General features: G+C 38.2%; 4 protein-coding genes across 4 annotated transcripts; 2 read left to right on the top strand and 2 right to left on the bottom strand.

The window, feature by feature from the left end:
• The first annotated feature begins 31,855 nt into the window (after positions 1-31,855).
• ptrh2 (peptidyl-tRNA hydrolase 2) lies at positions 31,856-37,945 on the top strand. Its single transcript, XM_057821167.1, has 2 exons — positions 31,856-31,971; positions 36,739-37,945. The coding sequence occupies exon 2, from the start codon at positions 36,746-36,748 to the stop codon at positions 37,280-37,282; it is 537 nt and encodes a 178-aa protein (XP_057677150.1). The 5' UTR covers positions 31,856-31,971; positions 36,739-36,745; the 3' UTR covers positions 37,283-37,945.
• Positions 37,946-41,686: 3,741 nt separating this feature from the next.
• Positions 41,687-85,921, bottom strand: cltca (clathrin, heavy chain a (Hc)). Its single transcript, XM_057820773.1, has 30 exons — positions 85,631-85,921; positions 78,311-78,518; positions 72,755-73,023; positions 71,280-71,441; positions 71,093-71,206; positions 70,848-71,021; positions 69,044-69,241; positions 66,090-66,290; positions 65,852-66,004; positions 65,618-65,740; positions 63,592-63,729; positions 63,354-63,518; positions 62,366-62,546; positions 61,843-62,006; positions 60,471-60,596; positions 58,913-59,055; positions 57,279-57,513; positions 57,075-57,197; positions 56,858-57,003; positions 56,590-56,773; positions 56,315-56,507; positions 53,867-54,024; positions 53,507-53,779; positions 52,744-53,061; positions 52,424-52,555; positions 49,895-50,005; positions 49,642-49,812; positions 49,345-49,566; positions 42,889-42,964; positions 41,687-42,795 (listed from the first exon to the last, which is right to left on the bottom strand). Exons 1-30 carry the CDS (start codon positions 85,670-85,672, stop codon positions 42,659-42,661), a joined length of 5,040 nt encoding a protein of 1,679 aa, XP_057676756.1. The 5' UTR covers positions 85,673-85,921; the 3' UTR covers positions 41,687-42,658.
• An 18,076-nt stretch (positions 85,922-103,997) lies between these two features.
• On the top strand, positions 103,998-121,915 carry nherf4b (NHERF family PDZ scaffold protein 4b). The gene is made up of 10 exons (XM_057821524.1): positions 103,998-104,125; positions 106,245-106,303; positions 106,380-106,585; positions 108,543-108,747; positions 108,830-108,966; positions 112,198-112,402; positions 112,477-112,673; positions 118,789-118,977; positions 121,477-121,689; positions 121,780-121,915. The coding sequence occupies exons 1-10, from the start codon at positions 103,998-104,000 to the stop codon at positions 121,810-121,812; spliced, it is 1,572 nt and encodes a 523-aa protein (XP_057677507.1). The 3' UTR covers positions 121,813-121,915.
• A 7,087-nt stretch (positions 121,916-129,002) lies between these two features.
• LOC130907006 (acidic mammalian chitinase-like) lies at positions 129,003-139,056 on the bottom strand. Its single transcript, XM_057821810.1, has 11 exons — positions 138,271-139,056; positions 138,138-138,169; positions 138,026-138,052; positions 137,744-137,945; positions 137,608-137,658; positions 132,942-133,101; positions 132,757-132,881; positions 132,559-132,658; positions 132,296-132,460; positions 129,290-129,373; positions 129,003-129,201 (listed from the first exon to the last, which is right to left on the bottom strand). The coding sequence occupies exons 2-11, from the start codon at positions 138,160-138,162 to the stop codon at positions 129,049-129,051; spliced, it is 1,092 nt and encodes a 363-aa protein (XP_057677793.1). The 5' UTR covers positions 138,163-138,169; positions 138,271-139,056; the 3' UTR covers positions 129,003-129,048.
• Positions 139,057-144,179: the final 5,123 nt, after the last annotated feature.

Raw genomic sequence — 144,179 nt, 5'->3', positions numbered from 1 at the left:
AAAATGCGCGTTGATACGACGCACATAAAGGCAACTTCCAACTTAAATCGTTAGAGAGTTGTATGGACTTACAATCCGGTAGCTTGTTGTTCTTATTGTCTTTGAAAATTATACTTGGGTGACGGCGCTTCAAGTGTTCGTTTATAGCCGACGTGCTACCGTGGTATGCGAGCTCAGCTTAGCAAAGAGTACACACAGTGGCACACTCCATATTTTCCTTGATATAATTCCAGGCTCTGGCTATTCTGGTCCGCTTTTTTGGCTTTATGCCGCTTTCACGCGTTACCATCGCTGCCCTTTTTGGAAATTGGCGGTGTTTTCAACTCCTCACCGGCGATTCACTTGGCTCGTTGTCGTCGGTTCGTCTGGGTTCGTCCGATTTCCTCCTCGGGGAGGCGGCGGCGTGCATAAAAACACCGAGAGGCGTCGGATGGCTCTTTAAGGATATTTTTATTGACAAAACAAAAACGTGGGGTATGAAACTGCGGTCAAGCCACCCTCCACTCGTGGGATGAAGTCACTCAACTTGGCGCTACCCGCTCACTTTTCCAACTCGCCGATTTCGCTCCCTCTCTCTCGCTCGCTCGCTCGCCCACTTTCTTCCTCTTTGCTCAATCTGACAACGCCGGTCACACTGAAATAACAGCGCCCCCCTTGGGGGTGCCAGTAACAACCGCTTGTATCGCGAGCGCCTGCCATTCTAAACTTTATCCGCATGTAATTTTTTTTAACCCGTCATTACCCGTCGACGGTATGTTTTGCCCGTCGACGCATTTACGTCATCGGTGACGTCGACAATGTCGACTAGTCGGGACAGCTCTACTTTGCATGCCAAGCCGCTATCGCCATTGGCCTGCTTAAGACCATTGAGAGCAGGCCAATAGCCGCTCTTAACCAATGCTGGGGCAGCTTTGTCATATGTAGGGAAAACAAACTACGAGAGAAATTGTCAGCAGTCTGGAAATATTTCATCTTATGATCTCCGTCGAGTACAATGGCTGCATGCAAGGTTTGCGGCGTGAAAGTTTCGAAAAGTGGACTTCAATCGGCCAATTTCAATAACTCGAACCTGATAAAACAGGACGACTCGTGAACCAACGCAAAGCGTTTGTGGCTACAACAGCAGCAACTGCTGGCAAGAGAAAGGGGGCTGGACCAGAGAAACAAAACCTGGTCAGCTCCTTCATCTACTTTACTTTTGTTGTCTTTTGCTGAAAGAAATGCTGCAGACCTGTTTCAAAAGTAGGGCTGCCACCTTTCAGAAATAGCAATAAGGGACGCCCCTCGCACCCAAATCCATACAGGCGACGAAAAAAAGGGACATCCCCTAAACTCCTACAATGCATGGAAATGTATCTATTTATATACATATATTTTCCGTATTTGTTCAATACGGAACACAACTTTTAATACCCAATTCGGAACGTTTCCTTACTTCAAAGGACGGGCGGCAAGTCTATTCAAAAGTACTATAGAAATAAGCAAAGTAAGCTAACCTAAGTGGCTAAGTGTGTGTTCCTGCTGGTGCACAGAGAGGGAGGCTAATAGAGATACAAGATGCTGTGGTCAATTATTATTTCTTATAATTTCATGAAAGTTGCACTGTTGGGCCTTTAAGAGCCAAAACTCAGGGTTTAAATAGTTAATTCATTAGTCATTCATTGTATTTTTACTTTCTTACTTTTGAGCTTGTATTATACATGTTTTAATTTCAGGAATTTAGCACTATTTTGGCCTTTGAGAGCCAAAGGTTTATTTAACTATTGTCACCCATTTCAAACAAATTGATATCGGTATGGTATTGGTATCGGCCGATAATGCACAGCCAGGTATAGGTATCGGGGCCAAAAAACGGTATTGGTGCAACACTAGTTCTAATAAACCATAATTGTTCTGTTTTACCAAAATATGTTATTAGAAACACATAAAACATTGCCAGTGATTTAAAAATCTGTAATATTTAGTACATGATTTGACCTATGGAGGGCGCCACATTTTAAGCGTGCAATGGACGCTCGGGGTGATGACGTAGATTGTCACTGCCACTCGACGAATACTACCGGGTTGCTGCAATTCTTTCTACGCGGTGAGACGTCCAACACATGCGCTCATCGGTTAAAAGCGGCGAGTACTTACAATTTATGTTTTTATTGAGTCTTTTATTCCCTTTTCGTTGCCTCAAAACATTTTGCATGTGTTTCCCTCTCAGACTTTTAAGCATTGTGCTGTGATAGCTTTAATGCAGATTGTTGATCTGTTGACCACATTAGTCACTTAGCATATTTAAACTACCCTTATTTGATATTACTATGTTTAAGTATTTTCTGAAGGTATCTTTAGTATGTTCTGTCTGTATGCATCTAAACAAAATAAGCTGAAAGCGCACAGTAGTACTTTGGGTGGCAAATTCGCCTCTTGTCTATGTGTACTTGACCTGTGTAGCACATTTTGGCAGAATACCGCTTTTTCTCCCCTACTCACGTCTCATCTCATCCCGTCTTTCCTGTTCATTTTGCTTTTGCCGCTCGTTTTGCGAAATACACACAGTGCTGTCATGCTCATTAATTGTGATGTCTGTGCCCTGCAATGTCAACAACAATGGCGACCTACTAGTTAAACTAATTTTAAAAATTGTATAAAAATGAAAACATCAAGAGGGGTTTGAATATGAAATTATTTTAACTCATAATAACGTTTATCTTTTAAGAACTACATGTCTTTCTATCCATGGATCCCTTTAAAAAGGTGGAAAGGTGCAATACAAGTGTAACTCCATTTACCATCACCATATAACCAATCAGAGGACGGAGTGAATACATGTGGAGGAGACAGCAGGCATGAGAGAGAGGCGCGGCTGCAACTGAAATAACCGTGTTTTAAATCGATTTTTTCATATCCGCCGGTCAGATTTTTTTTTTTTTTTTTTTTAAAGGCTGATAGTGATATTTCAAATTTCAAAATATCGGCGCCGATGATCGGCCTATCTCTAGTTTGGACTTAAACTGTCTTCAATGGAGGTAATCCTCCAAAATAAACCATTACACCCATGAGAGAAGTAACAGGGTTGCATATCTTTGCTAATGTTAGGTTTTCTCGGGAGTAGAAGTTAGCGCTTTAGCTAGCTGTTACTGCTGACAAACGTACTAATGCAAAGTAAAATTGTCTTAATCTGATCATATGTATAGCAAAGTTGTATTAGGTATGTTGAAACATTCAACCAAGGCTATTTCATAAAAATATGAAAAGTATAAACACGGACATAAATTTGCTCGACCCATTCTTTTGGAAAACTAATGATGCTGTTTTACTGTTTTCTTTTTCTTCTTCGACCGTTGTAAAACGTTTATGGTAAAAGGGTTGTGTGCATGTCGTGGGACACATGTTCCACAAATGATAAATGGTTAATATATTATGTTTATGAAGAAATGGTCGCACAGTTGTGACACGCAATGAAACAAGTAGTACCCCCAAAAAAGAACAACAAGATATTTTTAAGCATTATTATTATTAGTTCGCAAAATTACGCAAAAACAGTATGTTTTGTATTTTTTATGTGGATTATTTGAAAATTTAAGGCTCATATGACCCCTATGTCTCTTCATTGATAAGCAAAACATGTCAATTATTGGTTTAGCCCCATCACATGAGTATCGATTGATAGGGTTGCCACCTTTCAGAAATAAGAAATACGGGACGCCCCCCTCGCGCCAAAAGCTGTACAGGCAGAGAAAAAAAGGGACATTCCCAAAACTCCTAAAATGCATAGCAATGTATCCATTTATATTCCGTATTAGCTCAATACGGAACGCAGTATTTAATTCCCAATTTCGAATCGTTCCCTATTTCAAGGGACAGGTGGCAACCCTATCGATAGACCAGCTAAAAAATAAAAATAAAAAATAAAAATACCAGACCATGTTCATGTGCAAGTGAGCAAAACGTTTCCCACTTCATCAGCTCCCAATGGAAACAAGATCCCAGCAGTCCTCTTGCTTTTTTTTTTGTTGTTGTTGTTTTTTTCTTATTGTTTTCATGGTCTGTAAATTAAGCACTAACCACCCACGAACCTCCTCCCTGGGAACAGCAGGTTAAAATACACTTGATGTTGTGCCAATAAGTGTGCTTTTTCTCTTGCTACGCTTGAGTTGCACAGTTTTATCTCTCTCCAAGACCAGTTCTGACCGTGTACAATGATCTCCCGCAGTCTCAGCGGGACGCACAAACCAAAAAGAAAAAAAAAGTGCACCAGTCTAACCAAGGCAGGAAACAGAGAAGTACCACCATATTGTCGGATGTTAAATTTAGGCTTTACAACTCCCTCTACTGGAGAATTTTCAGTGTACATAAACAAAAAAAGGCCAATCAAAATGGATTGGATGACAATTGCCATTAGTAAATGCTTTTAAAAAGGGCTCCAGTGCTCACTCACTCTGTTCTTTTTCATTGTGAGGACATTAATTAAAATTGCTACTCCTCCTTTAATCGCTGATGGATTTTTATGATATTTGGTAGATATATTCTCGGGATGTAGTATATGCATCAATCCTCAAAGCCCAGTTTGTTTGTTTTTTGTCAAAGGGATGATAAATTAAATTAATTGTGGACTTACTGTGGCCTTTAGGCTCCAAGTTAGCCAGTAGAGGGCATGCACACTCTTCAGTTGTGCTGATGAGACCTTTAAGGAGCGAGTAGGGCATTCGTAATTCATTTGAACAAATTGATATAAATTTTACTAACTACTAAAACACGTGCATTGTAAATACAATAGTGAAGACATTAAGCATTTGAACACCCTGCTATTTTGCAAGGTCTCCAACTTAGAAATCATGGAGGTCTGAAATAGCTCAGAAATCACAATCTGAAGTATGACATTTCAACGATTTATTTGTTTGATACAGCAGCAAATAAGTATTTGAACACCAGGAAAAATGAATGTTAATATTTGGTACAGTAGCCTTTGTTTGCAATTACAGAGGTCAAATGTTTCCTGTAGTTTTTCACCAGGTTTGCACACAGTGCAGGACGGATCTTGGCCCGCCAAGCAGTCAAGTTTCTGGGCTGTCACTGAGAAGCACAGAGTTTGAGTTGCCTCCAAAGGTTTTCTATTGGGTTTAGCCGCTATGCCACGCAAGAACCTTGTTATGCTTCTTACGGAGGCACTCCCTGGTTTTTCCTGGATGTGTGCTTCGGGTCATTGTCATGTTGGAAGACCCAGGCACGACACATCTTCAATGCTCTGACTGAAGGAGGTTGTTCCCCAAAATTTCACAATACAGGGCCCCAGTCATCCTCTCTTAAATACAGTGGACTCGTCCTGTCCCATGAGCAGAAAAACACCTCCAAAGCATGACACGACCACCCCCATGCTTGACAGTAGGGATGGAGTTATTGAGATAGTATTCCTCATTCTTCTTCCTCCAAACACGGTCAGTGGAATTATGACCATAATGTTCTATTTTACTCTCATCTGACCACAAGACTTGCTCCCATGACTGCTCTGCATCATCCAAATGGTCATAGGCAAACGGGCCTTGACATGTGATGGTTTAAGCAGGGGAACCGTCTGTGCCATGCATGATTTCAAACCATGACGTCTTTGTGTATTACCAACAGTAACCTTGGAAACAGTGGTCCCAGCTCTTTTCAGGTCATTGACCAACTGCTGTTGTTAGTTCTGGGCTAATTCCTAACCTTTCTTAGGATCATTGCGATGAGACCCCACGATGTGAGATCTTCTTTCATTTTCTATTGATTGCTCCAATAGTGGACCTTTTTTTTTTTTTTTTAACCAAGGTGCGTGGGCAATTGCTCCGTAGCCCTTTCCAACCTTGTGGAGGTGAACTGTTTTTTCTTTGGTGTCTTTGTACAGCTCTTTGGTCTTGGTTATGTTACAAGTTTGAGTCTTACTGATTGTATGGGATGGAAAGGTGTCTTTATGCTCCTATCGACCTCAAACAAGTACATCTGATTCAGGATAATACATGGAGTTGAGGTGGACTTTTAACAGGTGGACTAACAGTTCTTTCAGGGTCAGAAATCTAGCTGATAGGTGTTCGAAGACTTACAGTGCCTTGCAAAAGTATTCGGCCCCCTTGAATCTTGCAACCTTTCGCCACATTTTAGGCGTCAAAGATAAAGATATGAAATTTAATTTTTTTGTCAAGAATCAACAACAAGTGGGACACAATCGTGAAGTGGAACAACATTTATTGGATAATTTAAACTTTTTTAACAAATAAAAAACTGAAAAGTGGGGCGTGCAATATTATTCGGCCCCTTTACTTTCAGTGCAGCAAACTCACTCCAGAAGTTCAGTGAGGATCTCTGCATGATCCAATGTTGTCCTAAATGACCGATGATGATAAATAGAATCCACCTGTGTGTAATCAAGTCTCCGTATAAATGCACCTGCTCTGTGATAGTCTCAGGGTTCTGTTTAAAGTGCAGAGAGCATTATGAAAACCAAGGAACACACCAGGCAGGTCCGAGATACTGTTGTGGAGAGGTTTAAAGCCGGATTTGGATACAAAAAGATTTCCCAAGCTTTAAACATCTCAAGGAGCACTGTGCAAGCCATCATATTGAAATGGAAGGAGCATCAGACCACTGCAAATCTACCAAGACCCAGCCGTCCTTCCAAACTTTCTTCTTAAACAAGGAGAAAACTGATCAGAGATGCAGCCAAGAGGCCCATGATCACTCTGGATGAACTGCAGAGATCTACAGCTGAGGTGGGAGAGTCTGTCCATAGGACAACAATCAGTCATACACTGCACAAATCTGGCCTTTATGGAAGAGTGGCAAGAAGAAAGCCATTTCTCAAAGATATCCATAAAAAGTCTCGTTTAAAGTTTGCCACAAGCCACCTGGGAGACACACCAAACATGTGGAAGAAGCTGCTCTGGTCAGATGAAACCAAAATTGAACTTTTTGGCCACAATGCAAAACGATATGTTTGGCATAAAAGCAACACAGCTCATCACCCTGAACACACCATCCCCACTGTCAAACATGGTGGTGGCAGCATCATGGTTTGGGCCTGCTTTTCTTCAGCAGGGACAGGGAAGATGGTTAAAATTGACGGGAAGATGAATGCAGCCAAATACAGGAACATTCTGGAAGAAAACCTGTTGGTATCTGCACAAGACCTGAGACTGGGACGGAGATTTATCTTCCAACAGGACAATGATCCAAAATATAAAGCCAAATCTACAATGGAATGGTTCAAAAATAAACGTATCCAGGTGTTAGAATGGCCAAGTCAAAGTCCAGACCTGAATCCAATCGAGAATCTGTGGAAAGAGCTGAAGACTGCTGTTCACAAACACTCTCCATCCAACCTCACTGAGCTCGAGCTGTTTTGCAAGGAAGAATGGGCAAGAATGTCAGTCTCTCGATGTGCAAAACTGATAGAAACATACCCCAAGCGACTTGCAGCTGTAATTGGAGCAAAAGGTGGCGCTACAAAGTATTAACGCAAGGGGGCCGAATAATATTGCACGCCCCACTTTTCAGTTTTTTATTTGTTAAAAAAGTTTAAATTATCCAATAAATTTTGTTCCACTTCACGATTGTGTCCCACTTGTTGTTGATTCTTGACAAAAAATTAAAATTTTATATCTTTATGTTTGAAGCCTGAAATGTGGCGAAAGGTTGCAAGGTTCAAGGGGGCCGAATACTTTTGCAAGGCACTGTATATACAGCTGGATCACACCAAAAAAAATTGTTAAAAAATCATGCATCGTGATTTATGGATTTTATCTAGATTATCTCACTCACAGTTGACCTGCACCTACAATGAAAATTTCAGGCTCCTCCATGATTTCTAAGTGGGAGAACAAAATAGCAGGGTGTTCAAATAATCATTTTCTTTACACCTTGGCTGGCAGTGAAGGAGTTAAAATATATATTTGAATGTGACTGGTTAATACTTTTGGCGAAGAGGGTGTGCTTACTTGTGCAAACACATTATTGCCAATCAAAATTTAATTAACCAAAAAATAGATATATTAAGTTAAACAGGTTAAATAACACAATACTAGCAAAAAAGTTATCTATTTTTGGAAGTATTTTTACTTTTTAGAGTGTAATTGCCTGGTTAAGTATTGTAAAATTCAAGGTAATCAGAATTACTGGTTTATATGTGTCCCAATTTAAATGTCAGGGTTATTGACAGTCACAGTCAGTCTATTATTTAACTATCATTTGTTTGTTTATTTGTTTATTTTAGTTTTTCAAATAAGAAGCGTCCCTTATATGAAAGATTTTGTGGCAAAATTTGCAGATTTTCTTTCTTCAATTCAATATTGATTCACTAAATCATCAAAGTCTGTTTACAATCTAACCACTAGAAGGCGCTCAAATCCCATTTAGCAATAACCAGAATTTCCAAAAAGAAACTACATAAACAGGATTTTTTTTACTCCTCATGCAGAACAATTTTATTCTTTGTACTCTATAATGTACAAATAGTATAAAAACCAAATGCACCATAATAACCTATCAGATATTTTATTGCTAATATAAAATGTGAGGTGACAAAACCCCACATGATATTTTTCAAAGGGTATTCCAATTCTAATTATTTTAATCTCTATACCACTCCTTAGTAAATTGAAATCAAATCATTTGAAAGGCTATTGCATCAAATCACAACCGAAGAATCGAGCTTTTATCAAATCATGACGTTCTTTAAAAATACCCAACTCATTTGTAAGTAATTCTGGCAGGTAATAAAACAGTCTTTTTTTTTAAAGTCTACAAGCACTCTTATTGATTGTATAATTCTTCCATCATGCATAAACTATTTAAAACACAGTCGTAAAATGAAAACACAGCTGTATGTGTTTCTGCTGTCTATTTCAAACGACTACTCCTCCAATGGAAAAAATAATCCCATTCATGATGAGTGATAATGTGACGTTGTGTAATAGGTATATCCAATAGCTCTGTGCTTGTACTTGTCAAGGTCGTAATTTGATCAAAATGTTTTTATGCCAACACTGCGGTGTGTCGCATTTTATGCTCAGCGATTCAACTTGGTTTTATATTTTTAACACAGTGACCTGATACAACGTAGGCTATAGCTGTTATAGATCATGTTGCCATGGTGATTGCACCCTGCTAGATTGTTTTGCAAAACCCATTTAAAGATCTCTGCTACCCTCTACTGATCATTTAAAAACGTGTGAATCGCCACACTGTGTTGTTACATAACACATTTCCGTAATTAACCCTGTTCTTCATAGTCTGAATTTTGGCCACGAATTCAGACTGAATCCTCAATTTGGTACATGTGACTGTTTTTAAAAAGTTTTTATTTATTACAATTGGATCACCTAATATCATTTGTATGTATCATTTTATTTTATTTTTTATTTTTATGTGATGTCAAGTACTTTGAATCATTATTATTTGAATTCCGCACTACAAACATATTTGCCCTTCCTTGCCTATCCCAACATGCAATTGTGCTTTGGGAAAGTGACCTCATTAACCACAGAACTGATCATTTTCACAAGTTGAACCTGTTTTATCAACATAAACACACTTTGTCTCAGTCTGTTAAACGTTGAATCACCACAGCTGACGACATTATGTGCTTAATTTCATATTCCTTAATAAAATAAATGAATGAAGCTTTTTTTTTTTTCCCCCGAGCATGCACAAGAACCAAATACAGTCTAACTCAGAATAATTATTTGCGCTCGAAAGGAGGTGGGAAGAAGAATCCCACCCCTGATCTCATCGTCCAGCATTCTAACTTCATGGGATACTCCTGTCAACAAACAAGAAAAAAAACAAAAACAACTCAACCAATAGACAACCAACTAGACAAACAAATTCAGAGTTGGCTCATTAATACCGTAATTTTCAGACTATAAACCACGAAAACAGCATTTGTTTGTAGATTAGCCGCACTGGACTATAAACCGCAGCTGTCCTCACTGCGTTAAGCGATATTTATAGCAAAAGATATTAACCGGTAACACTATATTTGACAGCGGCATCATGAAACTGTCATAAAACCAAATTAACCACCATTGCTTCAAGAAGCTTCATTTGGCTATCACTGCTCTCTTAAGGGAGACAGTCAATCTCTGCTGCCACTTGCTGTAGACACTGTTGTCATCCAACATGCCTCCTAGCATGCATTGCAGCACTACAGATGTAAATAACAATCTAAATTCTTGTTCTGCGCTAATTATTTCTTCAGTTACTGTTCCAGTTGTTTCATTAAATGTTATTTATAGTATTTGGCAACACTTTATTTGAGAGCGGCGCTTTAAGCCTGTCATAAGACCATCAAAATGATGACATGACACTGTCAAGAGCATTAATAAATGCTTATGGTAGATTTCATTTTGTGTCATCCGGCAAATTATCTCACTTTTGAATTGATGTAAAGAACCGAGGCGGACATAAATGGGGTTAGTGACATGACTCATAATGTCTTTAATGCCTGTGATAGTGTCTTGTCATAATTATGACAGCCTTATGAGGCCGCTGGAAAACAAAGTGCTACCTATTAACCCTATTAAATCAACAAATAAACCGCCCTGGACTATAAACCGCAGGACTCAAAATGAGGGGAAAAAGTAGCAGCTTGAAGTCCGAAAATTACGGTAGACTGTTTTCATTATATACACACACCAATTCTACAAGAACAACACAAACTTTCAGTAAATATCAATATATTGTGACCAGACCATATTTTTGTACAACAATTTAAATTTCGGCATATTTTGACAGTGCTTGAAGTGTTTGTCTAAATTGTTCCATTGTTTCATTCCACATACACACACAAAAATGTTTGCGAGTTGTTTGAAATCTGGGTAAAATGAAATTTCCAGAACTTTGCAGATTATACGTACTCTCCTGAATATTAAAAAGGTTTTGTATATTAGATGGCAGTAGTTTATTATGCTTTAGACGACATTATAGATGTTTAATATTTGATAAGATCTTCCATTTTAAATAGTTTTGAGTGAGCAAATAGATGTTGAGTGTAATCAAGAAATCCAACTTTATGTATAATCCGTACCGCTTGTTTCTGCAATGGGACTAATGCATTAATGGTAGATTTATAACCGTTTCCCCACACTTCAATGCAATATTTAAGATATGAGTACACCAGGGAACAGTATAAGGTGCAGGGTGCACTACCATCAAGGTATAATTTAACTTTATTAATTAGTGAGAGGCTTTTTGAGATTTTGGTTTTGATGTGTATGATTTGGGATTTCCATGATTATTTTACCATCTATAATAATTTCTAAAATTTTTATTTCATGCTCATTACCGAGAATAACATTTCTGTAGTCCTGAATTAAGGATCAACAACTACAGAAATCAGCGAATGGGTATTTTTTTTTCGTATCCTCTATCCGTGAAAATATAACTAGACTAACTAACTCCATAAATAACTATTGTAAAAAACTGACATTGCGACTTTTTGGGGGTTTGCGATATATTGAGATATATTTTGTGATATTAAAACTCAAAGAATTTGGTTAGATACTTATTCACATAATACCGTTTATTCCAGGCTAAGGGGGTTAATTTGTGAATGAAAGATTGCTTTACATAAAAGGCAGAGGTAGGTAGTAATGCATTACATTTACTCTGTTACATTTACTTGATTAATTTTTTGAGAAAAATGTACTTTTTACTTTTACTTGAGTAGATTCGTGAAGAAGAAACGCTACTCTTAATCCGCTACTTTGGGCTACACTAAGAGTCATTACGTTTTCCCTCTTTATTGTACATATTGACTTTATTTTTCTCTGAAATGCCAATAGTAGCTCAACCAGTTTCACCAATGAGATCTGGCAACAATAATCACATGACTCCATTATAACAATCAGACTCAAGCTTGCTGTTTTTCTATTAAGCCAGCCTGTTCAATCACGTCATCTTTAAAGTATCGTAAAAAATGGATTATTTGCTGTATGTGCTGAGAAACAAATACCATATTTAAAAAAAAGAATAGTAATAAAAATCGAACATTGTAAGCAGTACCTCGCAATGTTACTCCTTACTTGAGTATCCTTTTCACCAAATACTTTTTTACTTGTACTTTAGTACATTTTTTGGATGATGACGACTTTAGCTTGAGTAATATTATTTAAGTAAAGCTGCTCTTACTTCAGTAAAATTTTTGGCTACTCAACCAAGCTCTGATAAAAGGGATCCAAGAGGCCACGTCTCTCCACATTTGCTGCTTTTGTGAAGCAAAAAAAGAAAAAACAATTGCACGTCCTGTGAAAGGTATATTGTGCATGCGCATACCGATGTTCAGACGATATATTGTACAGGCCTAAATTAGACTAGTTTTTAAATTAAGAACAAAAAAATTAAAATATATAAAATAATATTTACTAGGGCTGTCAAAATTATCGCGTTAACGGGCGGTAATTAATTTTTTTAATTAATCTCGTTAAAAGGGTTAGGATTTGATGCAATTAACGCACATGCCTCGCTCAAACAGATTAAAATGACAGCACAGTGTCATGTCCACTTGTTACTTGTGTTTTTTGGAGTTTTGTCGCCCTCTGCTGGCACTTGGGTGCGACTGATTTTTTGGGTTTCAGCACCATGAGCATTGTGTAATTATTGACATAAACAATGGCGAGCTACTAGTTTATTTTTTGACCATGAGCATTGCGTAATTATTGACATCAACAATGGCGAGCTACTAGTTTATTTTTTTATTGAAAATTTTACAAATTTTCTTAAAACGAAAACATTAAGAGGGGTTTTAATATAAAATTTCTATAACTTGGCGAGCTACTAGTTTATTTTTTGATTTAAAATTTTACGAATTTTCTTAAAACGAAAACATTTAGAGCGGTTTTAATATAAAATTTCTATAACTTGTACTAACATTTATCTTTTAAGAACTACAAGTCTTTCTATCCATGGATCGCTTTAACAGAATGTTAATGTTACTGCCATCTTGTTGATTTATTGTTATAATAAACAAATACAGTACTTATGTACAGTATGTTGAATGTATATATCCGTCTTGTGTCTTATCTTTCCCTTACAACAATTTACAGAAAAATATGGCATATTTTATAGATGGTTTGAATTGCGATTAATTACGATTAATTAATTTTTAAGCTGTGATTAACTTGATTAAAAATTTTAATCGTTTGACAGCCCTAATATTTACTGTTTCCCACTTTCAATGAAGAAAAAATGAAAGTAATGTAAAAAAAAAAAAAAAAAAAAAAAAAAAAAAGAGAAAATTAAGAATAAAATAAGTAGAATTAAAAAAGAAAAAAAAAATGTTTCAGAAAATATTTGCTATTCAGAAGCTCAAGAAAAAGGACTTGGACTCTTAAGTCAATAATGTCAGGTTCACTGACCTTTAAAATTGTCGATTCATTCGATAAATTTGGCCATCCGAACATCTCCGCCTTAATTACTGTATATCTAAATGTGCAATTTCAAGGACGAATACATCAAAGTTTACGTAAAACTAAATCCCAGTGAGAATAAACACACAAACCTAATGTACCAGAAGATCAAACACACTTCCTTTAACAACAATCCAATTCATAAAAAATGCATGAGAGTAGCTCCAGCAAGGAGCACAGAGTTTCATCATGAACCCGTTGACACCATACCCTGCAAAATTCGACTACACTCACTAGATGGCGACATCCTGCTTTGAAGCGGTTCTCAAAACACTCACAAGTGGGAGGGTACTCGTTGAGCTTTTCAAAAACACAGCAAATTGTGGGCATTGCAAGTCCTGGTTCGAATCCAGGTCCGAACGAACGTACGTGACAGCTATGATGACAGATGGAGCCAGAGCAGCAAACACGAGCAGATGTCTCTGTTCCCTGATTTAATCAACAGTGCAGCAGGCCTCCTTACTATAGTCAAAACTCTCAGGAGATGCAGGGTAAAGATTGAAGACCGAAAAAGGAGGGTGACTGAGTGACAGAGGGGGGAGAATTGTGGTAGGCGGGCGCGAGAGTCATTTTATCCTCGTGCGCATTCAGTCAGAGGGGTCAGCGAGTGCGATTGTTCCAGGACTGCCTGTCAAAACAATACTCATGTGTGCCCCCACTCTCATGCACGCACTCACAAAGCCATGCCAATGCACTCCTGTGTGCAAAAACCCTCAAAAGAGTCTACTAACAGCCCCATCGAGACCTTTTTTAAGAGCTGCGTCACAGCAGCGACCTCACGCGCTGACGCACAGAGGCAAGTCAATAACATTACAGGAGCAGTGCACAACTTGTTGGGGAGAGTCAAAGGTAAATGTCGTCTTACCTAGAGTGATATGGTGGTAAGGTCAACCCAACTGCGTCTTCATCTTCACGTGGAGCATGTACTGCAGAGGCCAAAGAGAGGGACAGTCAACCACATGGCAAGGACACACTATCACAGTGAGCAAAACAAGGAAGACAAGTGAAAGAGGGGGGGTACAACACAGAGAAAGGGAGGGACAGAGACGGAGTGAGAGAAGGTAGAGAAGTGAAAGTGCACAAAACAGCACTTTGAAGGGTGGGAGAGGGCAAGTGAGTGGTGGAGAAAGGGAGAGAGAGACCTTAGGAGACAGGGGTTGTTGTTGTCGTGGAGTTCAAAGGACAGGGCCGTAGGGTAGGAGTGTTCAGCACACAGACACAAGAACAGTTCCATAATTCTGCCAACTGATATTACACAACTGATAAAGTCAACAAAAGCAAAGATCTCGCCTTCCCTCTTCCTGTTCATGCAACACTATCATGACAATCTATCCTTTTGTTTACATCACTGCATGGCTGAGGCAGACGTTACGAGGAGGAGGTATGCAGTGAAAGGTGGGGGACTGGAAATGAGGTCTGACAGGAGAAGTTCGATTTCCCGGGAAGCCGAGCAAAACAAAAACAACACGTACACGGTGGGTGTGCCATGCCAACCAGAAGCGTGTGCTTACTAAGAAGCCATTGCACAACACTTCAGGCGGAATCCAGTGAGGGGGGGTTCGAAGTGTGACAGCTTGCGGCAGCAACATAGAAAAAGAAGCAATAACTCTGTGATCCAAATGTCTCCAATAGTTTAGTGTGAGTAGACTATTACAGATCTTGCAAACATCATCAACATCAATGTATTTTTTGAGTTAACAAGCCTGCAAAACGTGAATTATTAAATACAATGGTATGAAAAAGTATCTCAACCCTTTGGAATGTCTCACATTTCTGCATAAAATCCCCATCAAGTGTGATCTGATCTTTGTCAAAATCACACAGATGAAAAAAACTATCTGCTTTAACTAAAACCACCCATACATTTATAAGTTTTCATATTTAATGAGGATGGTATGCAAAAAATGATAGGAGGAGGGAAAATAAGTAAGTGAACCATCACGTTTAATATTTTGTGCCCCCCTCCCTGGCAGCAATAACTGTCTGATTATGTCTGGCATGAATCGCTGTCTTTAGATCATGCCATAGCATCTCAATGGGTTTCAAGTCTGGACTTTGATTTGGCCACTCCAAAATGTGTATTTTGCTCTTCTGAAACCATTCTGAGGTTGATTTACTTCTGTGTTTTGGATCATTGTCTTGTTGCAGCATCCATCCTCTTTTTAGCCTCAACTGTCTGACAGACGGCTGCAGATTTTCCTGCAAAACATCCTGATAAACTTTTGAATTCATTGTTCCATTAATGATTGAAAGTTGTCCAGGCCCCGAGGCAGCAAAACAGCCGCAAATCATGATGCCCCCTCCACTATGCTTCACGGTAGGGTTGAGGTGTTGATGTTAGTGAGCTGTTCCATTTTTCCTCCACACATAACTTGTGTTACTCCCAAACAATTCAACTTTGGTTTCATCAGTCCACAAATATTTTGCCAAAACCTCTGTGGAGCGTCCAAGAGAATCTTTGCGAACATTTAAAGAGCAGCAATGTTTTTTTTTAGACAGCAGTGGCTTCCTCTTTGGAGTCCTCCCATAGTCAACACCATTCTTGGCCATAATTTTACACTTGATGTGTGCACAGAGATATTGGACTGTGCCAGTGATTTCTGTCAGTCTTTAGCAGACATTCTCAAGTTCTTTTTTACCTCTCTGATTATTCTGTGCTTAACTTTTGGCGTCATCTTTGGTGGATGGCCACTCCTTGGGAGAGAAGCAACAGTGCCAAACTCCATCTCTAGACAACTTCTCTGACTGTTGTTTGATGAACATCTGACTTTTAGAGATGGTTTTGTATCCTTTCCCAGCTTTATACAAATCAACCATCTTGATCACAGGTCTTCTGACAGCTCTTTTGACCAAGCCATGATGCACACCAGACAATGCTTCTCATCAAGACAATTCTTACCAGGTGTGTTTTATATTGGGCAGGGCAGATTTAAACCACTCATCAGTTATTGGGCACACACCTGACTTGAATCGTCTGGTAAAAAATGGCTTCGATTTCTCTTTGTCTCCTTAGGAAGAGGGTTCACTTGCCTATTTTTTCCCTTTATGTCATTGTTTGCATGCTATCCTCATTAAAATATGAAAATCTATTAATGTTTGGGTGGTTTTAGTTAAAGCAGACACTTGTTTTTTTTCATCTGTGCGATTTTGAAAATATATGTTTTATACTCTGCAACACTCACGTAAAAAGTACAGCACTGTAACATGTTTGGAACTTTTATTAAAATAAAAATTAAAAAAAATTTTAAAAAGACTTTTTTACGGTATTGGATTGAGACTTGGGATCGGCAGATTCTCAAAATCAGGTGACTCAGGTTCAAAAATATGTGATCGGGACATTCCTAGTTTTATAATTGTCCAGATTTTGATATGCAATTAGTGCAGTTTGTAATACTACTTCAAAGGTTAGATGCACCTCAAGCAACAGTAAAACTATTCATATGGCAAGCCCTCTATAGGCTGTTTTAGCTCGAATAGCCCAGCTGTACGATGCTCTATTTGTTCATTAAAAAAAAGGATCATGATGTACATATGAAGATTCTGTAAGTAGAGCTGTTGTAAAACAACAACCACGAAAATAAGATTAGTTGATTGGGACTGAACTGGGAACAAATATAGTGTCAAGCATTCAGCTTAAAAAACGACTGCACTTGGAGAATGAAATATTTTTTCACAAAGTAGTGATTGCACAACCTACCATTTGCCGATATGAGCTGCCTTGTAGGGAGTCATCTGATGGCGTATTAGATTAGAAATCCTGTGTATTCATACTATTCTCCTTCTTTCTGCAGCTCCAGTTGTACAATTGAAAAAAATGAATGACCTTCCTTGAATTTCCTTGGAATTGTAGTAAAAGGGATTTCCAGAATTGTTGAATTTGCCATTCTGCTCTTATATTATGTAATCATGATTTATTAGCATGTTTTAGGCCAGCAACACTTCAGTCGTTCCAGTAAAAGTGCATTAATAGCAAACTGCTGCTTAGATGAAAAATGAAAAACATTCGCTACTACTTTGGTTACAATGCGAAACATCTCAATCTTCGATAGATCACGTGATGTTTTAATTGATCTGTGTGTATCACACAACAAGCTCTTTTCATCCTTTTGTTGTGAATTGGAATGAGTTTATCACTAATAGACGTCCAATCTGTTTGAACTGGGAGGGTGGCAGCGAATGATGGCACCGTCACAGTTCAAACAGATTGGACGTTTACAATGGTATGAAAAAGTATCTGAACCTTTTGGAATTGTGAAATGTGATCTGATCTTTATCAAAATCACACAAATGAAAAAACAGTGCCTACTTTAACTAAAACCACCCATTTATAGGTTTTCATATTTTAATGAGGATAGTATGCAAACAATGACAGAAGGGGGAAGAATAAGTAAGTGAACCATCAAATTTAACATTTTGTGCCCCCTCCCCTTTGGCAGCAATAACTTCAACCAGAAAAGTCCTGTCGCTGGAGATCAGTCTGGCATATCAATCAGGACTAATCTTGGCCAATTCTTCTCTACAAAACTGCTGTAGTTCAGACAGATTCCTGGGATGTCTGGCATGAATCGCTGTCTTTAGGTGCCACAGCATCTCAATGGGGTTCAAGTCTAGACTTTGACTTGGCCACTCCAGAACGTGTATTTTGTTCTTCTGAAACCATTCTGAAGTTGATTTACTTCTGTGTTTTGGATCATTGTCTTGTTGCAGCATCCATCCTCTTTTTAGTTTCAACTGTCTGACAGAGGGCCTCAAATTTTCCTGCAAAACATCCTAATAAACTTTTGAATTCATTCTTCCATTAATGGTTGCAAGTTGTCCAGGCCTTCAGGAAACAAAACAGCCCCAAATCATGATGCTTCCTCCACCATGGTTCATGGCAGGGATGACGTGTTTATGTTGGTGAGCTGTTCCATTTTTCCTCCGCACATGACATTGTGTAGTACTCCTAAACAATTCAACTTTGGTTTCATCAGTCCACAAAATATTTGGCCAAAAATTCTGTGGCGTGTCCAAGTGGCTTTTTGCGAACATTGAATGAGCAACAATTTTTTTTTAGACAGCAGTAGCTTGCTCTGTGGAATCCTCCCATTAACGCCATTCTTGGCCATAGTTTTACATATACAGTGGGGAGAACAAGTAGTGTATCAAATACTTGTTCCCCCCACTGTAGTTGATGTGTGAACAGAGATATTGGACTATGCCAGTGATTTCTGTTTTTAGCAGAACTCTAGGGTTCTTTTTTACTTCTCTAAGTATTCTGCGCTGAACTCGTGGCGTCGTTTTCGCTGAACTCTTGGCGCCGTCTTTGGTGGACGGCCACAACTTGGCCAACAACAACAGAAGCAACAGTGCCAAACTCTCTCCATTTGTAGGCAACTTCTGTGACTGTCGGTTGATGAACATCCAGACTTTTAGAGACGTTTTTGTATCTTTTCCCAGCTTTATACAAATCAACAATCCTTGATCGCAGGTCTTCAGACAGCTCTTTTAGCCGAGTCATGATGCACATCAGACAATGCTTCTCATCAAGACAATGCTTCTCATCAAGACAATTCTTCCCAGGTGTGTGTGTTTTATATTGGGCAGGGCAGCTTTAAACCACTCATCGGTGATTGGGTACACACCTGACTTAAATTGTTTGGTAAAAAATTGGTTTTAATTGCTCTTTAAGTCTCCTTAGGCAGAGGGTTCACCTATTCCCCCCCCCCCCCTTCTGTCATTGTTTGCATGCCATCCTCATTAAAATATGAAAACCTATAAATGTTTGGGTGGTCTTAGTTAAAGCGGACACTGTTTTTACATCTGTGTGATTTTGACAAAGATCAGATCACAATTGATGGTGATTTTATGCAGAAATGTGAGGTAATCCAAAAGGTTCAGATACTTTTTCATACCACTGTACGTCCGTCAGTGGCAGCCCATGCTAGGCAATGAGTTCATTTTGGGGAATTTCATGTCATTTGCTGTTGATTTGGGGGGCAATAACAGGTCACTTCCTGCCGAGTTAAGATTACTGAAAAAGAAGTGACTCAAGAATGTCCACAAATGAACAGGAAGTGACTCAAAATCAACAGGATGTGACCTATAAATGCCCTAAAATTAGTGCTGGAACGAATAATCGATTAACTCGAGTAATTCCATTACAAAAAAGATTCGAATCAAATTTTTCTGCTTCGAGGATTCGTTTAGAGTAGTGTTGTCATGGTTTGTTTTCAAAGTGCTTGCAGTTTTATTGATTTGGGTGGATCCACCGCCCTCTAGTGGCAACAGTTAATATGACATAACTCGTCTAACATGGCTGAATCCATGGCAAGCCAAAATAAAGAAACAAGTCTTGCAATAATTTTTGTTTTACATCCTAAAATTTATTCTGCAAAGCATTGAATGTTGACATTGAATGTTCGTAATCCGATTGCTCGAATATTCAAACTAAATGATAGATTAATGGATTACTACATAATTGATAGCTGCAGCCCTACCTAAAATGAATGGGAAGTGACCTGTAAATGACCACAAAAGACTGGCTGTGAATGCTGTTTTCAGTGCCATTGATGGCACTCGATGTCCAAGCCAGTCGAAATGAATTGATGTCTAGCACCGTCAATGGCAGCCAAGTGAGCTAACATATATACTCTTCTAATGGAATATTATGGTAGCAAACTGTTTGTTCCTTTATTTTTTGTAAATAGTGACACCTTTTTAAAACAATATATTGGTTCTTGGTGGGAGCATATCGATAACCTTTTGGGCTACAAAATATCGCAATATATCACCTTTCTGATATAATCCCACACCTTATAATATACAGTGGGGCAAATAAGTATTTAGTCAACCACTAATTGTGCAAGTTCTCCCACTTGAAAATATTAGAGAGGCCTGTAATTGTCAAAAACAGAAAATCACATTGTTTGATTTTTAAAGAATTTATTTGCAAATCATGGTAGAAAATAAGTATTTGGTCAATACCAAAAGTTCATCTCAATACTTTGTTATGTACCCTTTGATGGCAAAAGACCTTGAAATGCTTCTTACAAAGCCACTCCTTTGTTGCCCTGGTTGTGTGTTTGGGATCATTGTCATGCTGAAAGACCCAGCCACGTCTCATCTTCAATGCCTTTGCTGATGGAAAGAGATTTTCACTCAAAATCTCTCGATACATGGCCCCATTCATTCTTTCCTTTACACAGATCATTCGTCCTGGTCCCTTTGCAGAAAAGCAGCCCCAAAGCATGATGTTTCCACCCCCATGCTTCACAGTGGGTATGGTGTTCTTCGGATGCAATTCAGTGTTCTTTCTCCTCCAAACAGGAGAACCTGTGTTTCTACCAAAAAGTTCTATTTTGATTTCGTCTGACCATAACACATTCTCCCAGTCCTCTTCTGGATCATCCAAATGCTCTCTAGCGAACCACAGACGGGCCTGGACGTGTACTTTCTTCAGCAGGGGGACACGTCTGGCAGTGCAGGATTTGAGTCCCTGGCGGCACATTACGTTACTGATAGTAGCCTTTGTTACTGTGGTCCCAGCTCTCTGTAGGTCATTCACTAGGTCCCCCCGTGTGGTTGTGGGATTTCTGCTCACCGGTCTTATTATCATTTGGACGCCACGGGGTGAGATCTTGTATGGAGCCCCAGATCGAGGGAGATTATCAGTGGTCTTGTATGTCTTCCATTTTCAAATAATTGCTCCCAGAGTTGATTTCTTTACACCAAGCATTTACCTATAGCAGATTCAGTCTTCCCAGCCTGGTGCAGGTCTACAATTTTGTCTTTGGTGTCCTTCGACAGCTCTTTGGTCTTGGCCATAGTGGAGTTTGGGGTGTGACTGACAGAGATTGTGGACAGTTGTCTTTTATACCGATAATGAGTTAAAACAGGTACCATTAATACAGGTAACGAGTGGAGCCTCGTTAGAAGTTAGACCTCTTTGACAGCCAGAAATCTTGCTTGTTTGTAGGTGACCAAATACTTATTTTCCGCTCTAATTTGGGAATAAATTCTTTAAAAAATCAAACAATGTTATTTTCTGTTTTTTTCCCCCACATTCTGTCTCTCATGGTTGAGGTTTACCCATGCTGACAATTACAGGCCTCTCTAATCTTTTCAAGTAGAACTTGCACAGTTGGTGGTTGACTTAATACTTACGTATTTGACCCACTGTAAATGCAATTTATCATTATTATTATTAACAGATGTGGAGCCTAGATTTTACCATTATGTATGAAAAAACGCTTTCTATGAAAATAATAACGCCATGCAATCCAACTTTGTTCCACAACCATTGTCCTCATTCACTTCTGAAGCAAAACAAACCTTAAATCAGAATAGTGTGTAACCTTGAGCTTGCACGTGTTGGAAATTGAAAACGTGAATGACGATATATTCCTCAAATGCACTTGAATAACCTGTAAACATATTCTCACGTATCTTTGAGAACCACGCGTAGAGCCATGTGCTTTTAAATGTTGTTGAAGAGCAGCTCCTCTCAGAGAGCACGCTGCTTGCGGTGCATGTGGCTCACCACATCCTCTTGTCGTTTACAAAATAAACACATTGTCGTCACACACTAAGAGGCCTCCCCGAACGCACACGCTGACCTTCCCGGGGGCCCCACAGCATCGTAAAATGTTGTGCGGCTTGGAAATTTTTTTTGTCTGCTAACCTCCTTACTGCATCTGTCTAATGGAAAAAAATACAAGCTCTATCAGAATGCAAGATGAAGTGTAATGAGAGGAAAATACTGTCCTGAAAGTTCTAATGTATACTGTCATATGTACAGAGCCGCTCGCTATAGGTCTCACAGGAATGTGTCAGTGGGCAGCGAGATGGGGACTCTGACGTAGACCTGTGCAGCTCACCATCAGACGGAAATGCCAGTCATTTAAAAATCCAATGCGAGGTTGGGCTTTTCAGATTCTAGAGCCTGCGTTCCTTTTATGAAGTCATGCAGAGGCTAAAAGAAAGTATGAAACAAAATGAAAATAGTGAAAGAAATTAACAACACATTGTGGATCGTACTCCACCCATGTCTTTGTCAGGAGATGTCGAGATCTTTTTTTTTTTTTTTTTTTTTTTTTATAAACTGACGTGTTATTCACTAAACATTACGGTGGTTCACGATTTTTGTGTGGAACCGCGGGAGTGCCAAAATTAAAATATTAATGAATGAATAAATAAAGAGAAATAAATGAATGAATAAATACAGGTTGTCCCCGAGTTACGAGGTACTCGACTTACGTGATTTCGACATTACGACGGATCTCGTCTGCCATTTTGTCTCCAGTCCATTTTTTTTGTTTTGTTTTTTCCATAAAGGTGTAGAAGGGGGGTCAGCAGCAACCCGCAGTTGTCAAGCGCTCTTTAGCGCTGCCCTAGTGGCTGCCTGTAACTTTTTCAATAATGTTTGAAAATGGAAAAAGATGGGGGAAGGAATTTTTTTTTTGTTTAATATTTTTTCTGAAGGACAAACATGACAAAAACATTCTTCTAATTCAATAATATTGTAATGAAGTTAAACTTGAGGCAGCATCTTACAACAGTAGTCACGTGGTGCATCATTCTCTATAGAATGCACTGCATGGAAAATAAACATTTAATCCTGAAGGCTCATTATGTATTTGTAGCCAACTTAGTCATTTTGATAGTAGGCTAACATTGCTAATATATAGGGGTTAAACAAAATAATGGAAACACCTAAAATTTTGGCATCACAATCATTGAACATACAACCCCTAGCAAAAAGTATGGAATCACCAGTCTCGGACGAGCACTCACTCAGACATTTTATCATGTAGAACAAACTCAGATAAAAAGCTTGAAAAAAATAATGAATTAGTTCAAAAGTGCAATGCTGATTCTTGACTCTTAACACCTTGTCTAATGCAGATTCTTGACTCTTGACAAGGTGATGATGCTGGAACTTTGGTTTGGTGCTGTTCCAGTGAGATTTACAAAGATGACTGCTTGAAGAAAACATCAAAATTCCCTCAGTCCTTGATGATATAGGGCTGCATGTCAGGCAAAGGCACTGGGAAGATGGCTGTGGTTAAATCTTCAATAAATGCACAAGTTTACATTGAAATTTTCTTACCCCTTCAATTGAAAATATGTTTGTCATTTTTCAAGATGACAATGCATCATGCCACAGAGCTAAAACTTCCTTGGAGAAAGACAATGTCATGGCCTGCAAATAGCCCAGATCTCAACCCTATTGAAAACCTGTGGTGGAAATTGAGAAAAAATGGTCCACAGCAAAGGCTCCAACCTGCAAGGATGATCTAGCAACTGCAATCAAAGAGAGTTGGCACCAAATTGATGAAGAATACTCATAAAGTCTATGCCTCAGAGATGGCAAGCTGTCATAAAAGCCAGAAGTGGTGCTACTAAATACTAGAGATGTGTTTTGATTGTTATTTCTTTGTTTGTTTCTCAGGATTCCATGTTTTTCCTCAGAATGGAGTGATTCCATATATATTTCAAAGCACTTGCTCTAGTAAAGTAACATTTACTGACCACCACAATGTTTTTATTAATTTCTTTTAGTGTTTCTGAATGCTAAAGAGTTGCACTTTTGAACTAATTCATTATTTTTTCAAGCTTTTTATCTGAGTTTGTAGTACATGATAAAATGTCTGAGTGAGTGATTGTCCGAGACTGGCGATTCCATACTTTTTGCTAGGGGTTGTAATTGTTAAAATTAGCATGAGGAACATTCTAATGAAGTTGAGCATCTTGTATGGCTGGCACAATCCTCAGACCTTACTGAGCATTTATGGTCAGTTTTAGAGATTAGTTGAGACGTCGATTTCCACCGCCATCGTCTCTAAAAGAGTTAAAGGGTATTCTAACTGAAGAATGGCTTAAAATTCCTTTGGAAACAATTCACAAGTTGTATGAATCAATACCTCGGAGAATTGAGGCTGTAATTGCCGCAAAAGGGAGACGTACACCAAATTAAATTAGTTTTTCTTGATTTTTAAATTGTTTTGTATTTATTTTCCATTATTTTGTTCAATGCTGTAGATACATATTTCATGTGGTTCATTACATATTTCATGTATTTCATTATAAAGCTGATATAAGGTATTTAATTTTTTGTGGCTCCAGACATATTTGTTTTGTTTTTTTTTTGGTCCAATAAGGCTCTTTCAACATTTTGGGTTGCCGACCCCTGGTGGAGAGTGTTTGTTTGAGCTCCGTATTTTTGTCAGTGTAACAGCTGTCAAGTTTCCCTGCAAGTATTTGTTTCACCAATAAGAGGAGCTGTTGTCTGACTGAGATAAATGAAAATTTACATGATGAGCAACCTTTTTTTTGCGTGCAATATTTCTGTATTCCTGTTATAATTGTACAATTCATGGGACTATATTATTAATAATAATTTGTTTACAAGTTAAATTAAAATGGTGATATTTGTAAGCTTAATTACAGTGAGTGCACACCCAATCAGGTCACTTTGTTTTCTACTATGGAAGTAGAGTCCGATGCAGCAAGCAACTGTGGCATAAGAAGCTCGACTCTCTCTAAGTTGCTGAAATCAAGCTCTAAATAAGCGTCACAAGTCACAGGGACTTACCTGTTTGTTCACTAGCAGGCCAAAGTGTTCTACGGTGTTTCTGTGGTTTAAAAGTAAAACTACAGTAAACATCTGTGAAACAAGGACTCTTGTGTCTCCAATTGTGAACAAGCCAGCATGCTCTCAGTGTACCTTTTTTCACCATCCACCAGCATTGATGGTAAATACAGTATCTTATTTTTATTTTATTAATATGACATATAATACATGTTTTTGGATAGTTATTTTGAGATTTAGGGGATATTTAGGGGTACTTAAAGGGTTAATTCCAACTTACGCGGAAGTTCGGGTTACGTCACCAGCGTAGGAATGGAACTCGTTCGTAACCTGGGGACTACTTGTGAATGAAAATATGAAAGTTTATTTTGTCATTAACAGGAACACTGGTTGATAGTTAATTACCCTTGTTTACCTGAAGGAAAGAGACGTCGCTGGGTGACGGGGGAAAATATTACGTGTGATTTTTGATTCGTCATTAATTTGGAGACATAGAAAAATCCACTTCACAACTGCTTAAAGAAGCAGCTGACAGGCTGGATCGGTCGCCTCAGCCAACTAACCTGTCACCAATGACAGACCAATCCTTTTGGGAAAAGCAAAGGCAAAAGACAATTGCAAAAGAGAAAGGCAAAGACAATGAAGAGTGAAATAGAAAAGGCAAAGAAAGAAATTGCATTGTTTTTTCTATTTGTGTTTTTCAATGATTAAAATTGCCATTATTTCCATTTGTGTTTTTCAATGAAAAAAATTAAGTCAATGACAAAAATTGTTAATTTTTTTTCCCTTTGTGATTTTTGAATGAAAAATTTTACTTTTATATTTTCATTTATTTATTTCGCTTTATATTCATGTATTAATTTAATTATTTATTTATTCATTTATTTACTTTTTTAATTTTGGTACTCCAGTGATTACATATGTTTGCGCCCAGGCCATTGCAACACAATAATTAATTTGTGCCAATTGGTTAGATCTTGGTGTTAAAAGAATTTAGACAGATTAGATAAATCTTAGTGAGTATTTTGTACGTAGATACATTTTAGTTAGTGTTTTAGTTTAGGTTTTGATCACCATCGGCAGTATTAAAGTAAGCAAGTAAACTTTATAGAGAAACTTCCTCAGACAAACTTCTTCCCATAGTAATCCGGTCATTTTTTAAAATATATACATATATTATAGAGGTAGGGAATCTTTGGGCACCTAACGATTCGATTACGATTCAGAGACTCCGATTCTATTATAGATCGATTATTGATTATTGATCGATTATGTACATATTATGTTAGTAAGCGAAATGTTATATTTTTTTGTATGAGACGCTTTTTGTTTGTGTTTAGTGAACCTGTATAGCTTGCTAAGCTAACGTTGTTGCTAATGCAATGCTTGTGTACTTTTTTTGTCGTTTCACTACGGTCTACAGAGGACAGTGGTTTGAGGCCATTTTATTAATAAATCAGATGAAAAAGGAAGAAGTCTGATTATTAAGGCGTCGTTCACTAGCTGTCTAGCTTTGGAAAAAGTAGACGCTTCGGAGTGAGGACAGCATAGACAGATTTAAATGACAGTAGAGTGAAATGCCCACTACAGTCCTTATGTACCGTATGTTGAATGTATATATCCATCTTGTGTCTTATCTTTCCATTCCAACAAATTATTTTACAGAATATATATATAATTTACAGAAAAATATGGCATATGTTATAGATGGTTTGAAATGTGATTAATTGCGATTAATTAAAATTAATTTTTAAGCTGTAATTAACTCGATTAGAAATTTTAATCGTTTGACCGCCCTTATATATATATATATATATATACACACATATATATATATATATATATATATATATATATATATATATATATATATATGCATATATATATATATACACATACACACTTTTTTTTTTTTTTAAATAGATTAAATAACATTTTTAATTTAAAAACAACACATGATTAAAGATGGTTTATCCAGGACAATAAAATCATAATCATTATTTGGGATTTTTTTTTTTCTACTTATACGTTTTTTATAGACTGAATTTGAATGTAACACACTGGGAACATGGCAAAATTCCATAACAACCTTTTAAGAGAAGTGAATTAAATTTTAAAAATAGAATTTAAGAGCCTGTACCCCTTGAATTTATAATAGTTGGCAATTGATAATACAAACACACAAAAATAAGTTAAATGAGTATTTGTCCAACTTTAGTGAAAATACAGTTTAAATTACTCTGGGGACACAAATAGCACCCTTTAAAAAAAGACCCAGTTGATTTAACAAGATTCAAGAGTAGTTACATTACTTTAAAACTGTAGTTGAGTGCATCTAGGATTATTTACATAACTTTTAATTAAAGAGTATTTCAATAGATTTAAAAGTATTTAGGTATGGATTATTTGAGTACATCTAGTAGTGTTACAGTCACTTGGGCCATTTATGCAGCTGTACTCCAAGTCTTTTTGACGGTGGTACTTTTTTATACATGTGAATTCATTTTCTATATCTAATTATCTCTGCCAGTACATGAAACCTCCGTAAGGCCGAGGTTACGTATTCGGTTCCTTATGTCTGTACGTTTGTGTTCAAGATGACTCAAGAACGAGTAAATAGATTACAATAAGATTTGCAGGATGTTTTCAATAACGGTACGGAAGAGGTGATTAAATTTGGAGGTCAAAGGTCCCAGATGTCCGAAAAGGCATTTTGCGATAACTTAAGGGATTAGCCCATTTAACTCACATTTTCAGGGTAGTTGACAAGGAGAGAAAGGGTCACAGGTTAGAAATATGGCAATGCTTTGAATTTGACTGCTTAGGCGTAACTACTCAGAGTGCTGCTCTTTGTCATGAATATTTTTCATGCACTAGATATTTTTTATGATTCAGTCTTATCTTGACTGGGCAAAAGGCTCACACTGGCATGTTTTTGAATGCCATGCCTTTGTAGCCTGGCATTTAAAACATGTCTGTACTTGAACTATCAGCAAGAAGGTCTTTACTCATTTTATGCAAGTGGATTTCTGCACACAAAATAGTCACATCAGCAACAAGTAGGCTACTACTGTATGACTGATAAAAATTCAATCTTAATCAATACCAGTATAGTAAAAACAGATCCATATCAGCATGCGTGTGTGATTAGGAAGGCTTCAGATCTCAAATATACAATGTCTTTCTACAAGAACAACTCAGACCTGTTGATTAACTTTTTGCAGACAAAAAAGAGGGAGGCGGAATAATGAGCACATAAACCTAAGGATGAGAGGTTTGATAGGTGGCATAAAGCTTTCACAGGTCAAAAAGATAAGCATGTAACACTCACTGAATTATCAAACCTGCCACAAAAAAGCACTCTTGTTGGAAAAAGAAATGGAGTGTTTTTGATGGTAGCTTTGCATGTAATGCAAAAGCAACCATTTTTGTTATTCTTGTTACTCTTTCTTTTTTTGGAAGGGGGGGGGGAGGAGTTTCTTTGGTGTGCCACACAGCCCAAACCGATTGAGCGACCGTCACCGTTCAGATAGGGCTGCAGCTGCCGATTATTTAAATAATTGATTAATCTAATGATTAGTGAGTTCTAATAATCAAGTAATTGGATTACAAACATTTAATGCCTTGCAGAATAAATTTTAGGAGATGCAAACCATAACAAACAAGTGTTTATGCTTGCAATAATATTATTTTGGCTTGTTAATAAGATTGCGCTTTCAAAAGAGCATTAAATGCATTGAAAACAAGCATTAAATGCATGTAAAGCTAAATTAAAATATCTAAGCGGTGCCTCAAACAGTTTAAAAAAATAAATAAATGAGGATCTAAGTGCAACAAAAGAACAATTGGCTAACTTGCTTAGCAAAGGTCCCCTTGCTTAAATGCTATAAAATGCTAACGTTTTTTTTTGTTTTTTTTTGCAAAGCTCTCGACAAAACATTCAAACAGATATTCCCACAAAAAACTGCTAACTATACTTCTAAACTAAATAACAAATGCATAAACAAACATATTAGCTAAAACAAAAATACTGGTATACATTATGTTGCTCTTAATAGGGATCGTCTGGACTCAGCCATGTTAGACTTATGGCATATTCACTGTTGCCACGAGAGGGCAGCGTATCCACCCAAATCAATAAAACTAAATGCAACACTTTAAAAACAAATCATTACGTCACTCTAAACGAATACCTGAAACAGCAAAATTCTATTCGAAGCTTTTTTCTAATCTAATTACTTAAGTTGATCGATTAATCGTTGTAGCGCTACGTTCAAATATCAAAATGACCAGAATTCTCACGCGATGCATGGAATTTTTCGGAAGACCGCAAAAAATGTTTTTTTTGCCGGTAAGCAAGTTTTTATTATTATTATTATCATTTACACATCAAAAATTCCAGGAGGGTAAGGGGGAATAAAAGTTGGATTCAGACTTTGCCAAAAACATACGGTTCCCCCAAAATTCGCCAAAAGATTTCCCATTTGTAATGTAATGCTACTGCCATGAATGTCGTTCCATCTATTTCCTATGGCCACCATTTCCTTCGTTTTCAATGGTAGAAAAACATGGGTGCTTGTGATTTTTGACCAAAAACTTACCATTACAGCCCATTGACATTAAACTGGCGCCCAAGGTCAGTGCTATTGACAGCCATGCTCATCCTTGCCATTAACGGCCATGCACGTAGACATGTGCCGAATATCAGTTTTAAGGTATACTGTGGTATGAAAACGTCATGGTTTCAAAACTGCAAAAATTTTCCATCATACCGTCCTTAAGGTATTAGCTATTTTTTTTGTCCCAAAAATGCATGGACAAATCCCTCGTTTGCAGCTGCAAGGCTCAACCGTACTCCACCGGTTGTTGCTCCGTGTGAGTCAGCTGTGCTACACAATGGCTGGAGGAGGTGAAACTCCTGAACTTTTTACCCTCATCGAAGAAAACGTAATTGCTGGTATGGGAATGCTTCAGCTACTGAAAAGTTACGGACGGTTACGGCTTAAGAGGAGGAGGGCCACCCGACATGTTAAACATTACCATTTGCGGAGGGTGGCTGCCGAGGAGGAAATACCTTCAACATGATTACGTATTTGTACAAAATTAAACGTTTGAAGCACTGTCACTGTCAACGTTTCCCACCAGCTATGAGTTAACTCCAGCGTGTTTAGTGTGTCTAGTGGTGGTAAAACATGTTTTTTTTCTCTCTGGCAACTGTCTGTGTTGAGAAAGAGAGTATGTGTATAATGTAAACATGATAGGAATCATACACGTGTGCTTTTTATGGAAAATAATTAATTATTTAAGTTCTGATGGTAATAATGTTGAGCTGTGGCTGTGGGTTTAGGCTCACCTAAAAGACTGCATTTATTGTAACTGTATTTAGACTTGTTTAATTTTATTTTAACCTAACATTATACTTATGTTCCAATTTGCTAATATGTTTTCAAAAATAAAACTCCAGTTCAATGGAGAAAAAAAAGGCAGATATCGCAATGTAACACATTCTAGAGCTGGAATTGCAATATTGTGATACCGTGATATTTTTGCTTAAGGTTATAATACAGTCAGAATATCACACCGGCACATGCCTACCACGTCCATGCCATTGACGTTCATGTATGTCCATGCCATTGATGGCCATATAAGTCGATTCTATTGATGTCAATGTACTTGGAATCCATTGACGCATATGTAAGTCGATGACGTTGACGGCCTGATATCAACATGAAGCGACCATATGCCTTTAAATCAGAAGGAAGTGACCTGATATCAACAGAAAGTGACCATGAAATGTCCCAAAATTAACGGGAAGTGACCTGATATCAACAGAAAGTGACACGAAATCAGCAGGGGTTTACCTGCATAAGCAAAGCTACCATGGCAATTCCTCCAGAAATTGCATTTTTGTTTTAATATTGCAAACTTGTTTTGGAGTCACTATGAAATGCCATAGACAAACAACTATATGGGCATAGTTGGTGAGAATACAGAACAGTTTGTTTGTTTGTTTTTTTATATAAGTAGGATGGAACAAGCTGTAAGAAAACAAGATATTCATCATTAGGCTGGTACAAACCACAAGAGAGACAGTCCCATCAAAGCTCTATAAATAAGCATCTCATTTGCCCTGGAGCAGTTCTGAGACTTGAAAGTCCTCGGTGGGATTAACATAACAAAAACCCACTTCATACCCAACCACAAACCAAAACACATTCTAGGAAATATCGGGTGGCTGAACAACAAGTTGAAAATCCCAAGACAAATCAGTTTTAGCCATTAAAAGCACTTCATGTCTCAGTTTAATGATATCATAGAAACAAACAGGCACTCACACAATAAAAGAGTACTGTATTCTGAGACAAAGTGAGATGCATAAAACTCCCTGATAAGTATACCTAAGTATGTTTGACGATTTAATAAAATTCATATTGTATGAATGGAATGTAGTTGGTTAAAAGCAGGCTAATCTTTGCCTGCTACTTTGCCAGAGCTAAAATGAATTAAATATACAAATTTACAATACACTACTTGAACTGTTTAAAAAAAAAACTTGGAACCACAATATTTACAAAATAAAATGAAAAAAAAAACTGCGGCCCCGTTTGCAATTAACCGTTTTAACTAAAACACAAGGTGCAATTATTGTTAAATAATTAACATTCTCGTGCATTTACCTGCATGGAGCGTCAGAAGACTTCCTTTATTTCATCCTCTTTCAAAAATGTTTATCAAATAAAAGTTGTAATAGCTAAGAGTAAACAGCGCCCTAAAATTTTGAAAACTTTAGCATTAACTCAACATTAACTATACCGTGACGTTAGATAGCGCTAAACATTTGTTTACAATCATAAAGAAAGAGGAAGCTGAGAACTTCCCAACCAGTAGGTGGCGGTAACACTTTTTTGTACCATTAAATAAAAGAATAGGAAGACGCACCGGTCAATGCTTGTTCGTCGTGTGGAGCAGATTTGAGTGAGTAACTTTTTAACGTATTGTGAATAAATGTTTACAAAAGCGTTGGAACATTAATCCAAACCATGAAATTAAACGTCAGAGCCATTGTCATAGAGACCGATGCGCCGCTGACGAAGACTTTGTAGGCGCGAACCGAATCCAACGTCGGCTAACCGAGTGCACCGTCCCGCACTAAAATTGACAATTTATCTATTAAATTTAACATATCTAGTTACTGTGTTTTTTTAATCTCACAGGCCTAATGCGCTATAAAATTACATTCTCTACAATGACAATATTATCTTGAGAGTCTATCAAGAAACACAAGATGGTGTCTTGGAGTCAAATGTAAGTAGATGGGCATCATTTTCTGCAAAGTTGCGAAGTTTCCGCTATGGTAAAAAAAATATTATGGTCAGGATTATGTTTTTACTATATTTTCTCTAGCAATACTTTACAGCTAAATGTTGCCAATTAGCATTAATGCTGGGCAATATGAACACAAAAATCTAGCCGTTTTGTATCATGATAGAAATATGCAATAATATTATTTATTTTCAAATTATTGAATGAAAAATCATACGATTAGGATTACTTCTAGAACTTTATTTTTTCATTTTTTTTTTTTCATTAAAGTGTCCAATTTGGCACATTTAACTTTTAAATATTGAATTAACATTTAATATTTAATTTATTTAATATTAAATATTAAATAATATTTAAAAATTATTTAATATTAAAGCAACACTCGGTAACTTTTCAACCTTTATAAAAGATTTTTATAACATTTGTGATAATATGTCGACTGACAACTAGCTGAATGACACCTCTTTAAATCTTGAGGGAGGGGTTTGTATCGCTTTTTATTAATTAACTTTGAGGAGGGTGGCAGGAACCCTGCCACACACAAAAAAAACAAATATGTGCTAACTGCTTTACAGATTACTTCACTTCCCTCTTTCCCCATTATAAAGACGGAAATTGATGCGAACGATTTCGTGTGAATGCTGCAAAGATGGCACAGCAATAAAAGGGACAAAAAGTTTTGTCTGAGGAGGGAAAAGAAAGGGCAGCTACCAGGATATACAGAATAAACATTGGCCCGGCTTTCATTTGCTGGCGTGACCCCCCCCCCCAACCCCCAACCACACTCATCAGCGCTGACGAGATTAGGCGGGGTTGGGAGTTGAGCCACACGGTTGCTAACCGTCATATGCTATTGTTTAGGCACAACTGGATTCATTACCTTATTAATATTCGTCCTTCACATTGCTGCTGGAAACTGAAATGTTGTTTAATCCATCTGCAGGCTACTGGGAGATTGATTTTTGATTCATTGACGATTTTCCGACACTGTTCGTTTTTGCGATGGTCCTCATGGGAAACGCAGTCATCGTTAAGGCAAAACACTACCGCTTTTGTCTACCGACGTCACTAAAATTGACTTAAAAGATACCAAGTGTTGCTTTAAGCTAAATAATGTCATTGATTAGGAGTTGTAGAATGTAGTAGAATGTTAGTCTGGGGCTCCAGACTAACATTTTTTATTCGGAGCACAGTGACCCCTGACCTAAACTTTTAGGGGCGCACGTTGTAAATCAACATGGAAAGTTTTCCTCTAATTTTCACTTTTTAACCAATAAATGCTTTCATAATAAATGGATAAAACTACAAACTTATGAATCTACATTTTATTCTCTATCAGTTTTGACACCAACCAGTATACTGCTTACAAATTTGGTTAACATAGGATTTTTTTTTTTTTTTTTTAGGGAGACTCGCCATGACAATATATATATATATATATATATATATATATATATATATATATAGTCATGGGTTTAAGTCAGGGGTCTGGAACCTTTTTCACCATCACACGGGAGGGAGAGCATGGTCACGCTCTACATCTACAAGCAGTCGCCGAGTTGCATTTAAAATTTTGAGAAAATGACAAAGAAAGTGGAAAATAACAAAGTGAAACATGGCGTGGCGCCGCATATATTTCCTGGAAGCGAAAACCACAACCAGAGACGACCATGGGCACGTGTGCGTACCAGTGGCCGAGAGAGGCGGAGCCTCTGCGGGTGCCTTTTTCTTGAGTCTCGCTCGCCTGGAAGTGGCGACAATTTGACAGTTAAAAAAGTCACAAAACTGAAAGCGATTACGCACCTCGGGGTACCACACCGTTACCTCTCGTGGTTTAATTTTCCCCTATGCATTATTTATATACTCCAATTCGCTCGGCATTGAATCGAGGAGCCGACCCCGCTGCTGGCTGAGCAGCGACCGCTTCACACTTCGTCCACCTCCAGCTTCTTTTTCTCCTCTTGTATTTTCCCATGGCAATCAGCTCGTTACATTACCACCAACTCGGGGATCTAACCGTGAAGGAGTTTGTCAGCAATGACAACAACAACAAAAATAACTAGAGCTGAAACGAATACTCGAGCAACTCGAGTAACTCGAGTTTAAAAACTGAGCCGAGTAATTTTATTCATCTCGAGTAATCGTTTATTTTGACAGCTCTAAGCATCACGTTTTGCTTGGACTACTTTTAATGCGGGACAACGCGCTGATGTCAAGTGCGTAGAGGAAGATGCAAAAAAAAAAAAAAAAACTTACTGCAGCCGACAGCCGCTACAAACGACGGCGACGTTGCTAAATACTAGCCCGCACGATGCTACGTTGGTAGCAGGTAGCGTCTGATGAGTCTCATAGAGATCACATGTATGTTTAACTAGATGCGAAATGACAGTCTGGGCAGCGTTAGTAAACAGCCGCCATCTTAAAGCAGTACAGCGCTAAGCGCTAATAAAGAGCGCTAATAAGCAGTGTTGGGAGTAACGCCGTTATAAATAACGCCGTTACGTAACAGCGTTATTTTTTCAGTAACGGGGTAATCTAACTAATTACTTTTTCCGCCGTTACAACGCCGTTACCGTTACTGGCGGTCAAAAGCAGTGCGTTACTTACCCTGAATAAATTGAAGAAACTAACAGCCGTGTCGAGTCGACTCTCTGCTCTGTTGATTTGTCATCCAAGACTTGGGGTGCGTTCAGGTTCGACAATAGCGCACGTACTTCTGACTCCAAGCTGTTTGTCCCTGTTCATTCAATTAGACAATGCTTTCCAAAATTTGGTAACGTTTCTGTGTTTGCTACACCTGATGCTAGCCTCGTTCCCAACTCCCACTGTCAGCCAGCAATAATTCTGCTTCCATCTTGAGGACGGTAGACGCTTTGAAGGTGACGTGAATTGTCCGGAAACGAGCCTGCCTGAATGCAACCCCTCTAGAGATGCGATGGAAGTGATTGTGATTGGCTGAGGGTTAGAGTCATATGTCGTGGTAAGACAATCAGAGCCGGTGATTTCACAAGCAAACCGGAACAGCGCGTGCGGCAAATACACACACGCAAAACAGATGCACAGGGTCGGGATGGCAGAGCATTCAGAAGAAAAATTGTCCTTTAAGAGGTGGAGATATAGACACTCAAGTTTGTCGAAATTAAAGGAAATAACCTGCATGTAATGTGTAATTTATGTCCCGGGGCAAAGCTTTTGTCGACATCTGTGATAAGCAATTCAAATCTGCTGAAGCACCTAACAAGTTAACTACCTGTCTGTTCTTCTCCATTCCACTGACTCGAATACTGCTCAGAAAATTTCAAATTCTTTGACGTACAACAAATTCTTTTTAAAGTAACGGAAATAGTTACTCTCCTCGGTAACTAGTTACTTTTACTATAGAGTAATTCAGTTACAAACTCAGTTACTTTTTGGAAGAAGTAGTGAGTAATGTAACTAATTACTTTTTTAAAGTAACGTGCCCAACACTGCTAATAAGATTATTGTAACTGTCACTAGCTCACGGAACGTTAGCCCTGTGGAGGGCTAGGTTTCTATTAATTATGACCACTTTCGATGCGTGGCTAACGTGTCTTACATACAGGCTTTAGCATTACATAGCGTTGTGGAGTGATGAGGGTGTAAAATAAAAACTCAATGATGCTAACTATCAATTTTAGCTCAGTAGTCATTGCTGGATAAAAACACCAAGTAGCACTGGTCCCTAATGTGCTCCAATACAGCCTGTATCATACATTCATTTTGAACACTGCAAAAACTCAAAATCCTATCAGGACTTACAGTTTAGACTAACTTAAAACTTAACTAGAACTTAAAAATGGCTTGACACAAATAGAAATTCAATTGAAAGACGCGGGGAAAAATCTTAACTTTTAGGTGATGTGTGTTATCAAGTGTAACGGCATTTTTAGTTTTTTTTTTTTTTTTTCCTTTTAATTAGATCTAAAGGTTTTTTGCGTGAAAGCAGTGAATTAGTCTTTTTTTTTATTCTAGTTACATCTGAGATGCAATTGTTGGCTGTTTTCTACAATATACATCGAAAATAAAGATATTGATTGACTGAAAATGGTTCAAGATTAGATGAAATGTCTTGTTTTCTCATGTATATATATAATTGCTCTTCACCTAAAAATATATTTGTTTTATCCGATTACTCAATTAATTGATAGAATTTTCGGTCGATTACTCGATTACTAAAATCAATAGCTGCAGCCCTAAAAATAACGCAATGTCACTGGTCGCGCATGTGCAATTAGATGAAAGAAATACTCATTGTCTGTAATTTTAGTTGCAAAATGCAACAATTTGGTCGCAGTCTGGAGCCCTGTAGTCTATAATTCTTTCCCATTTCCAATAGTAATCGCTTTTTGTGTTCCATTCAAGAAAGTGATTGTAATCAAATCCAAACGTGTGCCACAGGTTAAACATGGACATCATCAAGGGTCCATTGGACATGCTGAAGAGCCCGTTAGGCATGGGTGTCACCGTTGCACTTGGCTGCGGGCTCCTCGTGGGTTGGCAGCTACGTGCCATCTTGGGTCCATCCCCCAAAAGTCTGATGAGGTCCATGGGAGCCGGCTCCACTGAAGCATCGGTGATGGGAGAAGGAGGGGGCTACAAGATGATCCTGGTTGTCAACTGCAACCTGAAGATGGGAAAGGGTAAAGTGGCGGCCCAATGCGCACATGCAGCTGTGGCGGCGTACAAACAGGTGCAGTCCAGAAACCCGGAGCTCCTCAAAATGTGGGAGTACTGCGGTCAGCCCAAAGTAGTGGTGAAGGCCCCGGACGAGGAGACCTTGATTCAGCTCATGGGGCTCGCCAAGGAGTTGAGGCTGCCTGTGAGCCTGATCCAAGATGCGGGAAGGACACAAATCGCCGCCGGCTCCCGCACTGTGCTCGGTATTGGTCCGGGTCCGTCCGACCTCATTGACACTGTCAGCGGAGACTTAAAGCTTTTCTAAGGGTCCCCCTCTTCACATGAATGTAGTTGATACAGCTTCTATTTCTAGACCATTTGTAAAGTAAATATTGAATGCAAAGAAAATTCAATTACATTCTGGAATCGTACAAGTTCTGCACACTTTTTATACTGTATTTAGCTACTTGATAAACTACATGTGTGCTTACGCGGTCGCGGGATATGGTCGTTATAATCCATTTGAACATATTATTTCTCTGGCAAACATGCAAACATTAAAAGTAATAATCATATTACGAGCTCTTAATTTGCATTAAAAATATGCAGAAAAGGATTTAAAAGATCAAGGGTCTGACAATTAAGAGACAGTTTGCTGAACAAGGATGAAACAAAAATGGCATTCACTCGGTACATATTTGTGTAGGTGCACCGTAATTAGTGTTGTAAAACCTAATATGGGTGCTATACAAGTTGTTTACATTAATGTGTATTTGTTCATGAAGAAAAGTTGAACTGGCCCATTCTAGTTTAGGACATTTCACATCTCATCCCCACCCATTTTTTATTTTATAAATCTAGCGGTCCATAGAACAGACTTACCTGTCCCGAGACCAAAGTGTTAACAAAAAAAATGAAATCAAATACATTTTGAAAAACAAAATGTCACGGTCTGCTGTCCATTGAAGAATAAAGTTTTCTTTGACGCATTTGAATTCCTTTGTGGGCTTTGAATCCAGAAATGTGCAGTTTGTGAATTGTGGATATACATATACAGGGGTAGGACAAAATAATGGAAACACCTTTACAAATCAAAAACTAATTTAATATGGTGTAGGTCCGCCTTTTGCAGCAATTACAGCCTCAATTCTCCGAGGTACTGATTTATAGAACTTGTGAATTGTTTCCAAAGGAATTTTAAGCCATTTTTCAGTTGGAATACCCTGTAACTCTTGGTGACACAGGTATAAAAATGAGAGGTCAGGTTTAGCGATCAGGCAGCATAGAATAGGATGCCAACATACTCACAAGGGATTCACACAAATACTGGTTTCTACATCACACATGACTGATTTGTGTACACTCCACCCCTCCCAATCACTTTTCTGACCCCCCCACCCCTCTTTCTCATTGGTCATCAGCCCCCCTCCCCACACACACACACATTGACAACTAGCTAACAATAGCACTATCATATTGATAGTGTAGGTGTTCAAAGTATTTAGTGTTGTACTTTTTCGGGCTCTTCTGTCCCCCAACAACTTCTTGTTCACTGCTTTCTCCGAATAAACAAGGCACATCTAATGGTCACAATGGGAGTTATACTGCCATGTGATACATTAAAACTGTTCAGACCATCGGACACTCAGATTTCCACTGTCCGTGTCAATCGGCTGAACAGGACAGGTTTAAAACAAAAGACTGTGGTGGAAATCGACATCTAAATTGTATCTCTAAAACTGACCATAAATGCTCAATGTTGGTCTGGTGATTGTGCCGGCCATACGAGAAGCTCAACTTCATTAGAATGTTTCTCATGCCTTTAACAATTATGTTCAATGATTTAAACCAAAATGTTAGTTTCTATTTTTATTATATTTTGTCCAACCCCCTTGTATGTATATTAAGGGTGTAACGGTGCATGTATTTGTATTGAACCGTTTCGGTTCGTGGTGCTCGGTTCAGAACGGAGGTGTACCGAACAAGTTTCTGACGTAATGTAACCATTACTTTTCGAGGCTGTGAGTCGATCGGGTTAGTTTCTTTGTGTCGATTATATTTACTCCCTCTTCTCTACTATAATAGGACAGTATAACCTGTTGTAGGACAGTATAACCCAGAAACGTCAACTGTGTGACAACGTGGCCGCCGCAGTGAAACGCGGGCGTTAGTCAATCAGCCAATGCACACCAGTCGCAGTGCGGCCGCGTGTTGGACGCGTCCCAGGAGCGGCTCAACACGACGCACGCGAAAAGAACGGCAGAGTTTATTATTTGAGGCGAGACGCGACCTTCCTGCGTCAATACTACTACCGGTAGCTAGGCTTGGGCAGACCAGAAGTCAATCGTGTAAAAATACGGTGGATCCGGTCGATTTTCAAACTAATATGCAATCGTAACCCACTTTTTGAGTCCATCAGATCTCTTGAGTGGTAGATCGGGGCACAGTTGACTTGTCTTTGTTGATTTACTGCGGTCTTCTCTGCTATAATAATAATCAACACGGCCCACTGTTCAATACAAAACCCTCCTACCACAACAAAACAAGTAGGAATTAATATTCACATAGGAACTAAAGTTATACAACATTAAATATAAAATATAAATGAATAATACATCACATTTGTAAAATAAACATAATAAAAGAATAGGCCATTTAAATAAATTAAAACACCTGTAATGAAATAATACACAGATCCTGCTTACACAATTAAATTTATTAATTTCTGTGTAGCACTTTAACTTGAGAAAATCCACCAATAAAGCTTTTGAAAACAGTTCCTGATAAAAATGATTGAGGCATTTCATTTGTAAAATATATGTTAAAATCTTTGTCATTGGGATTGCTTTTCTCTTTGGCACAGGAATTTTTTCTTTCAGAAAGCAAGCTGACCAATACACAGGGTCTGAAAGGCAAATTGTTGTTGGATTATCTTTAAATACCCACTACTTTTTGAGCAGAATTCTAGCTTTGTATAGGCTAATGTTCCTATTGTTGAAAGCACAAAGGTGTGTAATAAACTAGCACATTTATATTTTGCATTTTGTTTTCTTACTGTACCGAAAATGAACCGAACCGTGACCTCAAAACAGAGGTACGTACCGAAATGAGATTTTTGTGTACCGTTACACCCCTAATATATATGGCGGAAAACACAGACAAGACTGAAAAAGCAGTTTCTGCTCTTGCACTCCTCTTTAAAAGAAACTGCTGTATTTTAGGCCGAAACAACTTGTGTTTGATAGAATATGTCTATATGCTGCCATAACAGATTCATAGAAAACTAAGCCTCCGAACCATTTTTAATTTGTCCGTTTTACCCTGAAAACCCCCGTTTACAGACGTCGCGCAACCGCTTTTGTTTCAAAAGCACTAAAAGGGTAATTATATTTTTTATTCAAAATTGTCATTTTTAGCTTAGAATCAATTGATGTGTAATATTTATTTATTTATTTTTATTTTTTTTAAACGACTTTAAAAAATTATTCACTCGCATATTTTAAACTTTTAAACAAATTACGTCACAATGAAAAATTTGGTGTCTGTAAAAGTGTCACGGATATGTACCTCATAACTATAACTTAATTGTATTTTTTTGTTATTGTTGCATTTTCCCTGATATGTTAGATGATAATCAATCCAAACAAAAAAAAAATTGGAAAAATAACCTTTAAAAGGCTATATGAAAAAAACATCTCAACCACTCCTTGTTGTCTGCAATTTCTGCATCACGACCCTTGTTATATCACCATATTTAACCCATAAAATAAAATAAAATAAATCAGTCTGTGGCCATTCACAGGTGTGTCTTGACACTCTGATACATGCTACATCGAGTTTTTGGATCAAAACATGGTAAGTACGAGATAATATCTTGTTAAAATCGTGGCGTCTTTAATTCTGCTCTCGCGTGCTCTCGCCTCCAGTTAGGGTTTTGCTATTATTTATTTTTTTTAATGACCTTCTGTTCAAAATTTTTATTCCCCCAGAAAATTGAGATTTTAAGCTTTCCAATGATGTATTACACATGCATATTGGACAACTGGCCAAATTGGGGGTCTCAGGGCGGAACTTCAAGTCACCTGAGTGTTTTGCGTCAATGCATATAAGTGTGTGTGTCCCACCTACTGCACATAGCTGGGATTGGCACCCATGGGCCATGAGCCTCGTGAGAATAAGTGGCTCAGGAAATATCTACACAAAAATGAACAAGGATACGTTATTTTTAGCAAATTATTGGCACCAATGAAATGAAACTAGATTGTGGTTTCAATTACTCAAGTACAATAATTGCAAATCAAAAAGGGACTTTCAAATCTTTTTCAGTTTTGCACATTAGTGACATAGGGCCATCAAGTAGAAAAAAAACAGAAGCGCACTCTTGTAACCCTATCGTGCATAGTGGTCACTACAGTGGACAGCTGCTGAAACGTACCTTCCTCTTGAATGCATTAGTTTCTATCGTTTTTAACTGCATCGCAAACTCGCGTGCCCTCTGCTGTCATACTCTATTGAGATCAATTGTGGTCATTTGGTGTAACAGCAAGTAAAAATATCCTCAGAATAGCCAACAACCTGCCAGCTCTGTCGACTACAACTGGCATATCCTGTCAATACTATGCCCAAGAGCTACAGTGGTTAAAATAATGTATATACAGTAACATCTAGGGAAAGATCCTGTTTGGAAGATATATACACATTGGGTTCTGCTGTATGCAAGACACAGAAATACTTTTGACAAACCAGAAGATTTTATTTTTAGTGGATAACAAAACCGGTTTCATCTTGATCCTTATTCTGCACAATCATCATAAGTGCACAATTTCAATTGTGGATAATTTAGGCAGGATTATACATTCTGATTTTCAGTATAGATGCAATTTTTTGGATATATTTGTATCTCTATATGCTTCAAATTACAAGTCCTTGTCGATTCTGAACTCCAGAAGCAGATTTGTCTGGATAATCTGAGCCGCGAGCCAGACTATAAGGTGCAGAAACAACCTGCAGCATCGTGGGGGCGCATCTGCTTCCCTCCTGAGTTGGACTGGTCCCACGTTCTGATAACATTTAAAGCACAATGGCGCGTCGCCCTAATGGAGAAAGTCCTGCATAGACTGAAAATGAGAATTGACCATATCTTAAAAATGCTCTCCTTTGACACTCGACCCTGAAGTGTGTTTGTTGACTGGGACAATGTAGTGTTTCCGGACTGTGTTGGTCAAACGATCAAAAGGAAAAGCGGGTTTTGTGACAGAATATACAATATTAAATGCATTTTACAGTCAAGAAGCTGCTCACACACGCACAAATAGGAAGAGGGTCTACATTAATTTCTTCTCACTACTGAGTGCAAATCAGAAGCTTAACGACTGAGAACTCGCTCTTCCCCCCCGCCCCGACCGTCGCCCACCCTATTGTACATTAACCACATACCATTCAAACAAACAAAAAAATGAATCTAGTCAATAAGGAATGTGAGAAAATTCTTCTTATGTGATTAAATCTTTGAAAACAAAACAAGAGTCCTTCATGAAAGCTTGTAAGAGGGAGGAAAAGTACAAAAAAGAAGGGTTTCTTTGTATGATCCCTATTCTGCTCCGTGTCAAGGGCAGCGAGAGACAATCGTGGTCCGGTGAAGAAAGACAGCGGGCCGCGGATGAACGGTCACTCCGGCCGGCACGTGGACGCATGGTTGTTTTTACATGCCGTAGCCGAAACCCGGCGCGGCGGCAGGCTGACCGTACGCCGCGGCGGGCGCCTGGTAACCGTAGCCGTATGCTTGTTGGGGGGGCACGGGTACGCTGGGTCCTGCTGTTAGCATCAGCTGAGGTGTGCCTGCAAAGTAAACCTTGTTGTCAGCACGTTTGTCCAGAAATTTGGGAGAGTGAGGAAATTTTCTAAATGAATACCAATGATTAAAATGGTTACCATAGACGATGGGTTGCGTCTCAGTTGCTTGCTCCTCTTCTTTCCTTAGTGACTCTGAGGTTTCGAGCTTGTCCACCTAACAAACCACAAAATGCGCTTAGTGCTACAAACTAAAGCTTGATAAACTAACATGACTTTTTGTGCATGGGTGTCGAACTCGTGGCTCGGGGGCCCTATCTGGTCCGCTATATTATTTTGTGTTGCCTGCCATAGATTTGTGCTTTGAAAATAAATTACTAATAAATACCAAGAATAAGACCACAGAATTTTTTTTTTTTTAAACATTTTTTAACGTAAAAAAAGTATTTACAGTTTTTCCTTTTTTTTTTCATTAAAATGTATAAATGAAAATTTGGTTTTGTTTTTTGTTTTTAAATGTAGATGAAATACTTAAAACATTGCTTCGTTCAATTAAAATCAAAGTTATTTAAAAAATATATAATATATAATATATAATAATAATATATAATAATAATTAAATAATGACAATGTTTAGTTTACCAAGTTATTTTCTTACTTAAAGAAAATGTGATTAAAAAGAAAAAATCAATTATATGTGAAAAAATTTTTTTTCTTCTATTAAATATAAAAAGGGGCCTTAAAAAAATGTTTAAAAAAAAAAAAAGAAAATTTGGACAATTATGAGGTCAGGTCAACAATAAAAATAATTGACCCTCCAAAGGAAACATCGACAATGTGACCCACGAGTCTAAAACAAGACTAAGATTAGTTTCACACCAGTGCATATCCAAACAAAATTTCACTTCATTAAATTCAGATAATCTGAGAAGAAAACAAGTTCCACACCAAAACAAATACTGTTGTCAGTGCACTCAAAGCTATAACTCATTCACCATTCAGTTTCAATAACATGTCCTGTTGAAAGCGGAGGACCGAGTATGTTGTTCCTCTAGCCAAGTACTGCTTGCATTCCAAAACACACACACACACAAAAAAAAAAAAATCGTCCAGACGCGTAATATATAAAAATTCAGTATACGCATGCTCATGCCGGTCAAACATCCTTCTTGCCATGTAATACCAGGACAGTTGGCGCAATGGGTTTTATTGGTAAGCTACGCTAACGCAGTAGTGAGGTCATAATTACAGTAAATATTTGCCTTAATTCTGGGACAGAACTGTAGAAAACTGTAGAACAGTTGAAAATCTACTGCACTACCAGAGTTGGCATAGTTGCTCAGAGATTTTGAATATAAAAACTAATGGATTTGCTAATGACTTGGCGTAGGCCTGTCGCGATAACAAATTTTAGTGGGTAATAAATTATCTCATAAATTATTGCGATATGCGATATTATTGCGCCCCCCCCCTCCCCAAAAAAAAAATTTACCGATTTACAATAACGCAGTGAGAATACAGTATATATTTATAGACCAACAACACCCATTTAAACGCAATAAATGTTTTCTTTTAAATTCAAAAATACCTTTTAAGAAATCACACCTAAAAACAATAGACCATGCCTCTTTCATGTAAAATACAACAATATTAATACCGCACAGAAACACATAATAAATAAAATGTCTTTTTTCGAGAAAAAATAAAATTGCACTTAATAACCGAAGCATTTAGGCACATATGTATAAAGTTGCAGTAAAAGTAATTTCACTTCAACAACAACAGAGAAAAATAGACTAAGTTGCAGTAACAAAAATTTAGCTCCAAAAGGTATCAAATAACACTAAACAGAGGTTAAACGGTCTCATTTCTTCAGCAATGTAGCAGATTTCACTTTCCGTGAGGGAACCTATTTTGCGCGGTGTCATCTGTATTTCTCACATCAGGCAAACACCTCTAATTGTCAATTAACGTGACGAGGAGGCTCCGCTTGTTGTGATGCAGTTTTCCTACTAAGCAGTGAAAACTGGAGAGGGTGATAGTGTTTCAAATGAGCATGTAGATTTTTTCTGTTGGCCATCTTTGTTGAAACAACCTCCAGAAACATTTTGCTGACTGGTTCGTCCTCTTCCTCACTCCGCTCACTCATTGCTGTGCGCCGTCAGTGCACTCGGCCCTGCCTCCCTCCATTGAATGACGGTCACTCCAACTCAAATATATAAAACGAACATACCCAGAAGTCAATAAAACAGAGTGAGTCCTCATCCCAGCATGTTGCGTAGTTGGCAACAAGGAAGCTGAACTTTAAACAGCGCTGTCAAGTACGTCTGCCACACATCTGCCGCAAGTGCGTACGCACGCGTGCGCGCACGTGCACGCGAGCCGATAAATCGCAGCGGGAAAATTACCGTCTTCATTTTTATATACCGCGCGATAAATGGAATTATTGCATATTGCGAGAGGCTTAACTTGGCGTAAGATCAATAGTATACTCAGCAAGTTATATATCGTGTTCATAGAGTGTGACAATTATGTCAAAAAAAGTGAATTATCAGGATACTTTGTAGTCCAAAAGGGTATCTATCCATATGCTCCAACCAAGAATATATTGTTTTAAAAAGGTGTCACAGTTTTAATAAGAAAATGAACCAACAAGTTGCTACCAAAATCTTCCATTAGATTGGTGTCTACATTAGTTCACTGGCTGCCATTGACAATGCTAGACATCCTGTGTGACTGGATTGGACGTTAGGTGTCGTCAATGGCACTGAAACCAGGTAATTAACAGTCAGCCCTGTGGGCATTTACAGGTTACTTCCTGTTGATTTTGAGTCAATTCCTATTCATTGGGGAGGGGGGGGAGTCACTTTTTTTCAGTAACCCAAAATCAACGGGAAGTGACCTGTAAATGCCCTACAATCAACTAAAAATTGTGAAATGCCTCAAAATTACCGAAATTTCCCGAACGCGCCAACCCCCCCCCCCCCCTGCCCCCCCCCAAAATTAACTTGTAAACTCATGGTGCGCATTATAAACTGGTACATGGATGGAGACATATATATATATATACATATTACATATATATATATAAACCGATTTTTTTTTTTTGACACGGCCACATTGTGTTCAAGAAACGTATGCGGCGACCTGTTGCCGACCATTACGGTACGTGACGTCACCATTTTGTTTCGGTAATACTTCACTCTAATCGGCCGAATGATTTTGTCTGTGTTAAATTCTGCTTTTTTCACTCTTCATAAAGCACAGAATTTAGTTTCTTTAACTCATTTGAGTCAACGTTTATTGCAGCTCCGAAACTCGGACCATAACAAACGTAAGCACACACATTTCCTGTGTCCGTCAACTATATCTGTCCCTCGGGAAACTCAAACCCAAATAACAAGAGTTCCTCTTGTGACTGTCGTGTCAACAGCAATGATTTCTCACAGATTTCCGACTTACGTTCTCACTTTCATTTTACCGTATCAATCCATGGAAGAAACATTTATTCATCATGATGAAACGAGCAAGTTATACAACAGCCTTTAAAAGAAAAGTCACATCTGTTTTGTTTTCTCCTACATTCTGGTAAGTTGGAGAAGTTGTCAAATCATTATTACTGTAAATATTGTCAGTTTATGGTAATGTTTTGAACTACCAATGTGCTATGCTTGTGCTGTGTTTCAACAGTCAGTAAAATGACATTTCTGTATCTGTACACAAGCTCTGTTTTCTTGTATTCTTCTATTTATTGGTGCTAAAATTAGGGTGCGCGTTATAATTGGGTAAAATAATTTCCCCTAGATATTACAAGTAAATTTGGGGTGTGCATTATACACGGGTGTGCCTTATATTCGAGAAATTACGGTAACTAATTGCCTGGCATTGTCTGCCACTGACGGCCATAGGTGTCCAATCTGTGAATATTCGTTCATTTGCTGCCATCGCTCCCACTTCAAATGGATTGGACGTCTACTAGTGATAAACTCATTCCAATCCACAGAAGGATGAAAATAGCTTGTTTTTCTTTTTTCTCACATTTATTTCCTGATCCAGTAATTGTTGTCTCGCCATACTGTGAAATCGTTATGGTAGGCCTTGTATCAAGAATCGTGAGGTTTTCACCCGTAGTTGTTTATGCTAGTTATCTGAATAACTGTACATTGAAATGTTGAATGCCATCTGGAAATCCATTTGTAAAACTTTTAAATGACCATCTGGAGCACTACAGTGTCTAGAAGTATCCATCACACATTACCCTACTCCTTGGCAGACTGAGCCACAATTCAGCACTGTTCTGATGTTTACACACATCAATAAAAAACAATGTTAGAAAGCCTGTAAATAGAATCCCCAAGCTGCAGTGTTAAACTGGCATTTAATAAAATACACTTTGAAATGGTACAAACTAAAACCATGCAATATTAATGTTCCAGTCTTTGTAGCGATTTTGTTGAAAACACCAAATCACCATTGACCGTTCACCTGCTCTGTAATTGCATCAACCTGCAAGAGACGTGCAGTATAGAAAAAAATGTGACCAATGTGGTTCCGAAAAGGAAAAATAGATTAATGTCATGATGTCAAAATCAGTGTTTTTAATAACGGCGTTTCTAAGAAGCCGTTTACACGGTGACACTACGACACAAAGATGCAACGACTGTGTTGTGGAACGGCCTCGCCTTTACACGGTGATGGTAAAAACGGAAGGCGAAGAAGCAAACTTTTGATTTCGGCCTCCAAAGCGGAACGATTTGATTGCAGGGCTTGCCCCGCAACCATATGAATGGAACGCTCCCGCTCAGACAACGTCAGCACTCGCGCACGTCACTCTCGGCATGCGCAGTCACTGCTGCTAAACATTTAAAAGGGGTCGGTAACGCGGTAGCAAACGCAATGACGAATGGCTAAGTGGGCGGATCATGTCCTGCTTCGAAGCACGCCCTGACAAACACAACAAGACAGAGGTAATGGCGACGGCAAAGGTAGCGCTCTCAAACTTGAACATAGACTTAATGTATTGACGGGACACGGGGCCGATTCATTGGGGGCCTATCTCCGTAAAAGCTGACCGCTTTTTCCGTTGAAAATTCTTGTGAATGCTTAAATCTCTGAATGCTTTATAAATATGGACGTAAAAACAGTCTCAATTCTTGGTTAAGAGCACAAAAAAAAAAAAAAAACAGGCAGCATTTATTTTATGTAAATATTGCGAACAATGATGCTAGTTGGTAAGCAAATTAGCGGCCGCCATATGTAAACTAAGAGCTTTTTCCGTTTAATTCTTGTAAATAAATGCTTAAATCCCCGAATTCTTCAATGATATGGACGTAAAACAGTTTCGATTCTTGCTTAGGAGCAAAAAAAAAAAAAAAAAAAAAAGGCAGCCAATGCTGTAGCTGCTAATTTCTCCAATTGATTTTTTTCACGTTTCAAAATTCATGCATGGTACGAAAAATATAACTAATACTTTGAATCCTCGAACAAATCACTCCTGAGACAATCCTTCCTTTTTGTATGTAGTACAGCTTTCGTACTCTTTCAACCTAGATCCGGCGTTAGATCGCTGCATGTGACCGACTGCTAATAAATGAAGCCTAGTGTGGGACGGCCCCCTTCTGGAAGGCATAACACTGTGAATGGGGAATGTGTCATGTCAATACATTATGAAGTCTATGACTTGAATTATATTTAATGTTGTTACTTTATGTAATATGCATTTCAGGATAGTGTTCTGCTTATTGTGCACTACGCCTAACGTACAGTTTCAGAGATTTGCAGTCAGTTTACATTTGTGTTTTGTTACCAGACATATATTTGATCTAAATAAATACCAAATGTTCTGAAAAAAAAAACATCTAAAATACTGTACATACATAGTGTCTTCAATCAGTTAATATTAACATCTTTGATGTAAGATTTTATAGAATGTACAATGTAAAAAGGTGTAGAAGATGAAAAGTAACATCAGTTACTTTGCCGAGTAACTAATTACTCTTACAATAAGGTAACAGTTACTATCTCGATTACTTTTTGGGAGAATTTATTTGTAACTAACCAATTACTTTTTTCAAAGTACGATTATCAACACTGGTCAAAACCAAGCACATTAGATTTGTTTGATATCTAAAACGACAGCTCAGCTGGCCTGAAATCTGCACCAAAACAAAACAAACAAAAAAAACGGGGAAAAAAATGGGACTTCAACCATGATTTTGTTACTGTTTTCATACTCGTTATACCAACATGCAGCTGAAACACCAGCTGAATGCCTCAATAATGATCCTTTTTTTGTTGTTGTTGTTCTAACCAATATTGTTTGAAAAACATGTAAAACAAATATGATTCTGAAATGACTCCAAAATGTCCCATTTTGCGGTACAGTATTTGCATATTGCGCAGCACTAACGGCAACTATTACCATGCATTCTTACACTGCTGTGCATTCTAGTTCATTATCATCCACTAACCACCAAATACACACTCTAATGATATATTAAAAAAAAAAAAAATAACAGCAAGAGAGCTGTAAAACATGATGGCTGGGTATTATATCTATTATTATAGATTAAGAAGCTGCTAATTTAAATGACTTACCTTACTGAGGTATTCTCTCATGACCTGAATGAAGTATGGCATAGAAAAGTCCATAATGTTGTGCCTCCAGGAGGTCTCCAGTACAACATCGGGCCGAAGCAGGTCATAGCAGGAGAACAAGCACGCTGCAAAACACTCCTTCTTGTTCTCCTGCAGGAACCAGGACAGCAGCTCCTCGGCTAGCTCCGTGTCCTTTGACTCTGATGCGTACTGCATGGCGTCCTGCAGGCAACACAGAACAGGCGGGTTAGGAAAAGACAGAGGCAAAATCTTAAGATGTGCAGGACATTAAAGCACCTTGTAAAGCCTGTCCTTCTTGCAGAGCTCTACGCTCTGTTTCCAGCGGTTGTTGCCCTTGAAGAGATACGCAGCGATTCTTCTGAACTCGATCAACTCGTGCTTTTCCAAACGCTGCGCCAGTGAAATGTTGTCGAAGTTGTCGTAAGCATCTATCGATGTCCTCAAAGCCTAACAGTCGGATTTAAAGTATGATTCATTTATCTGAATATTAGCAACAACAAAAAAAGTAAATGAGAAACCTGATGCTCACCTGGTAGTCCTCCTCTGTGATGAAAAGGTTGTTAAGTGCTTCATTGACTGACTTGTTGTTGTGGTTTTGAACTGAGCGCAGGTAGGGCTTGACCAGTGGCAGTTGTTTCACCTGTGGAATCAAGACATAATTGCATAAAGCCAAACAACCTTACACTGTAAACAAAACTGAAATTTACAGTAAAATGCAGACAGCTGTAGCTGCCAAAATTTTACTTTGGGGGGGTGCAAATTTTTTCGCACCGATATTGATAACTTCCTGCTCCTCAAGGCCGATAACGATAACATATATAGATATAATTTTTCAATGTATATTTACCTGAGTTTTTTAAGACCTACAGGTCAAAAATACTAGTGGTTGATTCAGCATAGATTTTTGCCTTTGACCAAACCATAATTTCCATGATGACATGAACATTATTACAACGAACAAAACAAAGACGAGGACAGTTTTGACTTCAAAAAAGTGCCCATATTAATTTTTTCAAATAAATATAATTTCATTCAATCACAATCAATCAGTCAATATCATTGACGATGTGTTTCCCTGAACAATGAGCGCTGCTCTAAAACAAACATAAACCAAACATGTATTGTGCTTTATCAGCAGATAAAACATTTGGTGCAACAGGAGAGGAGACTTTTGTCGTCTTGGTCCATGAAAAAAACTTTCTCAACCTGGCATTATAGAACAGCAAGCCTATTGATAACCAAAAGGCCTCTCAAGAACTTTTAAACATAACACTGTAAAATGCAAACATTTAAAAATTGCCATAGTAAGGTTTATAACTCATTGAAGGAAAACTACAGCCTATAGAACAGTAACAAAACTTTGCATACTGGCAAAAATGGAGTGGAAACAAACACTCACATCCCAATCAGACACCGTGCCAAAAATATTACTAATAGGCCCGATAATATATAATCTTATTGGAGTGACGTCATAATTGTAATTATCGTGCACCTCTAGTGAAAACACAAAAAGTTGTTTAGTGCTTCGATCACCTTGGTCGTTAAGCATGCTAACCACTAAGCAACTGAAAACGGGTTGGAGCAAGTGCTATGCGAGTAGAACATTAGGAGAACCCTACACTTTAAGAACTCAAAAAAGTCATAGTGGCTGAAGCTAGACTGGGCGATTAGCTTAGTAGTCAGCTTGCTCGACTTTTTTTTAACAGTACAGTTTTGGCATCCACAGCTGCTGGTATTCTATTGCAAGTTTCATGTTTTTTTAGACAGATGGAGGGAAGGCTCCAGATCTCACTCGCTTTGTTCTTTTCGGTTTTGACACTAAAATGGCAACTCCTTCGTTGTTTGTGGACAGATGAGAGTGAAATTTGGTAGTAATGTTTTCGGGATGTATACAGCAGTACCTCTATTTGTGACATAATTGGTTCTGAAAGTAGTCTCGTCACCCAAAAATTTCGTAAACAGATGCATTTTACAAGTAAATGCCCCATTCCATTCCATTCCAAGCACACGACACATTAAATTTTATAATTGGGGTAAAACCAGAATAAAACAACAGCCAAACACATTTTAATCATTTCAGATACTTAACTGTTTATACCTGTAATTAAATCAATATTAGAACAAAATGCAAAGGAGAAAAAATATATTTTCCCTTTTGAGTGAGGCAATGTCCTCTCACGAGATCGATGGCGCCTATCTCACTCTTCGTGACACAAAAACACGAGGAGACTTATGCTGTAATGTGCTATAAATGTAATGCACCCTCTGCAGGCTTAAACTCATCATGAGACAAAAACATAAGCACGCTTCTGCTAATTTGGCTCAGACGTCGACCCGCTATATAAACAATTAACACCATCGCGCCTGTGCACATCATCTTACTACGACACCCAAATTGAAACATTATCAAGAATAGGCCAATAGGAGAGCAGCGTACTGAAGGTGGGATGGGAAAGATTATGACCAATAGGGCAGCAGGATCTTATGGCACAATATTTAAAAGCAGAAAGCAGGAAGAACATTCGTATATTTTACAGTATTGTATAGTACTATTTTTGCCTTTCGTAACCTGTAATCGCTTAGAAAGAAGCAATTTTTTTATATTCTGAAAATTACATTTTTAGAGATGTTCATGAGTTATGACCACACATTATCCTCAGAGGCAAATTTATAACTTTTTGTCTCGGGGTTGATTAATTAATTGCAGAATCATTGTCGTTTGTCACTTCTGTGTTAGCCACTTAAAAGCAAGCGTTCTCTTCGGGTGTGCTTATCCTGTCCTGTCTGGGCTAATGAGAAAGTGTAGCAATAGTCTGTCAATTTTGACCATTTTACCCTGCCTGTCACGTCTATGAACATTTATGCGAAGTGATTATCCTATGCTGTGTGGTGGTGAAACAGTGATTCTTCACCAAATTTGCAAATAAAATGTTAAATTGAATTTTGTTTTCACTAAAAACCACGAGGCAATTTTCTCATTACACATAGGGTCTGACAACACATCAGTATACGTGTATCTCACTTAAAATTATGACAGTGTGAGAAAGCAGCAGCATACCTTGCCGAAGAAGTTGACAGCACGAGAGTGGTCCAGTCTTGGAGACAGTACTATGAGTAGATCATTAAGTAACAAAGGCTTGAACTCCAAATAGAACTGTGTGGCTTTGTAGTACAGTTCAACATTGGCCACCTACAAAGATTAACAAAACAGACGAATAAATTGGCAAGAATGAGGACTGTCCTACAGTTTAAGGTATTACGGTTATATAGAATTAAAAACTACTAGGAATGTTGACAATCGTCTATTAATTACTTAAGCGATTAAGAATGATGTCAAATTGATTGTGCCTTGAAGCCCTTGACACTCTCTAAATATACCTTAGTGATTATATCCTTGAACTGTCCCTCCTTCCATGCGTCCGTTGGGTGGTTCATCATTGTGATGATGGCGTTGTCATACTCCTCATACTTGTCGTACAGGAAAACCAGCTCAGCCCATAGGTGTGCTTGTTCTGCTGCTCTCAGGACCTTGGGGATGTTCACTCTGGACCAGAACAGCTCCAGATGTTCCCTCATCTTCTGGGGTTTGAATTTTGAGTATAGAATGGCTAGCTCTGTGAACATGCCCATATGTGCACGTTCCAGGCCCAGAGCCGCCTCCAGCATGGTGATCAACTCCTCAAAGTAACCACGGTCCTAGGTAAGAAAGACAGTACGACTTCTGGTCAGCCCTTCAGTCAATGGCTGCCATTGATGCCACAAGACATCCAATCCATTTGTCTAGCCATCAGCCTATCTCAGTCAAAATGGATTGAACGCCCAGCGTCGTCAGTGGCACTGAAACATAAGCATTCACTGCAGAGTCCTCAGAGTTATTTGGACGCCTACTATTGTCAAGCAGGCACTTAATGCTCTTAGGTTTTTTATGTTAACATCAAATAGTTCATGTAATACCAATGTTGCCATTTATCTGTAAGCCGAATTAATCAAGGCTTTGATACTGTATTAACTATTGATGAATACATAGCAGAAAACTACAGAAGTGAGATTATTTTTCAAGAATTTGACAGCCAAAATGTCCTTTAATTCTGGAATTTTTAAAATTCATTTATTATTTTATTTAAACAGAAATCCGTCATACCTGGTAGTAGTTGATCAGTTCTTCCAGCTCATCGGCGTGCACCACAATGTGGAGTCCACACATTTGAGCCAGTCGGAATTCCTGTCCATCTACGCAGGCGAAGCAGACTTCCTTCCAGGTACGGGTGCTGTTGGCCTTTCGGGCGCCATCGACGGCAGCCTGGTACTCCCCGAGGTGCACGAGGGTTGAGGCCAAGCGACCAAAGTTGGAGACGTTGTTGTATAACAGTTTAGCAGCCTCGTACATCTTCTCGTCGTAGCAGCGGTCACCGACCTATGAGATTAGATATTAAAATAAATGACTATATTTTAATGTTGAGCGAGCCACACAATTGCATAATGCACTATGAGCGCAGCTTACCTGCTGAATGTGAGCATTGTTGGGTCCGTTGATGAACTCTTCCAGTTCGGCGAGGCGATTGGTCTTAGCCAAGGCGAAAATCAGCTCTGTCTCCACGTAGGACTCTCGGGCCTTCTTACGGGCCATTTGGAGGAATTTGACCAAGTCCTCCCAGTTACCTGAAACACAACACAGTTGTGATCATTTTGAAAACAAATCCCAGTATAAGAGGGGAAAAAAAAGATTAACTAAGGCAATGGACACAAATGACCACATTGTCTTAGTGCAAAATTCATCCATATTTCCTTACAACTTAAATAAAGTATCATATTTTCTGCACTGTAAGGCACATCAGAGTATAAGGCGCTCCATCAATGAAAGGCCTATTTTAAAAAAAGTTATATTGGGTGCACCACATTATAGGGTGTAGTAGTCGTCGTCCCAGCAAGATTAGGAGTGGTTGGAGTTGCGTTATGCATCCACTAGAGGAAGCTGTGGTAATGGGAATGTCATGTGCATGATTAACCAATAATGATTCATTTATGAGGCACATTGGCCTCGTGTACCTTATAGTGTGGGAAATAAGGTACTCAAAGGGACAGAGAACACAGTATAAATGATCATGTGAAAGACAATTGCTCAAAGTAAAAGGTGACTTTTACAGACCTCTGATAATGGGGAAAAAAATTAAAATTACAGTTTACGAGCCCAGCCATTTTGTGACGTAATACTCAAGCACGAGCATAGGTGCGTGGAATAATGAGTACCATATTTTTCTGATTGTACACCAAGTTTAATTCCCAAAAATTGACAATGTGCTTTATAATCCAGTGCGCCTTATGTATGAATTCTGGTTGTGCTTAATGACTTCAAACCTATTTTGTGGCAGCATTCTGGTAAGCATGGTCAAATGACTCATATTGCAGTTTATACACTAACTTATAATAGAAGTTACAGCATTTACTCGTTAATAAAGCAATGCACAATTGAAGTAGTTTAATGAAGGGCAAGTAGCAGTACATGTAGTTTAAGGTAGACTAACGAGTAATAATTAACTTGCTTTAACAGTATTCATTTAAATTGAATAATAAATTCATGAGTATGACAACAAAAGCAATGATAAAAGAATAAAAGATATATGTAGCGCATTAATGCACTAGTGCGCCTCTTAATCCTAGTGCACTTTATGTTTGAAAATCCATTCATGGCAAAATATATAATCCAACAAATACGGTAGTAATGGCGGGGAAGGACGGGATGCACACGATGTCGATATAAGCATGCTTCAATGCAGCAGTTCTGTCTATACGTTTTTAGCAGACACTTTTTCTATTCACAGGCAAGCTACCTCTATAATTTGCCCGAAATTCTCCAACTATCAGGCTCTTGACTAATTCGATAGAGAATAATCCCAATGTACTAATGGCCACTTGCACCTGCCACTAGCAACAGATGGTGATTAACCTGAAAAGGTTGTACCCAATCCCCTAAAATGCCCTCCCTCTCAGATTGATTAGTAGGTGGACAATTTCAAAAAGGAGTTCAAGATTCATCTATCTGATGCTAATATTGAACTATTATGCTAAGGCAGTGCTTTTCAATTATTTTCAATCATGGGTGCCCCACGAAAAGGAGAGCAGCAAAATGCTGATGGATTTGTGGTGTTTTAATACAGGATCTGCTGGTACAGGAATCAGCATGTGCTGGATAAGCACATAGAAAGCCACTGTCACACAAGGCAGTGCTACTGCTCGCAACACCGCATTTATTACTTATTAACCTATTTATTTAGTACAAATAAAGTTGTCTCTTGAGCATTGGTTGACTCTTCATATTAAGTAATTAAAGCCCGACCTGGCCCGAGCTCAATCAATTAACTTGATTTGCAGGCCTCTTGCCGCTCCATATCGAAATACCAGGTCAAAAATATGTAATGGATGCGGAGGGGAAGATGAAAAGAGGGCGGGGCCACAGCGTTCACATGCGCAGGGGCATGGTCTGGCTCTGCGGCTCCTGTTTGCAATTACCATACAGCGCCTTCTCGGTTTAATCCAAATTATTTTATAACAGGTATTCCTTAGTTTAACATTCATACATCGTTTTAGTACACATATATACATGTATGTATATTAAAAAAAGTTGGCGAGAGAGAAGCCCGGCCCGACCTGATCCGTACTTAATAATTGACATTTTGGGCCCGACCCACCTCGAATTGCGCCCGAGCTTAAGATCTTACCTCTACTTCATATCGTTTGCTTGGTGCAAAATAGCCCTGCACTAACGCCACGACACTACAATTACTACTACTGTAGTGGATGTGCAATTACACTTAATTCTAGTTCTGCCAACAAAAAGCATGTTGGCAAGGGTCACATGCAACCTCCCTGGAATCACACCGCAACCTCCACTTTTGGTAAGCACGGTGCTAAGCTATTACTGCGCTTAAAATCGGTGACCCAATGTGCTCACCGCTCTTATCCGCAGCCTGCACCACCTCCATGTATGCAGAGGGGTCATCCGCTTTGATGTAGGAGTCTATGGCCTCTTTGACAAGACCCTTTTGGAGTTGCGCCTTGGCCAGCTGGCTCCAGACCGCTGGTTCATTGCAGCGCTCTGCGAACTCATAGGCCCTGTCCAGGTTGCTAATGTGTTCAATCAGCACCTACAGACAAAGAAAAAAAACAATTTAAATGCATCAGATCTTAAGATACCTACAGCAAGAGCTAACTGAGGATAACTCTCACCTGCACGGCTGATGTGTTGACATCAAACTTTTTGAAGATGGCAAAAGCCTCTTCAAACAGCTCGTTGCTGATGGCGATGTTTGCTATATCAGGAGCGTCATAGTTATCAAGTCTATTGATGTACTCCATCACACGTGTGCGGTCAGCTTTAATCGCCGTCAAGATCAACAGATTCTGCAGATTCCTGCAGGCAAGCGTCGTAACAACACATTTTCAGCACACATCAACATTAGGTGACCAGAAACCACTCAATACTGCGAATAAATACCTGTGTTCACTGAAGACAGAGTTGTCCAAAACAATCTTCTCCAGCAACTCAATAAGCTCATTGGGCAAGTCGGCAGTCATGAAGGCCTTGACAGTGACCGACACCTCTTCTGGGTCCTGCGTCTCCGACAGTGCTGTCTGCACCACCTAAGAGACAGCGCAAGCTTAAGAGATATACAAAAGACATTGAAGGTCAACAAAAATGTCTCTGTGAATACCTGGTCAATAAGTGGTCGTCTGAAAGGGTTGGTCTCCAGCAGAACGCTAGCCCACAGGTCAGGATCTCTGCGACGCACCAAGTAACGAGACAAGCTCTTGAACAGTGAGTTCTCATTACAGACCTGTGTCGAAGTAAAGTTTCATTAGAACTGTCAGAAAACAAGCTGGAATGGAACCAAGCGAACAAAGAAATGAATCCTCACATTGATCAGCTCCTGGTCACACTGGCCCCTCTCATATGCCACACAGGCCAAGTGAGGATCTCTCTTCTCGCAGTATTTGCCCACCACACGGCTGTCGTAGAAAGGGTTTTCCCTCAAGAAGCGTTCAGGGTTGTTGTTGCTGTCAATGTAGATCTTGGCCAGGGCATTGTGGGTAGCTGGCTCCTCGCAACCCTCATGTATGCGAGACTCTAGCCATGGCAGCAGCAGCTTCAGTCTTTTAAAAATAAGGTTCACACAATGAACAAATAAATCAGCGTGATTTTTTGGTTTACACTAGGCCTGAACGATATTGGAAAAAACTATTGTTGCGATTTTTGGGGGGTTTGCGATATATTGCGATATTATATTGCGATATTAAAAAAATATATATATATCTATATTTTTTTAAAGAAATTTTCACTAGATGACTTGACTAGCTGTTTGGAAAGACTTTGGATGACTCACCATCACCACAGTGTATAGTGATCCCTCGTTTTTTGCGGTTAATGGGGATCAGAACCCGCCGCGATAAGTGAAAAACTGCGAAGTAGCGCCCCCCCCCCCCCATTTTTTTGGGGGGTGGGTTTTTGTGCTCAATGTATTTATTCAGATTTAGCATTGGAAAGAGATACATATAAGACATGTTTTTTTTCGCACTTTTTCCACCAAAGTGATTTTAAAAATGTATATAAATAAATGGTTTTTATGCACTTCAAATAACATAATTATGATCAGTTTAAAACGTAACTGTCCAACCAAATTATTTTTGAACAAGAATAAAGTACTGTAGTAGAAAAATGCTTGGCTTTATTAAATGCTTCTGTTTATCTACCTTAGCTGTGAGACTCTTGGAGTGACATGTAGAAATTTCAAACTACTCATGATCACTTCTGGCATTTATTTTATATGTCTCCAACGTTTCCACACATACACACATTCATCCAGCGCGGCTTCCTTGCAGAAACTGCTTAAGTTAAACGATGATTGAGACATTGCTCCGCTTTGAAGTCCGCTTCTTTGGCAAGATCAGAGACAATGAGCATCGTTAACTTTAATAAGCAAGTGCTGCAGTGACTGTGAGGCTCAAAGGGCTGGGAGAGGGAGGGTGTTAGGCTGTGCACAGAGCAGAAAGCAAGGCGTATGTGGATTAAAAAAAATAAAAACTATCGCACATGCTTGCGATGGGACTAACACGCACGCGCACATCGCGATGGCGATGTTTAAACGATATATCGTTCAGGCTTAGTTTACACCTCTATACTACATTCATTTTTAAACTAGATCAACACATCATTATGTCATGAACACTTACAATCACATGCATCTGTGCTTAAGAATCAGTGTGTATGTGTATGTGGATATAACTAATGATTGCAATGGCAAGGAATTTTCTCCATTATCATAAGTTTATGAAATTCGCATTTTGCATACTTAAATACTCTGCCAAACAATCTTCCACAAGAAGGTCATTTGAACTACGAGTTGTATTTAACCATTAAATTATGGTCTTCACCAACCACTAAGCAATATCTGAATAGAAGGAAATTAAGAATGTACGCTGTCTGAATTTACTTCGATCATAAAACATCAACTGTATTTTAGTTTTTGCTCGGTTTAACAAAAATTTGATATACCTGTTTCTCTTTTCCACCTCTGCCACCAGTTCATCAGTTGAAAACTGTCCCCTGACGACCAGAATCAGGCTTTTAATGACATCTTCTGAGCAGTCCACATCCAGAAGACCGCCGACCACCACAGGCAGACGACTCGGGTTCACCTAAAACAGACATATTAGTAAAGATGTGACCGTACACATTCGGCCAAAAATAGCTAAAAATGCATTTTCAGTTTTCGGTAAAAGGACCGAAAGTTTACCATCGAATAGTATGAAGAACCGTAGTCCTCATGTGATGATGTAATCAAAACATGACGAGAAGAAAAACTACTGGCTCACAGCCAACATGTCTGCGGTTTGGAAGTATTTTGAGGTATAAAGCAAACCTAAATTGTTAAATGAAGTAAAAATAAATTTGCTTCATTGGTGCTTTACACGTGTTCTAAAGTTGCTTTCCACTGACGTCCCAAGTCACATCGAGTACAGGGCATTTGAGCCTGTGCATGACTTATCAAGTTTGAGTTTAATCAAGTGAAGAGTATCCAAATAAAGTAGTATTCAAATGCATATGTGAGCATTTGCTGTGGTTTAGTACATTACATTTATAGCACGACCACTTCTTTTTGTCATTTTTCCCCCCCGCAACTTCCACACCCCTTCTTCCACTCTCCGTTTAATCCGAACGTGAGTGATTTCGCTCGGCTTCGTCGCCACTAGAATTCGGCCCACTTGTGTGGCTCTCGATTGATTAAACTTGTTGCAAAAACACCAAGTCTTATTTTAAGGAACAGGAGAGATTGTAATAGCCTTGTTAAGAGCTTTACTAGTTTTGCCAAAAAAGGAATAGTTTTCTGTTGTTGTGCGTTACAGTTCCAGATAAATGCACATCATACGTACAGGGGCGGCGTGGCTCAGTGGTAGACGTAGTCGCTCCCCAACCCAGACGGTCCGATTTTCCGCCCTGAAGAACTCGTCCAAGTATCCTTGAGCAAAATACTGAACCCCACGTTGCTCTACCAGTAGGTAGATGACGATATAGTGTCAAAGCGCTTTGAGTGCCTTAAAAGGTTAAAAGGCGCTAAACAAGTCAACACCATATACCCTCGAGATCACATTTAGCTTAGAAATTGAAAGCGTAAGACCCATTTTTTGAGTGTCCCAAACTTCTAAGGAAGCGCATTTATATCAAGGTTTCATCAGCCATGACGTGTATCTTCGTCCACCGAACAGAATGCTATGACAATGCCAGCACCTTTGCTCTAGGACGGGTTCAGAGTTTGCCACAAAATGCTCCCTACTGCCAAGAACGCACCCTCCCATGGGGTTTCAGAATCGGCACCTTTTAAAACTAAATTTCTCAAGGTTGTAAATCCAAGGCAAAGGGCATTACTCGAAAAATAATGACATAAGATAATTATAAATGAATTATATGCATGTGTATTTTTCGGGTTTGGTTTTGTTTCTAATACTGTGTTTTCAGTTTCGGCCAAGAATTTTGCTTTCAGTACATCCCTCCAAATTAGTTTTAAAGGACTTGCAATGATGTACTACTTTCGAAAATGTATTGGGAGCCTTACCTTCTGAACATAGATCTCAATATACTTCTGCAGGTTGTTGCGGTACAAGTACAGGACCAGGTCGTGAACAAAGTCGAAACGGTCGCAGACAATGATGAGTGGCAGCTGGTCGGTCAGTTTTGCTTCCTGTCCATAACACAAAAGCAACAGACCCAAAAGGTGCGTTACTGCAACTGCAACCAATTCACAGTCCAGGAAAATTAACAGGAGTTTTGTTTTACTACTGCTGGACTCCGAACCACAATACACTAGTGTGTGTACAAACTCCACCCATCTAACCAGGATTAACAAACTGGGATTCTGCAATTTGTTTAATCCAAACGCATGCTGCACAGACACTGTATACTAACACGACAAATCTTCGTTTAAATAAAGAGAACTAGCTAGGACTAACTTAAGATACACGATCACTTGTTGCATCCCTGTACGTGGATTGATTGGTGGTGTATGAGCTCATACATCGCCATACAAATCCCAGTTTCAATCCTTTGCTTCAAATTAGGGATGATAACAAAAAAGGAAAAGATCCTTTACTATGTGACTGTGGAAAGAAATTTACCTGATACATGTCCTGCCATTCCAATGATAAAAGAAGAAAAGCACAGAAAAATAATTCACCTGATTGAACACTTATGACCAAAAAAACAAGAAAAAATATTTCTAGTGTAGATGTGATAACTGAAATGCACTTGTAGGACTTAACGACAGAATTAATGACAGAAGAGGCCAATTAACAAGATTATAAAAGGAGGGAAGTACAGCCTTGACTTGCAGATTCAGTTTATTCTGGGTCCATGTCCGTATCTCACGACTATCAAAAATTCTTCCATTTATACGGACGAAAATTCAATTAATATTAATTAATAATTTTTCCATAACACATTAATAAAATGGTGATGTAGCAATAAACAGTACTGACACCCATTACAGAAATTAAAATGTAAAACGTTAACTGTTAGTCTGTCATGATTAATTCAATGCGTGCCTTGGCCACCAGAAGGCAGTATTACGCAGATATAGGGTTGATAAGGCACATCCGTTGCTAAAATGTTGCTATTTGTGATCTCATCTATGTGTTTTTCAATACAGTATATATTAAGCCAGGTGCCTTTCCAAAGGCAATATTATCTTGCCAGGATACCTCAAAGGATAGCACTTGCCCTCTTTTTGTAAAAACAACAGCATTCGTATCTGTTAAACTGTTGTTGTTGTAAAGTTTGTTCTGCCACTGTCCAGCACTCATAGTTCAAGTAAAAGCACGAAAAAATGTCAAACTACTGCTGTGCATCACTTCAGGAAAAACACATGTTCGAATCAATGTTCTGAATAAAGCAAAGTTAAATGCAGTAAATCAAAACAAGGGACCGTCAACCTTCAAGAAGTTCTTGACACGCTCAGGATCGTAACAGTTGCTCTCTCGACAGATGCGCTCCACTTCCTTGATCTGGCCAGTCTTGCAAGCTGCCTGGATGTATTTGAAGTGAACCTCAGGGTCCTGGCTGAAGTTTACAATGGAGCCCAAGAAGTAGAAAAGACCTTAAAGACGCAAAGGGTTCGTTTTAACAAGATTCTATGAGCTACCCTGCTGGAAGAATAAACAATTAAAAACTACAAGAACCATAACATGACATTCTTCCGTATTTTTGACTCTCCCACAATAAAACAGTTAGAATATTTTAGAAACCACTCCATAGATGTAATTCAATCTCATGTGCTGCTCTCTGCACTGCTTATTGCTTATTGATTGTCCTGCATTTGCTATGGCCTAATTGCTGTAATGACCGTTTGGAAGCATGAATCCAGTGCATGCAACGACAGCCAAGAGCATTTCTTTAAAATTAGGTTTTCTAAAATATAATGTACTGGAACTTCAATTTCTAAGTGTCATAACTCACCTTCAAAGCTTTTGAAGGACTCAAAAAGCTCAGTGAGAGACTGAGTGGTTAGCTGCTCGTGGTACTTGGAGGCCACCTGCACGCATATTTGCAGGTTCTGGCGGATGTTAGCTGACAACATGGCCCTGAGGCACTCCAAAGAATCCTCCACAGACAGCGAGCCAAAGAAGTTCACCAGCCACTGGAGTTTAAAGAGGGTACAGTGGTTTCTTATATACACTGAAATACTGCTTTAGATTTAAAGTACCTGTGACACCAAAAGGCATGTTTATTTCATATTACACGCGGTATTTTAGGCTCCTGAATGAAGTTGACCGCTTGGATGTGTGTGGAAGCGATCGACATATTTATTCAATTTTTTTTAATCCCGCGCCATGAAAATGAGTGACTTCCGGCTCCAGTCTCGGGTTGAGGAAGAAGGCGAATGTGACGTCAGTGGTAGAGATTATCTTAACAAAACTACTATATAACTTACTATTTAGCATACAGAAGGACTGCAGATTCATTCGTTTATTTTTTGTGTCACAGGCCAATGTGCTGCAGGCTTTTGTTGCTACATCAGGGAGAGTGGTGTGAGGCCTTTTGTATTTCCAAAAGATCCTTGTTCACCGTGATGGCCAAAATAAGTCAGACAATTGAGGAACCATTGGACGGACAAGGAAGTGAGTAAGCTTCGTGTTTTAAAATATGTCAAATACTGGGATCATGGCAAATGTTTTATTAAGAAGGTAACTTGCATTTTGTGGCTAATAATATTCTTCCTGTTTTGTTTTCATTTTCGGGGTTTCCCCTTCTCTCCCTGGCGACGGCATATTAAAAGACTAATTTCTCGTCATCTGCGCTTTACCAAATTGTTGTATATAGTTGAATCGTGTCAAAATATGATTTTAATTCACTTAACAATGCTATTTAAGACTTTTTTTATCCTGTCACAGGCACTTTAATCAGAATAGTTGGAAATTAAAAATGATTATTATTTAAGTGTTACCTCGGGATTGAGAAGATGAGTGTGCACCACAGCACGCTTGATGTCATACAGGTCAGTGTAGTGCTCCAATGCCCTTTGTAGCAGTCCGGCTTTTTCGCAAAGTTGGGCAATGTGTGCGCGGTCATAATTGGTGAACATTTGATTGCCCAGGATTGCATCGGCAACCTTAATTCATGACGAAACAAGGAATAAAATGTTACACTATTTAAGCTACATGTTTTTTCGTCCGCGTTTCTACCTGAGGCGCGTGCATGAGGTTCATCTCCAGCAGGCGGGTCTGCAGCGGTCCTTCTGATGGTCTGTTATTCTTCAGGGCATCCAGCAGGAATGAGGTGCATTGCTGGATCAGGTTGTATTCCATGAACACATCCACTATCTGCACAAACACAGATGGAGAAGAGTACCGCCAATCTGCCATTATGGTCAACATTAAAATACAGTAGTGTAGTAAGCCAAAATATTTAAAAAAAAAAAAAAAAATGTACATAAGGATTGAGTAAAGAGGTAGTACTAATCCCATGTGGCACATTAAAACTATTCATCTTATAAAGTCATGCATATTCACATTCGCCGTGCCTAGTGTTGTAAGTAACGCGTTACTAATCTTATTACGCGTTCATTTTTCCTAACCAGTTATCTGATTAAAGTGCTAAGTGTCTGTGCGTCATTATTTTGTTACTGCCTCATAATGTATGTAGAATGAAGAATACTGCAGTCATGCACGAAGAACATTTCTAATAGAAATGTTGCTTTTGAGTTTGGGAGTGACAACACACGTCACGTTTTCTAATTTAAAAAAAATAAAAAATAGACGCGTGCGAAAATTTCCGATTCTTTGATTACTCGCGATTTGGCCGTGGAATATTTGAGAACGATTTACAAACATCCAAATTCGATAATTGAATTATAACAGGTAAAGCGGAACTAAAAGACAGTCAGCGCGGTCTTTGGGACACAATGAGGAACGCACCGGGAGAAAACATCATGTTCAACTCATGCTGCTACATTAAAAAAACAATAATACCTGACTGCGGCCAACAGCTGCTGCAAACAACGCCCAGTTGCTAGTTGCTACAAATATACGGCCACGGTAGATCACATATATGTAGAATTAGATGCGAAATTCAGACGGCGGCGGCGTTAGAACATGTATAGAGAACTAGATGCGAAATGGCAGACTTGCCGGCGTTGGTAAACAGCCGCCATATTAAAGCAGTAGACTGCTCTGGGAGGCTGTTGTAGCGAACCTAATTAAATTTTTATCTAAAATACTCCCAAATTGGCAAAATCTTGACTTGAATCTATCTTGAAATGATGAAAGAGTTTTAAAACTTTGAAATGTCAAAAGTTGACAGAAGGGAATTTATGGAATAACGTGAGCAATTTTAACAACTTGACGGTTGATTCACAACATTAAATTAACTGAATGTGTAATTCTACTGATAAAGAATGGGGACTTGAGTATTTTATTTACCCGTTTTGAACTGTTAACTTGATACTGAAATGGTAGTTTGGTTTAGCCTGAGAGGATTTTTGAACAATTTTGGAACTAATGTACAAAACATTAAAAAAGGGGGGGGTTAATATCAATAATCGATATATAATCTAATCGACACCTCTGAATCGTAATCATAATCGAATCGTTAGATGCCCCAAGATTCCCAGTATTTAGAGTAATTTTAAAGTACCGTAACTTACTTTGATAAATGTGGTAATCAGTAAAGTAACTTTTACATTTGACATTTTTGAGGCATAATCAGTGATCAACTTTTTCAAGTAATCAGTGACAACACTGGCCGTGCCGAATCAGCTAAACCGGAAAGTTTCTTTCTGCTCGTTTTCCTGATTTTTGTTGGCAAACAAAAACAAAAACCAGAAAAAAGGCTTATTTCCTAAACTAGAAGAAAAGGCTATTTGCAGGAAGGTACACAGTCCGTGAATGCACTGTGGCACATTTGAACATTGTACATTTTGTTAGGGCGAACATAATTAAGGAATGACAAAAAAAATTGAATCCTAATTAGGGCTAGGAAAAAAAGTTGGCTGTCGGGTATGCCGACCATAAGAAATAAGTTGGCCTAAAATTTCTGGCATGGAGAAATCAACTCCAACCAAAGTATGCTCCAGAAGCATATACTGTATAGTTGGGGCAAGTCAAGTATTTGATTAAACGGTGGAATAATCAATAGGATTATTAAATCCCAAAACATTTGACATTGACAGCCCTACTCCCAATTATTGTTAAGTATGCCCTCCTATCTAACCTGTGTGATGTCAGCCAGGGGCTCCTCATCCTGAACAAGCATCTGGGCAAACTGCAAGCCTTGCTCTGGATTGATCCTCATAACATTTCGAAGAAGGAAGATCCAGTCTGGAGTGTAGCCCACCTGACCAATAAACAAAACAAAACAAAAAAACCCCAAAAATTTTTTTTACAAGGTTTTAATGTTGTCATTTTAAAAGGGCTTTTTTAAATTAAATTAGACAGATAAATTTACCTTCTTGGCATAAAGGACAATCTTGGGGAACTGTCCAGTCTCTGCAAAACACTGAATGACCTTGTTAGGGACATTGGCCCTAAGGTAGACACTAAGTGCCAGGGTGGGATCCACTGCTTTCACCAGGTCCCCAAGTTCCTCTGAGCACTCCAACTAAAACGGGTAGTAGGTTCCATCAGCACAGGATAATAAAATACTAAATACTTGGAATTGTTCCCTTAGGGGAATATTAAAATACCTTATCTTCTTTAAGCCATTTCTCCAAAAGCTGCTTTCTTCCCTGCTGTAGGACAGGCCTGCAAAGCTCCAAAGATTCAAATTTGTTGAGCTGGCCTTGGTCCAACAAGATCCCAAAATACTGCAGCAGTGGTGAAGTCTGCCCTTGTTGAGTAGGCACACTCTGGAAGCGACGAATGGTATCTGGGGTTCGCAAAATACCCTGAAGAAAATCATCAGACAGTAGGGCTGAGCATTATTGGAAAACACTTACATTGTGACTTTTGGGGGGTTTGACATATATATTGCACGATTACAACTAGAGGAATTTTCCCCAGATGACTTGAATAGCTTTGTTTGGGAAGACTTAACTCACCATGATCACATTCTATTCAGATAACACAGTTTACTTCAGGCTAAGGACGTTTATCTGAGAATTATGACGATAGCTGTATATAAAATGGTTCCAGGGGGCCATGTCTATAAACACTTGCTGCTTTTATGAACCAAAACAAAAGTTTACGTGTTTAAAAAAAAAACGACTATTGTGCACGACACATCGTGATGGCGATGTTAAAACGATATACAGTGGTACCTTTACATACGAAGTTAATTCAATCCAGGATGTTGTTTGTAAGTCGAAATGGTCATATGTCGAGCTGGATTTTCACATAATTCCATTAGTTCGTTCCACAGCCTGATAACCCACACTAAATCCTAAATAAATACTGCTGGTAGTATTACAAAGGGCAATTACACATCACAAAAAAATAAATTATAAATAAAAATTGAATAATACAGTATAAATAAGAATTCCTGGAATAATGTAACGAATCAGGTTCTAATTCTCTTAATGTTTTGTTGATGTTGGCGACTTGGCATCAACTATGGTGGACAGTAGGCATGTTGTGTTGCACAGGTTCGGAAATAAATCATTAAAAACCTGATGAAGCTGGCAATTTCTTTGCGATGTTATCACGATAATAATTGTCACCATAACTTATAAAGACTGGAGAACAGAGGGCAGAGGAAGACCGTCGACATGGTAGACCAGGGGACCCCAAACTTTTTCCTGTGAGGGCCAAATAAGTTTTTCCTTCTCTGATGAGGGGCGGGGGTCAGTTTGTAACAGAAAAGGTGTGACGATTGCAGGAGTGCCTAAATGTAAAAATTTATTGTTTTTTTAGAAAGCCACAATCAAATAACCCTTTCTGGATTCTTCATGGAACAAACGAATAAAATAATAATAATATAATAATAATATATTACATAGGGCTGTCAAAATGATCGCGTTAACGGGCGGTAATTAATTTTTTTAATTAATCACGTTAAAATATTTGACGCAATTAACGCACATGTCCCGCTCAGACAGATTTAAATGACAGTAGAGTGAAATGCCCACTTGTTAAATTGTGTTTTATGGAGTTTTGCCGCCCTCAGCTGGCGCTTGGGTGCGACTGATTTTATAGGCTTCAGCACCCATGAGCATTGTGTAAGTAATTAATGACATCAACAATGGCGGGCTACTAGTTTATTTTTTGATTGAAAATTTTACTAATTTTATTAAAACGAAAACAACAGTGGTTTTAATATAAAATTTCTATAACTTGTTCTAACATTTTTCTTTTAAGAACTACAAGTCTTTCTATCCATGGATCGGTTTAACAGAATGTTAATAATGTTAATGCCATCTTGTTGATTTATTGTTATAATAAACAAATACAGTCCTTATGTACCGTATCTTGTGTCTTATCTTTCCATTCCAACAATTTATTTTACAGAATATAAATATATAATTTACATAAAAATATGGCTTATTTTATAGATGGTTTGAATTGCGATTAATTGCGATTAATTACGATTAATTAATTTTTAAGCTGTAACTCGATTAAAAATTTTAATCGTTTGACAGCCCTAATATTACAATATAATAATAACACTTAATTAAATAGATAATGAGCAAATAACCATCTATGGGTTCTTCACAGAAAAAAGCCAGAAAATAAATAACACTATTGGGGGAAAAAAATATATATATATTGTTCAGGGGGGCCAGACCAAATGTGGAGGCGGGCCGTATCCGGCCCGTGCGCCGTAGTTAGGGGACCCCTGTGGTAGACATTCAACGGCCGTATTGTCCAGCCAGTTTCCGGATGCGCACACCATGGTAACATTTTTTTTTTTTTTTTTAATCATTTCCATCTCCATTTCAATGGTAAGCTTCGCCTTTTTCCTTTTTCCTTTTTCACCACCTGCACCAGCCATCTTGGAACCCAAGTTCATTTCTCTCAAAAGAAAATCCGCCCTGCGTCTGTCTTGTGGGAAAACAAAGAAACTGCGGCATTGTCATAAATAGTCGTATTTCGAGCCATGTCATCGACTGTATAAGCAAATGTCGAGTCAAATTTTACGTCAGATGTCAAAAAGATCGTGTGTCGAAGCGATCGTATGTCGAGGTACCACTGTATTTTGCAGGCCTATCAGACACTGTTTTAAAAAAAAAAAAAAAAAAAAAGTTGTACCGCAACAACATTGATGTGTCTATCGCCAAGAGCTGGACGATTCTAGGATTAGAAAAAAAATTGGGATTGATCTCTGATCAGCTGTGTCATATTCAATCGACCATATGCAAGTTTACTAATTTGGCAAATTACTATTAAAAAAATAAATTTCATTTATCCAGCACCCGCTAGCTTATTGCTAACATACAATGATAGATGCCATTGTTTAAAAAAAAACTACCAGTTAAAAACAAAAAACAATTAAAAATCAAGTTTAAAAAAAAAAAAAAAAAAAAAAAAAAATCTGGATTGATTTATGAACCCCCGCCCAAAAATTTGTGACAGCCCTATTTCAGAGCCTTCCTGGAATCCTAAAGTACAAAAAGTTAAGCAACTAATCTGAACAATAATGTCAGGGATTCATTCATCTTAATTATAATACACATAATTGGTGTAAGGCTGAAAGGATGAATACCTTTGGTGCATTGGCAGCAACCTTGGCAGCCTCCGAGTAGTTGCCAGCCGCAAACAGGTTGTTGAATTTGCGGGCAAACAGCTCTTCAGCACCAGCAAGGTTGTTGCGAACAGCCAAACGTAGTGCCAAATCTGGATTCTGCAGCACATTGGTGATGTACGGTATGATGTTTTCTTCCTCTACACAGACTGACAGCACCTGTATTGCAATGACATTAATGGGACACAAAAAAATCTTTTGGTAAGAACTCGCTTGGTGCCTTGATCTGCACATTTTTACAACAAACCATATTTCAATTCTAATTTGATGAACCGCACAAAGAAACATTTAATTTTAAATAATGCCTTTATTGTTGCCTTCGACACAGTACAATCTGTAGTAGATGGCCTTTTAACTAACCTTGCAAGCGTATGCCAAATACCTTAATCATGTTCAAAAGCAAACTAAGCTGAATCTCACAGTGGGTCACAACATTGAATCACTGTCTGGCCTTGGGCTGTGGCTCCTGAATACAAATGTATTCTGAGTGGGTCAGTGTCACGCACGGTTTTTGTGAGCAGTCTGGCATCTAATGAAAAGGGAGTTGAAAGCAGAGGCGGTAGAAGGGAGACAGCGAGGGGGGCTAAGGAGAAAGACAGTCTGTGTTGGCCCCACTCTACAAACAAGCTCAGCAGGTCAGACCTCCATCTATTACCATGACTGATTAGACCTCTTTTCAATAATAATGCAGCCTCTGTTGCTTATATTGTTGCGGTGAAACTAAATTTAGCACTAAAGGTCATGAAAGAAATTTTTTAAATGACTGCTGAGTATACAACACCCAGCTGCAACGTAATGATGACCAGCTCAAAAAAAGACCAGATAATTATCTCCGTTTTCCTGTATTGGAGTCAGGTTTACATGCAGATTCTATTGACTGAAGTCATTCAATTTGATGATCTTTGGCATTTACATGTAAAGTGATATACTATGTTCTGGTGTACACATGTACCGCTATGTTTTGGGCCTGGGCGATGGATCCATTTCATATTTTTACCCCCTCTTGGTCTTGCCAATGGAAAGTAGTAGATAAAACCTATGATAAAGAAGGTGGTCAAGTCTGTCAGTCATCTGTTTAGAACAGAAATTACCACTGATCTTAAACCTTTTTTTTTTTTTTTTTTTTTAAGAAACCACGATAAAAAAAATTTTTTTTTAAATCTCTGTTCAAAGACAAGAGGTGACAGAAACAAAAAGTGAACATGTTCAAAATAACACAACTGCAAGTGGTCACTTGATTCATGACATTGTATTAGGTTACCAATATTGCTGTCAAGCTTCTGACGAAACCGTCAGCCCTATTATTTTTCAGAACCACTATAGATTTGTTTGTGTTCCACGCACACAAATGCACAGTTCACAGCCCAGACATACAGCCAGATCCATCCCTTCTTTCAGATCAGTTTCCTCTCTTGTCTCAATTATTCATGTGCTGCATGGCCTGGATGGAATATTCTTCCTCAGCTGGCTGGATCCAGTTATCCTTTCTGGTTCAGCTTTACAGCAGTAAGATACAACACACGAACGCCTTTCTGTGTGAAACCAAACACCTCGGATAGTCTACTCTGCTTTCATACAAATACTCGGAGGTGAAACTGTTGTTACAACTAGAAGGTTAAGTTTTGGTCATTCGCACAGGTTTACCTCCATTCAGTTTCACTAAGCACAAGCGCTGAAGAGTAACAGTTTTGTACCAGTATTACACAAAAGAACAAAATTGACCATAAATATCGTGATATTAATGCTTTAGCCTGTACACACTTACTTGTCCCTTCCTGTTGACCCCAATGATGCCCGAGGTAGCCTCGTGAGGAGCAGTGACAAAGATAGTCTCGCCACTAATGCGGTTCATATAGATGCAGGTGCCAGTTTCCAGGTCATAAAGGTGAATATAGCCATATTTGGTGATGAGGAACACTACATCCTGCTTTGAGCTAATCTGTAAAAGAGACATTTGTCAAAATGGAAAACAATTGAACAATTGAGACTCAATTCCACTAGCATACACACCTGCATGGCAACAGGGAAGTCATTTTGCGCTTCTGGAGGGAAGAAGACATCCACTGCTTTCTTTGGAAACGACTGATTGCCAGTTGGTGGGGTTCCCACTTCAATGATGTGTAGCTACATAATAATTTTTGTTTTAGTAATAGACATGCCAACAACACTTAAATCTGTTTCTATAATGCTTACTTACCTTCCCACCGGCCTGACTTCTGACAGCAAAGCAAAAAAGAGTTGACTCCTCAGAATTGCCCTCCATTTTGAACTGGGCAAAGCTGGCAGCGTGGCCTTCAATGGGCTGGGAAACCTTTCTGTCCACAGAGTACAACTGCATGGCTCCAACAACTCGATTTTGCTGGAACGAAAGAACAAGAAATATTTTCCTTTAAGATTTGTCGCAAACTACTGTAATTTTCCCACAATAAGGCGCACCTGACTATAAGCCACCACCCACCAAATTTGACACGAAAACGGCATTTGTTCATAGATAAACCGCACTGGACTATAAGCCGCAGTTGTCCTCACTGTATTGTGAGATATTTACACCAAAAGATATCAACCAGGAACACTTCATTTGACAACGGCATCATAAGACTCATCAGACCAAATGAACCACCATGACGCTTTGAACCAATTGGCCGCAAAGGTTCATTGCTTCAAGAAGCTTCATTTGGCTATCACTGTTCTCTTTGGGGAGAGTCAACTTCTGCTGCCATCTGCTGTCAACACTGTTGTCGTCCAACATGCCTCCTAGCATTCATTGCAGCGCTACAGATGTAAATAACGAATCAAAATTCATGTTCTGTGCTAATTATTCCTTCAGTTACTGTTCTAGTCGTTTCATTAACTGCTAGTTATGGAATTTGGTAACACTATTTGACAGTGGCGCCATAAAACTGTCATAACCATCATACTTATGACACGACACTGCCATTAGACTTAATGAATGCTTATGACAGATGTCATTTTGTGTCATCCGGCAAATTATATCCCTTTTGAATAGATGTGAAAGAGCCAAGCTGGACTTAAATGGAGTTGGTGACATACTTTGCCGGATGACACTTAATGACATCTGTCATAAGCATCCATTAATGCCCATGATCATGTCATGTCATAATTGTGACTGTCTTATGGTAGTCTTATGACGCCACTGTCAAATAAAGTGTTGCCTATTAACCTAAATAAATCAACAAACTGGCGGCACTGGACTAATGGCGCAGGATTCTTTTCGGGAAAATTATTCCATATTCTGTGACTGTCAATGATTCTCTTTCTTGGCCAAACTATCCCACATTCTGTAACTGTCAATGATACTGATGATGATGATAATGACAATAAATTTCATTCATTCATTCAAAATGAATGAAAAAAGTAGCGGCTTACAGTCCAAAAATCACGGCAATCCTGCTCTACTATCTGGTGTCGAACAATTCCTTAACCTCAATCTTCTATGAAAGAATTTTTCGCTCAAAAGAAGAAATTGTTGATAGGATCGGCACTCTTGCCTAGAATATCATGAATTTCAGGCAATTTCAAAGCGCAATTAATTCATTAGTGTTTACCAAACTGATCAAACTTTTGCCAAAACCATTATCCAGGAAGTAGCTCTCTGTCTATAAATGGTTAAGAGACTTCTACAGCAGACCAAGGAAATATGTGATGACTTACCTGTGCTGAAATACCAATGAGAAGGAGCCATTTCTGCTTGGCGTCAGTGCGGTAGTTGATAATCTGACATCCTGCCAGGCTGGAGTGGCGGTCAAAAACTTTGATGGGCTGTGAGTCACCCTCCATGCTCCAATGGTATACAGCGTTGTCAGTCACAAGCGCAACTGTATTAAGGGAAATCCACTTCCAAAAAGTAACGTCATCAGTCATGGTGTGTGCCTTCATTTTGCTCTTCATTTCAATGTTGAAGATCTGAAGGGTTCTGGCAGCTAAAAGTGGGAGAAAGATGGCAAGAGCCACAACCAAAAGACGTTACAGTTTATCAAAAAACAAATCCGCAAGAGGAGAAAGACCAAATTGGAAAAGTAATGAGTGAAATTGAAAGACAATTTTTGATAGGGTAACAATGGTCATACATGCTACGGTAAAAAAATTCATTTAGTCTCAATGGAATGTCACAATAAAAGAACAAGTAAAACATGTTCTTCTACGAGTTGCCTAAGGGCAGATGGATTTCAAATACACAAGGACATTAATTATTGGTAAACCTTTGTTAAAGAATAAATAAACTGAAAATTAACTGATATAAATCAGACATTGCGTTTTAGTTACGTTTAACAATTTTTAAAAACAAAAATTTCAAGAGGGGGAAAAATGGTTACCTTGCAAAACGTTCAGAAAGCAATCAACAATTTGTCATGTTTATTTTGAAGTGACTGATTTTTATTGTTTATTTTAAGACATTTCTTGAATGTATTATAAAATCAGCATTGCAATTTTGTCTTTTATTAACAGTAACAACAATGTTGTTCATGTGTGTATTTTACATCCATCTGTGATTACAGAATGGATAATTCCTATATTACCTGCTAGGCGCACGCATTTTCTTTTTTAAAGGTTCAACTCGAGAATGTATCAAAATTTGTGCGATGTTTACAAACTGATTTTGACCTTAATATTACAAAAGACTGAACCACCCATCAATTGAAGTGCCTTCAAAAGATGGAAATAAAGCAGACACATGGAAGTAACAAGAAATAAATCACAAAAAAGGTGAACACATCTGCATTACAACTGTAATGGATAGAACATAACAGACAAATGAAATTGAGGGAGAAGTGAAATTTACATTGAAGTGTTTGGACAAGAATCTCTAGAAAACTTTCAAAAATGTAATCCGTCTGTTTCCATGAAACGTTATAAATTACAGCGCTCAAGATTAAATATGTTAGGTTTACTCACCTGCAATCGAGTTTAATTAGTTGGGGTTAATTAGTGAGTTTGAGCGGTATTAAGAAGCAGTGTGACTTTCCTTGTTTGATCAATATTCATCACTCATTATCATAGTGAGAGAAAGCAAAGACCAAGGCCAAACAGAACAACCGTCAAGATCTCTTTGCAATCACTTAGCCACAAGAGGCAATCAACGTGTAGCGGCAGCCAAATTTCAGAGCAAGCACAAAGCAATACAGTGAATTATGCTTTTGTGTGTGACTTCTAACTATTCTGTTTTGTGATGTCACGAAACAATCTTAGTTGAAAAAAATCATTAATAGTACTACATCAGCAACTAGCAGGGAGGTGGAAGTGCTTCACTGTCTACGAAACAAAGTAACACAAATAAAACATACAGGAGGACGCGTATTTTAAAAGCAATTGTTTTAAAAGTATTAAGTAAGTATTAGTATCAATTAGAAATGCTACAACTTGAAAATGCAAGCTGTTTTGAAAATGATCAATACAGTATATCAAAATGAGAACTGCATATTGTAGAAGGCACAGTGGCGTCACTACTAATTCTACAGAATAATTAATGCAAGCATCTTTGTAGGAAAGGTTCCGGCAGCAACACGTCAAGAAAACAACGATGACCAATTTTCAAAGTGCCGACTTAAGGAATTACAACAGTATTGTTGTATGCTTTGCTGCTCCATTTGTGTTTTGAAAGCTTATCATGCTATGGTGTTTTGAATTTTTTCATATGCTGGCATTAAGCTAGCAGAGTTTTGTTCGTATAAACTACATGGTTTGGTTCAACTTTATTTCAAATTAGGGATGTCCCGATCCATTCCCGTGATAGGAAATCGGCACCATTTTTAAGATGAGCGGAATCTGGTGAAAAGGATCAAGTTTTTAATCGAAAAATATATATTCATGTTTTTCTGCTTCATGCTCGTAAAGCCTTTCCCTCCTGCTGCTGCTGCTTTTCTTGGTCAGCAGGCAGCTGGAGTTTGCCACTTAAAATTAACGTTGATTGACAGGTTTGTAGCTTTGATCTTGTTGAGTGAAGGCTCTGTAGCGCTACGATCAAAGGCACATCTGAGTTAATCATTTTGTCAACCCTCGTTGTCTAGAGGCTGTTCTCGGCAGCGTAAGCGTCAAAACGCGAGTGAATTTGAGTGGACTCACTCATAAATTATATGAATGTTATGGAGAACAGTGTTGTTAATCTTACCTAAAAAGTAATTACACTTACAAATAACTTCACCCAAAAAGTAATTGCGTTAGTAACATAGTTACCCGAATGCAAGAGTAATTAGTTACTTGGCAAAGTAACTGGTGTTAGTTTTCATGTTTTTTTCCCATTCAAAGAAAAAAAAAAAAACATAGGTCACACTGTGTGAAGTTCAAAGGGTTTTTGGGACAATTCGCCCTAGCCCAATTCTTTACCCTAAACTTAACTAGACACAGCAGAATAGTGAATATTGCGATAACTACATAGTAACCTTTGCTAACTTTGGAAATCATTTAATGTTGCGTATCAACCGTTAAATGTTAAAGTTAGTTGTTAAAATTGCTCCAGTTATTGCACGAGTTCCCTTCTGTCTATTTTCTACATGTGAAAGTTTTAAAACTTTCATCATTTAATGATTCAAGTCAAGATTTTTCCACTCCAGGAGTATTTTAGATAAGTTACTTAGGTTCGCTAGGAACGTTCTCTACAACACAGCCTTCCTGAGAAGTCTACTGCTTTAAGATGGTGGCTGTTTACCAACGCCGGCGAGTATTATTTTGCATCTACTTCTCCATACATTTGCCAACGCCACAAAGTCTGTAATGTCACATCTAGTTCTATATGCATATGATATCTAGCATTGCAACATGTGGTGTAGACTGTAGTCCGTCGGCTACAGTCGGGTATTATTGGAGCCGCCTAGCATCGCGTTTGCAACAGCAACACAACTCCCTTCCCACTCTTCTCTATCTCCCCGTGTCTCTCGGACTTTTCTCGCATCATTCAACCAACGTAGTAACGCATAGTAACGCACGCCTTTACATCTTCAGTAACGGTAACGGCGTTGCAAAGATGAGAAGAGTAATTAGATTACTCACTGCTGAAAAAAATAACGCCGTTAGTAACGCCGTTATACTCTAACGCCGTTATTAACAACACTGATGGAGAGTGATTAAAAGTATGGCGTTAAAGTTGATGCAATTAAAAATGTGGGTGCAGCTACATTTTGTGCTGGTGACCCGTAAGAAAAAATGTTAGGCGCACCAGTGCAACCAATGCAAAAAGTGTGGAGCCTTGGTAATATATGTCGTAATGTTATTTTATTTCCAATATCATTCAGGCCTAATTTACTTTTTTTTTTTTTTTTTTTACTTTATTACTTTTTAAGACATAAAAAGTAACAAAATAATCCAGAAATACAATGGTATTGCCAAAAGATACAAAAATATGTTTTATACTATGTATATACTATGTTTTATTCCCTTAATAAAATCACGATAATTTTTTTATATACCGTAAGTATAATAAAACCTAAAATGGCAATAAAATTCTCGGATTTTACTGTAGATGCACAAAAACCACCAAATGCAGAGATAATTACCTATATTTTCAGGATCAATAGCAATATTTAACATATATAAGTTTATGCCCGAAACAGCGACTTTTTATTTTTATTTTGTGCAATTGTGACGTTTTCAACAGCTAATAAATCACTCAATTTTCACATCAGAAACTTAATACTTGAGGAGATCATGCACAATCTTCTTAATTTTACTCAACAAAAGCAAATTTTGTATTTTCCTATGTACATTTACAACTTATTTAAGTTGAATTCCGATGTCACCATTGCATCAGCACATCGTGCCGGCAATCTGGCCCTCGTTGTTTTCAGAGTGAAATGTTACATAAAAACACATGAAAGCAGATATTTTTTGTATGGATGCAGAAATGTATAAATTACTATTATTTTCTTTTTTTTTTTTTGCCAAAAACGGGCAGTTGGCCGAAAATTACCTGATATTTTGAATGTAAAGTTACGCTATTGTGAATGGATACAAAATCCAACATGGCGGCCATCACATAACAGAGCGATTTAAGTAAAAAATTCTTGCAAATACGTAAATCCTGTAGTTTCTACAGATATGAACATAAAACAGTTTCTTGGTTAAAGCAAAAACCTGGGCAGTTATCCATTTTACGTAAATATTTCAAACTAAAGTTAGGCTACTTTTCACCATTTTTTTTCCCACAATGTTTCAAATTGCATGCATGGTGCTATTTTATATAATAATTACCTTGAATCTTCGACCAAATTAATCGAGACACTCCTGCCTGCATGTATGCACTAAAACTTTCGTCCTGTTGTTTCCACCTATATCCGGCATTATAAAGCAGCGTGTGTTTATCGCAGTGAAAGCTCCCGTGACACTCTGCCTGCCCGGCCCCCTACGGGAATCCGTGGCGCAGTGTCAGTAGGAGCCGTCTCGTCAACTGATAGTGAAGTCTATGCAGGCATATAAATCATTTCAAATAGTTTGATGGGAGCAATACGTCTTCTTTAAACTGATGCATAGCTGTTCTAAAATATTGATAGCAAATGAATGTTTCTTGCAATTTCATGCATATTCATATTGGATAGATGGCATGGAATTAAAATGAAAATTAAGAAATGTGAATTGAAATTATATTGGCACATTTCAAATAGATTTTAAATCATTCTTACAATAAAGAAAAATGATGGAATGCCAGCAAGCTATAAATCATGAAAGATAAATCCTGTTTAATCAGATACAACTCTGGTGGATTTGATGAGGAAGAGGTCCAATAATGAATAAACTGAAGGGGATAACCTAATCACCCCAGAAGAAAATTGTACCAAAACCTCATCATACCTTTGCTCAGTTTATTGACTGAGACCGGTTCAAGTGAATCAAATAATTCAGCAGTAGTTTTAAAAACAGGATTTTACTTCCACGATATGAAAGTTAAAGTTTAACTCACCGTCTGCAAACATAAGAAAGCAGTAAAGAAAAACAAAGAGCACAGAAAAGACAAAAACAAAAAGTCAAAGCAATCATGGATGCTTAACAATGGAATAAAAAATATGCTCATTTTAAACAGTTACTGAACACAATGTGCATTTAACATACCTGCTGATTAAAAGGTCAAAGTAGAAATCAAAATTAGCTCAACGTTTATGGGAAGTGGGTGAAAACATTTCCCTTCCATATTGAAATACTATTAAAAAAAATTCAAGGCTGAATGATACAGACCGTAAATAAGCATCTGGTAACCACCTAAATGTAAATAGACTGGCTTACCTTTGAGTGCAATAACCTTGCTCGCTGGGTTCATGATGGCGCTGTCGGCGGAGATTGGCCGGCGGATTGGTGTATTGGGATCGGCCATGTCAATGATCACCACCTGGGTCTGCTCGCCAACTTTCTCACGGATACAGATGAATTTATCGGACTCCATTGTAAGGGTGCTAAAGCCTATATTGGAAGGATTGATTCCCAGGTTTTGGAGCTGAGGAAAGAAAAAAAACATTTTAGGATGACTACAAATGGACTACTAGGGGTGAAAGTCACTTCTACATCTACACAATCGGGTTAAAGTCAATTTTGCAGCATTTGTGAGATGTCAAGAGTTTGTTGGTGAGAAATGGACCATCTTGGCCAGATGGCCCCTTTAATCAAATTGGAAATGTTTTTCCTGTTGCCTCAAGTAGGTGTTTGGCTGCGCAAATAACCTGCTTACCATAGACTCCAAATTGAAAGCATCTTCTTATTCAGCACAAAAAATAAAAAGTTTAGGATATCTATCACATGTTAAGTTCAAGGAAGGGCAGGGAAGGATGTGCAATGTAATGTGCTGAGCCTTGCAGCACTTCATAGCTATATTCACAACAGGAAACTTGGGACTATTGTCCATCTACACTGAAAAAACAGGCCTGCCAAATTCTGCCTCCTCCACTACCATGTGACACTGGTCTAGGACATGTGACCACCCTGACATCGAGGAGCAAGAGGACAGCCTTTTACTATTAGATGAAAAAGATAAAGAATTTGTCTTTTTTTTTTTTTTTAGCTTTTGCACTAAGTCTCAATAGAAATTGTTATCCATGCATTTCCTCTTTGTTCCAAAACAATCATTTCCACAAAGACACAGCTACACAATGTCAAGTGTTCAAAATATCAGCATCCTTGCCAGCCAGTCACGGGATATCAGCAGGTCTGTTACTAGCAAAGTTCAAAGGGCAAAACCAAACCTTGAGAAAGAAAAACTATTATAGCATAACTTAATTCAACATTTCAAAATGGCAATAATCACTTTGCTGGTTACATTTTCCAAGTCGACTTGCTGAGTCGAGATGAAATGGAACTATAACACAACTAAGTAAGAGCTGACTACGCCAGCGTGAATAAATCCTGGCAATTTCCAGCCTGTAAGTTTATGGAAGGAAATCACGGGACAATTTCACTGCATACAACTAACGAGGTAATGGCAGGTGCTTTCAAAATAATTCAATTTGGCATTGAGGCAATTAAAGTTCTGCTAACCAGTAGTCAGCACTATCCTATATAAATGGATGATGTATTTTTGCAAGGTGAGCAGTTGAATGGATGAAATCCCATGACTGCAAAGTGTGAAAAAGGTGATTATGCCATACACTTTCTTTCATACCAACCAGGTGAGCATAATGATCTATGAATTAATTAAAAATTCAGTGGATTATGAGGTGATTGTTAATGAAGCAGGTCTTGAAGCAATTGAAGCAAAACGGCATTTAGGGCGCTTTCACACAAGCACTGCTTGGTCCTTTTTAAACGGGCCAGTTCTTTTTCTCAGATAGTCCGCTCTGTTTTGTCAATGTAAACGCACATCCGGACTCTAGTTTGGACTAGAGGTCGACCGATATGGGATTTTCAAATGCCGATGCCAATACAGATATCAAAAAAAATTTTAGCCGATTTTGTAAGCCGATATACTTTTTTTTTTTTTTTTTTTTAAAGCATGTAGATTACGAAACGCTTTTTAATTGCTTCAACAGCTTCAAATTTACAGTGATGACCTGAGACTTAAAGAATTCAGTCTAGTGCTACAAAACCAACAAACGCAACCTTTCTTTTCAGGATTTTACACACTCAGCAAGAACAGTACATTATTTTCAAATAATTAAACCCTACAGGACCTCTCGACGAGATGTAAACAAGTGAGAGGATGTTCGCCATGCTAAAGCTAAAGCTAACACGAATGCTATGCTATTGCTACAAGTTACTTTTAGAGTGTTAGGATCACTCAGTAAACAACTTAAAGGGCAAAAGCAACATTGCATATTCTCTCAGGCAATATAAAAAACATTACAATATTTACAAACCAGGCAAGCCTGAAACTTCCTATAGCAGTCTGCCTTCAAGCTGCTGCAGGGTCCTTCCGGGGTCCTATAATCAGTCAGCAGCGGTCTCAGTTGCCCACACAGATGCCTGATCAAAATCTGGCCTTATCCGTGTTTTTTTGTTAATCGGCCGATGGCCAATGTTGGAAAAAAAGTCTATATATCGACCTCTGGTTCTGACCAAACACACCGCTCAAAAATTGTGGGTCTCGGTCCGCTTTCAGCGTAGCGTGTCACACCACGCTCCCTCCCCTTAAACTTTTCAATGAGTCATTTTCAAGTGTTGTTGCGAGGTAGCTCTCCAACCAGACCCTAGTCAACTTAGTCTAATGTGAAAGTGCCCTTAAATTCAAACCCAACAAACCTCAGCTATGGCACAGCTGGCAGGTTTCAACATTACTCTGCTCTTTAAAGGTGCATATTGTAATATTGGCACTTCAATTATTCATGAAAAGACCGTAACATTCCAATAGACCCTCCCCACCAACGTCACAAAATCACGTGATCGCTGTATTGTTCCGCCCCCTTGTCCGTCATTTTGTGTCTGTATTATCAATGGTCTCAATTGATCGAGCAATTTATAATGCATTTCATGGAAGACCCGGTGCTTTCGGATGCCGTAAACTCACTTGATGTGTTGCATAAAAGGCGTTATGTGGAAAAGCTTCAGTTTATCCATTCGCCAGATCCATATTTGATGCCTAAATCGATGTTTTTCGACCCGCTGTCTCCGCCGTATTTGCCTGACATCTGCTAGCTACCCTGATATGTACAACTATCTTGTCCACACAAAATCAGCCTATTCTCACGAAAGTTTGAAAAACTTTAAGAGCTTGGAGGCTTATAAATACTTCGTTGCTGGTTGGGTGAAACAGGTCCTCGTCCACGAAAATTCGGCAGGAATCTATCTTGTACTTGGAAAGGTGAGTTACGAAATGTTCAATTCAAAATCTTTTGTTCTTGCTAACATCCACTGTCAAGTCTAATGTATTTCATGTCATTTGTCAATGGAGCTAGGGCTTTTAATGTTTCTATGGTTTAGCGATAGCACTCTCACTACATACATACGTGTATGTTGTCGGCGATTAGCCTAGCAATGATCTTAATTGTGGTTGTCAGCCCAAAACCCTCTAAATATATATTAAATGCATCTTACCAGATATAAAATGACTACTACATCATCTGTGGTAATCGTTTGGAGCCCAGTTTTCTCGTCGAATTGCAGCAGCCCATCTCGCTCTCTCCTCTCCGGGTCTCTCGAAATCCGGTAGAACTTCAAGTCTCTCCGTCTATCTTCTCTGTTATTGCAACCGACCGCCACACACGCCTTCACCATTTTGATTATTAATGTTAACGAGCAGAAAAACACGCCGTAAATAGGAGGAATGTACGTAGCCGTAACATGTAAACACGATGTGTTGACGGACAATTGGGCGGCACCAGTCAGGAGGGCGGAGTTGTGACGTCACGTGGGTAGGGTCTATAGACATTAGAAAAACATGTTTTTTGGAAATACTTTTAAAGCGGATCTCAATGGTTAAGCGGAGAGTTTCCAATTTTAAAAGTCCATTTACCCATCGCAAATTTGTTCCCGGGTAGCTTCCGTGTTCATCATCAGCCAATCATAGAACAGTTTCCAGTCTTCATTCAGGTTATCACAGTATGCCCCATAAACTAAGGCTAGCCAACATTGACAAATGAATTATGTCTAACCTCTCCAGCAAAAAAAAAAAAAAAAAAAAAAAAAAAAACATGTTACGAATCTCAAAGGATTTAAGACCAGAGAAGCAAAACAATGATATCCATTCATTTGGCATGGTTGTGCTACGTTATTTAGCATGTGGATCCACTGACCAGTCTTCTTCCGGTGCTACATTATTTAGCATGTGGATACATTGACCGGGGCAAAGCCGGTGTGCTTATACATTGAGAAATGTAGCCCTCCCTCACTTCGGTCATGGTGACATAACTAACTTGGACCTCATATCACGGGTCTTTTAATCGTCATTACTTAATGTTGCCATTGTTACATTGTAAACATCTTACATGAAAATTAAAAATCAGATCCCCCTTCTGCAGATAACTCATCGCTTGCCACTGATAGTTCTTAAGCGGCATTCTGGCAACTCGAAGGGGGAGGGCATTTTGTGCTAGTCACTATTTTGATCTACTTGCAGTACCTTTTTTTTTTTTTGCCTGGTACACCAGACTCACCGCTGTTCCAGCTATTGAGTCTGGCCACCATTCACGCGGATACAATTTCCAGGGCGGAGCAAGCCACAGCAAACAGACAGCGGAGTGGACCAATCAGTGACGGGCAGACGTGACATTAGTAAAATGACGAGGGAAGGACGAGGGACTTGCGCGAGGAAGTAAACATACGAAGAGAGCGGAGTTTATTCAACATGGCTAGAGCGAGAGACAGTTGTCAATGACTCGTGTCGATGTGTTTTTGGTAATTTAAAACTGATTTTACAATGGATTGGAACATATTCTCGGCTCTCCCGTTCACCATCTGTTGTTGTGGAGACGACTTTCGACGCGCAAGAGTGACGTTGCTCGTTAAGAACACGTCACGCAAATAAACTAATCTGATTTGTTGATTGATTTTGTAACTGCTCGAGAGGCCTTTAAATGGGCTGGTTCCCAGACTATACTCTCAGTGTTTGAAAAATACAGGGAGAACAGTCTGGCAGAGCCAGGCAACATTTTTTTGGCCATCAAAACTGGATTGTGCACCTTTAACTGGCACTGAAACAATTTTTGGGTTGCAACCAATATTCAAACAACCTGTCAGGTCTCAAAAGCTGTAGCTGTGCTCTGAGTGTTCTGACTGAGCTCACACCAAAAGAGTGCTAAAATGTCCAACTATCTCTACTTGTTACGGCGTGGAAAATGGATGCTACTTTATCTCGCTTGTTTTCGATGTCTACACAACCCGTATACCATGCCAATGAGGCTTTGGGAATTTGTGCGCAAAGAGAAGAATCTTTCAGCAACATCTTAAGCCTCTTCGTCAAGTGGTATTCGCGAGCGTACAATCGGGGAGAACTACCTCTCTCCGCGTCATTTTATGGACACCTTGCTGCTACCGCCACATGTAACCGTAGGATAATAGGCATAGTTTGCTTGCGAACAGAGATATAGTAGTTGGTAAATGTTTACTATAAAACAGAGCAACTGCTTGGCGACCGGGCATCTTTGACACGAATCCTTACAGAAGCTGTCTCTGTACAATTTCAGACGGCCCGACAATTCCATCTCGGGTTCTCTGTACAAATTCAAAGGACCCTATGTAGCCGACCGCGAAGCCCCTAATGTCAGCAAATGCTACACAATGGCCTGTTTTATGATTCACTGATTTGTAAAATCACCTGTTTTTCCAGGTGATTTTAATTTCCCTACACCTATACTTTGTCACAGCTGACCAGCTGTTTTATGCAACATAAAACACAAACAACTGTGCAAAGTTCAGCAGAACACTTATTTAGGCCAAACTCTCCCCCCCAAAAAATCCAGCTAAATGAACAAAATTCTTCTCAGTCTGCACATTTTCAGGTCTTTTCACACCAATTCTATGATTTCGAAGAAAACAAAAATGATTTAACAAATGCCACCAATATGACAGCCTGCTTGTTTTCACACAGCAAACCACTTTATATAAAATCCAGACTTATTTAAGATAGACTTTAAAAACATTTATGTTTATGACATGTGCTGAACTCTGTGTACAAAAATGAATATTGTTTGGCATTATGTTAATGACATGTGCTCAACTCCATGTACAAAAATAAATATCTTGGCAACCATAACATTTCCAACAACAAATTATGCTATACCACAAAGAAAAAAGGTTGTTTTTCATACATGCCATTCAAAATAATCTAATTTTCCAAAAAGGTACTTCCATCCTCGCGTGCCATGTCACTTGTGCCGTGGAGACAGTATGACACAATTTTGTAGGTGGTCGAATGCTCATGCAGAATTAAAGTCACAATTAAAGTTAATGTAAGACACAAACACTTTTGCTCCTGTTTTTATGAGGTGCACGTTATGGCGAGGCTTTAAATCTCTTTGTACTCTGTACAATGACAAGGCTATTGTATTCTAAATGCTTTAAAACAATGAAATGAAAAACTGTAATCTGTTTTTTTCCAATTCTTTGGAATGTATCATATGTCGTTGTTGTAATAAATTGTAGCACCGCTATAATTGTTACGAGCTGTCCATGATCCACCAGTTTAAAATCAGTGAAAGTTCGGGGGTGATATTGAACAAAAGAGCAAAAGCGAAAAGCAAGCTCTAAGTTAAAAATGTCTTGTAAGGATCAAGGCATGATTGCAACACATCCTTTTCCTGTTACAATCAATCATTTTATAGTAAGTAGAGCAAATTTCCCACTCCAAGCGTGCACACAAAAAAACATCTGCATAGCAGTTACTGACACCCAACAAACTAAATAATCCCGAAATGACAAAATAAGTCCTGAACTGTAATTCAATTCTAAGCAACTTTTTGATAACAAGATTGAAATAGTAGCCATCTGCCACAGGGGAATTAAATGTGACCTCTTTTTAAAGTACTACTACTACCACCGGGAACTGAACTGTCAAATTCTGCTTTTATTGTTTTCTGCTGCCACGATAGTTGTCTCTTTCCTTCAGCACAAAGTGTCAGAGCGACACACACACACACACACACACACCATATGACTGCGAAACCCGGCTGAACGTGATCTCATCCAACTAATCATTTTTAAGGCGTTCCAACCGAAACTTTACAAGGTGATCCGATATTCGCTTTATTCCGAAATCATACAATGTTGCTTTTATTAAACAATTCCATACACTATAAACGTCGATCTTCAAGTACCACAAAGTAGTTATCGCATACGTTCAAGACCGTAAACTTACGGAGGTGATACTTTTTGCTCTACGATTGAATGGTATTAGCCCACGCAAGTAACAAAATCCTCATTCAAAATCAGCACAAGGTTAATTTAGATCGATAATCATCAGTGCGTCATAAACTAACGCCAATTTAAACTGACAAGGGCGTCTCGCAAAACTGTTAGCAAGAAGGCTAGATGCTAACTCAGATAAACGTCATCCACCCAGCCCGGCTAGTTTAGCCTAGCTCGCCAGGCTAACTTTACTTCCCAACAGTGTTTACCTTAGTTTCGAAACGAATACGAATCAAACAAATCCTAAGTGTGAACGATGGAGTTAATTGATCCACTCACCTGCAGGTGCTCCTGAAAACGAATTGGCAGGATCTGAGCCATGGCGGTTCCTCTCTCCCTCCTCCGGTTTCTTCGAACGCTAACAAACTACGGCGTCTCTCAGACCCCAGCCGCAACGCCAGGGAGCTTCTGTTCGGAGGTTCTAAAGAATTGAAAGTGTTGTCGGTGTGATGGTGCGTTTATAATTGTCCCTTTGCTCTTGACTCGTGAGCTTCCCCTGGCTAACGGCGGGCTGCTACTACACCGACTCCCGAGACCTGCAATGGCGGTGGAGGTTAGCAAGCACAGAAAACATCCCGGAAATGGAAGTACTCAGAGAGGCGGATGAATACACAGTTACATTTTTTTCAAAAGTGTCTTACAGCAGTCACAGTCACCATTCCATTCATAATACTTTATAATTAAAACAACTCAACATTTAGATGATTAATTCAAACTCTAACTTGAAATCTACAAAGCAATAGCGTCACAAACTAAACTTGGAACTATTTTCTTGTCATTCGCGCCTTGATTTTTGCCACATCATTCGTCTGTGTAAATGGACGTCACATAGGTTTCGTACACTTGTTACTGTTGTCCAATTAGATCGCACTTGACAACCAGGAGTTGTTTTCGTCACACTCTAAAAATAATTCGGAATTAAGCGTACTCGAGGTAATTGCTTGTAGTAGTTACAGTATTAAGTTGTCAGGGAATTGGACAAAGATGTGGCGACAGGTCATGAAACTCAGGGTAGGGTAGCCATACGTCCTACATTATGCAGGACAGTCCTGAATTTAAATGCCTCATACTGCATTCTGCAGAGTCGAAAACTGGATACTTATTTGTCCTCCTTTTTGGAGTTGGACTTGAATGCAACATACTCCTTGTGTGCTCGTGAGCAGGGTCATTCAAGTTACTTTTGAAAACTTACTTTTCTGAAAACGTAACTAATTACTTTACTTGTTATTCAACTATGAAAGCAATTACTTTAAATTACTTTAATTTAATATATATATGATATATTTGCAGTGAGGAGAAGTATTTGCACCCCTTGTGATTTTTCAAGTTCACCCGTTTAGAAAATAGGTAGAGGTCTGAAATTTCAATCATAGATGCATTTCCACTAATCAAGACATAATCTGAAAAAAAAATCCAGAAATCACATTGTATGATTTTTAAAATAATTTATTTGTATTTTAAATGAGTTCATAACAAGGGCGTAGGTTTGGTCTCAACATTGGTAGGGACGATACGGCATAATCTGCATGTACACTTTTTGCTGGGGACGGGACATTCATAATGATCAATGCAAAATAAATCTGCATTGATATATACTAAGTTTTATGTGTATTGGTTCAGCCTACACGGTTCAATTAAAACTTCTGTTTTCAAAAACTGCTAAAGAAACATTTTGAAAACCAGAAAAAATGTCCGGATTTTATGAGCAAATTTAAATTGCATTATTTGAACATAAATTATATTAGCATGCACAATAAATACAAGTTTGTCAATCATCTCTTAACTATCCAGGGATTCAAAAAAAATAAACATTTGTCTCAAGATCCCTCAACATTGTCTAAATAAAGAAATCAAATATAACTGAAAAAAGTTCTTTGTCAGGGAATAACAAAAATAAATAAAAATGAACCCGTCCTTCAGGTAAAACACCGCTGGTTTTGTCCACAAGCACAGTCAAACTCAACAAAAAAAAAGAAATCTCTTTTGTAAGCTGCTTTAAGACCACATCAATAAAATAAAAAGTAAAACTGGGGAGAAGGGGTAAACCTCGATTCACTACATTTCTCACAGTTAACGTTAACAGTAGAAAACACATACAGGAGGACACTTCTCTTGAAGCAGCTTCCTACTCGAGTTTTGCAGATTAGCAAGTTCACACAGTTTAATGTTATGCTAACACGGATGCAGGTCAGACTTTCAGTAGCAAAATTACTGGTGTGTTCCCCACTTCCACAACATTGACGTATTTTTACACTTCTTACAGTGGCTGCTCCTGGCTGAAAAATAACTTCTAATATCTCTAATATCTAATGTGTGGTGGTGGGGAATGGGTCAATTAATCAGCCAATCAAATGTGCATTTAGGAGGGGGAAAAAATGGACTGGCACATTCAGCAAGTGAAAAGAGGTACATGTAAGTCTGAACAAAATGAAAAAAAAATAGTAATGGTGGGGTCAATTACAACAATTAAAACATATGGGAATACAATCTGAATGACCTATATAACTGAAGTCATTATATAACACAAATAAGGTTGCTTAAAATTTGGTGGGGACAATTTGAGCAACCTGAAAAGTTGGTAGTGTTTTGCCCCTACCATCCTTATGCAAACCTATGCCCTTGGTTCATAGGTATTTGTATCCCTAAGAATCAGCAATAATTATGACACTCAAAGAGTTGTCAGTCTACCTTTAAAAAATCCACCTTTACAACACAACACCCGTTTGAGCTCATTATTGTCTCCTGTGCACCCCTCAGTCAGTCATAAGCATTTGTACCCCTGAGAAAATCAGTGCTAATATTTAGTGCAGAATTCTTGATGTCAGCTGGGATAGGCTCCAGCATCCCCACGACCCTTGTGAAGACTTTGCATTATCATGTAGAAAATTCAGTTGTTGCTGGTAACTACGCTTGAATTCGTGTCCACCTTTTTGTTGTGGAAATGACCAGTCATCATTTACTGCCAACTCTCACAGTTGAAATGGATTGGACCTCTACAAGGGGCAGCAAATTAGTTAAATCTCAACACAGATTTTTAAAGCGATAAAAACACATTTACACGCATGTATATTAAAAGACTGCAAGCGTATTGCATGAAACACGAATATTTTCTAAACAATTTTTCTTTTTTAAATTTTTTAAATTACAAAATAAACAAAAGTTTGAAATATCAAAACGCCGCATAGGGAGTTTACTGAATTTATCAGACTAGTGAAGCTTTATCATGCTCCACAGGATCAACTTAATGTTATTGGTTGCTTTTTCTTTGGCGGTTCAGCGTAGTATGTTGGCCTCAGTGAGTTCCCGAATCTTCGTTTCCCCTTTTAACATCCACAATTTCTTTGACCAACGGATGTTACCTTTATTGCTCAATGTGAAACAAACTGCTGAGTAGGCAAGCTTAAATTCCTGCCGATTTGGTCTTTCTTGTTTGTGCTGATATAGCATATATATACATTCTAAATGTTCATTCAATAAAAAAATATATATACCAGGATTCCTAATGCACCATTTGATTTTCTTTTTAAACTTCTGTTTTTCCCAGTTTAGGGTGGGATGTTGTGGTATGTTGTGAATCATTCTGTATCATCCAGATTTTTACTAGCTCAGGATTTACAAATAAGGTAACGTGCACATGGATTTACTCACAGGGAGGAAAATCTATCTAATGGTGGAAAGTGTACTAATTGTGTAAAGTGAACGGTTTTCCCAAGCACAATGAAATCCAAACAGTTAAAAAAAAATAAAAATCTTTGCAATATTTTTCTATTCAAATGTATCAAAATGAAAGCAACAGAGTAGACTAGCATTACAAAATAAAGACAGCAAAAGACAAACTCTTTTGGTGAAGTAATATCTTCATTTACAGTGGGGCAAATAGAGTGGGGAGAACAAGTATTTGATACACTGCCAACAGTGTATCAAATACTTGTTCTCCCCACTGTAAATATTTAGTCAACCACTGATTGTGCAAGTTCTCCCACTTGAAAATATTAGCAAGGCCTGTAATTGTCAACATGGGTAAACCTCAACCATGACAGACAGAATGTGAAAAAAAAAACAGAAAACCACATTGTTTGATTTTTAAAGAATTTATTTGCAAATCATGGTGGAAAATAAGTATTTGGTCAATACCAAAAGTTCATCTCAATACTTTGTTATGTACCCTTTGTTGGCAACAACGGAGGCCAAACGTTTTCTGTAACTCTTCACAAGCTTTTCACACACTGTTGCTTGTATTTTGGCCCATTCCTACATACAGATCCTCTAGAGCAGTGATGTTTTGGGGCTGTCGTTGGGCAACACAGACTTTCAACTCCCTCCACAGATTTTCTGTGGGGTTGAGATCTGGAGACTGACTAGGCCACTCCAGGATCTTGAAATGCTTCTTACGAAGCCACTGCTTTCTTGCCCTGGGTGTATGTTTGAGATCATTGTCATGCTGAAAGACACAGCCACGTCTCATCTTCAATGCTCTTGCTGATGGAAGGGGATTTTCACTCAAAATCTCTCGATACATGTCCCCATTCATTCTTTCCTTTACACAGCTCAGTCGTCCTGGTCCCTTTGCAGAAAAACAGCCCCAAAGCATGATATTTCCACCCCCATGCTTCACAGTGGGTATGGTGTTCTTCGGATGCAATTCAGTATTCTTTCTCCTCCAAACAAGAGAACCTGTGTTTCTACCAAACAGTTCTATTTTGGTTTCTTCTGACCATAACACATTCTCCCAGTCCTCTTCTGGATCATCCAAATGCTCTCTAGCAAACCGCAGATGGGCCTGGACATGTACTGGCTTCAGCAGGGGGACACGTCTGGCAGTGCAGGATTTGAGTCCCTGGCGGCGTATTGTGTTACTGATAGTAGCCTTTGTTACTGTGGTCCCAGCTCTCTGTAGGTCATTCACTAGGTCCCCCCGTGTGGTTCTGGGATTTTTGCTCACTGTTCTTGTTATCATTTTGACGCCACGGGGTGAGATCTTGCATGGAGCCCAGGATCGAAGGAGATTATCAGTGGTGTTGTATGTCTTCCATTTTCTAATAATTGCTCCCACAGTTGATTTCTTTACACCAAGCGTTTTACCTATTGCAGATTCAGTCTTCCCAGCCTGGTGCAGGTCTACAATTTTGTCTCTGGTGTCCTTTGACAGCTCTTTGGTCTTGGCCATAGTGAAGTTTGGAGTGTGACTGACTGAGATTGTGGACAGGTGTCTTTTATACCGATAATGAGTTAAAACAGGTGCCATTAATACAGGTAACGAGTGGAGCCTCATTAGACCTCGTTAGAAGAAGTTAGACTTCTTTGACAGCCAGAAATCTTGCTTGTTTGTAGGTGAACAAATACTTATTTTCCACTCTAATTTGGAAATAAATTCTTTAAAAATCAAACAATGTGATTTTCTATTTTTTTTCCCACATTCTGTCTCTCATGTTTGAGGTTTATCCATGTTGACAAGTACAGGCCTCTCTAATCTTTTCAAGTAGGAGAACTTGCACAATTGGCTGTTGACTAAATACTTATTTGCCCCACTGTATTTTGCTTGCAATGAAAAACAAAAAAGAGAATGGGGAAAAAATGAAATCATCATTTTACGCAAAAAGAAAAAAATCATGTAATGCGTCTCTAATTTGTGTAATTCACAGTACCCGTTACTTACCTGTGGCACATAAGAGGTGGTGCAAAAAAGTAAATCACACTTGCAGCTAGTTAAATTGGATTAAAGTTGACTCAACCTCTGTCCCGTGTCCTTGTGTGTACCACATTGAGCATGGAAAAAGGAAAGAAGACCAAAGAACTGTCTGAGGACATGAGAAGCAAAATTGTGAGGAAGCATGGGCAATGTCAAGGCTAAAAGTCCATCTCCAAAGACCTGAATGCTCCTGTGTCTACTGACTGCAATGTCATCAATAAGTGTAAAGCCCACGGCACTGTGGCTAACCTCACTAGATGTGGACGGAAAAGAAACAATGAATGTTTCAATGAAGAATTGTGCAGATGGTGGATAAAGAACCTTGACAAACATCCAAACAAGTTCAAGCTGTCCTGCAGTCCGAGGGTACAACAGTGTCAACCCGTACTATCTGTCGCCGTCTGAATGAAAAGGGACTCTATGGTAGGATACCCAGGAAGACCCCACTTCTGAACCAGAGACAGACATAAAAAAGCCAGGCTGGAGTTTGCCCAAACTTACCTGAGAAAGCCAAAAACGTTTTGGAAGAATGTTCTCTGGTCAGATGAGACAAAAGTAGAGCTTTTTTGGAAAAAGCATCAACATAGAGTTTACAGGGGAAAAAATGAGGCCTTCAAAGAAAACAACACGGTACCCACAGTCAAACATAGCGGAGGTTCCTTGATGTTTTGGGGTTGCTTTGCTACCTCTTGACCGTGTGGATGGCATTATGAAGTCTGAAGACAACCAACATATTTTGCAGCATAATGTAGGACCCAGTGTGAGAATGCTGGGTGTCCCTCAGAGGTCAAGGGTCTTCCAGCAGGACAATGACCCAAAAAACACTTCAAAAAGCTCTAGAAAATGGTTTCAGAGAAAACACTGGAGACTTGTTAAGTGGCCAGCAATGAGTCCAGACCTGAATCCCATAGAACACCTGTGGAGAGATCTGAAAATGGAAGTTCGGAGAAGGCGGTTGTTCGCTGTAATTTTGTCTAAAAGCCAATACTTTTGTCTGGCCCAGTTTTGGAGTTTTGTGTTAAATGATAATGATTTTTGTTTTCATTCTCTTTTGTGTTTTTTCATTGCAAGCAAAATTAATTCAGATATTACTACCAAAGCATTTGTAATTGCAATCATTTTCTGGGAGAAACTGTGTATTATCTGACATAATTGCAGGGATGCCATTACTTTTGGCCAGCATAGTATATTCAAATAAGCAGGTAATTTTCGGCCAACTGCCCGTTTTGGGCAAAAAAACCCCTAGTAATTTAGACATTTCTGCATCCATACAAAAAAAAATCGGCTCTTATGTGCTCTATTTTATATAAAATTTCAATCTAAAAATGACAAGGGCCAGATAGCCGGCAGGACGTGCTGAGGCAATAGTGACATTGGAATTCAACCTAAATAAGTTGTGATTGTATATAGAAAAATGCAAATTTTTCTTATGTTGAGTAAAATTAAGATGATTATGCAAGCTTTCCTCAAGTATTAAGTTTTTTAAGTGAAAAATGAGTGATCTATTAGCTCATGAAAACACGTCAAAACTGCACTCAAAAAACATTTAAGTCGCTATTTTGGGCAAAAAGTTATATGATATGTTAAATATTTCTATTGATCCTTAAAACAAAGGTGATTATCTCTGCATTTGGTGATTTTTTGTGCATCTAGAGTAAAATTTGAGAATTTTTTAATAGCGATTTTACATTTTGTTGTATAAAAAAATAATTAATCGGGATTTTATTAGGGAACCACTTTGAATCTTTTGATGCCGCTGCTCATGGAGACTCATATATGCCTAAGGAAGGTGCCTGTTTTGGTTTTAGGTGGCTAGCGGCTTTAGTTTTTTATAAATATCTGAATTTTAAGTTTTTCAAAATAGGCCCACTACGGAACGGCCCCGTTTCCCTTCAACTGATAGTGAAGTCTATGGTTTAGTGTTAAAAAGCACTCAATTAGTATTTGTTCATTCTACAAAACAGCCAGATTTTTTAGTTTCATGTTAACACGGGTACTTTCGTTTCTGAATGTAGCTTCCCGACCCTACAGATAGTCTTTGACTATCATGTAAAATACAGAACAGCTTTGTGGTTCAAATTAAAGAACATACTAGTATATTCAATGATTTAAAAACAGTGTCATGCAATTTTGCACAGAAAAATGAAATATTGTAACTGCCAAGACAAATGTGCAGCCATTGCACGGATGGTAAGACTTGCTGCATACAAAAAGTCTGCACATTTTGACCGTTAGTGCACAGCAGTTCTTTAGAAAAGATTTTGGCACAGATAGGAGCGCTGTCTTTCTTTGAGTAACTCCGCCTCAGAGACTGAGAAGTAGCTGCCTGCCACTTGCATCCGGAAGCTGGGTTGAATTCCCATAGGAACTCTATTGACTCGTCATCGCCGTTGCCTTGAAATGTTTGGAGAATATCTTGTATTTAAAAAATAATAATAATAAAAAATAAATGGTGAATGAACTTTCTCTGAGTGTCTCTGTTGTAATTTATATATTCTCTACGTTCTCTACATGTGCAAATACAATACTCTAACAGAAAGACTTATGTGTATGAGGCATAAGCTCGTTTTCTTTAACCACAATACATGACCCTTTATTGACCAACTCGTTTCTCTAAACTGCGGTTTGCATACCACTTTCAAACAGCATGGTAGCCATGTGTGAATGGCAAATCCACAACCATGACCTATTTTAACAGTTTGGGGTTGCTTATTGATTCCAATTGAAATTGATTGTCATTTGTAAATTAAAGGATACACAAGTAAAAATAATTGTACTTTAAATAGTGCAAAAACTATCTATTCTCATTTGATTCTTTATTGGCATTCAGAAAATTGTAAATAGAACCTTTGTACCAAGGGCGTAGGTTTGCATAGGGATGGTAGGGACAAAACACTACCAACTTCTCAGGATGCTCAAATTGTCCCCACCAACTTCTAAGCAACCTTATTTGCGTTATATAATGACTTCAATTATATGTCATTTAGATTGTCTTCCCATGTGGTTTAATTGTTGTAATTGACGCCACCATTATTAAGTGAAATATTTTCATTATGTTCAGACTTACATGTACCTGTTTACACTTGCTGTATATGCCGGTCCATATCCCCCCCTCCTAAACGCTTATTTGATTGGCTGGTTACTTGACCCCCTCGCCCCCAACAAACACACACACACACACACACATTAGATATCAGGGATTTTAGATTTTTTTAGCCAGTAGCAGCCACTGTAAGAAATGTAAAAAGACGTCAATGTTGTGAAAGTGGGGAAAACACCACTAATTTTGCTACTGAAAGTCTGACCTGCATCAGAGTTAGCATAACATTAAACTGTTTGAACTTGCTAACCTGCAAAACTCGAATAGGAAGCTGCTTAGAGAGAAGGGTCCTCCTGTCTGTGTTTTTGACTGTTAACGTTAAATTAACTGTGAGAAATATAGTGAACCGAGGTCTACCCCCTTCTCCCCAATTTTACTTTATATTTTATTTATGTGGTCTTAAAGCAGCTCACAGGAGCTTTCATTTTATGTTGTTGAGTTTGGCTGTGCTTGTGGACATAAGCAGTAGTGTTTTACCTGAAGGAAAGCTCCATTTTTTTATTTATTTTTGTTATTCCCTGACAAAGAGGTTGAGTGGTCTTAAGACATATGTTGTTTTTTTTTTTTTTTTTGGATCGTTAAGAGATAATTAACAAGCGTGTATTTATTTTGTATGTTAATATAGTTTATGTTCAAATAATGCAATTTAAATTCGCTCTTTAAATATGGACATTTTTTCTGGAAGTTTTCGAAATGTTTCTTTAGTACCGTAGTCTAAAAAAAATTTTTTTTTTTTTTTTTTTTTCAGTAGGCTGCACCGATACACATAAAAGTTCGTATGAAGCAATACAGATTTATTTTGCATTAATCATTAGGAATGTCCGGTCCCCAGCAAAAAGTGGACTTACATGTTATGCCATATCGTCCTTACCAATGTTGAGACTAAACCTACGCCCTTGCTTTGTACCAATTTGTGAAATGACGTCACTCATTGACCACTCTTAGGCCTTCACTTCATGTAAGCAGACGGCAGACACAATTTTTGTTTAAACACATTGCCATCTAGTGGACTCATACTTATATTAACACATGAGGTTTAACTAAGGATGTCCAAACTATCACAATGGGCGGAAGGGAATGCAAATTCTTATTCTGACCAGACATGGGTAGAGTAGCCCAAAATAGTACTGAAGTAAAACTAGTGTTACTTCAAAATACAGTATTACTCAAGTAAAAATAAAGGTAGTCATTAAAAAAATGTACTTAAGTACAAGTAAAAAAGTATTTGGTGAAAAAAATATTCAAGTAACGAGTAACATTGTGAATAACTGCTTACGATATTTGATTTTATTTAAAAACACTGGATATTTTTTTCTCAGTAGCGCTATTTATATGAACTGTTATTATTATAATAATACTGTACTATTAACCACAATAAGCCAAAGAAATACAAAAAAAAAAAAAAAATCCGGCGAGGGAAAAAAAAAAAAATCAAGAGAACAGAAGCATCATTCGTCCAAAGAGTGTGAGTGCCTCTCTAGTGGACAAAATAGTTCCTAGTTTGAATAGTTGAATAGTGAATAGTTCCTTCAAGGTTCCTAATATGAAATTAAAAGGATCATCTCTCCGGTTTTCTGTGGTCAACCGGTGCCTAATAAAAACTGGGAGAGAGGTTAAAAGCCGCAATTTTTGAGTCATGTTGAGGGCAACGCTCTATGTGAAATACTTAATCATTTACGGTGCTTTAATGATGCCACGTGATTGAAAAGGCCGCCGTGATCAGAGAACAGCACGCTTGGGTCTGATTAGTATAATGGAGTTATGTGATTATTGATGCCACGTCTCATTGGTAAAACTGGTTATGCTACTATTAGCGTCGCTGGCAAAAAAAAAAAAAAAAAAAAAAAGAGAGAGAGAAGTAAACTCTAATATGTAGAATAAAGAGGAAAAACATAATGACTAGTGTAGTCCAAAGCATCAGAGAAAGAGTAATGTTCATTCTTCACAAATCTACTCAAGTAAAAGTAAAAAGTATAACTTAGTACAACTACTCTTAGAAGGACCTTTTTCTCCTCAAATTACTAAAGTAAATGTAACAGAATAAATCTAACGTATTACTACCCACCTCTGATTCTAATCAATCCAAAGGACATAGTTCCACCAATGGAGCAGAATAGATAGCCTTTCTTGTCATTTTACAGACGACAACTAGATTTAAAGGTTCGCCATTACGTGCTCACATAAAACAAAAGCAAAAATACAATAAGGCTGATATAAAAAACACAGGTTACAGTGTACATAGATTGGGAATAGTAAAGTGAGTAAGTAACTAGCAGCAAGTGGTGATGCAATGGTAAAATAACTGTGTATAGTGGTATGAAAAAGTATCTCAACCTTTTGGAATTTCTCACATTTCTGCATAAAATCACCATCAAATGTGATCTGATCTTTGTCAAAATCACACAGATGAATAAACATTGTCTGCTTTAATTTAAAGTTTAACCACCCAAACATTTATAGGTTTTCGTATTTTAATGAGGATAATATTCAAACAATGACAGAAGGGCAAAAATAAGTAAGTGAACAATCACATTTAATATTTTGTGCGGCTCCCCACCCCCACCCCACGACACATCGATCAGGACTAATATTGGCCCATTCTTCTCTACAAAACTGCTGTAGTTTAGTCAGATTCCTGGGATGTCTGGCATGAATCGCTGTCTTAATGGGGTTCAAGTCTGGACTTTGACTTGGCCACTCAAGAATGTGTATTTTGTTCTTCTGAAACGATTCTGAAGTTGATTTACTTCTGTGTTTCGAATCATTGTCTTTTTGCAGCATCCATCCTCTTTTTAGCTTCAACTGTCTGACAGACAGCCTCAGGTTTTCCTGCAAAACATCCTGATAAACCTTTGAATTCATTTTTCAATTAATGATTGCAATTTGTCCAGGCCCTGAGGCAGCAAAACAGCCCCAAATTATGATGCTTCCGCCACCATGATTTAATAATTGAAACTAATAAATAAACTTAAAAATATCAAACTTTTTGTTTAATTACACTTTTTATTATACAAATTAAACTTCAAAGTTATTAATTAGAAACATCCCTAAATCCCTATTCATATGACTGATGAAATCACACGTGGCAATAATTCTCCCAAGGACACATAGATAAGGTGATACTGAAAGCCACATAAATTCAATGTGATCTGAAAGTACAGTATGTGTCCACAAATTTCTTAATGATTTAGACTTTGTCCCCCCTGGGGGAGGAGCCTAACAGATTCAGAATAAATGTGTATGTTTGGATCACTCTCCATTGCATCTCGCTCTAAAGGATGACATCAAGTACAGGTACTTCAAATATTTTATTATGTTATGCTATATTATGTTTTATACAACCTTACCACCTATCTAGGAAATGTTTCTATTTTTTTCTAAATATTTTGATGCCTTGTCCTGTTCTCTAGGCATCTGTTTTACTATTTGAATAATCAAACAACTGATGAAGTCAAGACTTGAAATACAGTTTAACTGTAAAACTGTATTTTTACACTTTGACTTATTGGTGCCTCATGGGTCAGTGTTTATTGAGCAAATACAATTCTTGCAAATAGTGTCATCCTAAAAATAAGTTTGAAAAATAGAGAGAGGGTTATGCTGGCAAAAGGCAACAGTAATCATTAGTCAAATGAAAGTGCTTTTGTTGCATGGACACATACAGTATGTGAAGTTGTTCATGTTAACAACATGAACATAGTTCAATAGTACTACCCACTGGGTTACATTTATCTTGTCAGACTGGAAAAGAACAGTGAAGTTGAGGACTAAATGTGACTTTGTTATCAAGAGCAGCGAGACATTAGATGACGTAACATTTTACCACCAGATATTTAAGAATTGTCACTACTGGAAGATTAACTTAGTAATTATTTAAAGTTGAATCTGTTCTCTATTGTATGATTGATAAGAGTAAGTAACTGTAAAGAGCATTTGAACATTTTGGAAGATATTCTGTGAAAGGTCTTCAATATATATGCATACTTTATGGGGGGGGGGGGGATAGATATAGTGTTACTTTGCATGATAAATATTAAGTTCAGTATGTGTTTCTCATACGAATACCCCTGTAAAGAGTGCTATTATTACATGTGTAGTTTTGTTTTTATTGGACAATAAATTACAAGTGGCTCACAATGTTCTTGGAAAGCTTGCACTCCATGAAAGCTACAAAGTTGAACCTTATTTTATGAGCATACAGTAAGTCTGCAAATGCTGATACCTCTGTTTATTGGCTACGACCTCTGAGACATTAACAGGGGGCTCAAAGTTCAAATTGATATACTTCTGTCACAAAACTTTGATCAGGATTTATTTGTCTTTTGGCTAGATTTGAGCTAATAACAAACATTATTACTGTAAATATTGACTTGAATGAATGTTACTAAAAACAGGCACTTGATCTGATTTGTTTTTCAAGGCTTGGTGTTATGCAGAACAACGTAAGTCTAATTCATTACACTTACTGCATTTCCTTGTCTTATGAGTCACTTTAGAACTGCTACAAGTACAGTACAACATACTGTAAAAAAAAAAAAAAAAAAAAAAAGCCTCCAAATTAAACATTGTAGGTTTGTTGTTTATCATTGAGTGAGGAACAAACCTTGTGGTAATGTTTGAGCTGTTTTATGTAACGTTACAGAATTTTAGATTTTTCTCAGAACACTGTAATCATTAATGCACAAGAAACTAGATAAGACAGTGTTTGCTGATAAAGATTTTATTGTGACAATCAGGTTATTATGACCCTCCATTTAATTTTGATTTCAACTTCATTCATATCACTGAATGCAAATTGCATAATCCACAGTTCACAATGAATTATTTACCATTCATTAACACACCTGATCCATTTACAGAGAGGAAAATAAGTATTTGGACACCTTGCGATTTTGCAAACGATGGGCGGCTTTGAAATTTCATGGTAGGTGCTTGTACACTGTGAGAGACAATCTAAAAAAAAAAGTCCAGAAATCATAGTGTATGACTTTTTAACAATTTATTCGTATTATATTGCTGAAAACAAGTATCTGAACACTTGTCTATTAGCTGGAACTGTGAGCCTCAAAGACCTGTTAGTCACCTTTAAAAAGTCCACCTCCACTCCATTTTTTTCTCCAAAATAAGTGGAGGTGGACTTTTTGAATCTGACTTTTTAACCTGTTTGACGCGGTTAGCTGCATATAAACACCTATCCACCCAATACACTACAGAGTGCTGTCCAAAGACACCAGAAACAGAATTGTAGACCTCTACAAGGCTGGAAAGAGTTACGCAGCAATTGCCAAGCAGCTGGGTGAAATATGATGGAGCAATTACTGTTGGAGCAATTACTGTAATTTTCGGACTATAAGCTGCTACTTTTTCCCCTTACTTTGAATCCTGCGGCTTTTAGTCCATTGCGGCTTATTTGTTGATTTATTTTACAGCAGCGTCATAAGACTGCCATAAGACCGTCATAATAATGACATGACACTATTAATGAATTCTTATGACAGAAGTCATGAAGTGTCATCTGGCAAATTATGTCACTAACTCCATGTATGTCCAGCTCAGATCTTTTATATCCATTAAAAACTGAGATAATTTGCTGGATGATACAAAATGACATCAGTCATAAGCATTCATTAATGCGCATGGCAGTGTCATCCAGGGCCGGAGTGGGACTCATTTTCGGCCCTGGAATTTCATGCCTCAGACCGGCCCACTCATTTAAAATTATGTCATTATGCATACACGTGTTAAGTTCAGTGTTCTCTAAAGCCGTGTACTGTAATTCTGTGTATTCCAATTCAGTGCAGGTCATGGTTGTTTAACAAGGTGGCTTTATTTTAACAAGTGCAACACAACATATTTTGAACAAATTTAAAAATGGATTTAAAAAAAAACTATATTAAATGATACATTTGAAAAATAAATTAGGCCTGTCAAATGATTAAAATTTTTGATCGAGTTAATTACAGCTTAAAAATTAATTGTAATTAATCGCAATTCAAACCATCTATAAAATATGCCATATTTTTCTGTAAATTATTGTTGGAATGGAAAGATGAGACACAAGATGGATATATACATTCAACATAAGGTACATAAGGACTGTATTTGTTTATTATAACAATAAATCAACAAGATGGCATTAACATTATTAACATTCTGTTAAAGCGATCCATGGACAGAAAGACTTGTAGTTCTTAAAAGATAAATGTTAGTACAAGTTATAGAAATTTTATATTAAAACCCCTCTTAATGTTTTCGTTTTAATAAAATTTGTAAAATTTTCAATCAAAAAATAAACTAGTAGCCCGCCATTGTTGATGTCAATAATTACTTACACAATGCTCATGGGTGCTGAAGCCTATAAAATCAGTCGCACCCAAACGCCAGCGGAGGGCGGCAAAACTCCATAAAGCACAATTAACAAGTGGGCATGTCATTGTACTGTCATTTAAATCTGTCTGAGCAGGGCATGTGCGTTAATTGCGTCAAATATTTTAACGTGATTCATTAAAAAACCGCCCGTTAACGCGATAATTTTGGCAGCCCCAAAATAAATGAATAAATAAGACCTTTTCTGCAACATCAAATATTAACAAAATGAGTGCTTACAGATAAAACAAACATAGCAACATAACAATATGAAAAATAAAGAATACGTATTGCACATTGTAACAACTTCTAATGATACTATTATCCATTTTCCATTTCCACTTTAAAAACGCCACGTAATTGATTATATTAATTCTAATGTTCACTCGCTGAACGACATGGCAATCCTACCTTCCAGCTCTGCACCTGTTGTGTGTTCATTATGGCTAATGCTTGCTGCTACATATCCCTTGTGAGGTGCTACAAGAAGCCAAAGTTTCCACAATTACATATTGTCGTATCACACGGTGCAAGTTGCATTTTATTCGCCATCTGGCCTTACCACTTTCGTTGTAATCCTCTGTAGTTTGAGCAGCAAGGTCGTTGCATGAAAAAAATTAGCTATTTTCGCGCATTTTGCCGATTCTTTCACGAGTGCTTTTCTCTTTTTAATTCTTATTTTTCAGCGCCACCCTTGCTCTTTTTATCCATCCGAGCACCGAGATAGCAGCTAATTTGGCTCAATACAGACTACAATTAGGGGGCGGAGCTGCATGCTGTATTTTTCGTCTGCACACGTGAGGATGAGTCTGGAAAAAAAAATAATACTGTTTTTTTTTTTTTTTAAGACGGCCCACAGGGACAGCGGTAACAGAATGTAAGTTATACTCAGTGACACTGTCATAAATAAATACCAAACAAAAAATGATAACAGTGTAATTTTTTTTTTTTTTTTTTAATAAAACGCGGACCGGCCCATCTGGCCGGCCGGCCCTTCTGGAATCGTCCAGAAGCTCCCGATTAGTCACTCCGGGCCTGGTGTCATGTCATAATTACGGTGGTCTCATGACGCCACTGCCAAATAAAGTGTTACCAAATACCATAACTAACAATTCATGAAACAACTGGAACAGTAACTGAAGAAATAATTACAGCGGTTGGGCAAAATAACGGAAACACCTAACATTTTGGCACCATAATCATTGAACATAATTGTTAAAGGGTGGCATGAGGAACATTCTAATGAAGTTGAGCATCTCGTATGGCTGGCACAATCCCCAGACCGCAACATCATGGTGCATTTACCGTGAATTTTAAATATCGAATTAAGACATCGGTTTCCACCGCCATCGTCTCTAAAAGAGTTAGAGGGTGTTCCAACTGAACAATGGCTAAAAATTCCGGTAACACTTTATAATAACTATCCGTTTTACTAATTAATATATCATTAGTAAACTGTTGATAAATGATTTATGTTGATTTGTGAAGTATTTGTTAACAGTTTGTTAAGCATTTACAGGGTGTTCCAATATGGTTGACACCATTCTACAGTAAATGCCCATGCTAGTTGATGGATCTTAATAAAACTATATACACTTTATGTTGAAGGTCATAAGTTTTATTGGTTAAATATACAAAGAAAAGTACAAATATTTGTTGGTTCTATGGCAGATTTTCATAAATGTGCAACATGAGCGCTGCCTGCAAGATGCCTTATCAAAATGCCTTTTCTTTTGAAGTGAACGGCATTTCTTAACCTGAGAATACAAAAACTTGAAACGTTTCTACACAAACTGTGTTTCAGGTTAAGAACACCCTGTAAATGCTTAACAAACTGTTAACAAATACTTCACAAATCAACAATAAATCATTTATCAACAGTTTACTAATGGTAAAACGGATAGTTATTATAAAGTGTTACCAAAATTCCTTTGGAAACCATTCACAAGTTGTATGAATCAATGCCTCGGAGAATTGTGGCTGTAATTACCGCAAAAAGAGAACCTACACTATATTGAATTAGTTTTTGTTGTTTGTTTTTTCTAAGGTGTTTCCATTATTGTCCAATCCCTGGCGCACAGAACATGAATTTTGATTTTATTTACATCCATAGCCCTGCAATGCATGCTGGGAGGCATTTTGGACGACAAAAGTGTTCACAACAGGTGGCAGCAGAGGTTGACAGTCTCCCCTAATGGTACAGTGATTGCCAAATGAAGCTTCTTGAAGCAGTGAAGCTTTGTAGCGAATTGGCTCATAGCTTCATGGTGGTTCATTTGGTCTTAGGACAGTCTTATGATGCAGCTGTCAAATAAAGTTTTACCGGTTAATATCTTTTGGTGTAAATATCCAATACAACATTGAGGTCAGCTGCAGCTTATAGTCCAGTTCGGCTTATCTATGAAAAAAATGCAGTTTTTGTGTCAAATTTGGTGGGTGGCGGCTTAAAGTCAGGTGCGCCTCATAGTCCGAGAATTACGGTATTAGAAAATGGAAAAAACTAAACATGACTGTCAATCTCCCTCAGACTGGGGTTCCATGCAAGATCTAGCTAGTAGGGTTTCAATGATCCTAAGAATGGTGAGAAATCAGAAAAGAACACAGGATGAGCTGGTCAATGACTTTAAAGGAACTGGGAACCCCATTTCCAAAGTTACTGTTGGTAATACACTAAGAAGTCATGGTTTAAAGTCATGCATGGCAAAGAAGGTTCCCCTGCTTAAACCAGCCCATTTTAAGTTTATCAAGGACCATTTGGATGATCCAGAGGAGTCATGGGAGAAAGATATGTGGTCATATGAGATCAAAATGTATTTTTTTGGTCTAAATTCCTCTCATAGTGTTTGGAGGAAGATGAATGATGATCCCATAAACACCATCCCTACTGTGAAGCATGGAGGTCGCAACATCATGGTTTGGGGGTGATTTTATGCACATGGGAATGGATGACTGCACCATATTATGGAGAGGATGACCAGGACAATTTATTGTGAGATTTTGGGGAATAACCTCCTTCCTTTGGTTAGAACATTGAAAATCGGTCATGAATGGGTTTTCCAACATGACAGTGACCCGGAGCAGACACCCAGACTGACCAAGCAGTGGCTTCATAAAAAGCATATCAAGGTTCTGGAGGGGCCCAGCCAGTCTCCAGACTGAAACCCAATAGAAAATCTTTGGAGGAAGGTCAAACTCTGTGTTTCTCAGTGACAGTCCAGAAACCTGATTGATCTAGAGAAGATCTGTGTGGAGCAGTGGTGCAAAATCCCTGCTGCAGTCTGTGCAAACCTGGTGAAAAGTTACACGAAACGTTTGACCGCTGTAATTGTAAACATCAGCTATTGTATCAAAAATTGACATTAATTTTCTCAGGTGCTCAAATTCTTATTTGCAGCAGTATAAAACAAATAAATTGTTTAAAAAAAAAATCATACACTGTTTTTTCTGGACTTTTTTTTTAGATTGTCTCTCAGAGTGGACAAGCACCTACCATGAAAATGATATTCCCGCCCATCATGTTTAAATCGCAGGGTGTTGAAATACTTATTTTCCTCCCTTTAAACCAAGTGTGTCAAACATACGCCAAGGGCGCCAATCACGGGGTTGTTCTACCTGACAGGCATGTTGCAGCTCATTCATACTGTATGTACGGAATCACACTTTTATTTTGACATTAGCATCATAAAACCAGAGATTTTTTATTTGTGTGATCAAGTGCATGCACTACTGAACTTGGCTTACTTTTGTGTCCGCAGTCACATTCGGTCATTTGACCCCTCCCAGTCAAAATAGATCTAGCGCTGTCAATGAGTTAAAAAGGAAGAGACCCAAAGATACCACATAATCAACAGGCAGAGACCAATGAAGGAAGTGGCCTGGAAATGCCTTAAAATCAACAAGAAGGGGCCCAAAATCAACAGAAAGTACCCTAAAAATGCCCCATAATCAACAGGAAGTGGCCCAGAAATGCCCTAAAATATACAAGCAATTATCCAAAATTACAAGGAAGTGACTCAAAATTAACACTTTGGCTTCAAATGGCAACAATAGATGTCCAATCCACTCAAATTGGCAGGAGTTTCCGTGATACAGTGGTGCCTCTACTTACGAACATCTCTACATACAGAATTTTCATCTAAAGACACGCCTCAATGGGAAAATATTGCCTCTTGTTAAGAAAGAAATTTCAGGACATGAAAGGCAAAAATACAGAATGGCTGGTACTCGCAGCTCCCAGATTTTACTGAACGTAACATACTCATAGCTGCTCTGCCTTTGGCTATTGCCTAGCATTCCTGACATCCAATTGGCTAAGAGGGATCTCTACTGTATGCGTGTATCCCAGCATCCTTTTTATTCGCCCCTCGTGTTCTGACAGCTTTACATGAGTGTATTAACTTTTATACTTTACTCTTTTCTTGTTTTTTTTTACATTATGCACAACTCAGATTTTATGTTTATTGAGCAATAATCTATTTGTAACATTGTTACATGTTTTGATGCATTTTTATGCATTATAAAAGATTTATGTCTGAATTTTCGGAGGCTTGGAACGGATTAGGGTATTTACTTGGAAAACGTGTCTGTACTAAATTTTCAAGCTAAGAAATTACCGTATTGGCCCGAATATACGATGGTGTTTTTTGCATTGAAATAAGACTGAAAAAGAGGGGGTCGTCTTATATTTGCGGTCTAGACATTATACCCATTCACGAAGCTGGATGGCGCCAGATATCATTGATGCGATGTTCTGTCATGACAGATCTCAGCAGTCTAGAAATTATATTCATTCACGACGCTAGATGGCGCCAGATATCATTTAAGCAATGTTCTGTCATGACAGAGCTCAGATATCTCAAGTTTAACCAGTTGGCATTATTTTATTGCAATGTTTTTCCTTATTCAGATTTGTTTCAAGACTACAGTTACAGTTAGACTTCACTTTGATGGTTAATGCAGTTATTGCAATTTTGTTGTTTTATCACAATAGATTGGTTTACTTACATTTTACACTCACATTACAAGGGGGTGGCGTGTTGTGGGTCAGTGGTAGAGTAGTTGACCCCCAACCCAGAGGTTGTGGGTTCGATTCACTGCCCTGATGAACTCGCCTATGTATCCTTGAGCAAGATATTGAACCCCACATTGCTCCTGGTGCTTAGTCACCAGTAGGTAGATGGCAATGTACTGTAGAGCGCTTTGAGTGACTTGAAGTATAACACCATTTCAAAAACCAGTAGTCATTCATTTACAAATGTGATTCCACTTTTTAGTTTACATGTTTAAATGTTCGTGTATTAAGATTTGAATGAGGCAAAAATAATATGCTTCTTCTCTCAAATATATTGTTATAATCATTTGTTTCGGATGTACTGTAATTATCTTCTGTATAAAAATTCATTTCGTGTTCAAAAAGTCTTGTTTCAAACTTGAGTCTTGAAAAAGAGGGGGTCGTCTTGTAATCAGGGCCGTCTTTTATTCGGGCCAATACGATACTTCCAGAACCAATAAATTCATAATTAGAGGTACAACTGTATTTCAGTGCCATTGGCATTGAAAGTGCTGGACGTCCAATCCATTTTGACTGGGAGGGGTAAATGAACTTATGAACTTATTTAGCCAAAAAATAAACTGGTCCGGCCCACATTGGATCTTATTGCCATGAATGTGGCCAGCGAACCAAAAAGAGTTCAACATCCCTAATTTAAACAGTGCTTTGCCTCTGTCTTTCTGTGAAGGAACTTTACATTTAATCCTAAAGAGGGAATAGACAACCCAATAATGGTTATCACAGAAGGTAAGTATATTTCTGCGAGCTTTGAATATCCCACCGTGGAAAACGATTAAATTCTTGTTCAACACCTGACTTCCAGAGTCCACACCAACGCCACGTCTCTGTGTGCTAAAAAAGGAGAACGGGGAGTCCTATGGTTTTCATCTGAGAGTGGAATGGGTGAAACAAGGTCACATTATAAGGAAAGTGGTCTCTGGAGGGGTTGCATGGCGTTGTGGACTAGAGGATGGAGACAGGCTTCTTGAAGTCAACAATGCCTATGTAGACGATGTGCCTCACCAGGAGGTAAATAAATTGACTAGTGCTGCAACAATTAATCGATTAAATGAAGTAATTTGAATAGAAAAAAGCTTCGAAATACATTTTGCACCTTCGGATATTCGTTTAATTAAAATGGCGTTGTAATGGTTTGTTTTGAAAGTGTTTGCATTTATTTTTATTGATTTGGGTGGATACACTACCCTCTAGTGGCAACAGTGAATATGACATAACTTATTGAACATGGCTGAATACAGCTGCTCCCTGTTAAGACCAAAATAAGGCAATGTTTTTTTATTTTTTAAAAATTTTTTATGGATACGTACAGTGCATTTAGCCATTATTTTGTTTAATATGTGTTTGCACGATTTGTTAAGTGCATTGTAAAAAAAAAAAAAAAAAATTAGCATTTTATAGCATTTTAGCTAGCCGACTTTTGCTATGCAAGTCTTTTGTTGTTTTTAGATCCTCATTTATTTTATTTTATTTTTTTTATACCGTTTGAGGCTAAACTCGGGTATCTTATTTTTTATGTTCCTAATCCGATTACTCGATCATTCAAACTAACTAGTTCGTAGATTACTCGAGTACTAAAGTAATCGATAGCCGCAGCCCTAAAGTTGACGCTTAACGATAACGATTTTTGAATTACTTAATCATAATTAGGGCTGCAGCTATCGATTATTTTAGTAGTTGATTAATCTATCAACTAGTCAGGTCGAATAATCGAGTATTCGGATTAGGAACATTTAATGCATTTATTCTTATTTATTCGGGTGGATACACTACACTCTAGTGGCAACAGTGAATATGACATAACTTATTGAACATGGCTGAATCCAGCTGCTCCCTGTTAAGACCAAAATGAGGCAATGTTTTTTTTTTTTTTTTTATGGGTACGTAATTTAGTTTATAGGTAGAGTACATTTAGCCATTATTTTGTGGGAATATGTGTTTGTACGATTTGTTAAGTGCATTGTAAAAAAAAAGTTAGCATTTTATAGCATTTTAGCTAGCCGACTTTTGCTATGCAAGTCTTTTGTTGTTCTTAGACCCTCATTTATTTATTTAATTTTTATACCGTTTGAGGCTAAACTCTGGTATCTTATTTTTTATGTTCCTAATCCGATTACTCGATCATTCAAACAAACTAGGTCAAAGATTACTCGAGTACTAAAGTAATCGATAGCCGCAGCCCTAAAGTTGACGCTTAACGATAACGATTTTTGAATTACTTAATCATAATTAGGGCTGCAGCTATCGATTATTTTAGTAGTTGATTAATCTATCAACTTGGCCGGTCGAATAATCGAGTATTCGGATTAGGAACATTCAATGCATTGCAGAATAAATTTTAGGAGATGTAAAACATAGGTTTGCTAGCATTGCACTTTCAAAAGAGTATCAAATGTGAATACAAAATAAAATTTCCCGAGTATTTCTTTAAACTATGCAGAATTGCACTTTCATTTAAAAATAAATTAAAATACCTGAGCTTAGTCCCAAACTGTATGACAAAAAATAAATGAGAATCTAAGAACAATTGGCTAACTTGCATAGCAAAAGTCCGCTAGATTAAATGCTATAATATATATCTATAAATCGTTCACATATTGCCACAAAAAATGGCAAATACACCTTTTAATGAAATTACGAATGCATGAAAAAAAGATTAGCTCAAACAGAACTTATGTTGGCCTTAACACGGAGCAGCTGGATTCAGCCAGTTAAATGAGTTATGTCATATTCACTGTTGACATTCGATGGCAGTGTATCCACCAAAATCAATAAAACTAAATGCAAAACCCTTTCAAAACAAACCATTACAACACCAGTCTATTTAAACGAATATTCGAAGCAGCAAAATTTCATTTGAAGCTTTTTTTAAATCAAATTACTCGAGTTAATCGATTAATCGTTGCAGCACTAATCACAATTAATGCAATAACGTCCCACTAATTTTCCGGCTGAAATAACTTTTCAGGTAGCCAGAAGAATAAGGCTAAGTGGAAACCACTTATGCTTATTGGTTCTGGATGGGGAGGCGTATGAGAGGGCAGTCACCGAAGGGCATGGCCTGCGTGATCTTGTCAAAGCATATAAGGGTAAAGACTTTAAACAACCAAGACTTTGTCACATCCCCAGGCACCCTGTCTTGGGTCTGGGCATCAACTTCACACCTGTTGGAGGTACGTATGTAACACCACTCCTTGCACTCTCATGTCTATTGTTCATAACAAAAACTTGTTGGCTTCATCCATGTCTACGTAGCTGAAAAAGGTTGTTTCTCTGTCAACCTGGTGCCCGAAGGGCCAGCTGAAAAGGCTGGCGTACGCAAAGGGGATCGACTGGTGTGGATGAACGGAGCTGTGGTTTCAGATCTCACACACTCTGCACTCAGCAGAATGGTATAAACAGCTTTCTTGATACATAAAGATAAAGATCCAGAAGTAATTGGACAGTTACTTAATGATTTGGTTTGTAGTAAGGCCTTTCCAGCAATTTTCACATCAAGTATCACCTAAAAAATGACCAGTTCTACCATGAACAACAATAATGCTAAAAACTAAGTAATGATGTAGTATACAAAACAACTCAAATGTACTTACCGTATTTTTCGAACTATACGTCGCACCTGAGTATAAGTCGCACCAGCAAAAAAATGTGCAATGAAAAAGAAAAAAACATATACAGTATAAGTCGCACCGGAGTATAAGTTGCATTTTTGGGGGGAAATTTTATTTGGTAGAATCCAGCACCAAGAACAGACATGTCATCTTGAAAGGCAATTTAAAATACAATAGAGAACAACAGGCTGAATAGGTGTACGGTATGCTAACTTTAGATGACGCCGACCGGCCCACGGGTATTAAAGCCCGACGCAGCCCGAGCCCGATCAATTACCTTTATTTGCTTGCCCGAGCCCGAAAAAATCCGAAATTGTATTTTTTATTTGTAGGCACCAGCCCAAAAAAACCCCAAAATGTTGTTTTATGTTTTATTTGTGAGGACTCAGGAGAAGGAGGAAATGCGGGGATGCGATGCGTGGTTGCGTTTTGTGTGATCACATTTGTGATAATGCCGGTACATATATGCATAATGATAAAAAATTAAAGCTGGTCTTTTGTAATGAATTTTCCCAGTTAAACGAGACTGTAAGACGGATGTTCAAAAAACATATCTTTTCTATTTGTGTGTCTGTTCTAACAGGCGGATAGTGGATTTACATTTAATCTCCTCAAGTTGGCAGAAAAAAAAACCCCGCAAGGTTTATCAATGTTTAAATAGTCTACATATTTTTATGATCATTATAAATGCATTTACACAACAAAATAATGCTGGAAAAGTTTGTTAACTATATTTCTCGTATGAGACCAAACATTCGTTTACATTCAGCAAAGCCGACACAGTTTTCCGTATAGCACCTTCAACAATCAATTTGAATCCTTTCCATATCCCACTCCTACCGCAGTTGTTTGCTTTTCAATTCCCCTTCATTTAGTTTGTTTTTCCACTCCTATAGCTGCTCCACAAAGTAAATACCAGGATGCGCGCGAGGGGAAGATTGAAAAGAGAGTGAGGCCACTGCGTTCACGTGCGCAGGCGTGCACAGCGCCTTCTCTGTTTTATCCAAATTATTTATTTTATTTAACATCCATACATCGTTTTAGTATATATGTGAATATATATTTATTTTTTAAAAAAGTAAAGAAAATCCAGCCCGACCCGACCGTAAATAATCACACAGAAGTCGCTCCAGAGTATAAGACGCACCCTCTGCCAAACTATGAAAAAATTGTGACTTATAGTCCGAAAAATACGGTAATATACTATATGTATTAAATGTTCCCTCTAAGCTGCGCGCAAGCTCAATCGCACAATGCTTGCACATTCTCAGCGTACAAGAAAATATATGCAGCGCACAAAATAAAATTCAACAGAAAACCATTGTAGTGTCACGAAGACTACTGTCGTCGCCGCTGTGATGTGTCAGCGCGACACTCCTATTAGTGCGTTCGATACGGCAACGCGACGCTCCCATTGGTGGTTTACTACAGTGATGTCACAGATTACTTGATAAAGTAATTTAATTACTGATTACTGATTACGCCTGAAAAAGTAATCTAGTTACTTTACTGATTACTTTATTATCAAAGTAACTAAGTTACTTTAAAATTTATCAGTTACTTTTCTCACTTTAAAAATGACAACAGAAAAATGTCATCATATGAAATTGACTTTCCAATAATTCAGAATTTTTCACATAAAGCTCAATTTTTGAGTTAGCGGCATAGGCGGAGTTTGACTTTTGGGGCAGGGGGGGGCACAACATGTTGATGACCCCGAAACGTAGTGTCAGCAATAAAATTAACTTACAAGAATATTTATAATCATAATTTGACAATGAGTGTTTTTTTGTTTCCCATCATTCTTGAGGGGAATTCTAAATCAGGCTGCTTAGACGATACTTTTTGCTAAGATTGTCATCCATTGAATATGGTACGCCCGCCAGTGTCGTGCCAATGTAGTTACCCAAGTCAAAAAGTGTATCCCCTGGGCGGAGCCATATGGAGGTAGATTTGTGTCTTTATTATTCAACCCCCCAAAAATGTTGCTTCAATTAAAAAAAATGTGTTTGAATGCAAAAATAAATTTCGATCTCAATGTGTTTGAATGCAAAAATAAATTTGAAACCCAACCCCCACCCCCACCCCCCCAAAAATGCATGTGAAAGCTATTTTTCTTTCATTTTTTTTTTTTTTTTTTTAGTTGAAGTCAAGTATTTTTTGATTGAAGCAACTTTTTTGATTGAAGTAATGTTGATGTGTTTTTGGGCCACATTTTGGCAAGGACATTTGTGTCTATATTATTCAACGAAAAAATGAGTTGCTTCAAAAATAATATAGATTTAAAAAAAAAAAAAAAATCACTTCTATCAAAAAAAAGAAACATTTCAATCGTAGAAAAAGTTTTTGAATGCAAAAAAATATTTGCGATTGAAAAATTTGCATTTGAACACTTAATTTTTCATTGAAAAAGTTTTCTTTGATTGAAGCAATCTTTTTTGTGTTTGGCCCATATTATGATTAGGATATTTGTGTCTAAATCATTCAATTCCACAAAAAGTTGCTAGATTAAAAAAAAAAAAAGTTTTCGGTCAAAGAAAAAAATATTTTTGAGAATATTTTTTTTCACATCTGATGTTGCTCACAGTGGTCCACGGTGTGCTCAGGCAGACACATGAAAAATTAGAGGGAACGTTGAATGTACTGTAGTGGATTTAAAAGATGATCAAAGCAGTTTGAACGTTTAATTTAGATAATCACGAGAGGTAGTCTGTGAACTATGAAACTCTTTTATAAGTTTTGATTTCCTGTTTTTGAATGTTTCCTGCTGTTTACAACTGGTTGGAAACTTTCAGTATTCACATTCCTCACTGCATCGGCTGCAGTATTTAAAAGCAAAAGTGTACACTCATTACATCTTTGTTTTATTTAAAAAAACACTGAACCATAATAATGTAAAATATTAAAATTATTAAATTATAAACACGTTAGTGACCAATGACCTCTGGAATTACTAGTATAAACAAAATTCCAGTGAAAGGTAATGCAATTTATGATATGATTTGGTTATAGATAAAAAAATGCGGCGATTCCATCACCATCCTAGTGATTGACAGCGAGAGTGAGAAGAAGTACACTCAACTAAGGATGCCCATACTCCCTATTATGGCGGTTCCGCACAACCTACCCTTTAGAGCTAGAAAATTAGACTTGGATTTGGCACCTGAGGGCTACGGTTTCCTCCTTCGCTTTGAAAAGGCGTCATCAGGGCGTACCGGTAATAGCTCAAAAACTCAGTTCATCCTAACACGGTGTTAGTCTGTTCTGTAACGATTTATTCATATGCTACAGCTCATGTACTGCGTAAGGTGGACGCTGGGAGTCCAGCAGAAAGGGCTGGAGTGCGGGATGGCGATGTGTTGCTGGAGGTCAACGGAGAGTCTGTAGAATTGTTGCAGCATGACGAGATTGTGACAAGAGTGAGAGAGAGTGGCCAGCAGATCTCAATTACCACAATTATTCCACGGGGCCATGAGTTTTACACAAAGGTTGGTATATAATTTTGTTTTATGGTACTTAATACAAGGGTCTTAAACTCAATTTATCTGATTTGAATTACGTTTTAATCAAGTAACTAATTCAATAACGCTAATTTGCTTTTGCTAACTTCTTGAATAAACACTGCTGAAAATTGCCATTCGTCTGAGCCATGCCAGCTTGGAATGTGACTGAAAAACAAAAAGCAACACGTCACTTCCGCTCATATTCATGACATTAGCTACTGTTGCTATGGGGGGACATGCCACCGTTTGTCCCTAATAAGAAATGAATGGAAATCGTGTACGAAGGAGATGTTTACAGAGCTTAACCTACCAATTCTCTCCGAAAATGATGTCCCTGGTGCCAAATTCACTGGCAAAGATGCGGAAGAACATAAAAATGTTCAGTTAAAGAGATGGCTTGAGTGTCGAAAGCTGAAAAAGACGGAAAAAAAAAAAGGAAAAAAAATACGAGGCGACCTAAGCATAGCCTTAGCTTTTTTATCGACGAGACTGACAATGACATTCTCCTGTTTCAACAAGCTATCCTTTACCACCAGCCCTGTCTTTCTTATATATTATATCCTCTGGTTGTCCTACGTCTCTGACTGTTCTTGGGGGTAATTTAGTTAGTTTTGTGTAGCGATCGCAAATGCTACTCAGTGACAGCCAATGAACACTTTTAATTTTTTCATTGAGAACAAATCTTCATTCTATAATCTATTTAACTTTCCCTTACTAAAGTTGTTTTTTTTTACAACAGAAAAGGTAACAGTGGCAGTCAGATACCATTTTAATTCTTTTCAGGTCATTCTTTGTCAGACAGAAGCAGCACGGCACAACGTCACGTTAAAAAATTAATTAAAAATATCAAAATGGCTTACCTCTTTGTCCTCTGAAGGACCGTTCCAACCCAAGAAAATGTTTACTGCATATGAAATGTGAATGGATTCACTGAGCTGCCGTTAAAAGTCAGCGCAAGTTGATTCATTCTTCACATTTTTCCTCCGAGTTTTTGGTTTCGGGAAACGTATGAAGAAATCCTTAATGTGTCGTAATGTCTAGAGTCGTTTTTACAACTTCCAAAAAAGCAATGTGTGATCGGCATGTTCGTTTTTGAAAGATTACCGAAGAAAAGTAGCAGAATTCACATGGTTTCTATGTGAGGGCAGGTCTATAATGTCCCACTTTTGCCTTACTTCTGCTTTACTATGCGACGTCACGGTCTAAAAGTAGCATGCGGGCGGTACGCCATTCAAATGAAGTTGGAACAGCGCTCAGTTCAAAAGTTTGCCTCTAGGGTTGCATTAGTGCGTGTGGCATGGGCAGCGTGCACATCTGGAAAGACATTGTCAATGAATAAAGGTATATTCAGGTTTTGGAGAAACTTATGCTTCCATCCAAGCACCATTTTTTCATGGATGCCCCTGTAAGCATGTGCCGGTATGAGATTCTGACGGTATGATAACCTTAAGCCAAAATATCACGGTTTCGCGGTATCAAGGTATTGCAATTACAGCTCTAAAATGTGTTACTTTGAGATATCTGGGTTGAAAAAAACTTTTTTTCCATTGAACAGTGTTATTATTTTTCAAATTATATTAGCAAATTGGAACATGACTATAATGTTAATATATATATATATATATATATATATATATATATATATATATATATATATATATATATATATATATATATATATATTCATTAAAAAAAGTCAAATAAATGCAGTCCTTTAGGATCATGTTTACATTATACACCAGGGGTCCCCAAACCTTTTCCTGTGATGGCCACATTAACTTTTTCCTTCTCTGATGAGGGGCCGTTTGTAACAGAAAAAGTGCGACGATTGCATGAGTGCCTAAATGTAAAAATTTACTGTTTTTCAGAAAGCCACAATCAAATAACCCTTTCTGAATTCTTCACGGAACAAAAGTAAATAAAATAAAAATAATAATAATATAATATAATATAATATAATATAATATAATATAATATAATATAATATAATATAATATAATATAATATAATATAATATAATATAATATAATATAATATAATATAATATATATAGGGCTGTCAAAATTATCGCGTTAACGGGCGGTAATTAATTTTTTAAATTAATCACGTTAAACTATTTGACGCATTTAACGCACATGCCCCGCTCAAACAGATTAAAATGACAGCACAGTGTCATGTCCATTTGTTACTTGTGTTTTTTTTGGTATTTTGTCACCCTCTTTTGACGCTTGGGTGCGACTGATTTTATGGGTTTCAGCACCATGAGCATTGTGTAATTATTGACATCAACAATGGTGAGCTACTAGTTTATTTTTTGTATGAAAATTTTAAAAAATTTTATTAAAACGAAAACATTAAGAGGGGTTTTAATATAAAATTTCTATAACTTGTACTAACATTTATCTTTTAAGAACTACAAGTCTTACTATCCATGGATCGCTTTAACAGAATATTAATAGTGTTAATGCCATCTGTTGATTTATAGTTATAATAAACAAATACAGTACGTTGAATGTATATATCCGTCTTGTGTCTTATCTTTCCATTCCAACAATAATTTACAGGGAAAATATGGCATATTTTATAGGTGGTTTGAATTGCGATTAATTACGATTAATTAATTTTTAAGCTGTGATTAACTCGATTAAAAATTTTCATCATTTGACAGCCCAAAATATAATATAATATAATATAATATAATATAATATAATATAATATAATATAATATAATATAATATAATATAATATAATATAATATAATAACACTATTAATTAAATAGATAATAACCAAATCACCCTCTCCGGGTTCTTCACAGAAAAAAGCCAGGAAATGAATAAGACTATAGAAAAAAAAAAAAAAATTGTTCACGGGGCCAGACAAAATGTGGAGGCGGGCCGTATCCGATTCGATTACGATTCAGAGGCTACTATTCGATTATAAATCGATTATTGATGCAGCCCCAGCTATTAGGTGCTTTTAATGTTTCGTAGATTAGTTACAAAAATTGTTCAAAAATCCTCTCAGGCTTAAATAAACGACTATTTCAGTATCAAGTTAACAGTTCAAAACAGTAAATAAAATATTCAGGTGCCCATTCTGTATCAGCAGCTTTGCACTACATTCAATTGATTTATTACTGTGAATCAACAGTTAAAGTAGTTAAAATTGCTCCCGTTATTCCATAAATTCCCTTCTGTCTACTGTCGACATGTTAAAATTTTAAAACTGTTTCATCATTTAAAGATAGAGTCAAGTCAAAATTTTGCCGATTTAGGAGTATTTTAGATAAAAAGTTAATTAGCTTTGCTCGGAAAGTTCGCTACAGCAGCCTTCCAGACAAGTCTACTGCTTTAAGATGGCGGCTGTTTACTAATGCCAGCGAGTCTGTCATTTCGCATCTAGTTCTTTATACATGTTATATCTACCCAGGGGTTAATTTGAGCCGGATCTTGTTCCGGCAAGATCCGGCACCTCTTGATTTTTGCCTCCCCGTGTTCCGGGACTTATTCGGGCAGATCCGGGACCTCTCGTGCATATAAAATAATAGTAATATAAAACCGTTGGGGGGAAAAGAAGGAGACGAGTCGTTGATGGCTTTCTCCACTTTATTGTGGCAACAATAAGAAAACGGTAAACAAAATAATTGCAGACTGCCGCCACATTTGACCGCGAGCTTTTGCTTCTCGCTCGTCTCTCCCTCGCTTCCTACTAAACATAGCTCTCCAGTCCCAACTTTTCTTAAACGGATTGTGCATAGTGTCTTGTTTTGAGCTTTTTCTTGACAAAGGTATCGAACACACGATGTGTTGACAACTTTGTTTCTTTATTAACACATGGAGCTAACAGTACGAACACAGCTTGGGGCTCTCGGCAGGCTGTGCTTTTCTATCGCACTCACTCATCACGTGACCAAAACAACAGTAACATTGCGTGCACTTCAGGGTGCCTCGGAAAACATTATATCAGAATATTACACATAGTTACGGACATTACAGTATAAAATATTAATATGCATAAATTCATTTACAGAACAAATCCCAAAAATTGCATGTTGTTTATAACAATTTTACATCATTTGAAAGAGTCGGAGATTTGTTGAAGCACTGTAAAGCTGGACCAACAAATCACGCCCCTAAAAAAAAAAAAAAAAAAAAAAAAAATTGCGGCATCTGGGGAGCAAGCAGCCAGGATCAAACGGTATTTCAACATGCCAAAAAGACAGTTGCATTTACTGTTTTTAAAAAGAAAGAAGATGGTTCAAAACGAGTCAGAAAAGCACATAGAAAAGAAAAAAAAGGAAAGTCCCACAGCATGGCAAGTGGGCATTTGCATTTTGTTTTCAGCACCATTTTCTGCATATGTTCCGGGACCTGTACCTGTGCCGTCATCCCTGCGCTGTTATATGTACTTTGCGTTTCGGCGCCTTATGATTTACAAATTAAGCACTGCATCTACCGTAGCATTATGTGGGCGTAGTTTGTAGCGGCTGTCGGCCCCAGCCAGGTATTATTGTGTTTTTTATCTAGTGGCATGAGTTGAGCCAAAGCCGTAAGTTGAGCTTGATGTTTACTCTCAGTCCGTTCCTCATTGCGTCCCAAAGACCGCGCTGTTTTCTAGTTCCGCTTTACTTGGCATATTTTGAATTTGGATGTTTGTGAATCGTTCTCGAATCTTCCACGCCTGAATCCCAAATGATCTAAGAATCGGAAATTTCGCACACTTCTAATATATGGCGGAAAACACAGACAAGACTGAAAAAGCCGTTTCTGCTCTTGCACTCCTCTTTAAAAGAAACTGCTGTATTTTAAGCCAAAAGAACTGTTGTGTTAGAATAGAACAATATGTTTATATGCTGCCATAGCAGATTTATGGCGCATGAAGCCCCCAAAATATTTTTTATTTGTCCGTTTTACCCTGGAAACCCTAGTTTACAGACGTTGCTCAACCGCTTTTGTTTCAACCCAGCCATGAAACAAAGGTAATTAATTATAGTTATTATTCAAAATGTATGTAATTTTTAGCTTACAATCATTAATTGATGTCTAATTTTTCGTTTAAAAAAAAAAAACTATTCACTCGCATATTTTAAACTTTTAAACAAATGACGTCACAATGAAAATAATGGTGTCTGTAAAAAAAAGTCACGGATATCTACTTCATAACTATCGCTTAATAGTTTTGTTTTTTTTTTTTGCTACAGTCTTATTTTCTCCGATGTTAGATGATAAATAATCGATCCAAACAAAGAAAATTGAAAAATAAAATGTTTAAAAGGGTAAATATATGAAAAACAAAATCTCGACTACTCCTTGATGTCTGCGATTTCTGCATCGCGTCCCTTGTTATATTACATTGTTTCACCAATAAAATCCCCCAAAAATCCTGCTTTGGCCATTCACAGCTCTGTCTTTACACTCAGTGATACATGCTACATGGAGTTTTTGGATCGAAACAAGGTAAGTTCGCGATAATAGCTCGTTAAAGTCATGGCGTCTGTAATTCTGCTCTCGTGGCCTCTCACCTCCAGATAGGTGACTGTTAAAAAAACTTTTTTTTTTTTTAAATGTCCTCCTGTTCAAAAATTTTCTTCCTCCAGAAAATTGAGATTTTAAGCTTTCCAATGATGTCATGCATATCGGACAATTTTGAGTGTTGGCCAAATTGGGGGTCTCAGAGCAGAACTTCAAGTCACCTGAGTGTTTTCCGCCACATATGTGCAAATTTTGGTGAGTTTTCGAGTATGTTAAGGCCCCTAAATTGGCCATTTTCTTTTGCCCAAAAAAAGGAATAATAATCATTTGCTTTCCAATAGGGCTCTCGCACCACTTAGTGCTCGGGCCTTAAGATAATTAGAGGGGGAAACTAATTTTAAACTAAATAACAAACTATAGTGGAAAATCCAAAACTGCTATCGTTTTGGCACAGGTGCACTAACACTTTACTTGATGCCAAGTAAGGGGCCGCAAAATACTGTCCTGTGGACCGCAATTTGCCCCCGGGACACAAGTTTGAGACCACTGGTTAAATACAACCAAAATATCTGTAAATATCAGCCGAAAATCACATTGACCCTTTCTACTTGGTTTAACGCTGTTGCAGTTAGGTCTATCGCCTCTCCTCTTCTGTGAAGATGCCAACATTCAACCAGTCAACGCATCAGAAAATTGTCTACAGAATGATACAGCAGGTTCATCTAAGCCTAGGCTCTGTTCTGTTCAAAGAGGAAACTTGGGTTTTGGCTTCAACCTTGGCTGTATCCCACAGTGTCCCGGAACCTTCATCAGTCAGGTAAAGTTGAACACATCACCTTTTAACAAGGGCGTAGGTTTGCATAGGGACGGTAGGGACATAACACGACCAACTTTTCAGGATACTGAAATTGTCCCCACCAACTTTTAAGCAACCTTATTTGCATTATTGGGTGATTCAAAATGAATGTGCCAAAATCATAACGCAACATGTCAAACATGAAAAACATTACAAAACTCTAGCTTGGACACATGTGTTGAACATCATTTCAAGTTTTACACATTAATTTATTATTTTTGGCTCTATGGCTCTCTCTAAAATGTGTATTTACTGCTATCCTGTGGCAAACACATGACATGACATACATTTATTATTACGTACACTGCTGGCCAAAAGTATTGGCACCCATGCAATTCTGTCAGATAATGTTCAATTTCCCCCAGAAAATGATTGCTATTACAAATGCTTTGGTTGTAATATCTTCATTTATTTTGCCACACTGGGTACTTGTAAGTAGTAGTTTGTAGTAATAGTAGTAGTAGTTTGAGCACTTATAAAACATGGAATACAACTTGAAATGATGTTCAATTCAATTTCATTTGTATAGCCCTATATCACAAGGTTGTCTCAAAGGGCTTTGCAGAGGCAATATGATACACAGGCAGAAACAGTAGATGAATTAATAAAGTTCAAGTCCTGGGCATCCCCCATCCTTAGACCCTCCATGTCGGCAAGCGAAAAACTCCCAAAACCCTTTGGGAAAAATGAGAAACCTTGGGGAGAACCACAGTCAGGAGAGATCCACTCCCAGGACCGATAGACAAGATGCACCAGGACTGCTAATGGGAATTAGACGATCGAGTTACTGTTTGTAGAGATGCAATGAAATGAAGAAACAAGAGGAGGTCGATCTAGCCAGATGAGACGGGGGTGGGGGGGCAACGAGGAAGTCCATCCAGCCAGGGGTCAGGATAGTCAGGAGGCTGCGGCTGAAAAATAGCCTCCCCCCTCTGGGGAAGGGGGAAAGGGGACACCGGGTGACTAGTGATGAACAGACTAGTCAACTAGATGTTAAAATTAGAAAAGAGAAATAAGGTAAGACAAATGGTAAGTAGAGTGAGGAAAAGGGGATAGGACTCATTGGCTGAACTTCCCCCAGCGTTATAGCTTCTAGTGCAGCTTAGACTGAACTGTGAGTCTAGTCCGATTTCAACTAGCCTGACCATAAGCTCTGTCAAATAGGAACATTTTTAGTCTACTCTTAAATGTACAGACTGTGTCGGCTTCTTTAATACTAGCTGGAAGCTGATTCCATAAGACCGGAGCTTGTAAGCTAAAGGCTCTAGCTCCTACTGTACTTTTAGAGACCCTGGGAACTACCAGTAGACCTGCATTCTGAGAACGGAGTGTTCTGTTGGGGCAGTATGGAACCAGAGCATCGGTGAGACAAGATGGCCCCAAACAATTAATGGTCTTAAATGTAAAAGGGAGGATTTAAAATTCAATTAAAAGGGCCTGGAGCACAGTTAGTTAGTTAGCACAGGACGCATAGTTCAACACATGCGTCCAAGCTAGAGTTTTGTGATGTTTTTCATTTTTGACACGTTGTGTTATGATTTTGGCACATTCATTTTAAATCACCCGATAGGTCATTTAGATTGTCTTCCTATATGTTGTAAGGATATAATTAACCCTACCATTATTAAATGACTCATTTTCATAATGTTCAGACTTACATTTACCCTTCTTCACTTGCTGAATGTGCCTGTCCACCCCCCCACCACCCCTCAAACACACATTTAATTGGCTGATGACTTGGATTGATTTAAAATTCATTTATTTTCTACTATATTTATTTAGAAAAGGTTTTTATTTGCAGCCTACGCAAACATTTTTTTTTCTTCACATAATAATACATTAATCATAATCGAGGTAAAAACTTTTATTTTGTTGAGTTTGGCTGTATTTGTGGACAGAAGAAGTAGTGTTTTACCTGAACGAAGGCTCCATTTTTATTATAGCTTGACTAAGAAGTTTTTTCAGTTATATTTAATTCCTTTATTGCGACAGATAATGTTGAGTTGTCTTAAGACAAATCCTAATATATTTTGCATTCCTGGACAGTTAAGAGATTATTTACAAGTTTGTAATTATGGTGCATGTTAATATAATTTAAGTTCAAATATTGCAATTTCAATTTGCTAATAAAATCAGGTCATTTATTTTGGAAGTTTTCAAAATGTTTCTTTAGCAGTTTTGAATCGAACAGGGGGGTTACTAGATAGGATACACGTGAAAGTATAAATCAATACAGATTTTTTTTTTTTTGCATTATTATTATTAGGTTCCTATTCATGAGAAATGTAGCCCTGACCTTAGTTCAATAATCTATTTGGTCTTATTAATTTCCCGTCCCCAGTAAAAAATTTACATGCAGTTTATGCCGTTATATCGTCCCTACCAATGTTGACACCAAACCTACGCCCTTGCCTTTTAATGACACATTCACATAGATATAATATTTGACCTATTTTGCAGGTGACCCCAGGGAGCCCAGGGGATAAATCAGGACTAATAATGGGTAATATAGTGATGGAAGTTAATGGGAAAAATGTGGAAAAACAATATCTGGAAGATGTGATTATGCTTGTAAAGGAAGGAGGGCCATGTCTTTCCTTACTTGTCAAGGATAAAGCGGACTGCGGGAACTTGAATAAAGAACAGATCGCAGTTGAGATCACCAGCAGTGAGGTGACGACATTCATGAAGCAACAAAAGCATGGCCTCTAGCTCTGCTTCCCTAAGTGTACAGCACTGATATTTCTTTTTCCGACTCAACAGGGAGAAGAAGAAACAGAAGTGTCACACTTGTGAAATGACTTAAAAAGCCAAGACAACACTCCATACTGTGCTCCTTTTGACGGGACTCTAAACTACCGAAATTCCATTATTCTAACAGTATTAAAATTGACTAAACAATCAATATGAAAGATTTGCATGCAATTCACTTATGCACATATTCAAAACAAATGGTTTGACCATTTTACCATGTCAGTTTTGTATTAAAAGACAATCATCTTTGTGAAATTGTGCCATAAGCTACAGAGTATTAGAAAGCATAATACATACTGGTATGGAGTGTTTTAAAGATTTATGTTTATGTGTAATTTTTAAAAAATCTATTGTAATTTTTAATCATACAGCAGCATTTAAAGTGCCTGTGACATGAAAAAGAATGTTTATTTCATGATACACGCGGTATTTTATGCTCCTGAATGAAATGGACCGCTTGGATGTGTGTGGAAGCGATCGCTATATTTATTTAGTTTGAATCCCGCGCCATGAAAATGAGTGACTTCTGGCAACAGTCTCGATTTGAGAAAGAGGGCGCTGTGATGTGTACGGAGGAAGGAGTCCTCTTCACTATACAGCAGTACTTTTGGATGAGAAGGACTAAGGATTCAGCTGATTTTGCGGATTAATACGTTTATTTTCCGCATCACGCCAGCCAAACGGCTGCAGAAAAATCTTGCTGTAAGAGGGAGAGGCGTGTGCGCCTTTTTGGGGTTTCAAAAGGTTCCCATTCACCGGTGGATATTGGCCAAAACAAGGCCTACTACTGTGGGACAATGGGACTTACGAGGAAGTGAGTAAACATCGTGTTTTGTATTATGTCAAATACTGGGATCATTTTAATATGTAGGTGGCTTGCATTTTGTGGCTGACATGCTCCTTGTCCCCTCGGCCGACGACCGGCTGCTTGTCGCACAACCCCCTGCCGGGAGAGCACTATACTCGGCTTATTCCCCTCTTCGTATGCCCGGTGTTCTGTCAAATTTTTGGACCAATCAGAAATTGCAACTTTGAGTTAAAAATAGCCGAGAATACAGCGATTACCAAGTAAATCCCTACAAACTTTCTTTAACCCTTTAACACCGAACGTGTCGGATGCGACACGTTTACGCATATCATCTTTGAAGCCTCGTAACGCTGTAATTACGTCACGCACATGCCCCTGGTTGCTCTCATTTGAAAGTACGGAAGTTGATGTCCACACCAGTTTTTATTTGAAGTCAATCGACCAATTAAAACGGGAGATAATGTCATTTGAGTTTTATAGTTTTATTGCACTCATAAATATGCATTAAAACGCTGCATGGACCATGTGTCTATCTCCATATTTCCACAATTTCTTGTCCTTCTTCAAAACCGAAAGCAGCACAAAAGACTACATATCCCAAGAGCCGTTGTGATGTCAAGAAGGACGAACCTAATGTGAACATTTTTAATAAATTGCCGAGCTAGGCGCCAACTAAGGAAAATGAGGCATGAACACCGGTTGGATTGCGCGAGCGACTTTGAAACGCGCAGAATGAATCGAAAACTAAATTTAGCGCAGGCTAATGCATTTTTTCATTAACTCATGGAATAGGATGAGCTGTATTTGTCGTTGTTTTCCTCGGATTAGTCAGCGTCTCGGCGAGTAGAAGTGACAGCAGCGCTCAAACGGCGGAAGAGTAGGCTGTGTGACATTGTATGTGACGCAGCTCAGTGACCTGTTCAAAAACAAACTTTATTGAGTGCGCAAAAAAAAAAAAAAAAAACTATATTGGGTCGCAAGCCTGAAAAAAATGAATTGAACTGAACTACTTGTCAATATTTAAAATACTTTTCAATGTTATATATATATATTTTTCTTCACTATGAATATTTTCAATTTTTATATAGATGTGTGTTCGAGAAACTTGATTGCATGTACATATATACCTTTGATAAGGTGATGGGTACAATACGTAACTTCACAAAAAGATATCCTCCAAACCCTTTTTTATGTTAGATGATATATATAATTTTATTTTCACGATTTTGCACTGTATATAACCTGTTTTGACCATAGAATGTTTTAAGGCCAAAAAAAGCCTATGACCATACCTGCTGCTTGTGTTGAATTGTCAAACATAAAACTATTCAATCTCATTTTTTTCTATTAAATTTTTATCCTAGCAAGTTAAATATTATCAAGCTTCAAAACGGTTGGTCGAGCACGTTTGGTTGTCAGAGAGAGACAAGAGATTTTGGGATTTTTTGTCTTTTTGGGTCCAAAATGTGGATTAAAATTGGTCAGTGAAGAAAACAAACAGTTTGGACATGAAGTTCAAGGTATCCTGAAAAAAGGGACCCAACTTGGCCATTGTGAACAATTTTTTCTTTGAAATATAAAGGCAACATCAAAGGCATGCAAATTTGGCCAAAATAGGCTTAGGTGTTAAAGGGTTAAATAAAGGACTACTTAAGTTTGATCATGGATGGGCATGTAAAAAGCTCTCCTCATACACATTAGCTGCACATGTTAGCTGCACAACAACTGCAGCCGCCCTCCTCCACTGAGCCTCTCGCTGTTTACGACTTCGCCGTGCAGTAAAGCATTATTTTGCCATATTCGTGTTGACCATTTGGCAGCTACACGCTCCTCCGACGTCAGCCGGTTTGTTCAGCGGTCATTGTCCAGCTGCTTCCCTGGCGAGGTCTCCTGTCCGTAGAGCAGGGGAACGAGCGGTAAATTGCTCTCCGCCGGGCGGGTTGCCCATCAGCGAAGATAATCGACAACCCAGTCGTAATGTGAAATGATCCGGGCTAGTTATGTGTGATTTTCCGCTTCGAAGGCTTTGTAACATCACTCGGTTCGGGTTAGCATGTCGGCTATCTGTCATGCCTCTTGCTTTGTTTACATTCTCCGAAGCCGGGGAAGGGATATGACATAAGCCCGATTTAGGTGGCATAAAACATCGTTCGGGAGGTGCGACAGTAAAGGTGAAGTGGACAGTTTTGACCATTATGGAGTAATTTTGACATGTCTTGAATAAATGCATTTTTATTATTTCATATTCTATTTAGTACAAGACTGTTATTTGTTATGACCGTGCCATTTATTTAGCTATTGGGGAAAAATACTTGGATAAAAAGAATATCCTGTAAAAATACTGGAGTAGAGAGACTGAAACAATGACATTTTGCGGCTCTCTTCGTCACGTTTTCCTCGTTGTGAATAATTCCTCCTCAACGTGCTGACTGGTCCTTCTCAAGCCATTTATTTAGCTATTGGGGAAAAATACTTGGATAAAAAGAATATCCTGTAAAAATATTTGAGTAGAGAGACTGAAACAATGACATTTTGCGGCTGTCTTCGTTGAGTTTTCCTCATTGTGAATAATTCCCCCACAATGGGCTGCATACTAAATCAGATGAATTCGTGACTCCACTGACGTCATCCACCTGTTGGGGACGCTAGAGCTATAACGGTAGGTGTGGCTAACCGACAGATTTAAAGACTAATTTCTTGTCATCTGCGCTTTGCTAAATTTTTGTATATCGTCGAATCGTCTCAAAATATGATTCTAATTCACATAATAATCCTATTTAACTTTTTTTCTCCTGTCGTACGCACTTGAATTTTTCGACGATTTAAAATATTTTCTACCTCTTGTATGCTCCACCACTGCTTGGATAAGTACTGATAAGCTCCGATTTTAATAGACTGCCCCAAAAAGTCCTTTTTCTTGCCTTCAAGTGTTCCAGTCAAACACGGGGCAAACACGCAGCTGTGTACGTCCATGCGCGTCCCCGCGGCAGCCTCCGCCTTGTCTCACGCTTGGTAAAAAAAAATTCTAACCCACTTTAGACTTGGTACCGTTTTTACGTTTCTGGTGCTCAGTTGATGGGCCAAACGCTTGCCTCATTGCTTTCTGTTTGTGCTCATACATGCATGCGTCATGCACAAGCTGCAATTACACTTTGGGCCGGAGGCGTCAATCACGAGTGAAAGTGAAAAACTCTTTAGTCCCTTTACAGTATATTACAATCTCAAGTGTGTAGAAAACACATTCAAAATCTGTCATTTTTTCCACTTGGCAGGAACCTGGAAGAACTTTTTTTTAAATTAAATCTATAACACTTTAGTCAAATACAGATCAATTGTATTTTCAGTCTGCATTCACCTATAAACTGGTGGAATGTAATGAAGTGCTTCATTGTAATTCAGTACATTTTTGTGCATCTGTACTTGAGTAAAAACATGGTGTTTTTTACTTCACATTCTACAGCACATCTTTTTACTCTACTTATCAAATTGTTGCCTGCGTTATACTTTTTTCCTATTTGTGATTTTGTTTTGAAGCTTCTGGCACAATTGATAAGCCCCGTGCAACTATACCACAATTAAGTACAAGAGGCAGCAATGCATACAAGCAAGATAAGGCAGGTGAACAAGATATTGACCAATAATAAACAGTGTAGCAGTGCACCTTCAGATAGGTGCCGCACTCTCTTCTACAGTAGGTGGCGGTATGCACCTGAAGGAATTTGGCCTCCTGGCCAAGCCGCACGGAAACGGTGCTCCGCTGAGACCGCACAGTGAGTCAACCGGGAGGATCCAAAATTCCGCGCATTCCTGTGTTAACACTTTGTACTGACTCCAAGTTCCAAAAGTTTGATGGCTTACCGAAAACAGGTGGAAAATTTTTTCGTTGACAGTGGTCAAAAAACAAGGCAAAACAGACGGAGGAACAATGCTGGATCCAGGGTCGGGAAAACAACGGCTACATAGGAATGTTCCCGAGAAGCGACACTTTGTCATCTCAGTGCCCCGCCCTTTTGAAAGCAGTGGTGGAGTGGGCCAGGCCGAAGGCGGTGGGACGTGGTTGCCATGGCGACAGATGCAGGTCTTGACGTCCCAGGCGCCCACACTATCAAGTTGTTGGTGGGGCAGGAGCGTCCTGACCCCTACCAGAGTACTGGTGACGGTTTTTCTTTCGCTTATCAGGCGATAGGCTCATTCACTTTACTGTGTCTAAGAGCATGGAGCTTGTTTAAACCAGGGGTGGGCAAACCGGTCCTCGAGGGTCGCAGTGGGTCCTGGTCTTTGTTCCAACTGAGCCAACACAGATAGTTTAACCCAGTACTTCTCAAATTGTGGGGCGCGCCCCCCTGGGGGGGTGCAGAGCGATGCCGGGGGGGGGGGCGCATGTGACCTCGGGGAACATCCTTTTTTTTTTTTACCGTACTGGAATAAAGTGTACTTGCACATCCACTCAGTGGGTGGCAGTGGCGCTTTCATTTTCGTGCGCGCAGTATTTTTGAACTAAGGAAGAGCACTCAGCACACAAAACAGATATGAAGAGCAGTGTGCCGCCGCAGTTTTCGAAAGCTGTTTTCCGACCGGACTCAATCACGCAGCGACCCACTGTCTTGTCCGGTTCTCACGTCGCCGCCCGAGAAGTGCCATTTTCGGCTTGGGATCGTCACGACGACCGTCCTCATCTACGGTTCTACCTCGGCCGCCGAGAATGCGCTTTTTTCGTGCGGTATGCCTTTTAGCTTTGACTTTTAATACAGTGGCTGATGAGGAAATACCACTGTTTACTGTGTCTAAAAATAATTATAGCGGACAGCCAGAAGCCAAATCAATTAAGACGCCACTTAAAGACATTAGACCCCAATCTCATTGATAAGCCGCTTGATTGTTTTTCAGTGAAAACGTGCGAATATTGCCAACAATCGTCCTGCTTTGTCAGTGTTATATCAGTAAACCAGTGAGCATTGTTAGCATGCTCATTGCAAAATAACTCCACACCATTGCAAAGGAGGTAAATACTGTGAGCAGCAAAAATAAAAACGGTCCTTCTGTCCAAGGACACTTTTCATTTATTCAGTTTTTTCGGTCAAATTTTTTAGCATATTGTCCTCATGAGTGAATGTTTCTAATCAATTTTAATTTGTTATTTACTGATTTATTACATTTTATTTTTCTGTATCAAATGGTCAAAAATGTACCTTGAGTGCATTTTTTTACAGTTTGGATATGACTTTTTTTGAAATTCAGGCAAATTGATGGGCGTCAAGTCTTCTGTTACAAACAAAACAATGTTAATAAAGTTATACTTTATTATAGGTTGATTTATGTTACTTTTTTCTTTATTAGAAAAAAGGACAATGTTAGGCAGATGCGTATTTATAATAGTAATTTTATAGACAAATGATACTATTTACAGTGGCGGCAGAGAGTTTGGGGGGGGCACGAAACATTTATGTCTTCCTTGGGGGGGGCGTAACAGAAAATAATTGAGAAGCACTGGTTTAACCAATGAGGTTTCAGCAGAAATGAGAAGCACCTGACTGCAATCGACCGAGTGCACTTGTAAAACAGCAGATTGGTGAAAAGGTGTCCTCTTAATGGGTTGCAACAAAAACCCACACCCACTGCGGCCCTTTTTGGAATAGTTTGCCCACCCCTGCTTTAAACTATGGTTAAGTGCTTTACTATAAAAAATGTTTGACTAATGCAAAGTTATATGGTGTCTGCAAGAAAACTTCCCTTCCCACCCGAGACTTTCCTGTGTTCCTTAAATTTGAGATTTTTAGCTTGTTAGGCTTCTGTTGACAGTGCAGTCAAATCCCCCCCCCAATTCTGCGGTTTTAACTAAAACTAAGCAATTTTCTGGTTCTTGTTCAATATTTACTCAGATCTCCATGTACAGTGTTAAAACATACACATGACATTTTTGCATCGGGAGAAAACATTACACGTGTAAAGTATTTTTGTAACTATACTTAAGGCACCTAAAATTTTTTGCACCTGTATCTAGTTTTAGTCAAGAGTACCTGCTTCTTCCACTACTGCCTATAAAAAGTTATTTATGAAGTTTCTCAGATTTAATTCAGTTATAAATTCAATGTTCTCATTGTGAAAGTTCAGTTAAGGTGAACGGCTTTATTTATTTATTTTTTTAATCATTTTAGATCTCGCTAGTGGCCATTAACAATGAGTGGTTAGTTCCAAGGTTAGCAGTCCAAAGTTAAGGCCAAACAATAACCGTAATTTAGCTTTGATAAGCATTCATGATCAATGGATTAAAGCAGATGAACATTATTCAGACACTGAGCAGTGGAAGACCACCATGTTTGTCAAAACCAGTATAAGATTTTATGGACTTGCCCCATCCCAAAAATGAGTTTATAATTGTCATAAGCTGCAGGTTAGATATTGCATCATTATGGCACCAAAAAGATTTAGTTTAGACAAGTAAGCCATTTTAATATCAAACATGAATGGTGCTACCCAATCACAAATTTCAGTACGAGCTCATCATGCAGATGTTGAATGACAGGATATTTAGAAGGATGACTACAGCACTGTTGATTGAAGTCATCCAAGTCTAGGGACATGACAAACGCTCCTCCATATTTGTGTTGTTTAATGTAACTTGCCTGTTTAGAGGGGGGAGAGAGAGAAGGGAAAAAGCGCTTACCGTAAATACCATTCAATGATTGACAACACATCTATTTTGAAGTTTACCTTTGCATCAATGGAAGCTATGTCATCAAAGACAACCTGTTTATCTGATGCAGCCATCAGTAGTCCTTGCAGGAAAGAGCAAACCTGAAAAGAGCCAATTATATGTTTTTATCCATTTTCAGTAGAAAGTAGGGTGGAACGATAGCAGGACAGCCATTGCAACTTTTGGGAGGTTTGAAATATTAAAAACCAGAAGAATTTACCAGATTTTAATAACTCTGGTTAACTCACCAATGACCACTTTGTATTCAGATACAATGATCCCTCGCTAAACTTCGGGCTTCAAACTTTGCAGCCTCAATCGCGTTTTTTTTTTTCCCCAATTAAAAAAAAAAAAAAAAAGGGGGGGGGGGGAGCATTTAATAATTGTTTTCTCCCGTTCTTGGTTAACAATAATTAGGTGGGACAGTAACACGTTTAAAAATTAATACATTTGAAGTTAGGGTTGTTCCGATCATGTTTTTTTGCTCCCGATCCCAATCGTTTTAGTTTGAGTATCTGCCGATCCCAATATTTCCCGATCCGATTGCTTTTTGCTCCTGATTCAATTCCAATCATACACATTTTGGCAATGCATTAAAAGTGAATAAAACTGACAAATATATACATTCAACATACAGTACTGTATTTGTTTATTATGACAATAAATCCTCAAGATGGCATTTACATTATTAACATTCTGTGAGGGATCCACGGATAGAAAGACTAGTGACTTTGTATATTGTAACTAAACATTGCCATTTAGTGTATTTGTTGAGCTTTCAGTATGATACTGTAGCCATGGCCAACTGCATGATGGGAAGTGGAACCATGACTGTGCGTAGTGCTACCAATTGATATATATTCTCTGCGTTGGGAAATAAAATAAGGTGTTAAGACAATGATCAATTGCCACCTTGCTTCCCATGATATTTCTAATCATAGGGAGAGGGATTGCAAGGCTTTAGCCAATTATAAAAGGCTCCAAAGGCTGCCAAAGTTCACTCTACTCATTTTGCGCTGCCTTTTATCTCTCTCTCTGTATAGGTAAAACCGTCATTACAGAATGAGCGCGACAATGAGTGCGGGTCATGCAGCGCATGCATTAATTGTGATAAATATTTTAACGTGACACAATTTTTAAAAAATGAATTTCCGCCGTTATCGGATGAATTTGAAAACCCTACCTTAAGCCTAAACTAAAGACTCGATGAGTAACATTATGTCTGACGTTAAATACAATTAGATAACGATTTATACTGTGTGTATATATATATTTTTTAAAAAGGCATGGCTGATATTTTTTTGCCGATTCTGATACTTCGAAAACGACGTGATCGGACCCGATCGATCAGGACATCTCTATTTGAAGTACTTAAAAGCCATTTATTGAAAGATACTGTGTACACAAGTTTTCCCCAAATTAAAAAAAAAAAAAAAAACACTATCTCTTTCCAATGCTAAATCTGAATAGATTGAACAAAATTTTGGGTGGGAGGGTGGTTTTTCCACTTATCGTGGCAGGTTTTGGTCCCCATCAACCACGAAAAGCAAGGGATCACTATAATACTGTTTAATCCAGGCTATGGGAGGTTCATCTGAATGATAAATGCTGTATGTATGGATCCAGAAGGCCATTTAAAAGCGTAGCAACAATAGCAAAAATGTTTGAGGGAAAAAAAAAAAAAAAAAAAAAACTGATGAGACTAGTGATCCCTCGCGACTTCATGCCCTCTGTCCATTTTCACTCCCCCCTCCTGTTGATTTCCTTGGTCAGGCAGTGCACTGGTGTTGCTATTTAAAGTTAACGACGATTGACAGATGTTAAGGTCTGATCTTGCCAGAGATGCTTGCAAGCAGAAACCTTTAAAGCGCCACATGCTTCAATCATCGTTTAACTTGTTAAACAGTTGCTGTGGCAACTCTAAGTGAGCAGCTTGAACGGATTTGAGTGGGCACACTCAATGACAGTGTTGTTAATCTTACTTTAAAAAGTAATTACAGTTACAAATTACTTCTCCCAAAAAGTAATTGTTAGTAAAAGTTACCTGAATGTAAGAGTAATCAGTTACTTGGCAAAGTAACTGGTGACAATTTTTTTTTTTTTTTCTTAAAAACAGGTCACACAATGTGAAGTTTAAAGGGTTTTTGGGACAATTGGCCCTAGCCGAATTCTTTACCCTAAACTTAACTAGACACAACGATTGTGAATCATCCATTAATGTTAAAATTGCTCCAGTTAATGCATTAGTTCTCTTCTGTCTACTTTTGACATGTGTAAGTTTTAAAACAATATCATTTAAAGATGGATTTAGGTCAAGATTTTGCCGATTTAGGAGCATTTTAGATCAAAAGTTACTTAGGTTCACTAGGAAGGTTCTCCACAACAGAGCCTTCCTGAGAAATCTGCTTTAAGATGGCAGCTGTTTACTAATGCATCTAGTTCTTTATTATACATGTTGCTAATGCAGCAGTGTGTCATTTGCATCTAGTTCTGTATATAGGAGATATCTACCGAAGCATCATGTGGGCGTAGTTTGCAGGCTATGGGCTACAGTCAGGTATTATGGGAGCCACCTAGCATAGAAGCATCGCGTTTCCAACGGAGTCACCTTTCCACTCCTGCTCTGCTCTCGTCTCCGTCTTTCTCGCGTCAGTCAACCAACGTAGTAACGCATGCCTTTCCTGCCTCAAACTAACGGCGTTGCCAAGATGAGAAAATTAGATTATTCACTACTGAAGAAAATAACGTTAGTAACACTGCTCAATGAAGCATTTAATAGAAGCATTTTTCTACTTTATTCTTTAAAAATAATTCGGTGGAACAGTAACAAGTTGCATCTTCCCAATGCAAATTGAATCAATACACAAAAAAAAAAAAAATAATTGGGAGGGGGCACGACTTCACGATTTTTGGTCCTCATCAACTGCGAAAAACAAGGGATCACCGGACTTGGACAGGCGGCGTTAGCAATGTTTATCGATATACTGTGTATGCCTAGTAGAAAGTGTTGCTGCTAATGTTACCTCATAACGGGCTAAGAATCCTTCTGGTATATCAGGCACATTGCCCCCTGCAGGATTAACAATGCCCAGACTGTTAATAGTAAAAGCTTCTCCAAATACTCCAATCCCCATGTTAATTTTTTGGGTAGGCACTCCCTGTTTATTCCAGAAGTTGACTGCAGAAGCCTAAAGTATGGGCGATATGGTCAGACACAAACAAGGCTGTGCTCAAGCCAATAAAGCTCAAATTTTATATGCTGAGGATTGTGCTGGTTGTTACTTACCGCCTTGCTGAATGAGTCACCTGTAGTGTAGAATGATGGTTTGCCCTTCACAAAGGGAATTTCAACATCAGACGTCATTACATTGAAAAAGTCGATGTGCCTGACAAAAAAAAAAAACAAACAAACAAAAAAAAACAGCAAGTGTTTAGAAGATAAAAGGGGCATACCGGGAAAACCATTTAAAAAATATGTCATTACTCTGCAATCAGTTTGACCTCATAACTCCGACTAATGACCAATGGCTGAGCAGACACACTTGCAGTGAGCAGTAACTTTTCATAACCCCTCTTGGCCGCCTCCAAATTTATGGCGCGCCGGAATTCCTATTCAAAAGAAAGGCTTAGTGGATTGAACATGTAAAGTTAAGAATTTCGGGATCATACCTGGATGAGATTTGTGAAAAGTTTCTTGTCCCCCCTTTGCCTTGATTCCAGCCACAAGAGGTTTATACCATCAAACGTGTAGTCAGGATTTCTCAGAAGGGAGAGTGCAGAATTGATAAAAACCCTCCTATTTCCTTGCATGCTTAGCATTTCTTGGACACTTGAGAACCGGAAAAGTAAATTGGCACAACAAAGTTAATGTGCAGACCAGAGGGTGAGAACCTCCATGACACAATGATTATCAATAAATTGGTTAGGAAATCATTCTAGGCTATTCTACAAAACAAGCCATCTTCATCCTTCTGCTGTAGGCTTTTCACTAGTAGACGTCCAGTGAATTTGAACTGGGAGCAGAGGCGTAGCAAGGGTCCCCGGGGGCCCCTAGCCCAGTACTCCAGACTCACCGCTGTTCCAGCTATTGAGTCTGGCCACCATTAAGCGGATAAAATTTCCAGGGCGGAGCAAGCCACAGCAAACAGACAGCGGAGTGGACCAATCAGCGACAGGCGGGACGAGGGACTTGCGCGCGGAAGTAAACATACGAGGAGAGCGGACTTTTTTCAACATGGCTAGCGCGAGACTTGTTTCGATGCGTTTTTGGTAATTTAAAACGGATTTTACCGTGGATTGGAACATTCTCTGCTCTCCTGTTCACCATCTGTGTTGTTGTGGAGACTACTTCCGACGCGGAAGAGTGACGTTGCTTGTTAAGAACACGTCACGCAAATAAACGAATCTGATTTGTCGATTGATTTTGTACTTGCTCGAGAGGTTGTAATGGGCTGGGTCCCAGACTATACTCTCAGTGTTTGAAAAACACTGAACAATCTGGCCGTGCCAGGCAAGGGGGCCCCAGGCAACATGGGGCCCTTCGAGCGTGTGCAAGTAAGGGGGACAGTTGGACTTTGAGCAATAGCATATTTAATAAAAGTAATAACTACTCGCTCTCACAGAGCGTTTTTTTAGGACACTCAAAGTGCCCCCTCTATTGCATTATTCATTCACTCCACTCAGTGGATGTACGCTTCTATTGTAACCACAGCTGCCCACTCACATACATACATCTCATACATACTCGCGCAGTATAATGAACACAAAGGTGGAGGGATGCGAGTGCGCGCTCATGCACGTGCTGTCATCTTTGCCATAAAAGTGGCAAAAACTAAGCACTTTACACAGACTCATATGGATGTACTTACATTCGTTCATGGACGCACACATTTTAACAGGTGGCTGTCCTCTGCTCACCTTACGCCTATTCTCGCTCCCAGAATACGCAGCACTTGTGATGTCGGACAATAACAAGACTGGTTGCTATGGGAACTAGAGCTGGGAATCTGGGCACCTAACGATTCGATTACGATTCAGAGGCTCCGATTATAAAACTTATTGATGCACCCCCCTCTTTTTTTTTTTAATGTTTTGTACATTAGTTCCAAAAATCCTCAGGCTAAACCAAACTACTATCTCAGTATCAAGTTATAACAGTAAATATACAAAAATAACAGTAAATAAAAAAACTCCAGTCCCCATTCTGTATCAGCAGCTTTAAACTACATTCAATTAATTTATTGTTGTGAATCAACTGTTACAGTTGTTAAAATTGCTCCCGTTATTCCATAATTTCCCTTCTGTCTACTTTTGTCAAAGATTTAAAACTATATCATTTAAAGATATTCAAGACAAGATTTTGCCGATTTAGGAGTATTTTAGATAAGTTAATTAGGTTCGCTACAACAGAGCCTTCTAGAGAGGTCTACTGCTTTAAGATGGCGGCTGTTTACTTATGCTGGAAAGTCATTTCGCATCTGTTCAATAATACATATTCGAACACTGACGTCATCTGCCATTTTGCATCTAGTTCTACATATATGATATCTACTGTAGCCCTATGTATGTAGCAACTAGCATCCGAGCGCTGTTTGTAGCGGCTGTCAGCCGCAGTCAGGTATGATTTTTTTTCCCCCCCCCCCCCATCTAGCGGCATGAGTTGAACATGATATTTACTCTCGGTCCGTTCCTCATTCAGTCCCAAAGACCGCGCTGACTGTGTTTTACTTCCGCTTTACCTGGTATAATTCAATAATCGGAATTTGGATATTTGTGAATAGTTCTCAAATCTTCCACGGCTGCATCGCGAACAATCCAAGAATCGGAAATTTCGCACGCCTCTAATGGGAACGTATGCATATTCAAGGAACCTTGCTAAAAGGAGTTAAAATTGCTAATAAAATTGTTTAGGATTATTTTAGACGCATATGATAGACTCACCATTTCTTTTAGTCACATGAATAATGAGGACCTGTGAAAATCAACGTAAAACTCTGCAAGGACTTTCCAGAGTGTACTTGGTGAGTCACTCTTTAAACAATCATGTGGTATAAATATCTGATTGGACTTAAACATATATAATTAACTTGACATGGTTAGTGCTGATTGGGATAGATAACAGAATCGTTAGATAATCTGCCAAATGATTCCATGGTATTGAAACACTCCCTAAACTTATCGCTGCGACAGTGCAGTAAAGCTACGTGTGCTAAATCTGTTGGCCCTTGGGGCCCCTGATGACCCTAGGCAATGCCTGGTTTGCCTAATGGGACGTGACACCTGTGACTGGGAGGGTGGCAGTGATTTAACTCCTCACACTCCTATGGCCATCAGTGGCAGTCAATGTCAGGCAACAAGGTAATTTTGGTGCATCTTATGGTCACTTTCTGGCGAGTTTGGGTTACAGAACAGGAAGTGACCTGTAAATGCCCCGGTTTTGAATGAACGCCCTTCCCAGTCTTAATGTATTGGGTGTTGAGCGCCGTCAATGGCAGACAGCGTTGACTATTGCGGTGGAAGATTTTGGTAGCAACTTTGCTCTTTTTTTTAAAGGGTACCTCTAACTTAGACTTGTAGGCCCTAATAAGCCACAATAGTTCCCTTACTAAAATGTTATTAGAAATGCATAAAACATTGCCATCGATTAAAAAATCTACAATATTTAGTACATGTTTTGACCTACAAAGGGCGCCATGGACGCTCGTGGTGAACACGTAGTTTGTCACAGCCACTAGATTAACACCATCTGTGTACTGCAATTCCTTCTACGCGGAGAAACGTCAAACACATGCGTACATCAGTTAAAAGCTGCGAGTACTGTACTTTGTTTTTAATCGAGTCCTTTATTAGCTTTTCATTGCCTTAAAACACTTTTTGCACGAGTTTCCCCTCTTACTTTTAAGCATTGCGTTCTCTTGTGCTAGCTTTAAACCATTTTTTTGACCACATTAGTCACGTAGTGTTTTTAAACCACCCTTATTTGAAATTACATTTAAGCATTTTCTTAAGGCATCTTTAGTACATGTTGTCTGTCAAATTTGCCCCTTGAAGCACATTTTGGCAGAACCCCGCCCCCCCCCATCATGTCAATTTTGTGAAATATCGACTAGTGCTGCAACGATTAGCAGTTTGATTACAAAAAAGCTTTGAATTAAATTTGCTTCAAGTATTCGTGTAATTAAAATTCATAATGGTTTGGTTTGAAAGTTTGCATTTAGTTTTATTGATTTGGGTGGATACACTACCCTCTACTGTCAACAGTGACTGACAACTCATTTCATATGGCTGAATCCAGCTGCTCCCTGATAAGCCAAGTTTGTTTGAGCCAATGCTTTTTCTAATGCATTCAAAATTTAATATATAGTTATATTTAGCTTTTTTGTGTGGGAAATTATGTTTGAATGATTTGCTAAACATTGTAAAGAAAAAATTTGCATTTTGGCTAGCATACATTTGATATGCAAGTTTGCCAATTCTTTTGTTGTACTTCAATCCTCACTTTATATATATATATATATATATATATATATATATATATATATATTTTATATACAATTTGAGGCTAATCTCAGGTATTTTAAAATTTTGTTCCTAATCCGATTACTCAAACCAACTAGTTCATAGATTAAATCAAGTACCAAAATAATCTATAGCTGCAGCCCTAATATTTCACGTTATTTTGGTAAACTTGTCAGCATGTTCTTTATGCTATAGTCATCTAAGTGATACGTTACGTTACGTTAACATATCGGTCACGTTTGCATTTCATTGTTCAGGCATCATGTAACATACTGTACACTTATTCTACATGTTCTCTATTGTATTTTTATTTTGAATTGCCTTTCAAAACGACATCTGTTCTATGTGTTGTTGGATTTTATCAAGTAAATTTCCCCCCAAAATGACTTTTTTCCACCCCCCTCTTCATTGCTTATTTTTGGGCTGGTGCGACTTATAGTCCGAAAACACAGTAAATGAGATTCATGAGGAAGGTCAAAGGCTCGGACGTGTTTGCCCTCCCCCGGACAAACTTTCAATGAGAATTCTAAGCAATGCAGTCCGTTGTGGGGATTCGGAGTATTTACAAAGTGAATAATGTTGCAACAGCACATATTCTTATAATGAACAGGAAATGTATTTGGCCTAACTTTTGAGAGTCAAATAGTCAAGTAGCTATTCAACTTCACATGTGCTCTGAAGAGAAACAGTATGGCAGACATCCAATTCTTGCTTTGTGTAAAAGGAGAAAAACCCAAATATCAAGTAGTTTTTGCCAAAAGCACCATGGCACAAATTACGCCAGTCTGCCCTGACCATATTGGACAGTGTTACTTACAACGGACTTGAAATCAAGTTGACCTCCAAAAGGGTTTTCATTGCTGGATCCCTGTTAAACCAAACAGGTTTGCTTAAATTATGCAAGACTATATATAAACGAAAAAAAGAAAAAAAAATGCACGCCAAGATCTGACCTTTTCTTCAAGTCCTTGAAGAGCGGAAACTTAATTTTGTCACTAGAGCCAACTGAAATGCCCCATTTGGAATCAATGCCGACAAAACTATAGATGATATGGGTACACAGGAATGGCTTAATGTCGCCGATCTCGAAATGTCCAATTCCCCGTCGTTGGTCAGAGATGCTGTTGTAGAGACAGACCAGTCGTTCGGTAGCTCCTAAAATATTCGAAAACAATTTCATTGACAAAACCCCAACTTGCTCATTGGATTTACAAACAATTGCAAAACAAACTTACCCAACCAAGCAATGCTCAGAAAGAGCCCTACAAAATGACATTATCAGAAAAGTTTGAAATTCAAAAACAAACTGACACCAACTGCCCAAAAATGTTTCCATTGACGTCTCACCTGCAAGAAGAAATAGCTTCTGCATATTGTTGCTAGTAACAAAAACAACATTGAAATGTTTTTGATTAGACATTTCAAACCTCCAAAGTATAAGAAAACGCACAAAAAGAAATTGTACTTTCAGTGTACTCACCAACAAAACAGCTTTTACTGCTCTTCTTTGCTGACAGGTGCATGCAAGAGATGATGCTACTTATATACTTCACCAACTGGTGGCCTTTGAGTTGATGTCATTCTTTCAAGAGGCTGACCATTCACCTAATTATGCCTTCACCTGATTCTAATCGGCCAAAGCGTGATGAACAATCCACTGACTCACTGATCAGCACAAAAGACAGCCTGAGAAGATTTCCACACCTCTAATAATGGTTTAAAGTTTAAAGGGGCTTTTAAAGTCACTTAAAATTTGATTGACTGGACTGGGAAAACAATGCTTTTTTAATTTGAAATGTCACCTTTGGCTGACTTAAGTTTGCAGAGTAGATCAACAGCCATAAATGATATAAAAGAAAAAAAGGTTGCACCACCGTATTCAACTCTGCTCTCAAAACCCAGGACTATCAAATGATGATATTAAAGAAAAAAAGGTTGCACCATCATATTCAACTCAGCTCTCAAAAGCCAGGACTATCAAATGAACTTGAGACAATTAAGAAGCACATCACGAGAAAACACACCCAGTAATTTATTGTGTGGTAACGCTTTACTTCTCCAAACAAAGTTGCGTTAAGAAAATACTTAAACGTAGTAATATCAAAAAGGCATAAGCAGATTTTAAGGGGGAGACGGGCCCCCCCTGGTGTCCGAAAAATGTAACAGCATGTAATTGACTTTCCTATAGACCCTACTCACATGACGTCACAACCACGCTTCCGCGCCATATTGTCCGTCTACTCGTCGATTACCGCATTACCGCTACGTAAATTCCACCTATTATGGCGTGTTTTTCTGCTCGTTAACATTAATAATCAAAATGGTGAAGGCGTGTGTGGCGGTTGGTTGCAATAACAGAGAAGATAGACGGAGAGACTTGAAGTTCTACCGTATTCCGAGAGACCCGGAGAGGAGAGCGAGATGGACTGCTGCAATTCGACGAGAAAACTGGGCTCCAAACGATTACCACGGATTATGTAGTAGTCATTTAATATCTGGTAAGATGAATTTAGTATATATTTAGAGGGTTTTGGGCTGAAAACCACAATTAAGATCACTGCGAGGCTAATCGCCGACAACATACAGTTTCAAATTCAAGATGCTTATTTCTTCCACCATCATTACATTTTGAATAATATTTAGCTGGTACCAAGTGAAAGAAGCTGGCCTCGTCTACGCATCATCAGTTAAACAGGTGTGTCCAAACCTTTTGCAAAGGGGGCCAGATTTGGTGTGGTAAAAATGCGGGGGGCTACCTTGGCTGATTTACATAGAACAATATATTTAAACAAATGTTAGCAAGCCCTTCTGTGTGTCACATTTACTTTTTTTTTTTTTTTAATTCATAATTTCAACAGTCTCGTCTTAGTGGTGTTCTCTTTCGACACTCGGGCTCTTGCGAAATACTGCTGCTGTGAAATTAAACTACCTTCAAGTTGCTATAATTTCTCGCTGCGTATCTTCCCTGTAATGTTGTCGTACATGTCAGCGTGTCTTGTTCGGTAATATCATTATCACGTCACATCGAACTCTTTGAAAACAGCGACTGTCTCTTTGCAAATGTTGCGTGTTTTATTGAAGAAATAGTCTAATATCCACCTATCCTTGAAGCGTCGGCCATCGCAGTCAACTTTTTTTTTTTGGATTGATTTTGATTTAGAAATCACACAGGGTAATGTTGCTTAGAGTGCTGCTCTTAATGTTTTTCAAAGTTTCGTGAGAATAGGCCGAGTTTCTGTGGAAAAGATGGTTGTAGATATCAGGGTAGCAGATGTCAGGCAAAGAGGGCGAAGACAGCGGGTCGAAACATATCGATTTAGGCATCAAATATGGATCTGGCGAATGGATAGACTGAAGCTTTTCCACATAACGCCTTTTATGCAACGCATCCAATGAGTTTACAGCGTCTGAAAGCACCGGGGCTTCCATGAATTGCACTATAAATTGCATGACAATTTGAAACCATTGAGAATACGGATAAACAAAGACGGACAATATATATATATATATATATATATAAAATGAGTCAAAATTCTTTTTCGAACAGATCGTGTGACTAGCAACTTAGATGGTCATTTGCTTTGCATAAAATTTTCAAAACAAAAAAAAAATTAGGGGAGGGCAATTTTATTTTTCAAATTATTTTTTTTCTTTGATTGAAAGTTTTTTTTTTTTTTTTTTTTTAATTGAAGCAACATTTTTTGGGATTGAATGATTTGGACACACATGTCCTAATCATAATATGGCCCAAACACACAGAGGAGTGCTTCAATCAAAGAAAAATTTTTCAATTAAAAACGAAGTGTTCAAATGCAAATTTTTCAATTGCAAATATTTTTTCGCATTCAAAAACTTGTTCTATGATTGAAAATTCTCTTTTTTTTTGATTGAATTGATTTTCTTTTTGAAAATCTATATTTCTTTGGAGCAACTTATTTTTTGACTGAATAATAAAAACTAGGGCTGTCAGACGATTAAAAATTTTTACATTTAGTATTTTATAAAATTAATACATTTAGTATTTTGCTGGCTGAAAAAAAAAAAAAACTTCTAATATCCCTCCTCTTTGAAGGGGCGGAGGAGGCAGCATGTTGTCGACAGGTACAGTGGAGCAAATAAGTACTTAGTCAATCACTAATTGTGCATGTTCTCCCACTTGAAAATATTAGAGACCTGTAATTGTTAACATGGGTAAACCTCAACCATGAGAGACAGAATGTGGAAAAAAAAAAACAGAAAATCACATTGTTTGATTTTTAAAGAATTTATTTGCAAATCATGGTGGAAAATAAGTATTTGGTCAATACCAAACGTTCATCTCAATACTTTGTTATGTACCCTTTGTTGGCATTAACGGAGGCCAAACGTTTATGTAACTCTTCACAAGCTTCTCACACACTGTTGCTGGTATTTTGACCCATTCCTCCATGCAAATCTCCTCTAGAGCAGTTGTGTTTTGGGGCTGTCGTTGGGCAACACGGACTTTCAACTCCCTCCACAGATTTTCTATGGGGTTGCGATCTGGAGACTAGCTAGGCTACTCCAGGACATTGAAATGCTTCTTACGAAGCCACTCCTTTGTTGCCCTGGCTGTGTGTTTGGGATCAATGTCATGCTGAAAGACCCAGCCACGTCTCATCTTCAATGCCCTGGCTAAAGGAAGGAGATTTTCACTCAAAATCTCTCGATACATGACCCCATTCATTGTTTCCTTTACACAGATCAGTCTTCCTGGTCCCTATGCAGAAAAACAGCCCCAAAGCATGATGTTTCCACCCCCATGCTTCACATTGGGTATGGTGCAATTCAGTATTCTTTTTCCTCCAAACACGAGAACCTGTGTTTCTACCAAACAGTTCTATTTCGTTTTCATCTGACCATAACACATCCTCCCAGTCCTCTTCTGGATCACCCAAATGCTCTCTAGCGAACCGCAGACGGGCCTGGACATGTACTTTCTTCCGCACGGGGACACGTCTGGCGGTGCAGGATTTGAGTCCCTGGTGGCGCATTGTGTTACTGATAGTAGCCTTTGTTACCGTGGTCGCAGCTCTCTGTAGGTCATTCGCTTGGTTCCTCCGTGTAGTTCTGGGATTTTTGCTCACCGTTCTTGTTATTATTTTGACGCCACGGGGTGAGGAGGGAGTTGAAAGTCCGTATTGCCCAACGACAGCCCCAAAACATCACTGCTCTAGAGGGCATTGAAGATGAGACGTGGCTGGTCTTTCAGCATGACATTGATCCCAAACACACAGCCAGGGCAACAATGGAGTGGCTTCATAAGAAGTATTTCAATGTCCTGGAGTAGCCTAGCCAATCAAACAATGTGATTTTCTGTTTTTTTTTCCACATTCTGTCTCTCATAGTTGAGGTTTACCCATGTTGACAATTACAGGCCTCTCTAACTTTTTCAAGGGGGATAACTTGCACAATAAGTAGTTGACTAAATATTTATTTGCCCCACTGTATTTCCGTGTCGACAGTGTGAATGTGTGTGTCACACTATGCCCCATTCCATTTGATTTCATACTTCACACTATGCCCCATTCCATTTTATTTCATACTACTGTATAAATAATTGAATGCTTATTTCATTTGCTTGCCCAATCAGGAATGCAAATGTTTTGTTAGCTTGCAATTGTGCCAGTTTCTTTTTGACCTGCCGCATCAATCGGGAAGCGGTGAACTTCAAACCCTTGACAACAAATGCAATTTGTATTGATTTGATTTGATTCAAATGATTCAGCAAAACCAAAAATACTCCACAGATTTACTAATATAATAAGTGCTCATTAAATAATTATGAATGACACTGTCAGAAAACGCACCCAGCGCTTTATTGTCTTTTACCTTTCACTTCCTGGAACATAGACACAGTAACGATATGGATGCCCATCCATATGTGCCCTGTGATTGACTGGCGACCAGTCCAGGATGTAATCCTTTAGTCACAACTCAATTGGGATAGGCTCAGGGGTGAAAGTGGGCCAGAACGGTCAGGAACGCAGTTCCGGTATAAGATTCAGGGCCTGAATGCTGTTCTGGTACACTCTGCTTTGATTCCAAAAATATGACTGCAACTGTCATAACACTATGTTAAAAAAAAATGCTAAGCTGCCACACATGCATTTCATTTCCAAGAAGAAAACAATCTACCTACTAACAATAGGTCTAAATACAAAAGTGTTAACAAGATTAATAAGGTGCTTTTGTAGCGTAATCCGTTTCCACCTATATTTATTATTTATTTTATTCTACGGACGGCATTGGGGGTTTCCCCAGCTGCTGCAGTTATTTGAGTCTGACGATGATGAGTCACGTCAATGTGCGAATGCACGCAGCAAAGTAAAATGCCTGGACTCATTTATCTGTTCAATTGGCTGACATACTGACATGTGGCCAACAGAGATAGTTAGCTCTGATTGGTTCAAATGTGCATGTTTTCTGGAACATCAACAGAAAAAAAGTTTGTTGAATTCATGCAAAAAAAGGGCAAAATGGATCAAATCTTTAAGAGTAAGGAAAGAGTTGAGGAGGCTTGTTTATCATATTTAGTTTTATTTGCTCTGATGGGGAGGTTCAGAACATCTTAGCTGTCAATGTGCACTTTGGACTTATATTTGTTCATTTATGTTAGGCTACTTATTCATTTCCTTATGATTAAAAAAAAAAGTCTATGCGCGATCTTCAAAATATATTTCATTTCACTCTGCATAATATAAGTCATTTGTACTTATTTTTCTGAATGAATGTCACTTATATCTTTATTATCAAAAACAAAACAAAAAAGAAAGCAAAAGTAAATGTTTACATTAAGTTCAATTTTAATATACATCCTATGTTCTTAAGTAGTTAAAATTGAGATTTGGCATTTAGTGTCATGTTTATGTGCCTTCTCAGTTCTTTTCTTTCCTTTCCAGCACATTATGCAGCTGGATGGGCGGGGCTGTGCTGCACACCTGTGGCACATTTGGAGCGCTCATTATTTAAGGACTCCTGTCACCGTCTGCGAGTGTCGGACTATTGCATTTGCTTGTTACCTGCTTTGCTTACCGCTGTGTGCTCATCGTCACCCTTGGTGCTTCCCGACATTCTTCGATCGTGTTCTGGTTTGATCTCATTTACTTTTGTGTTTTATTGGGATTTTGTACTTGTAATTTTGTACTGTTATATTCACGCCATTTTGGCGTGCTCTCTCAGTTGTATTTTCTTACTCGCGTTTTCCACCGTGCTCTCTCAGTTGTATTTTCTGACCCGCGTTTTCTAGCGTGCTCTCTCAGTTGTATTTTCTTACTCGCGTTTTCTAGCGTGCTCTCTGTTGTATTTTCTTACCCGCGTTACTTAGCGTGCTCTCTCAGTTGTATTTTCTTACTCGCATTACTTTGGCGT

Source organism: Corythoichthys intestinalis, chromosome 18 (assembly GCF_030265065.1).
Source record: "Corythoichthys intestinalis isolate RoL2023-P3 chromosome 18, ASM3026506v1, whole genome shotgun sequence".
Taxonomy (NCBI): Eukaryota; Metazoa; Chordata; class Actinopteri; order Syngnathiformes; family Syngnathidae; genus Corythoichthys; species Corythoichthys intestinalis.
Note: the sequence above shows the minus strand (reverse complement) of the source record. Positions and strands in the feature narration are given on the sequence as shown.

Bases quoted from the DNA above. Each gene is read 5' to 3' on its own strand.
- cltca (XM_057820773.1), bottom strand. From the start codon at position 85,672: ATGGCTCAGATCCTGCCAATTCGTTTTCAGGAGCACCTGCAG. The intron at 71,207-71,279 runs GTAAGTAAGCAT...ATTATTATGTAG, and splicing joins GAAGTCAGGCCGGTGGGAAG to CTACACATCATTGAAGTGGG. The intron at 49,567-49,641 runs GTGCTTTAATGT...TGTTGCCTGCAG, and splicing joins AGAAGGACAGGCTTTACAAG to GACGCCATGCAGTACGCATC.
- ptrh2 (XM_057821167.1), top strand. From the start codon at position 36,746: ATGGACATCATCAAGGGTCCATTGGACATGCTGAAGAGCCCGTTAGGC.
- LOC130907006 (XM_057821810.1), bottom strand. From the start codon at position 138,162: ATGCAGAAGCTATTTCTTCTTGCAG. The intron at 132,882-132,941 runs GTATGATCCCGA...TCTTTTGAATAG, and splicing joins TTTTCACAAATCTCATCCAG to GAATTCCGGCGCGCCATAAA. The intron at 129,202-129,289 runs GTAAACTTCAAA...CCCTCTAAACAG, and splicing joins TAGCTTCCATTGATGCAAAG to GCAAGTTACATTAAACAACA.
- nherf4b (XM_057821524.1), top strand. From the start codon at position 103,998: ATGAAAATGATATTCCCGCCCATCATGTTTAAATCGCAGGGTGTTGAA. The intron at 106,304-106,379 runs GTAAGTATATTT...CCTGACTTCCAG, and splicing joins AATAATGGTTATCACAGAAG to AGTCCACACCAACGCCACGT. The intron at 108,748-108,829 runs GTACGTATGTAA...ATGTCTACGTAG, and splicing joins CAACTTCACACCTGTTGGAG to CTGAAAAAGGTTGTTTCTCT.